Source organism: Adiantum capillus-veneris, chromosome 24 (genome assembly GCF_014529385.1).
Source record: "Adiantum capillus-veneris isolate H3 chromosome 24, ASM1452938v2, whole genome shotgun sequence".
NCBI lineage: Eukaryota > Viridiplantae > Streptophyta > Polypodiopsida > Polypodiales > Pteridaceae > Adiantum > Adiantum capillus-veneris.
In genome coordinates, this window is record NC_140954.1 from 33,634,802 (window position 1) to 33,778,980 (window position 144,179).

The 144,179-nt window shown below is 43.7% G+C and overlaps 1 protein-coding gene across 6 annotated transcripts; it reads left to right on the forward strand.

Moving 5' to 3' along the window:
• Positions 1-9,767: 9,767 nt before the first annotated feature.
• LOC147426183 (cyclin-C1-1-like) lies at positions 9,768-97,422 on the forward strand. 6 transcript variants are annotated; one of them, XM_086497908.1, is made up of 9 exons: positions 9,769-10,020; positions 10,600-10,706; positions 59,437-59,476; positions 59,558-59,602; positions 93,801-93,919; positions 93,992-94,112; positions 94,300-94,344; positions 94,481-94,628; positions 96,947-97,422. In XM_086497908.1, exons 1-9 carry the CDS (start codon positions 9,989-9,991, stop codon positions 97,049-97,051), a joined length of 762 nt encoding a protein of 253 aa, XP_086354034.1. In that variant the 5' UTR covers positions 9,769-9,988; the 3' UTR covers positions 97,052-97,422. The 6 variants fall into 6 exon arrangements, with proteins under 6 accessions (XP_086354038.1, XP_086354034.1, XP_086354039.1 ...); XM_086497910.1 differs by having other exon boundaries at positions 9,770-10,020; positions 94,007-94,112; XM_086497909.1 differs by having other exon boundaries at positions 9,770-10,020; positions 10,603-10,706.
• Positions 97,423-144,179: the final 46,757 nt, after the last annotated feature.

A 144,179-nucleotide genomic window follows, 5' to 3' on the forward strand; every position in this document is an offset into this window, starting at 1 on the left:
AGTTCATTCTAACAAGGTGAGGACACCTTCTTGAGGCTAAGAGAAGTGGAGAAAAAACACCATGGAATGCAAATCCAAGCAAGTGCCAAGCTTACAAGCATTCTCATCTTCTTCTCCATCTCCATTACTATGATATGTTATGCTTTATGAGTGAATTGATGTGAGAAGAATACTTCTTCCTTGTAAGAATACTTCTTCTTCTCTTTCCTCACTCCCCGCTAGCTCTCTCCACCCATAAATGCGTTTGAGGTCTTGGGGATTGAGGCCCTCCTGAGTGTAATTTGGGTGCATGAAGATTTCCATCTTCATGGCATCAATTGGGCTTTGAAGAACAAAAAAATTGTATTGTAAACAAGTCTCTCTCAACGGGAGAAGTTATAATACAAAGTCCTTTTGGAGGGGAGACCGGCTCCAAGTAAATCCGGTCCTCAAGTGTTGTCAAACTTAATCTCTCTCTCTTTTTCAAGTTATTTTTCATGCCAAGCTAACTAGTTATGTTGGTTCTTGTTATAGATCCAACCAAGCACTTTCTTTTTGCTCATAAGGAATCCCCTTAATGAAAAACTCTCTCTTGTTAATAAAATTTTGCTATGGTTAATGAAACTAACTTAATACTATCACATGCCAACCAATGAACATCAAAGAATAACAAGTTCAATGGAACAACATTGTAACTTAAAGCAGCCAGCAATTACTTTATGTTTCAAAAAAGTTATAAGGATAAACACATTGATGTGGGTGGATTTTCATTGAATCGTATTTTGAGAGGGTTTAGATGTCATCTCCTCCATTTTTCTATATGGGATGTCACTATTGATCATTAGCCATAGTTGCCTTATCATAGCTTTGGAGGATTTTATTTTTTTTGCCATACTCACAATTGTGAGCGGAGAAAAAATATATTACCTCAAAAAGAATACAATCGCCCTCAAGCATAGCATGGGCCTTGAGGTGTCAACAATTCCATACAAGCCACAAGCCCAGCCACACATGTAATCATAACAAGGGTGCTACAAGAGGCCTAGGCAACTCAGTGCATGGACCCACTCTTTATCTCTGCCTATTGGCCCTCTCTTAGCTCCTGCTACATGGATGAGCTCCATGGTGAGACACCACATCATCAAACTGAGCCACAACCAGTTTGGCCTCAAAAAACCAAAGGTTCCTAAACTTCCAGACTTGATTAGGGTAGCAAATCTAGTGATTTGGGTGCACACCACAACGGCATGGTTTTGAAAGCTACACCCTCTTAGGATCAAGTCATCTATAAAGAAGATAATCCTCCAAGTCTTCCTTACCTATTTGCAGACTTTGGTGGCTAGTCCCCGTGAGGCTGAGCACTTTTAGCACAAACCTTAACCCTAGTAGGCATGGCTCCCAACTGCACCTTCCAAATAAAACACTTTATGTAATTATGCCATTTGCTCTCCCATATAGCCTTAACGCTACTTTGCCACCGTTCTTTTGACCAAATTTTCATCCATATTTTGTTGAGTGGGGCAAACTCACTATATATATCCTAGGTCTTGGGGAGAGAGAACACTTTATCTTTCGGCCAATGCTAGGCTTTCTAGTCTATCTTAGACCCGAGGAAGGGTGGAGGTGATGTTGACAACACTTCCAAGACTCTGCTAACCAAAAGTCTTTCATACAAACCTAGATTATGTTGTAGCACTAAGAGGTCCACATCCTTCGAGCAAATGTTTATGTCATTCTAAAGGTGAAATAGTTTAGAGATTCCTTTGTTGCTTACCTAACGAGCAACTTCTCTCCAAAAGGGAGTCAAGAAACCCCTTCCAAGTTTGGAGAGCCAGGGGGACCAATGGAGAGAGGAGCCCTTGAAGTATGAACTTCTTCCCCCATTCCAGGGTTGAGGCCGCTTTGTTACTCTTTCGTGCTAGTTCCCTTGTGATGCTGCCAGGAATGTCCAGAAAGGTACCACAATCTTATTGTGCACTATGGACTCCTTCCATGTGCCCCCTTTAGAGGGAAGTTCTACTATGTCCATTATATCCTAAGCCATGATGACCTATTCTTGGTTTTGCTCCGTCAAGGAGAGAACAAGTTTGGCACACGATGCTTCTACATGTAGCATGGGGTCTAAGATCCCAATGCCGCCTTGTTCCTTTGGCCTCGCAACCCAGTCCCATTTTCCCTATTGGGCTTTAGTGTTGCTCTTCCACAAGAACCGTTTGATAGGCTTCAAAAATTCTTTCCAATCGGATACTCAATTTTAGCAATGGAGACACGAACAAAATGTAGAGGATCATGATAGCATTGATGACAATAGAAAATATTTGGCACTACCTTATCGATGCATAGAGAGTGTTTGCTCATGTTGCCACCCTAGGGAAAAAATGAGGGAGGAGAGTGTCACAGAGTTAAGACGTGCTTCTAATTGGCCGCAACAACACGCAGGTCACGTAATAGTTTTTAATAACGGAGATTGTGAATGTAATTTATGGAATTGTTATCCTTTTAAAAAAGATTATGTGATATTAAATTCCACTCTAAGTCTCTAAGAATTTTTTTGACAACTGTTCTTTGCTTTTTTTCTATAGCAGAATACACTTTCTCGTGCGGGGTGGTACAATGGGTGCCTGTGAGCACTACCAGAGTCCCTTGGCTACATTCTAACCCATGATTTGGATGGTGGAGGACTAATGCTCAACCAACTAATTGCTCTTTTTTTATTCAATGCATATAATGTTTTCATGGAAGTTAACTATATGGAAAGTAATAGTTTATCATCTCTGTAAGTGTCCAAACCAAGGTTTGGGGGAAAGAAGTATTCATTTTGATTCCATAGCAACGTGGGAAGACAAAGATTCACAAAACAAGGCTAACTTAAGAAGTTTAATAGACTTCCTTTTGAGTATATTAACATGTTTGTCATGTTTTGCAAAAGAAAGGGGAGGAGAGTTTCCATGATTCTTGTAATGGGACGTTAAGCCTTTTGTGACACATTTGAGTATATTCTCCTTGCTAGGTTATCACATAAATGAGGATTCCTCGACCACTCAAGATTTATTATCAATCACATGGATGTCTTTTTCCTCTTTGAGCCATAAAGCAAGATATAGCCTACTTTTCATGCAAGCCACGATTTGGGAATGGCCTAGCCTTGTCGTATCTCTCTTTTGTCCCATGACGATCACAATCAAGGGAGAGAGGTATCTCACACATTTCCTAAGAAACAGCTTCATCCTTTCCAATCGTATTAACCCTTTCCAATCGTATTAACAAGGTTGTTTGTCAATTGTATAGGGCACATGTGTTTGAGGTTCTTTGTACATTCTTTGCTCAGTTAATATAATATCTCCACTTAGAATTGTGAAAGCAAAAAAAAAAAGTGAAAATTTAAGAAGGTCTTCCAAATAGTAGTTGATGATGTGGGTGGAATGCATAAAGGTTGGCGTTTAAAGTGTCTCTCTCTCTCTCTCTCTCTCTCTCTCTCTCTCACGAACAATAGTCATCAACTACGGTGTGAATCATGAAATTTTGCAAAAAAATCATGTGTCACAGAAATTGTAGATGACCTTTGTGGAGGTAGAAAGAAATTAGACAATATATGATTTTAAGGAGAGGTGGGAAGACCATGACTTCAAGAATTATAGCTCCAAGAGGAAGTCCTCGTCGGGGAGCCTACTAGAAAACGTATTAATCATAACCTTTCCTCCTTGCTCCACACCGCTTGATTGGAAAGCTTGGAAGTGGTGTGGAGAAGAGCGACTGTTTAGCTTGCCCAAGACTAAGATTATCTACAAAAGGCTATGCTCTGTGGAGGAGTGGTATATTCACCTCAACAAGATGTGGTCCAAAAAGTGGACTGCAAGCAAACGGGGTCAAGTTCTTGGGAACATTTGGGGGGCAAATGTGAAGAAAGCGACAAAGTCTTTCTCTGGAGAGTTTTGTTTGGCATCATCCCGAGCGAAGCCAAAGTCAAAGCTAGAGGTCTCGCCGAAGTGGTACATGCGTCAGATGCAAGCACCCGAATGAATCCCTTCCACACCTGTTCTAAGGATGTTCAAAAATTAGAGATTTCACGGGTGCGATTTGCAGGAAGGTGCATACACATCTGGGAATTCCCTTCTTTAGGCTTGACCTTGCTATGGGCTATGGATTCATTGAGGATTTGGATCTTATGACGGACATTTGCATAGTAAGAGCCACGGTGTTAAGAGCTATTTGGCAGTCCAAAAATGCATTACTGTTTCAAGGGAAGTGTGAACCTTGGACTCAAAGGTTGTTCTAGAAACATGCTGGTGGCAAAGGGAGTGTAGTCAAATTTAAGATTTGTTCGCCCTCTAATGTATTCTTTCTTGGTTATCCCTGTGCAAAGGATATGCCAGGGCTCCTTGTAATTTTGTGAGTTTTAAGCAATTCAAGCTCAACTGAACACTTTAAAAATAAAAATTAAAAAATTATAGCGATTGAAGGTTAAACATAAACAAAACATTTCAAATGAGGGTAGGTAGGAGAGTGTTTCCATATTCAAAATCTCGTAAAAGATTACGACTATATACCCACGAGGTCTAACTTTGGGTCCCATGAAGTTAATGTGACCCAACTACATTGGAATCAAAAATCAATGTCCCCTATGCATAGGGCTTCAACCGTGGGTGTGGGTTAACACCATTACAACTAAAGGGAGAAGGAAGCAACAACTCAGTATCAAGTAAGAAGGGGAGTTTCAATGAGTATTTATGCCTTGCAACTTAAAGTGATTACATGGAATGGAGGGGGAGGGGGAGGGGGAGGGAGAGAGATCGTATTACATATTTATGGTGCAAAACTACATAAAATTGCAAGAGGTGCTTGCAAAGTAAAATCTTGAGTAAAAAATAAATAAAAACAAAATGCACTATTGCTTAGGTTAGAGTAAATATGGATTTTATCGAATGTGTTTGGCGATGAACAAATTCGACAACTAAGAAGGATTCTACTTAAGAAGAGTACAATATTGATATCTTTCACACTAAATTAAAATTTTTTTTGAATCTCCATCACTCAAATGATACAATCCCAAAATATGTCCCTACTACTTTTGCTAAGCAGGTGAATTAAGGGGCATCTTGAGAGATCCCTTGGATTGCTTGGAAGTGAAAAAGCGGGGAGCTGCCACGTGCAGGAGAGAGAAAAAGAAATGCGGGCGGCTTGATATTTTTTTGATGTGATTTGGCGGGGTGCGAATCAGTCGAGCGAGCAAGGGAAGCAGGCGCAATGGAGAGTAGGTAGCATGGAGTTGCTAACACATGCAAAGATGCACAGGTCTCCCTCTCAAGCGATGGATGCGTATCTCTCTCTCTCTCTCTCTCTCTCTCTCTCTCTCTCTCTCTCTCTCTCTCTCTTAGGCAATGTAGGTGAGAGAGCATGGACGAGATAGTCGAGGCTCGAGGGGTCGCAAACCAGAGGAGACAATGAAGGCCAAACTGCAGAGAAGAAGGCGAGGGGGGAGATGGGGAGACAAGGTAGGGGCGCAAAGGGCGGCGATGTCGAAGCAAGGAGGAGAGGGCAGGACGGCCAAGGGAAGAGAGAGGACAGAGAGGGGTTATTTGGCGGAGGACTAGCGAGATTCGTTTTAATAAAGGCAACATAGACCCAATATCAACATTTAAGTATGGGCATGAATATTTGAAGGTAAGTGATTATGGAAGATCACAATTTTCACATGAATATTTGAAGGTAAGTGATTATGGAAGAGAAGTACCTCCATCCCATGCATAAATACAACTCTTTTGTATAAAGAATAGGGAAAATTACCAAAATACCCCTCTAATTTGTGGAAATTCCGAAATTACCCTTGTATCTATTTTAGTTCCATTGTTCATGATTCTCTAATCTTTATTCTTTTCTGACAATGGAGATCCGTTTTTGAGTGATTAACATTTAATTTGTCACAAATTACCTCCCAAACAAAGACAATTAATAGCCTGCATAACCAGCTCAAATTCTAGTTTTAGTATCTTGCATTGATAGACAATCAGTCTTCTTATGAGAAGCTACAATTTTTTTTAATCTTTGGAGAAATTTACTCTCACAACCAAGGGTATTTTGGGAATTTTGGAAATTTTGAAGGGCATTTTGGGAATTTATGACAAAATATGAGGGGTATATTGGGAATTTTCACAAATTAGAGGGGTATTTTGGTAATTTTCCGTAAAGAATATAACTTTTCTGCCTCTTTAACAAATTGCATCCTCACGAACATCTTTTCCTCTACTCGACATGACAAAATTAAGAAACACCTCGAGATGCCCCATAAACCCCGATCACATGCTTTTTCCATTTACAGGTACGAAAAAATCCAATGACCTTGCTTGCTTTATGTATCTATTGCTACCAGTAATTCCATGGACTCATGCTCACTTATGTCTTTTTAATACAGGTATAATATTATTTTATAGATTGAAGGATCCTATCTTTCCCTATCTTGCACCGATGAAAGATTAAGCTTTTCATTTGTTTTCAAGTTTTCAATTGGTTTAGAATTGCAAAGTGAACCTTCGCCTTGTCATAGATAGTGACAACCCTTTCCTATTCACCAATTGGATTATTTATAAAGAGAGATTTATAAAATTAGAATTTTGGCCAAACCAAAAAGAGTGAGGCAACAGCAAGGCTTTGCCCTTTGGCATGCCAAAAAGAAAAAACAATAGACATTATTTCACTATAGCTTTTGTAGATTGGCAAGTTTTATTTTATTTATTTTGACCTTCTATATATATATATATATATAAAAAGAGAGAGAGAGGGGGCAGGGGGAGGGAGGAATAGAGATGTTTTAGAAATTATTGTCATTCACAATCCCTGGAGGGCTATAAAAGCATGATGAAGTAAAAAACAATGAATGCCATAGCATTTATGGATTACACAACCAATGACATCATTGGTACCTCTCATCACATTCCATATTACAAATGGAGGAAATAAATCTATAAATAGTATCGATAAATTGGAGTTTTTAGTAAAGCAAAAACCCAAGGCAACACTAAGGCCGCGCTGCCCTGTGTGTAGGCCAAGAAACCAAAATTTTATCCATTTAACTGATACAAGCTTTGCTGGTGATATCTCGTGAGGATTCACAAATGGAAATACATGCGTTCATCTAAGTAGGGGAGCACGATTTTGCATGCATTTCTTTAAGTGGAATAAATTGTGCCAAATAACTACTTTAAACTCTTTAATTACACTATACCATTGATTGACTTAACAGTAGAGACCACTTAACAGTCCTAGAAAAACAAAGATTTTCATCCTCTTATCATCTCTTTGAAGAGCATCACTTCAAAAACATGAGATTATTGAAGAAGAAAGACATGTGTTTACTTTGAGTGTGATATGAGTAAAGAGGACAATGAAAAAGATGCTTTTTTGATGTATACTAACACTTGTTGGGCCAAAAGTGAATCCTTAATGTCTAAACTTTAATAGAAGCCTTTATGCAATGTGACAAGCGTTGTGGATTCTATACTTGCACAATCTGGAATGTAGAAGTGGATTTGGGCCCTTTAAAATGTCAATATTTTTGTCATTGATTCAAGCTTTAGTGGAAGTGTTCGGGAAAAATCATTTTCACGAACATACAAAAATCCCTCCAAGACAAATTTGAACCGGAAATTTTACAATACTAGCCAGTATTTTTGCCAAATTACACTATTTTCCATGTATTTTAAGCGAAATTTTCTCCTTCTTGCCCTCCCCTCAACCGGCTACTTTGATTTTGCAACCGGCTCAAGGCTAAGTTGAGGCACACTTTTCCCGAACACTTTAGTGGTCTTCAATGAGTGAAAAGAGGATTGCATGTTTCACAGTTTGGATGTTGCTTCATGCACAAATAAGACTTTGATTGTAACTACTTAAAAGAAGATCTTAAAATAGTTTGAAAATGATAGACTTTTTTTTTTTATTGCTATTGTCAAGAACGTGGGACGTAACATAAAGCTCTTCACCAAAATGGACATCTTCAATTGAAGTGGACTCTATCTTATGTTGGTGTAGGCTTTAATAATTATAGCCACCACTAAGAGCGTGGCTTCAATAATAAATGGAGCCCAACCAAACCTCACCATTGATTTGCAAACTTGTTTTTTTAATGGGGAGAGAGAGAGAGAGAGAGAGATTGATTTTTTAAAGTTAATGAGAATAGGAAGCTAGCACAAGGACACAAGAAGTTTTGGACAAATTCTCAAAATAATTCCCACATTGTGACTTACCTCAACATCATGAGCTTCTATGAGGGAGGCACCGCATACCTAGCTAGGTACGATTGGGGGTAGGGGACTGCCGGCCCGGTGGGGAGGCTGGTGGTCCCCTGCCCCCAATCTTACCTAGCTAGGTATGTGGTGCCTCTCGAGCAGAAGCTCCTGATGTTATGCATTGTATGAAAAACATTGAAAAAGATTCCGTTTTCCTACATGAGAATATTTCTAAATTTTCTTGTGGGAAATGATAAGAGCATCATTTGATCAAATCAAAACGTTTGTGAAGGACTATGTTGACCTGTATATACACACAAAGAGAGAGAGAGAGAGAGAGAGAGAGAGAGAGAGAGAGAGAGAGAGAGTAAGTATGTATTGCGCGAAAAATATGGCTTGGCGCCCTCTTGGTTTGATTTATCGTCACATTTGGGTGACTGGACTTAGTATGCATTTGCATGATGGGCTATCGTCTAATGTCAGTATCTTGCTGAGATTCCCCTCTAAAAGACCCACCATCAAAGGCACATACGAGCTTATTCATGCACCATAAGGAGGATACAAATAGCAGACACTAGTTATTTGAAACATGCATGTAGACTCGAATGATATGACTACTTAGATTGTGGGTTGATAGAATGACAATCCCTTTTTCTTATGGTAGTTATTTGTCGTGTGTGGGATAAGTATAACGATTGATTACTGGCAAGATGTCTCTACTGTAGCCCATCATTTTATCCACCGAGGCCTTTTCTTAGGGTTATTTGTTCAATTGTTGAATGTGTTTTTCCTTAATGGATTAATCAACCCGCTATATAGATCATAGTGAGTTTGATGCTATAATTTCTTCATAGTTACTAATTGTTTTATATTATTTTTGGGAGAGAGAGAGAGAGAGAGAGAGAGAGAGAGAGAGAGAGAGAGAGGTATAAGGCTCCTACATATGGCTTGGTGCAAACATTAGTTACGTTCGTGGAAGTCACAACATGTCTTTAGTTGTTGACCGTGATCTTGGAGGTTTTGTTGGGCTTGATGTATGCTGTGTCGTTATGAAGATATCCATCACCGTCCTTGTCCAATTGCCCTCCCTCAAGCATTGTGCATCAAAACGTGGGTTGGTTTTTGACGAGCAACCTTAACGGTCGAAGTTCAAACATTTTGTATGTTTTCTCATGATTTAGTCGAATTCCTGATGGGTACACAACATCTTCATGTGTAACAAAGCAGAAAAAATGCAGGGAAATGGGAAAAATTCCTTACAAAAGGCAACCATGATTGTCTATTGGGTGTTGGCGTGGCGGTAAAGGGGAGAGGTTTTTAGTGCATGTGCTATGATTCGACCCCTGTGACATGCGGGGTGTGGGTGTGTGGGCGCAATCCCGTAGAAGTAGATTGGAAAAAAAAAAGAAGAAGCATTGGAGTGAGGGACCTATGGGCTACAACTTACATGTGATGTAGGCCTAACTTCGAAGGTATCAAGATTCTTGAACCGACAATTCTTGAATGTTTGGGAGTGTAGTTTTGGCGCCAAGTCAAAAAGGGCTGTTAATGATGTGTTGGTTTGGTGATGAAGGAGGAGGACGTGTAGGACGAGAGATTGAGAAAAGAGAGAGAGAGAGCGAGACTCGAGAGAGGCAGGCAGGCAGGCAGGCAGGCCACACGTGCCATGCCCGAGGCGAGAACGCGAACGCAGGCTCGACTTCACACTTCCTTTGTCTGCTACCGCCCTTCCCCCTCGATCCCTTCGTAGACCTAATTGTCACCTGCTTGCTTGCACCGCCTCCTCAGCTATGGCTGCCAACTTCTGGGGCTCCTCCCAATGGTAAGACTCCCCCCGTCTTCCTCTTGTTCCCTTCATCCCTTTCGCCTTTTATTTTGCGTGTCTCCTTTTCCTACATTGCTGCCGTCATGTTGCTTTCCTTCTCTATTGGAGCAGCATCGTTAAGATGCAGGATCAATCTGTAGGAGCCTCTTACAAGCTTCTTGGATCAAGTGCATTGAAATCATGTCGTTGCTCTATAGATAAGGTTGGTTTGGATCCCGTTGAAGCTTCTGCAAGCTGCCATAATTATATGCCGCTAGCATCATACTGTCAAATTTTGTGAGTTAAGGCGTTTTGCCGATTCAACTGTGGGCTCATGTAAATTGCCTCGTGCTTATAGAGTGTTAGTAGTCATTCGGGCTGTTCTCTTTGTACGGCTCATCTTTGTTGCTGGACGAAAAAGATTAATGGTATGAGGTCAAAATATACTTAAAACTTCCATTGCACCAAGTGGCATTGTTGTATTTTGGTGCCTGATTTTTATTTTAGTGCTACAGTGAATTGGAACTTGGTCATGATGATTGGCAATTATCTTTAAGTAGTCCTGTACATGCGATTTGATTAATGTGCATGATGCAGCAGGAAGCTACTTGAGCAAGACGAGATTGGACATGTATTTCCTGCTGATCAAGAAAATGGGATATCCCCAGAGGATGCAAAAATCATAAAGATTCACATGTCTGAATGTGGGTACATTTTACTCTACGTGCTTCATCCTATGTCTATTGTGTGTTTCAGGAATCTTGTTTCAAATGGCCTCATACACAGATTTACAGCGTTCTCAGTTTCTTCAAGTAAAGCGTTTCTAGTTTAAGCTTGTTTGTTTGGAAATAAAGTGTTGAGAGACATCATCTCCAGAAGTGGAATCAGAGAATTGTGAAAACAAGACGGAACATCGCAGGAGTCAGTATGCACAAAAAAGTAGTATTGTAAGTTAGTAGAGTACGAAGAGTCACAAAATCAGAGACATAATCTATAACTTTTTTTTACAAAGACTTTCTATTCCACACTAAAAGGTATGCTTTTGTAGGAGACAATTGCTTTTAAAAGGTGACAAATGGGACATGTCACGTGCACATCTAACCCTATGTGCACGTGGACAAGCTGTAAATGCTTAATGGCTCGAACAATCATCGACTGACCGACCTAGATTCCCGATGTGAGAGACCTGTTTGGTTTCAGTCATTTCACACTAGCCATGCAATGTCCATTTGCACCTTGTCAAGGGTTGAGAGAGAGAGAGAGAGAGAGAGAGAGAGAGAGAGATGAGGCTAGGAGATGAGGCTATTCCACCTGATTGGCATGGCTACATCGAGGGACAAATTCTTTTACCTACTTGTCAAAGTTGGTGAGTGTTCTTCGATCCTCGCTTGGGAGTCTCAATTGTTGCTTAGCAGGGAACTCTAGTATTTAGCATTGGTGAGACTGGCCATCACGTCACATCACACTTGAGTTTTAGGGTCAGGTTGCATCTGATCAGTAGTTGACTGCCCATTGGCAGCTTGTTAAGAGTGGTTCGTTCTTTCGAGAGGAGATCATGTGTTGACACTCTTTTTAGTGCCGAGGAGGCTCTACTTTGGAGATTTTGGATTTGGTAGAGAAATCTCCATGTTAAGCTGGATTGAGATCCTGGTGAGTGGCAGTGGTCTTCGTTGTGCGATGATAGAGCCCTTCTATACTTTTTTTAGTACATTGTATCCATTGGGAGGAAGCTTCTATTGCGGACCCGACACCCACCTCACCGTCCACGGAGTTAGAGATATGGAAGCGATTCACATCCTCTTGCCTTTCTAGCGACAGTTATGGTCACGCATCTGGACCCTCAAAATCAGCGCATCCTTTGGCTTTGCAATGAGAGTTTTGGTCATACATCTTGACCCTCAAGATCAGCCGCATGATATGTTTTTTCATGTGGATGATAGCACATGCAAGATTGCCTGTTGGCACTTGGGCTAGTTGTAAGGTGCAACGGAATGAATGATGAACTTTGCTCAAGATGAGTGCTCCGAACTGTGCTCAAGGTTCCTTTTACTTAGGGAAGGGAGAGCCTTCCGTTCTTAATGAGAGAGTGCAATGGACACCAACAAAGTGAATGGACTCTGTGCGTGAAGGTGCATGAGACTGAGAGATAGAGAGAGAAGAGAATACGACACCAGGAAGTTGTAAAACCCTCCTCCGAAGGCCCCACTCTCGATGGTGAGAGTGGTCTACTATTGATTGCACAAACTCGTACAAACTTTGATGCAACTTGATGACTATGATGCAATGGCAACTAAGACGATGTCGACAGGGACGACTTGACTTTGTCTTCGGCTGAAAATGGTGATGAAGTAGACGCTGAATTGGCTGAATGCTATTGCTGCAAAAATGCTATTTGTTGGTCCTTTAAATGCTGTCGGAATCTGTTGTGGTGCTGCTGTCCAAGGACGCTATGGTTGGCTGAAATCTGCTGCTTCAAAACGCTGTAGAGGGCAGCCCAAAAACGCTGGTTGATGTGGCCAAAAACGATGGTTAGATGCTGTTGAAAAACGCTGGCTGTGGCTGGGAATTCGCTGATGCAACGATGCGATTGGAGACTCCAATGCAAGGCTGGAAAACGCTGTATGCTGCGGCTGAAAACGCTAGCTGTAGAGTTGAAAACGCCAGCCAAGGGTGGGGGTCTTGCTGAGAGAGAGGGGGAACTTGCTGCACTTATGCCTGTGTTCTCCTTACTCTTCTGCCAAGTATTGCTAGCCTAGGTTTGCTTATATATTATCTTACCCAAATTGCCCTACTCAGTTCCCAACAAAAGTCACCTAAAATAATAAGTGAAAAATGTCAAAAATAGGAAAATAGGTTTAATGCACTGGAAAATGCCCCTAATGGATTCTGATGGTAATGTTGATGATCATGCTGTGTGCAACCAGAGGATATGCATCTACTCTTAAGTGCCTGGGCATGCACGGTCTGCGAACACTCACAAAAGTGCCAGAACACTTCCTAAGCTAGACTGACTGGACTGACTGAACCCTTGTCATGCTGTAGCTTATCCACGGACGCATAGGGTTGGATGTGTCACGTGACATCCCCTCCTTTTTAAAGTGAGGTATTGGTACCGAGCTGCATGGCTTCCTTGTAGTTTGCCAACAACTCTGGATAATCTTTGAAAAACTCTTCGTCGACCCACACCGCTTCGTGGGTCCCTTGGTCCTTGAACTTCAAAAAGTATTGTCTCACTTACTTCTTCAAACCATGTCGAAACCGATGCAACAACACTTACTCTTGCTCCATGACTTTAGCTTCATCTATGATCTCCGGTTCTTCTTCGTCCAAAATGTCGGTTGGAGGCGTTCCCTGAAACACTTTCAACCAAGAAACATGGAAAACGTTGTGCATTGACCATGAGTTAGGCAACTGCAATTTCATTGAAACCTCATTTATCTTTTTAATGATTGGAAATGAACCATACATTCGAAAAGACAACTTGGAACACTTCTTTCCAACTTGCTCAAGACCTTGCTTCATGATTCTTAAATACACCCAATCCCCTTCCTTGATCGAAATATCCTGACGATGCTTATTAGCCTGCCGTGAACAAGATTCCTGAGCCTTGCTTAGCCGAAGCTTCACTCTCAGAGATCTCATCCAATGACTGACTTTCAGCATTGGCATCAGGCATTTGACTGACCGAGCGAGTCAGAAGTGACTGGAACGGACGGCCAAAAGCTGCCTCATACGGAGTTCGACCAATGGTAGAAGAAAAAGAGTCATTCAAAATAGCCCGAATCAATGGGAGATAGAGCTTCCATTGAGACTGCTGATCATGTACATATGCCAATCGATTGTAAATCTCTGTTTGACCATTTGACTGTGGATGAAAAGCCGATGAAAAATTCTTAGCACCAACATTTTCAAAGAGTGCGCGCCAAAAATTGGACGTGAACTTAACATCCCTATCTGAAACAATTGATTTTGGCAAACCACAGAGAGGGTACCAATGCTTAATGAACAACCGTGCTACATCTTGTGCAGTAACCTTGGCTTTACAAGGAATCAACATGCAAAACTTGTTGAAACGATCGACAATTGTCAAACATTGAGTGTTCCTTGAATGCAAACTTGGTGGAAGGTTAGTCACAAAATCCATGGAAATATCTTGAAAAGGTTCATCGGGAATAGGCAACGGAAGCAAGAGGCCTTGCTGCTTGCCCCGAGGAGCTTTTACCTTTTGACATATAGTGCAATGTGTGACATAACGAAACACATCCTTTCGCATTTTAGGCCAATAAAAGAATCTTTCTATTTTTTCCAAAGTGGTGTTTATTCCCTTGTGCCCACCCGTGAGAGAATCATGTGCATCATGCAATATGTTTGGCCTGAGAGAGGCAACACACATAAACGTTGATGAAAATACAACAAACCATCACGAATGAGATAGTTGCTTGGCCCTTGGGAAGCAAGAGCCTGCAACCAATGCTTACTAAACTCAGAATCCACATACTGATTCTTCATGCTGTCGAAAGACACACCTTGAATCGACAATGTGGACCTTGACTCAAGAGCCAAAATCTGTCCTTTGCGACTCAACGCATGTGCAACAGGGTTAGCTTTTCCAGGCACGTACTCAATAAAACCTCCAAATTGCTCAAAAAATTGTGACCACCGTGCTTGGCGATCACTCCAATGTGCACTAGGCATAGACTGGAGCCACTTGAGGGCTTGATGATCTGTGCGAATTGTAAACTCTCTACCATAAAGAAAATGCTTTTAATGCTTAAGAGAGCAAATGATAGACAAAAGTTCTTTATCATAAACTGAATAATTCTTTTCCGCACGATTGAGCTTCTGGCTAAGGAAAGCTACAGGACGACCATGCTGTTGAAGCACAACGCCTATGGCGACATTGCTCGCATCCGTCCATATCTCAAAGGGATCATCCCAAGAGGCAAGGATAAGACACGGTGCTTCTGTCACCGCAACCTTGAGAGCTGCAAAAGTCTCAATGGCTGCTTCGGGCAAGTCTACGCGCTGACGGCGAGTCTTTACTCCTTTCAAAACATTAGCCATAGGTGTGGCAGTGCGTGCAAAATTCTCTATGTGCGAACTATATGCTTGACAGAAACCAAGAAAAGGACGCACATCATATGCAGTTTTGGGTAAATCCCAATTACGAACCCGTTCCACCTTCGCGGGATCTAGCTTGACGCCTTCTGCAGAAATGATATAACCCAAGTAAGTGACTTCAATAAGAAAAAAATCAGACTTCTTAGCTGCAATGTACAACTGACACTCATCCAAACGGGTTAGTATCCTTTCGACATCCTTTTCATGTTGTTGCCACGATGCAGAAAAAATGAGAATATCATTCAAAAAGATGAACACACATACACCGACCATATCGCCGAAACGGCCTACCGCGAGACGATTAAATGTACCCACGGCACCTGTCAGTTCAAAAGGCATAACAATATACTCCCATTGCCCTCGCTCTGTGCGAAAAGCGGTTTTGAAGATGTCGCCTTTGAATACCCGTACCTGATTGTATCCACTCTTGAAATTGACCTTGCTGAAAACCTTTGCCCCATTGAGCCTATCAAGGATATACTCAATGCGAGGCATCGGAAACTTGTTCTTGACGGTCATCTTGTTCAAAGCTCTGTAATCAACACACAAACGAGGCGAACTATCCTTCTTGCGAACAAACAAAATAAGAGCAGCAAAAAGACTTACACTAAGACCTATGAATCCTCTCGCTACCAACTCCGTGAGTTATCGCTCTAACTATTCCTTCTGTGTCTTGTTCAAACGGTAGGGAGCCTTACTGATAGGCTGTGCCCCCTCCATAAGCTCGATGTGATGGTCCTTCGGCCGCTCGGGTGGGAGACAGGGTGGAAGATCGTCTTGCAAAAAGAGATGTTTAAACTTGGTAAACAAATCTGAATACTTAGCTGGAGCTTGAATGCTCTGGGAAACTGGAGCAGCATAGATGAATGCCACTTGTGCTCCTCGTCGTAATTCACGATTTACCTGCACATGAGAGATGAGAGGCAAAGAATGCAAACCCTCCTTAGCACGAATGATGAGGGGGGAGTCAGTCTTGGCATTTAATGTGAGGGTTAGCCTCCCAATCAATGAGAGGGTTATGCTCCTGAAACCATCTAATGCCCAAAAGCATATCACATCCTGAAAGAGGAGACACGAGAAATTTCCAACGGAAAGGAGCTTGTTGAATTGTAAACAACACATCAAGGCACTCTTTCGTGATGAGAGAGTCCATACTAGGAGTGAAGCCAGAAACCTCGAGAGGAGATTTCTGACTAACCTTTAGGCGGGCTCTCTCAACAAGAGAGGCACTAATCACATCATGCATATTGCCTGGATCAAACAATATGACAAAACGCTGACCCTTTACACGACCGTAACACTTCATGAGAGACTCATCAATGTGTGTGTCAGAGACATGAGAAGATTCAGCTTGGTTCATTAACGTGCTTGTGGATGCTGTGGGTGCCTTTGGTTCTTTAGGTGGGGCTGTCTTAGGACAAGCCTTCTTAATGTGACCCTTGACGTGACATTGATAACATCTACCTTCCTTAGCATAAATCACTTGTTCTTCAGCCGTGATGTATCCTCCTATAATTCCTTGTGCAGCTTTTTTATCCGGGGTCAGCTTAGGTTTTGCATGTGCTTTAGCTTTACCCTTAGATTCATTATTAGAGTTCTTTTCCGAAGAATTAGAGGAAGATGGCTAGAAGAGTTACCATTCTTACCGTTTTTACCATTTTGCGTGTTCTGAGAATTCTGAGAGGTTTCTTGAGACGTCTTGTTCTCCTTAGGTTTTCCCTTATTATGCTTCATCTCCTGTGCGAGAGCAATCGCTACCGCCTTGTTGAGATCGATTGGATCAAGTACCTCCACATCAAACTTGATATACTCGTCCAATCCATAAAGGAACGCCTCCTTGCGCTCCGCATCCGATTTGCGTAATTGAGTGCCGAGCTACAAAACACGATTAGAGAAAGACATAAGTGGTATACCATTTTGCTTGAGAGTGCGCCAATCATCCTTCAATCGTACGAGGTACTGAGGTGGCATATACTGCGTCTTGAGCTTGTCTTGGAAATCAACCCAATTGAAGGAAAGAGGCGTGAATTCGTCGGCTTCCTCTAGGTGCACGGCCAATTGTGCCTCTTGCCATGCGTGGTGTCAATTTATGGCATCACCGGCAAGGTACATGGCTGCCGTCAAAACCTTGCTATTTCCTGTCTTCTTAGTTGTCGCAAAATAAGCATTAAATTGATGCAACCAAGAATGAATAACCGTAGCATCCATCTTACCATCATACTTACTGAAAGTCAACTTCTCTGTGGATTGGGTTGTTGGAGTCCGAATATCGGCTTGCGCCACTTGAAGAACTACCAACATCTTTGGTTGGCTCGGACTTTGAGGTGAGAACATTGTCGGACCAACTCTTGCATGCGTCGTTCACTCTGTGCCGCACGCTCTGCTTGTCTTTCCTCTACCGCCAAATGATTGACTTCTTGTTGTGTCATCATGTCCAGCATTGTCTTGACCAAAGCCTCCATAGGAGTTGGTACAATCCGTGGCGTAGATGGGGAAGGGGTAGGGTCGGGAAAACCTCCTGGTGGGGAAAACTCTTCTTCGCCACTCCCATGCTCACCACCTCCATGCGAAGTATCCATTCCGCTTTGGGTGATGACCATACACTGCGATCTTGGTTCTTAAGTTCTCGAGGAACTTGGGTTCTTGTGGGTCTTGGGTTCTGGGGTTCTTGGGGTTCTTGAGTTCTTGAGGTTCTTGAGGGTCTTGAGGTTCTTCTTTCGCTTGCAATCTGTGTTAGAGAAGGATCTTCTCTTCACCCGAGTTCTGCTCTTTTCCACGGGCGCACCCCTTGGTGGCCTTGCGCTCACACCAAGGTTGCTTTTTCCCACCTCACGTCGATTGGCCGGCCGCTACGTGCACGGTCCGCTCTCAATGAGTGAAAAGAGGCACAAGGGGAGGTCGGACAAGCCCTTCTTTCTTGGGTTTCCTGTCACTCTTCAAAAACACGATTAGGAATCGACACGCCCAAGAGGTCTTGGGTTACGTGCGACTGCAACAAGCAAAACAAATTCTGTGGTGCTTGTGGTTCTTTCCTTGAGTGATACAGAACACTGCCAAAGTTCTCATACCAATGTAAGGTGCAACGGAATGAATGATGAACTTTGCTCAAGATGAGTGCTCCAAACTGTGCTCCTTTTACTTAGGGAAGGGAGAGTCTCCGTTCTTAATGAGAGAGTGCAATGGACACCAACAAAGTGAATGGACACTGTGCGTGATGGTGCATGAGACTGAGAGAGAGAGAGAGAGAGAGAGAGAGAGAGAAGAGAATACGACACTAAGAAGTTGTAAAACCCTCCTCCGAAGGCCCCACTCTCGATGGCGAGAGTGGTCTACTATTGATTGCACAAACTCGTACAAACTCTGATGCAACTTGATGACTATGATGCAATGGCAACTAAGACGATGTCGACGGCGACGACTTGACTCTGTGTTCGGTTGAAAATGGTGATGAAGTAGACGCTGAATTGGCTGAATGCTATTGCTGCAGAAACGCTATCTGCTGGTCCTTTAAATGCTGTCGGAATCTGTTGTGGAGCTGCTGTCCAACGACGTTATGGTTGGCTGAAATCTGCTGCTTCAAAACGCTGTAGAGGGCAGCCCAAAAATGATAGTTGATGTGGCCAAAAACGATGGTTAGATGCTGTTGAAAAACGCTGGCTGTGGCTGGAAAGTAGTTGATGCAACGATGCGATTGGAGACTCCAGGCTGAAAACGCTGTATGCAGCGGCTGAAAACGCTGGCTGTAGAGCAAAAAACGCCAGCCAAGGGTGGGTGCTGAGAGAGAGAGAGGGGGAACCTGTTGCTATTATGTCTGTGTTCTCCTTGCTTTTCTGCCAAATAGTCCTAGCCTAGGTTTGCTTATATATTATCTTTACCCAAATTGCCCTACTCAGTTCCCAACAAAAGTCACTTAAAATAATAAGTGAAAAATGTCAAAAATAGAAAAAATAGGTTTAATGCACTGGAAAATGCCCCTGATGGATTCTAATGGTAATGCTGATGATCATGCTGTGTGCAACGAGAGGATATGCATCTACTCTTAAGTGCCTGGGCATGCACGGTCTACGAACAGACTCACAAAAGTGCCAGAACACTTCCTAAGCTAGATTGACTGGACTGACTGAACCCTTGTCATGCTGTAGCTTGTCCACGGACACATAGGGTTGGATGTGTCACGTGACACTAGTGGTCATGATCCGACTTGTCAGAGACGTGTTTTAGAGCCGAAGTCCTTAAGGCATTGTTTTTGGGTTTGTCCATAAGTGCAGCTAGTACGGATGGCAATTTGTTCTTTGTTGATTAGAGTGGGCATCCATGATGGGTTCGTGACTTGGGGGATGTCAATGGAGGTGTATTTTTCCTTCTTTAAATATGTACTACATATTTTTATTTATTTTATTTTTGCTTGTTTTTCTCGGAACCCTTGAAAAGGTGCAAGTGGACATTGCATGGCCAGTGTGAAACGGCTGCGGCCGAATAGGTTTCTCACATTGGGAGTTTAGGTTGGTCAGTCTGGGATTGGTCGGGCCAGTAAGCATCGAATTCTGATGACTTTGGAAGTCTCTGTGGGTTGTAAGAGAATTTGGGCCACTCAGCAAGTCACAGCTTTATAAGTTGGTGGGAACTAGGGAATTGAACCAAAGGAGCAAACTGGACACTTGGCAATAGGAGAGCAACCTGCAGGTCAACACTTAGTCCATCCCAACTGGGGAGGCTAATTTTGAGAGAGGAGGCTGATTTTGTCATTGTGCATTTACAGTGAGTAGTGGGTGCATGTTCACAGCTTTAATGGAAAGCTTACCTTCTCCTTTGTCTCATGTAGCGCGATGATTTGCTCTCGTGCGTCTCTTTCTCCCCTTTGCACATATGGTAATGCCCCACTAGTTGGGCTTCTTAGTTGACTATGTACAGTTTTGGGGGTTTTATGCTCGTTTGTCAACTGCCAAGGCAAGTGCCTACTAAATAGGAACCGGATTAGCTAATTGCTAATCCCCCATTGTTACGCACAATTCTATCACGAAAGATTGTGAATTTCTTGTGTGAAAACTCGTCCAAATTACAGGGAGACTGTCCCAATGCATGCGGGAGCCCTTGGGACACGCGTACACCAAGGGAGCCTCTGGAAGGCCTTGGGATGATTAGACAAGGCTTTGGGCACTTGTCAATGACAAAACAAGGAATTACAGCACATTGAAATTTTGTTACAGCTCACCAGAAAGCTTCTAAACTGCGAGGGAATCCGTCCTAGATAGGTAGTTTTGACCTACATGGGATGTGGCGTCGTCGTAATTTCAGTCCTTGCCAGGTTTGGACAGCTTTGTGAGACTTTGATCTACGTGTCCGGATCGTGTGTTCTTAATTGAATAAAGAAATATCGAAAGGGGTGCCAATCTATGGGGCCTACAGGGTGTCGGTCTTCGTGTGCGCAATGGCATTCTAGTTGCTGGACGCATCTGTGTTCCCTTTTCTTCTCTGTGTTTTGTGTAATGTTAACAGGTAATTGAATTAGTACCACCCTCTACGGTGTACAGGTCGGTTATATGGTTCCATCGACGGGATAGTCACTTTTTCTTTAAAAAGTGCAGCGTGGATTGTTGTGGATGAAAGCAACACAGAGCTTGTCGTTATGGAGAGAAGAGAGACCAAGTTCTTGAAGAGGGATCATCCTCACATGGCACAGAGAAAGTTCTTTCAACTCTTCAAGAAGAGGACAGGTTGTTCAGAGCTTAACTGCGTAGTTGTATGGAAATGTTTTAGTAGTTGGCTAACAACCCAAGGATGCAAGAGTTCTTATAGGCTCCTACACAGGGTTTCAAGCTCCGACACAGGGTTTTCAGTGTAAGGTGCAACGGAATGAATGTTGAACTTTGCTCAAGATGAGTGCTCCGATCTGTGCTCAAGGTTCCTTTTACTTACGGAAGGAAGAGCCTTCCGTTCCTTTAGTGAGAGAGTGCAAATGACACAAACAAAGTGGATGAACACTGTGAATGGAAGTGCATGAGATTGAGAGATAGAGAAGAGAATACGACACCAGAGACGACGTAAAACCCTCCTCCGAAGGCCCCACTCTCTATGGCGAGAGTGGTCTACTTATGATTGCACAAATCTCTACAATGCTTGGACTTGCTGACAATGAGGACGACGACGAGACTGGTTGAAATCTGAAAATGCTAAGGGCTGAAATTTGCAAATCTTTATTTGCTGAATTTTGACTCTATGTCGATGATGACGATGCAACGACGACGTGCTGAAAACGCAGATGCTGAAATCTGTGTTTTCCAGGATGAAACTGCAAACTTTGCGGGATCTGACCGTGCGGCGAGGGTGCTACGGGAAGGTGAGGTCTGCGAGGTTTGGGACTTCTTCTGCGGGTTCTAACTGCTGAAAACTGAAAACGATGGTCTTCTTGTTGTTTTGTCGCGAAGGAATTGCAAAGCGCTGGATGTCCTGCTGCTCCAAAAACGCTAGGGTTGAATTCTGCTGTTTTGGGGAAATCTGCTAACGCTAGGGCTGATCTGTTGTCTACTGTCGCTGGGAATCTGCAAGTGCAAAAACGTTGGCTGATCTGGTGCAAAAACGCTAGGCCTTCTAGTGAGAGAAAACGCCAGAGTTGTCGCGGGGGTTGGTCTTGCTGAGAAGTTGCCTGTTGAGCAAGGTGCTCCTGTTGCCTCTTCTACCAGAAAGTGCTAGCGCTAGGTTTGCTTATATACAAACTTAGCAAAATTGCCTTACCTACTTTCCAACAAAAGTCACTTGAAAATAATAAGTGAAAAATGTCAAAAATAGGAAAAATAGTGCACTATAGAAATGCTCTTGATGGGGTGTGATGGGAATCTGATGGTCATGTTGTGTGCAACCAGAGAATATGCATCTAATCTAAGTGTTTGGACATGCATGGTCTACGAACAGACTCACAAAGGTGCTAGATCACTTCCTATTCTAGATTGACTTGACTGAACTGAATCCTGGTCATGCTGTAGCTTGTCCACGGACACATTGGGTTGGATGTGTCACGTGACATCCCCTCCTTTTCAAAGTGAGGTATTGGTACCGAACTGTATGGCGTCGAGGGAGATCGCCAACAACATCTGGAATCCTCGAAAGGACTCTTCGTCGGCCCACTTTGATGTGTGGATCGTGCGGTACTTGAACTTCATAAAGTTTGCAACGCTTGCTTCTTTGGGCCGTGCCGAAAGCGACACAAAGTCATCTTTGGCTTCTTCGATGCTTCAACTTCGTCTAGAGTCATGCTTCTTTCTTCTTGAAGAATCTCCATGGCTGAAAATTCCTGAAACCATTTCCAACACAAAACCATGAACATACCTATTCCATGTAAAGTGACTGGAAAAAATCTTGTCTTCCTCAAAGACTGTGCATGCAATGTAGATGAACAAAGAGATGGAGTGCCAAATGATTCACCACACACGAAAACAATGAGATCGAATCTTTCTCTTCTGATCAAAAGCAATCAACTGTGGCAATTCACAACGGAAATGCCCATGCTTGATGCTCATACTTTCTTGTGCTCTTTCTACAAATGTGTCAGCCAAGGAAGAGACATGGAATGTGACTTCCTTGAATGCATAATTTTCAGCTTTTCATGAACAATCCGTATACATCCGTGCTCATTCATGAGTGAAACATGATCAACGTACAAGATGTCATGCCTAGGGAAAGGGATCACATAAAAATGCTGACTAAAATATAGGAAACGATCATGAATGAAACACTTGTATAATGCGTGTTGACTAATCATGCGAACACATAATACTTCCTGTGAGGGTTCTTTGGACCTAGGCTCGAGAGCCAAGATCGGTTCTTCGTGGTTGATTGAATCTTCTTGTGGGGGTTCTGTGGACCTCGACTCGAGAGCCAAGATCGGTTCTTTGTGATTGATCAAGTCTGCAACGAGGTTAGGTTTGCTAGAAAAAGCATCAACTAAACCATCATCCTTGTGAACAATCACGTCTTGATCATACAAATCATCATGCTCGTGAGAAATCACATCGTGATCATCATGCAAATCATCATGCCCCGCGTTGGCATTCAAATCATCATGCTTATCATCATGCAAATCCTGTGTCATGCTTTGGAGAAGAAGAGAGTGAGAGAGTCTCCTTTTCCCGAATCTCTTGCATCTGTGCTTGCACGTGAGAAAAGAGTAGCAAGAACTCTTTCATGTGTTGGTCGCTCTTCTTTTGGGCGAGGATAAGGACAAAAAAGACATTTTTCTGGCAAATCTTTTGAAGAAGAGAAAGCTCTAAGAGAGGCCAAGAAATGCTACATTTGTGAAGAGGAGGGACATTTTGCTAATGAATGTTGTGCAGAGCTTGGGGCAAAGTTAGAGATTAGACAGTGCTGGTTTTCTTTGATCTAGGAGGCCATATCACCAGAATTGGCATCAAAGTTGGGCATTCGTGCAGAGAAGATGGGTATGACGGGTGAAGTAGCCGTAAATGGCATGCCCAGGTCATTCAGAGCTTGTTACTTCCATTTTGGGGAAACTTCGTTTGCACATTTAGAGTTATGTGGATGTAGAAGATTTCATATTATGCCACTTGAGGGCTGTGGTGTTATAGGGTATCCAGATTCCAATGGTGTTACAGGTTGCATGCTATGGTGGATACTTACAAAAAAGATTATGTTTGTACATAGAGAAAAGACTCATATCCTTGATGTAAAGCTGAAGGCGAGTCTGTTCCAATTGTTTCTGCTTCTGCTATTTCATATGTAATAAAGAATCATCTTTTGCGTACTTGATCCTTGCAAAAGAAGTACCCGGAGTTGTATCTAATTTATCTACCTTAGATAAAGATAGGTCAACTTTCCTAAGCGGTGTGAGTAATTGTTTTTCAGACTCTTTGCTAGGGGAGTTACCTCTTGAGAGACTTGAGGATCATACCATAGATCTTGTGCCAGGTTCTAGTCCACCGAATAGACCATCGTACAGGGTTAGTGCAGCCCAGCAAAAAGAGATTAGAGTCAGGTTAACGAGGTTTTAGAGAAGGGTTTGATTAGCCCAGTTCATCCCCTTTTTGTTCGCCTGTACTCCTAGTGCGGAAGAAGGACGGTTCATGGCGCATGTGCATTGACTATCGTGCCCTGAATAAGAATACCATAAAAAACAGTGACGAGAGCAAAGCGAACCCTGAACCCCGACGGCCTCTAAAACGCCGGGGACCAAATGGCACGCCTCAAGCCTGTCACGGTAAAGCGAACACGAGGCACCACCTAGCTTTGAGCGGCTAGGACGCAGACCACAATGATATGAACACCGCAAACTCACGCGCACACAGAGAGAGAGAGAGAGAGAGAGAGAGAGAGAGAGAGAGAGAGAGAGAGAGAGAGAGAGAGAGAGAGAGAGAGAGAGAGAGAGAAATGAAATGAAATGAAATGTTATATTAACGTCTTCAAAAGGCCAGAGTGACCTATGAGACCAAAGTGATACAAAAGTGGTGAATCTGTTACAATGTCTGAAAAGTGTGAAAGTGTGAAAATAAATGCGAAAAACTAAATACAAAGTATTAGATAAACTTCTTAGGAGCATTCTGGGTGTCTGGCTAGAATGCTTCTAATCCTTTGTTGTAGTCTCCTCCGGTGAAGTGTGCTTCTGCATCTCGGTCGTGGTCGTCTCGATTTCCTAAGCTCAATCGCCCTGTCAATGAGGGTGCCTTTGGTCTGAATGTGGGTACTCCTTTGTGCCCGTTGCTGGCCTCTTGCTTCTCCTTCCATTCCTGCTTCTCTTGATCTGAAGAAATCTGTGATCTGCCTGTGAGGCTGTAGTGCTCTTTGTCTTCTCATCAGATTATCCCTGTGCCGATGTAGTTCCAGTAGGTAGAGGCCTAAGCACCTTTGATCCTGGTATTGCATGACTCTATCTAGAGGTCCAAATCCTTCTTTAAATAGGCAATGGAAACGCCTGCGTATCTCTTAGTATACGGTGCAATGACATATGTAGTGTAATTCTGTCTCCGGCTCCATTCCGCATAACTTGCAAATTCTGCTCTCATGTGCGATTCCCCTAAATCTGCCAAATTCAATTTCTAGCTGGTGTGAGGATGTACGAATCTGACCAATAGCACATCTCAAACCATGAGACAGGTGGGTATCCATGTAGCTCGGGCGAATCACAAAACCATCTTCAGATATCTGTAGGAAGTTTTCTTTGTAGTCGGCCATCTTGTGTAGGGTCTACCCATGTCCTCTTAGTGTCCAACTGTATAAGATCCTGGCGGATGATTTTACACAGAGAGAGAGAGAGAGAGAGAGAGATTGATTGACAAATGATGAAAACCCTCGAGGGTGTGAGGGAGAATTATTTCTGCAGTATTTACAATGACCTCCTTCCGGCGAGGCGGCACACCGTGGTGATAGAGAAGTAGGGAGAGAGAATGATGAAAACTACTTGGTGCGTTCTCTAAGACGACTCAATGATTGTGAAGCTTGCTACCAAGAACATGTATATGTGTGTGCATCGACCATTGGAGTCGAGAGGTGGGCGTGGCTCCCTTCACATGTAGTAATTTCCAAGGCAAATCATCACACAAGCCCCCTTCCCGTGATGCCAATAGTGTCGACTCTTCCCACTACACTCTACCAAGTGCTGACCCCTCATGAACTGCCTCCCCCCCAGATAGTGACCTCTCAGTGCCAATTTATAGGTGTTGGCTGCTTGGATTATGGTAATCCCGGTGTGATTACGGTAAGCTAATCGGGGAGACAAAGCAAGTGGTGGGTCCGGTGTGGTTGACCCTTGCTTGGTTTTGGGAGGTTATTAAAAGATGAGAATCTATAGGTGGGCCTTTGTGACCATCACCTAGAGAGAGGGAATTTACAAATTGGGGAATTTTACAATGGCTTGGGTGAAAACTGAAGAAATGATGTACATAACTTACAAATTACTGAAAATAGCGTCGTGGTTGCGTGATGTCGGCGAATGGTGTGTTGCCGGTGCGTCGGTGTAGTGCGTACGTCTTGTCGGGGTCGGCCGGGGCATGCCTTCGACGCATTTCCTCTTTTTGTTGTTGGCGGCGCGTGCTTTGGGTGTTGTCCTTCTTTTTCGTCGTCGATGGCGTAAGATCTCTTTTTTTTGTATTTTTTTATGGTATGTGCGTATACACGTGCCGTGTGTATATATGTGCATGTGGGCGGATGTGTGTGTGTAGTGAGTGCGCAAGCGTGAGTATGGGTGTGAGTGTATATATATATGTATGTGTGTGCGCAAGCGTGCGTGGGAACGGGGCGGTAATATATATATATGTGTGTGTGTGTGTGTGTGTGGGGGTGGCGGGGGGGAGCCCCCGTTATTTGCGTGCCTTCACAGGCTGGGACGAACGAGAGAGAGAGAGAGAGAGAGAGAGAGAGAGAGAGAGAGAGAGAGAGAGAGAGAGAGAGAGAGAGAGAGAGAGAGAGAGTAGCGGCCTGCGAGGGTGAGGGCGTCAGAGAGAGAGAGAGAGAGGATGGGTAGGTGGGAGAGTGTGTGGCGCTGGAGCCTTCGGGCTAGGTCCGGGAGAAGGAGAGGGGAGGTGGCGGCGTGGCGACAGAGGGTGATGAGGGGGGGGGTTTTAGTCAACGGGGATTTTGGGAGTTATAGAGAGAGAGTATTATAATAAAATGCGGGTTCCCACCGGGGGGCGGGGGAAGAGAGTGTGTGAGGGTGTGGAGTGGTGATAGGGAATGGGTGAGAGAGGATAGGGGGTGTGTGTGTGTGTGAATGAGAAGGGAATGGAGAGAGAGAGAGAGAGAGAGAGAGAGAGAGAGAGAGAGAGAGAGAGAGAGAGAGAGAGAGAGAGAGATTCCTTCCATGGTTTGTGGGGCCACTCTCCCAAGAGAGAGAGAGGATGGGTCGGTCTAGGTGAAGATGGGGGGGGGGGGGGAATATGGCCGAAGGAGGTGTGGACGAGAGGTAGGGGCATGATATCCGGGCCCATCTCGCATGGTAGCTCAAGGACGAGAGAAGAGAAGAGAGTCAATAGAGAAAGAGGGAAAGGGGGTGTGTAGCGGGCCATGGGAGGGAGAGTGAAGCCGAGGGAAGGGTGAGGCGAGCAGGTGGTGGGAGAGAGAGGGAATGTTTTCGGGTTACCGGCTTGCATAGAGAGCAAGGGAGAGAGTTGTTCGTATGCGGCTATGGGCTTGACACAGCGGGAGCGCGAGAGAGAGAGCGAGAGAAGGGGGTGGGTGCTTGAGGCCGCTCCTGGCCGAGGGTGGCCAGTGAGGGGGGGACAAATGGGGTGTTGGGGTCAACAAGGTGTCGGTAAGAGAGAGAGGATATTAGAGAGAGAGGATTAGCCGGACCACTTGCATGGGCTGTGATGAACAGCGCCGGGCCATTGCTTAAGCCTTTTGATGGTGTCGCTAAAGCTCCGGCACAGGAAAAAAAAAACGTTTTCTCTTTTTTTCTTTGATTTTCAAAAATCGGCCATCATTAGCCCTCTCCTTTTGGCTAGAGGCATTCATGCTTCTAGCCCTTCCTCTGCATCTTTAGTTGTGGAGTTAGATGGTTCTCCCTCTTCTGGAATGTCTAGCATGAATTCTGGATCAAACCTAAGAATTCTTGAATGTCTAGCATGAATTCTAGATCAAACCTAAGAAAATACCTTTTCAGTCTCCATCCATTGACCCTAGTCTTGTGAATTCTCCCATCTGCTTCCATCGGCTTATAGCTGCCGTTGTCATAGCGCTTCTTGATGATGAATGGTCCCTCCCATCTGGGTTGAAATTTCTTGTCCTTCCTGGTGTCAAATGTGTTGTTGTATCTTAGCACTAACATACCTTTTTCCAGTCCCTTTTTTTTAAGCCCTTGATTGAAAGTGAGCCGGCGTTGTTCTGCCTGCGCCGCATAGTGATTGATTGCTTCTTTCCTATCTAGTTGGAGCCTCTCCAGATCCAGGATGTGGTTTCGGAGATTTACAATTGGACGATGTATCTGGCTAGCCAAAACTCGTAAGCTGGCTATCTCTACCTCAATGGGTAGAATTGCCTCCTTCCCATAAACGAGGTGGAAAGGGGTGAAACCTAGTGATGTTCGGAACGTCGTTCGGTAGGCCCAAAGAGCTGCCATGAGATGTTTATCCGAGTCCCTTGTGTGATTGTTCACCTGTTTTGTGATGATTTTGCAAATCATTCCGTTTACCTTTTCTACCAGACCATTGCATTGTGGATAGTATGGTGTGGAATGTCGGCGTGTGATGCCTAACTTCTTCATCAGTTCTCCCACCAGATCACCTCTGAATCTTGGTCCTCTATCTGATATTATCTCAAGCGGAGTGCCAAAACAGCAACAGATATGCTCAAAAATGAACTTTGCTACCTCTTGGGCTATAATGCGGGTGGTGGCTGTTGCTTTTGCCCATCGAGTCATGTAGTCTACACCCACTATGATGTACAATTTACCTGATTGGGCCCTTGGTAAAGGACCGATTGCATCTATTCTCCATTTCTCAAATGGACCATATGAAATGATAGGAGTTTGTGGCTCGTAGGTTAATGTGCGATCACTGGCCACTTGACAAGCCTTACATGTTTTGCACCAATGGTGTACATCCCTGTTCAAACTAGGCCAAGAGTATCCTACTTGGAGAACCTTCCTACTGGTGATATCTAGAGCAAAATGACCGCCGCAGACGCTATCATGGCAAGTTGAAATTACCTCTGTGATCTCATTGGAGGTTGGCACCAGCTTGAGAATCTGATCCTTGCCCTTACAATACAAGTGGTCGTTTACAAGGCGGTACCTAGTAGCCTTACTGACCAGCCACTGTTTCTGGCCTTTGGTGTATCCTTCCGGACATTCTCCTGTATCTAAAAAGCTGACGACATCAGGCATAGCATCACTACCTTGAAAAAGGGGTAGCTTCAGTTTGATGGCTCTTACGGGAACGTCTTGTATTCTTTCTTTGGCTAGAGCATCTGCCTCCTGATTTTCTCCTGATTTTCTGCTCTGGGGACATGAAATAGTTTCATTGCTTCAAACTTCCTCAGAAGATCCTTAACTTGGCGTAGTTGACCAAGTAAAACTTGATTCTTACAAACCCAGGTGCCATTTATCTGCCTTATCAAAAGCAAAGCGTCGCCAAACACATTTAGGCGTTGGATTCCTTGTGAGATATATTGTTCCAACCTAAGAATTAGGGCTGCATACTCTGCTTCATTGTTGGAGTGGGAGTGTAATAACTGCCCGATGGAGAATACTCTTTCTTGTTGTTCATTGAAAATGACTATGCCTGTTGCAGACTGGTCCATTGTTCTCTTGTACTCTCCGCCAAAGAAAAGAGAGTGAGCTCTTTCGAGCCTAGGACTCTCTACCATTGGTGTTTCTTCCTTCCCTTCCGTGTTGACCTTCAGCTTCTTCTCATAATGGCGATGAGTGAGAATTCCCACTAAACTATCCTTGGTGGAGTTTTCTATTTGCATGGTGTAGTCAAACTCTTGTAATCTAATTAACCACTTTGAAATCCTAGATGAGACATCCATGTGTCGCATTACATATGGGAAAACCTCTTCCATTGTCAGGATTACAAAGGGTCTAGGCAGGAGATAGGAGCGAAACTTTGTGGTAGCAAACATTAGTGCGAGAACCATGTGTTCTACTTCGGTAAATTCCTTTTCTGACGGGGTTATGACACGACTAGAGAAGTAAATAGGACGCATGAAAGAAGTTTGGGTCCTTTTGCATTAGTACGGCTCCGAGTGTATCACTTCCTACACTAGGGTTCACATAAAATGGCTCGTTCCACTTATGGGGTGAAATGGTGGGAAGCTTAGCTAGGATTTGCTTTACCTCAATAAATTGCTGCTCATTCTCTTCACTCCATGAGAAGACATCTCTCTGGGTGAGTTGTTGTAGGGGAAGGACCTCTTGAGATAGCAAGTGAATGAACCTGCTTAAGTATCTTACCTTCTGAAGGAAGGAAACCAGCTGCTTAGCGGTGGTGGGTGACGACAAAGATACCACGGCATGGATCTTGCTAGGGTCAGCCTCAATCCCTTTTGCTGAAGGAGAGTGACTTTGCTTTCACCAATGTGACACTTATCCACGTTGAGCTGGCCACCCAAGGTTTGCAGCGTGGTTAAGCCATCATAGACTTTGCTTAAATGAAGGGCTCGTGAAATCATCTATGAAAACCCGTATTGATGTTCCAATGTAGGGTTGGAAAACAAAGGTCACATAGCGCTGAAATGTGGCCGGGGCGTTAGTGAGGCCAAACGGCATCACTCTATAGGCAAAACATCCCCAAGGTGTGATGAAGGTTGTCTTCTTTTGATCTTCTTCCGCAATGCTAATCTGGAAGTATCATGAGTAGCTGTCGCACACTGTGTATCGTTCGTGACTTGCCACTTCATTGAGAATTTCATCCTGGAATGGGAGGGGAAAGTGATCCCTCTTTGTGGTTGCATTGAGAGCTTTATAATCCACACAGACTCTCCACTTACCATTTTTTTTTGGTATGACTACTACTGGGGAGACCCATTCTGAGTCTTCGACAGGGTAGACGAAACCTGCTTGTAGCAAACTTCTCACTTCTTTAAGTAGTGCCTCTTGTTGGATTACTCCAAGTCTTCTGAGCTTTTGCACTACGGGTTTACTGCCTTCTTTGAGTTTTATGTGGTGTTGCACTACTGTAATTCCTGTGATCTTATCATAGCCATCAATGAACAAAGTAGTGAAGTTACCTAGCATGGAGATATACTCCTTCCTTTCTTCATTTGTTAACTCATTTGAGAGCATTTTTTGTAACTTACCTGCATTCTCCAAGGATTGCGTACTTGATGATTCCCCTTGGTTTGTCAGGGGTGTTTCAGATTGTGTGAATCTTTTTGGGTCTTTAAGAATGACCCCCATCACTTCGATGCTACTGTCACTTCCGTCGGTGGTGGTTGTCTCTTCTCCTGAGGTAGACGAATAGTCGTTGGTGGACTCATCTTCTGAAGCCTCCAAGATCATGTTGCGCTGCTTTCTAGTCCTCATGTCGTAGAATATAGACTTCCCTTTAGTGTCCTTCATCTGAATCATCCTGGTGCTCCAGTCTTGTTTAGCTTTCATAGCCATAAGCCAAGGCCTCCCAAGAATGATGGGGTAGCCCTCCACTTTGTGTGGCATGACAAAGATGCCTACCTCCACTTCAGTATTGAATGCTTTTACTTTGACCGCATTTACAATGCCCACGCATTTCACTCTTACATTGTTTGCCATCTTGGCTCGGCAGGGTGTCGGCCTACTTACTTCTAGACCTAGATGGTGCATCATCTTTTCACTCATGACGCATATTTGCGCGCCACCATCTATGTAGACGTTTGAGATTCGTTGCCCCTTGATGTGAGCATCCATGGTTGGTAGGATGTCGTCGAGATCCCTTCCCGAGATAGCTCCAGCTATCCTGGGTCTTGATTTCCTGGTACTCACCATTTTTGTCTATTGCCTCCTCATTCTTGGTGCAAGGTGGAGTAATTGGGGCCAAGTTATCTTCGGGCCCTGCATTAACACATCCTGAAATAAGTCATAGGGTTTTGCATACTCACCTAGTGAGAAGTCCACGATGTGTATCTTGCGTCGCGGTTTAGCTGCTTGCTTGCTAGACTCGGCCTTCCCTTTCATCTTCTCTTTTTTTTGAGAGGCCTCCTCGTGCCTGGCACGCTTCACTCCCATAGCATCCACTTCTTCTACCTTCGCTTTCCCTTTGTGTTTCTTTCGAACTGATTCTTCTATCTTTGCCTTCTCTTTAGCCTCCAAGCTAATAACACTCACCGCTTGGTTCACAGCCGGTGGTGGGGGTAGTGGTGGAATAAGAGGTTGGGGTGGTGGTTGCTGTTGTACAGGTGGTCGAAGGATTTGGACCGGTGGGATCGGTCCTGGTTGCCTAGGTGGTGGTGGTCTTGCTCTTGGCGGAGAGATCTGATTCTGTCTCTCCCCTCTATTGAAATTCTACCTCCTTGGATGTGGGCAGTAGTACATACCATGGCCATCTTCCCCGCAATTGTAACAGTGGTACTCTTTGTTTTGCCTTCGTTGTCCTCTTCCTTGTTCTGGATTCCTGACAGGTGCATGCCCTTGCTGCACCAGATGTACGGATAAACTCTCTAGTTGGGTGGTGATGCGACTCAGCATGTCTTGCTGCTCTTCTGATGCCTCTTGCAGTTGGGCTCTATGACTGGCTGTTGCAGTCACTGGGGTTGGTCGGACCAAGCTTGTTTCCTCTGACTCGTGCTTGCATGCATAGCTTCTTGTCTTTAAGGCGGGCTACTTCGACTGCCAACTCATATGTTGCAGGAAACCTTCCCTTCACCTTCTCTCTAAGCGGCGACCATAGACCAACAATGAAACAGTCCTTCTTTAGGAAATTAGGCGCTCCTTCGCCTTCCTCCAGTGAGGCAACCCATCTCTCCTATAAGTCCACAAATTTGGACTCGTAGGTGGCATACTCTAGCAGACCTCCCTGCTTCAATTCCGTCAGTAGCTGCCATAGCTTCTCCGAGGTTGTACCTCCACCAAACCTCTTTACAAAAGCAGCCCTTAACACATCCTATGCATTCTTGGTAGCCTGGGGCAATGCATTATACCAGGACTTGGTCTCTACTTTCATCAGTAGAGGAAAAATTCGAAGTCGTGAAGCGTCGTCATTTTTGTTGGAGACGACACAAGCAATGTCGAAATCATCCAAAAAGTCGATAGTGAGATCTTCTCCCTTCTTTCCACTGAACGTGGGAAAGAAACACTTGTCATGGTAGTGACTCAGGAAATTACAAACTTTTTTTTTTAATAAAATTAATACATTAATAACAGTAGCGGCTCATAGCAGCTCATAGCGGCTTTTTATAGGGTTGGGTGGATAGGTTAAAACAAGATAAAGATAGAAACATTAAAGGAATGATGGTAATCCAATATGGGGAGAATGATAGGGTTTGGGGAATTGAGGATTTCTCCTAGTACCGCCGCACCGGATAGGTATACGATCTTTTGTTGGTAGAAGATTTTCCTATCTACATAGATATTCACATGCATATGCTGCAGGAATCTGAACGGGAATGCCGTCGACCCGTTTTCCATCATGCACAGAGGGTGGAATACTTACTTATACTCTTACCGTGCCAGTGTTGATGAGTCGGCACATCCACAAGAGGTCGTCGCCTTTAATGGGCTCTACCTTCCCTTTGTTGTTCAACACGTACGGGGTGATGGCGACGCGTCTGACCACTCCCAGCCTCTTGGCTAGTAGCAATTGCAGGTAATTTCCGTAGTTGGCGTGTTGCATGAATTCTACTCCATTCAGTTGCAACTCGTCCCCAGCCCACTGGGTTTTACCCGTGGTAGAGAGCTTCTTCAGGATAAGTTGTATAAGGAGAGGAGGAAGATTCTCTACCCGTCTTCCAAAACAGCAAGAGCAGTAGCCAAACCACTCTTCCCTAGGACATGGGAATCTCCTTACCACTTCTTCTTCAGGATTGTTGAAGTGGATTGGTAGCACTCGCATGCGTCGTGCAAATCGGTAGGCGACCTTCCGTCTCTTAGCTTCGGATGACTTCCTTTTTGGCAAGCTGGGTACAACCCGACTTTCTGAGCTTGAAGCACTTGCTTGGCCAGATGCTTCTCCCTTCTGGGTCATGTGTTTCTAGACTGGCTTAACTTCTCCTTACCTTTGGCTCGAGCAGCCCCTTTAGGCCACTTTGGAGTAAAGGTTATAACTTTAACTGGAGTTTCTTTAGGGAAAATAGGCCTTACCGTTTTCTTTCCTTCTTTGATGTGAATGACTGCTTCGCGATGAATGTCGATGTAGACCATTTCAGCCCTTTCGTTGCCTTCGTTGTTGGCACTCATTGACAGTGTGTCTTGGTTGACAACAGTGATGGCACTTCACCGACCTCCCACATGATGTTCTCAATTTGTGGTTAGAACGAGCAACAAGAGATGGAGAGTTTACCTCTTGAATATTGCGACACTGCAGCCTGGAAGTAGTACTTCAATGAAGGCAGCTAGTGCCTCCTTAGTCTCCTCTTCTCGTCCTCCAGTTAGAGAATTCCTTCAGCCATTCATCCATGATTGATAGCGTGCGTCACTTTCAACATCGTAAACTGAAGGGTCTTAGAAGCCCTCCTCAGTGGGGGCATTAAATGACGGGAGCAGAGCGAACCCCGAACCCCGACGGCCTCTAAAACGCCGGGGACCGAATGGCACGCCTCGAGCTTGTCACAGTAAAGCGAACAGGGGGCACCATCTAGCTTTGAGCGGCTAGGACGCAAACCACGATGATATGAATACCGCAAACTCACGCACACAGAGAGAGAGAGAGAGAGAGAGAGAGAGAGAGAGAGAGAGAGAGAGAGAGAGAGAGAGAGAGAGAGAGAGAGAGAGAGAGAGAGAGATTGATTGACAAATGATGAAAACCCTCGGGGGTGTGAGGGAGAATTATTTCTGCAGTATTTACAATGACCTTCCTTCCGGCGAGGCGGCACATCGTGGTGATAGAGAAGTAGGGAGAGAGAATGGTGAAAACTACTTTGTGCGTTCTCTAAGACGACTCAATGATTGTGAAGCTTGCTACCAAGAACGTGTATATGTGTGTGCATCGACCATTAGAGTCGAGAGGTGGGCGTGGCTCCCTTCACATGTAGTAATTCCCAAGGCAAATCATCACACAAGCCCCCTTCCCGTGATGCCAATAGTGTCGACTCTTCTCACTACACTCTACCAAGTGCTGACCTCTCATGAATTGCCCCCCCTCCCCAAGATAGTGACCTCTCAGTGCCAATTTATAGGTGTTGGTTGCTTGGATTATGGTAATCCTGGTGTGATTAGGGTAAGCTAATCGGGGAGACAAAGCAAGTGGTGGGTCCGGTGTGGTTGACCCTTGCTTGGTTTTGGGAGGTTATTAAAAGATGAGAATCTATAGGTGGGCCTTTGTGACCATCACCTAGAGAGAGGGAATTTACAAATTGGGGAATTTTACAATGGCTTGGGTGAAAACTGAAGAAATGATGTACATAACTTACAAATTACTGAAAATAGCGTCGTGGTTGCGTGATGTCGGCGAATGGTGTGTTGCCGGTGCGTCGGTGTAGTGCGTACGTCTTGTCGGGGTCGGCCGGGGCATGCCTTCGACGCATTTCCTCTTTTTGTTGTTGGCGGCGCGTGCTTTGGGTGTTGTCCTTCTTTTTCGTCGTCGATGGCGTAAGATCTCTTTTTTTTGTATTTTTTTATGGTATGTGCGTATACACGTGCCGTGTGTATATATGTGCATGTGGGCGGATGTGTGTGTGTATGTGTGAGTGCGCAAGCGTGAGTATGGGTGCGAGTGTATATATATATATGTATATGTGTGTGCAAGCGTGCGTGGGAATGGGACGGTAATATATATATATATAATATATATATATATATATATATATATATATATATATATATTTTAGTTCTCTGTTTGGTGGCCTGTTGCAGCTACGCGAGGGTGAGTGGGGAGATGGGTGTGTGTGTGAGAGAGTGTGTGTGTGTGTGTATAGAGAGAGAGAAGTTTTTGCTACGCCTGTACAGGCCGAGAGAAGGAGAGAAAGAGAGAGAGAGAGACTGCGGGCGGCACACCGTGTGCAGAGCACGCCAGAGAGTGAGAGAGATGGGGTGAGGCGAGAGAGAGAGTGATCGAGGGAGAGGATGAGGGTGTGTGTGTGTGTGTGGATGAGGGAGAGCCCCCGTTATTTGCGTGCCTTCACAGGCTGGGGCGAACAAGAGAGAGAGAGAGAGAGATAGAGTAGCGGCCTGCAAGGGTGAGGGTGCCAGAGAGAGAGAGAGAGAGAGAGAGAGAGAGAGAGAGAGAGAGAGAGAGAGAGAGAGAGAGAGAGAGAGAGAGAGAGAGAGAGAGAGAGAGAGAGAGAGAGAGGATGGGCAGGTGGGAGAGTGTGTGGCGTTGGAGCCTTCGGGCTGGGTCCGGGAGAAGGAGAGGGGAGGTGGCGGCGTGGCGACAGAGGGTGATGAGGGGAGGTTTTGGGCATTTTGGGAGTTATAGAGAGAGACCCTCGGCCAAGAGCGGCCTCAAGCACCCACCCCCTTCTCTCGCTCTCTCTCTCTCTCGCGCTCCCGCTGTGTCGAGCCCATAGCCGCATACGAACAACTCTCTCCCTTGCTCTCTATGCAAGCCGGTAACCCGAAAATATTCCCTCTCTCCCCCACCACCCGCTCGCCTCACCCTTCCCTCGGCTTCACTCTCCCTCCCATGGCCCGCTACACACCCCCTTTCTCTCTTTCCCCACTGACTCTCTTCCCTTCTCTCGTCCTTGAGCTACCATGCGAGACGGGCCCGGATATCATGCCCCTACCTCTCCTCTCGTCCACACCCCCTTCGGCCATATTCCGCCCCCCCCCCCCCCCCCCCCCCCCCCCCCTCGATGGGTCAACAAGGTGTCGGTAAGAGAGAGGATTAGCCGGACCACCTGCATGGGCTGTGATGAACAGCGCCGGGCCATTGCTTAAGCCTTCTGATGGTGTCGCTAAGGCTCGGGTACAAGAAAAAATAAATAAACCTTTTCTCTTTTTTTTCTTTGATTTTCAAAAATCGGCCATGAACAGGTTCCCCATACCGAGGAGAGATGACATCCTTGATTTGCTAGAGGAAGTGTCGCTGTTTACCAAGATGGGCCTAAAGAGTGGGTACCACCAGATACGCATTAGGCCAGAAGATGTCGTCAAGACTTTTCTTTTCATGCCATTGGTCTCACAAATGCTCTTGCCACGTTCAATAGATGATGGACAAAATATTTAGACCACAAGAAATTTCGTGGGTACATTCTTTGATGACATGATTGTCTACTCAAACTCTTAAGAGGAGCATAGGGATCACTTGACCGTAGTTTTCAATGAGCTATGCAGGAACATGCTACTCATTAATGTGAGAGAGTGAATTCTTTTTGGAAGAGATTCACTTCCTTGGGCACATTGTTTCAAAGGATGGGGTATGCATGGATCCTGTCACAAATTGAGCCACCGAAGAACAGAGCCAACCTGCAGATCTTGGCCGAGAAGCCTAAACCCTAAGTGAAGAAGCCGAAGCAACATAAGAGGTTTTACCAGTCAACTTATGGGACCCTGTCTGAGGGGGCCCAAGTGAACTAAAGATATTAAAATAAACCAGACTGTACGGATTTTCGTGTTTTACGTTGGCTACTGACGTGGCAAAGTTGTATGAATTTTTGCTTTTGCGCTGACAATTTTTGGGCATCTACTTTTCAAGGCCAAGGGCCTTTAAATATGTGCAGAGGGCTTTGTCTCTGGCACGCTTTCGGGCGAAGTTGCAGAGCGCGAGTAATGGCATTGTATTGAGCTCAAGCAATATAAAGAAATACCGAACGGGGCGCCAAGGTTTGGGGCCAGTTTTTCTGGGGTGGAATTCTGCCACTCCGTGTCGCGTGTGCTCTCTCTCTTTTTCAGTTTAGTTGTTATTGAAGTGCTAAAAGTTTGTTCAATTTGTTCTTTTCTATTGGCACGTGGTGCCCGTCTCGTGATAGTGGTATCAGAACATTAGGTGTGTGCTTTTCTGGAAGCATATCGGTCCTACAAAAGAGCAGACAGAGGAAGACGACGCTTTTAAAGGCTACGGAAATTTTATTTGAAGAATCTTCGTGCCCGGACCCCGGACTTATTAGCCACTCCCACCCTTACTTCATTGTGCATCGAGCGCGCTCCCGTCTTCATCGCTCATGTCTCAAGGCATAAGCCATAAAGATCACTTGCAGAGAAGGATCAAAACTTTTTTTTCGAGCTTTCGTTTTTCTCAGAGGTAGTGCCATGTAGTGGTGGATGTCTATAGCTACCAAGCCGCATGCTCCAAGGACTTGGCAAGCTTTCAAGAATTTTTTTTTGCCCGAAGTTATATGGTTTTTGACATCTTCCTTCGGAGTGCAACTTCTAGCAGAGTGGGGTATCCTGAAATGCTTGCCACGGAAACCCTAGCAGATTACGACTTGAAATTTTTGGACATCTCTCACTAGGTGTCTCTTCTAAGGTTGATAACCTTGGAGGTTGAGTGTGATTGCTATGTCTTGGGACTACCATCGCCGCCAGAGGAAGACTGTCTGTCCAAGAGCTGATGGACCATGCTGTGGTCGACTACGACCTTATGGAAGGAATCTAATCTCAATTTTTGGTCAGGTTTCAGGATGGAAAGTGGATCGATTTTTCGAGCTCGATTTATGTCGAGATTGCTTTTTAAGTTTGAGTTCTGTTTGAGAACTTGTTTGGTGATCCTGTTTGGAATTTGTATGAAATGAATGGTATCTGATTTGAACTTGTCTTGGTGCCAATTTGAATTGTTTGACTCTGGTTTTAATATTGGTTTCAATGATTGGTGATTTTACTTCCGAGTGGAGTAGTGATGTTTGAGAATGCTTGTTCATACTCATGGTGGTTATTTGCGGAGGGAGTATTGAATGATTGACAAGTGTTGTTTTTACTCATGGCTTGGACCCTTGTGGTTATTTACGGGGGGAGTATTGTTGTTGTTACTCATGGCGCGGACCCTTGTGGTTTACGGGTGGAGTATTAAGAAGTCTGAGCAGTGGTTTCTCTCAGCACCTCCAAACGACGCAGGTTGTGGTCTGGGGGGCGTTGGGTTGTAAAAGACCTCTATATCTTATGGCCCAAACCTTATTATAGGTTATTTGTGGGAGGAGTGTTGAGGGAGTCGTTGAACAGCTCATGGCCCGAACCTGGATGGTTATTTGCGGGGGGAGTGTTCATCGGCGACTTTATGTTTCTATGTCTTTTAACATGCATATGTAAGCATTTGTGTTGCATTGTGATGTGCCAACCATTGAATATTCCTTATTGGATGAGATACTTTTGGAAAGTCAACGACCTAGGAATGAGACTCCTTATTGGATGAGACTCTTCTGGGAAGCCAACGACCCAAAAATCACGAGTTCCGATTTGGAATGAGAAAATTGATTGTCCCTCGGAATGACCCTCGAAAATTTTTGAGCTAACTTGAGTTGTTTTGCAGATATGCTGTAATCGCGAACGATTACTCTCTTTTAAGAAGGGCGGATGTCACAAATTGCTGACGTGTCAAGCCACTAAAGAACGAAGCCAACCTGCAGATCTTGACCGAGAAGCCTAAACCCTAAGTGAAGAAGCCGAAGCAGCATATTGAGACTGACTTCCTACCTTTGCCTTCTTCACCAGCCCCCTTTCGCCTCCACCCCGTGGCACTGTCACCTACCCAAACCCACCCACCGCCACCCATGTCACTCCATCCTCTCCACCTTTACTGTGTACCCCACCACTTCCTCATGTTCCTCGATCCTTCATAGCTAGTTTACTGGCAGCTTGGCAATTTTCTAGAGCCGAGTATAGTGATGAAAGCAATGGTCCGCCGTTATTGGTTCGGTTGTACATTTTACGGCGTGCACTGAAGGGACCCTCTCTTCTAGGTAGTAGGCAAAGTCCTACTCTCTTTCACCTTGTCTTTTGCTAGCACGGAGATATGGACAGAGGTTTTAGTTGTGGATTTTGTTCTCACCATACTTTGCAGGCTATTCAGACTTGGGTAGCAGGCTGCATTCCATCACGCATTGCTACAGACAGGGTGACACAGAGTATAGGAGCAATATAGTGGCTACATATAGAGGACTGTTACTATTTACCATCGGTCTTGTCTGTGTACCGAAACCCCGTTCCCTAGCACCATGCGAGTATGGTCGCAGTCGGCAGTAATTTCCACATTATTGGGATGCTCTTCACACTGCTTTGGGTTCTTGGTTTACAGTTGCTTGTTTCGTTTGGCCGAGGACCGCTCCAACGACCACTACCACGTGATCAAGATGCACTTCCATTAGCTCTTGCACCATGGCTTCGGCGAGGGCTTGGCATCGATCCTTAGTCTTGTAGTTGCTGACATGATTGATTCATGCGTTTGAGGTTTTAGATTCATCATTGGTTGACACATGGATTTACATATCGTCATTTGGAATGTCAATGGATTGCATCACACGATTATCAGTGGCCCCAAATAGAATTTGCTCCACAGAGATTTGCGCTCTCATGTAGATTGCAATGTGGATACTCTTCTTGTATAGGAGCTCAAGCTATATTTGGAGAGTTACCATAGATGTTGTAAATTGTTACTCGGGGGTTCTTATACATTTTTGCAGGTTGTGATTGACCTACAACATTCTAGCAGTGATGTATACATTTGTGTGGGACCGCGTTGGCGCCATTGTGTAGGTAACCATGGTACATTGGTACATAGTAGAGCGATGTGGATTACTCTAGTACTCTAGACTCTAGAGATGGATGACTCTTTGGCGTGTGTGATGTGTGCATATATGGCCCCACTTCAGCTTTGGAGAGAGCAAAGTTTGGGCAACGGAGTGTGAATGTATTGCCTATTGTGGATTCATGGGTTGTTGGAGGTGATTTCAACAATGTTGAAACCAATGACGATGGGTGAGCTGTTCACCATCCATCTTTACCATACGTAGCACTATGTGAGAGAGATGCTTGGGACAAATTATTTTTTGCAGTGTGTGGTACAAATGCCTGGCATATCCCATTTGGAGGAGCAAGGAGGCTTCGGGTCTATGTTCGGGGACTCCGAAAACGGAATCCAAGACGGTTTGTGGAGCTTCGGCACTTTGAGTACAAACTGAAAGGTATCCCTTCTAGATCTCAGACTCGATGGTCGTTTCCTTCTGTTTGGGAACCTGAGAGACTAGCTCTCAACTCGTACTCAAGCTAGAACATGGACTCAGTTTAAAGCTGAATTTTATGAACAATTCCTTCCTCCTGACTTTGAGAAGGACATCCGAAAGGAATGGAAGTGGCTCGCCCAGAAGGCACATGAGAAAACCATGGCGTATGTTGACAAGTATTGGTCGGTTCTTCTTGTGACGGCTTGATTCACCACATCCTACATGACTCCACTCTGGCATCGTGGTGCGTTTGAGGCACCTTGAACGCATCTTTCTTTGGGCTGGCCTAGATGGCTCTACTGACACTTGACCATGAGTCTATTGGGACACAGTTATTTTGCCTAGAGAGGAGGGAGGATCGGGGATTATGGATCTAGAGCTGTAGAGCAAGGCATTGGTCGCCAAGCTCATAGTATGCGGATTGTTTCGAGGGGCAGAACCTTGGAAACAATTTCTGTACCATGCTTTGTCGCATAATTCTCCTCGTTTTGGTTCTATCGATAGTGCAAGTGTTTGGTGTCCGAGATTCATCTTCTCGGATGAACCCTTGGATATGTCCCATTTGCCACCATTTGTGTGTTGCTTGCTGTGGATTTGGAAGGAACCACGTCTTGCTTTGATTCGTCACCCGTCTTCTTGTGCGGAGGTAGCGAGGCAGCCACTTGTATAGAATGCATATGGGATAGATTCAGAAGGGCGTCAGCTAGGCAAGAAGACTCACATTGACTGGGATGGATGGGATGACGGGCCAATGAGCTCTTTACACCCTTGGTCATATGCTTCCTTAGTTGGGCACAGGTTATTGGAACTACCTACGAGATCTGTAGAGGGGTTGTGGCCAGTATGAGAGATCGATGAGGCTATTTCATGTGACTGGCATGCCCTCCTTCATCGGAGGACAAACGCTTTTACCTTTCTCATCAAGGTTGGTGGGTGTAGTCGGGAGACACGATTGTTGGTCAGCAGGAGACTTCAGCCTTTAGCATTGCTAAGACTTGCCGTCATGGACGTCACATCAGATTGGAGTTTCAGGGTGAGGTTTCACCTGATAAGTTGTTGACTGCCCATTGGCAGGCTGTTAATGTGGCTCTTTCTAGAGGAGATCATGTGTTGACCCTATTTTCAGTACTAAGGAGGCACCACGCCAGTCAGAGGTATGGTAGGATTAGTGCATCCTGAAACCGGCCTGTTCAATCCAAAAAGGGCGGTAGACTTTACTTCAAACCTTGATTTAGCTTTCACCCATTATTAGTCGTCTATTCTACTTGTACTTTCAAGACACAACAAAGGGGAGAGGGATACAGGTTGCTAGATTGCACCTGTATGAGTAGACCGACACCAGATTGGCCCCTAACTTAGGCGCCTCTTTCGGTATTTCTTTATTGTTAAAAAAGAGGGAATAAACGCTGTGGTTCCCTACAAACTGCCCCACACAAGCTCGGCTGAATTTCAACTGTTCCAGCCCGATTTCGGCAGCATAACTGTACTAGGATCCTTCACACTCAGTATTCCCACGCATTGAATGACTTTCCCGATGCATACGGGCACTTTGCAAAACCTGGCGAGAATTTGCAGCACGCTGAATTCTCTGTTTTCAGCCCCGAAAATGCGCCAGATCACTTGCACAGCGGTCCCCTCGCGTCCTCGAACCTCTTGGGGGTATTAGGGACCACTTAGGGCCAAAACCCTAAACCTGCAAAAATACACAGCAGGCTGTAATTTACTGTTTTGGGCTCCATTTCGCGTGCCGGTCGCATCCGTAGCAAGTCCTCGAGCTCCCGCACCTGTAGGGCTACTTGCTCTTTGAATCGGACGAGATTTCTGGCGTGAAACCTCTCCGAATTCACCTGTACCTGCGGGGGATTAGCCGCTAGCTAATCCAATACCTGTGCAAGAGGCTCTTGCCTCGGCAATTGCGCACGAACCCACACAACTGTACATTGGTCAATTGAAAAGCCCACTAGAGGGGCATAACATACTGCCATAGGGGAGAGAGAGGGCAGTGCGTAGCGTGCAGGGCATCACTCCTGGCACCGCACTGAACCAAGGAGGGAAAGCAAGCACTCCATAGCTCTTAACCTGTGATAGGAAACTTGAAAATGAGCTCACAGCTGAAAATCACGTTTTTGCCTTCTATAAGTAGTAAACTGGCCTCAAAGTGCCAAGTGTCACTCATTTGTGCATTTTCCCGCTTTAGACCCTCGAGTCTAAAAATATCTCACCTGCAGCCTTTGTTGACTTGGCCACAGAGTAACAAAATGATCCCCATGCCAAACTGCACGTAATGACGCGAAGACATTTTTAGGGCCCAAAATAGCAGTTCCCTAAATTTTAGGAGATGCTGCCATTGTATCTTTCTAGGTCATCCGACCCTCTTTGTACACTGCAGCCACACCCAAAACTGAAATGTAGCCTCTGTAACAAAGGATTCCAGTTTGGCTAGTCAATGACCCCACTTGGCTAACCATAGTCCTTGTCCAACCTTAGTGCTCTCTTGCCCTCAGGCCTGGACTCCCTCTGGACAGTTCCACACTAGCTATGCAATGCAGGGTAGTTAGATTTCCCGAGGGGTGTTTCCAAAAAGTGAAAGTAAATAAATAATAAGAAAGAAATCAACAAAAAGGATAGATAGTAGTCACACGCTGGTGACATACCCCCCTCTTGAAATCTCAAACGTCCTCGTTTGCATCTGTGTCGTACATGCTCACAGTCAACACTAATGTATTCAACACTTGTCGACACATGTACGACACATACATGCTCATTGTCAACCCTGGTGTATTCAACACCTCATCAACACATATATTGCTTGCGTGTGAATCCTGTCCCAATGACATAGTGGTAGCTTCGCACTCTGCCATTGCTTTGAGTCACTAACTTTCGAGTGACAAAATGGTAGCTACGCATTTTGCCATTGTCTTATAGTACACGTTGGGCCCAGTAACACCTTCGAGCATACCCAAATCGACAGTTTAAGAATGCAGTCACACATGTACCCTTTAATAGAAGCAATTATTGTATCCTTTACAAACTGACAAGAAATACTCACTTCTATAGCACTAACCATACTTTTGGACATTCCATAAGAGCAATTGCCAAACTGACAATCTGTACAGCTCTAACATTCATGTAACATGTATTTGATTTGAGCTCACTTTAAATACCATGTACATCATTTGTTTCAGAAGCCATTGTCACACTGACAATCCATGTAGCTTTGAAACTCAAGGGGTCAAGGTAGGTTGCAAATCGAAGGCTTCAAGGTAAAGTGATAACACAGTCTGTGCAAGTTCACCTTCTTCCATCCACTTAGCATCCATTGGTGGATAGTTTCTGAACTTTACCAAGTAACGCCTAGCAACCTTGCCTTTCACTTTTTTTTCTTTGTGTGCCAAAATCTGTTCCGGGACCAAGATCTCGTCAAGTTCCTCGACTTTCGGTTGATCTTCAACTGGCATATCCTCTGGCACATCACCCACATAGGGTCTGAGAAGACTCACGTGAAACGCATTGTAAATCTTCCAACTGTGAGGCAATTTCAGCCTATATGCAACATCACTGATTATGTCGTACACTTGAAAAGGCCCATAGTAACGCATGCTGAGCTTTGGAAACAATCTTTCCTTGCCCTTCATCTTCTTTAACCTTGCCTTTTCAAAGCGCAGAAGCACCCAATCACCGAGTGAAAATACCACTTCACGACGGTGACGATCAGCTGCTTTCTTTTGCTTTGCCTGAGTCTTTTCTAAGGCCACTTTGACCTTCTTGTACATTTTATCCATGTCTTGAACATACTTATCTGCTTCAAATATCTTGTCCTTTGTATGCAGTATGGGAGGAACTTTCTTGCCACCTTCAACTATCTCAAAAGGTGCCTTGCCAGTTGATGAGTGCACTGTATTATTGTATGCATACTCCACCAATGGCAAATATTGCTCCCACTTTCCTTAATGCTCTGACACATAACACTTCAGCAGATCTAGGACAATAGAATTTGCCTCTTCTGACTGCCCATCTGTTTGAGGATGAAATGACGAAGAGAATTTGAGCGTTAAGCCCATATTCTCAAACAAGCCTCTCCAGAACAAACTTGTCATGCGTGGATCACAGTCTCTAACAATCGACTGTGGCATGCCATGATACTTGAAAATATTGCTCATAAACAAGCGTGCCATATGATCTGGCTTTATCTTCTTCCTGACAGGAATAAAATGAGCCTGCTTGCTAAATCTGCAAATGATGGTCCAAATACCATCGTTTCTTGTCTGCGTTCTCGGAAGATCAAAGATAAAATCCATAGCAATACTTTCCCATGGTTTATCTGGAATAGGTAGTGGTTGCAATAACCCTGGTGCCTTTTGCCTGTCAAACTTGACCTTCTGGCATATTAGGCATTCTCGCACAAAGGCATCCACATCTCTTCTCAATGTAGGCCAATAGAAGAATGTTTCAACCGCTTTAACTGTAGCATCAATACCACGATGTCCTGCATATGGTGGGACATGACTCTCTTCCATAACTTTGCGTCGCAATGGCTTTGTGACACACAATCTGCCATGCATCATCATGAACCCATCTTTGAGAAGATAGTGTTCATGACGTTGTCCATCCATTAGCGGCTCGAAGACCCTTGCAAAATCTTCATCATTTGCATACTGTTCTCTCATATCATCAAGTTCATGATGATAAGGAATTGACACAGCTGAAATTTGTGGCTTCCTTGACAAGGCATCAGCCACAACGTTCTTCTTGCCTTCCACATGCACAATATGAAAATGGAACATGGACAAGATATTTGCCCATCGCATATGCTTCTTAGATAACTTTGTCTGTGTCAAGAAGTATCCCAAGGTCTGATGGTCCGTTTGGACAACGAATCTGCACCTAGCAGGTAGTGCTTCCAACTTAAGAGCGCATGAATCACAGCCAGTAACTCTTTCTCATAGACCTGCATGGTCAGCTCTGGCCCTTGCAAAATTCTGCTCTCATAGGCTACTACCCTGCCATCTTGCATTAGCACTGCACCAACGCTACTACCACAGGCGTCACACTGGACCACAAATGACTTCCTAAGATCTGGCAACACAATGACTGGATTTGAAGTCATCTTTTCCTTTAAGAGATTAAAAGCTGAAATCTCTATCTGTGTCCATCTAAAGGTGACTGCCTTCTTTTGAAGAGCATGTAAAGGTGAAGCAATCTTAGCGAAATTTCGGATAAACCTTCTGTAATAGGAGCATAGTCCCAAGAAACTTCGGACATCGTGCACCGTCTTCAAATCTAGCCATGACTTGATCGCTTCAACTTTTGCAGGATCCATTCTGACACCATCCTTTGAGACAATGTGTCCCAGAAAGTGAATCTCTTCCAGAAAAAACTCACCTTTCTTTGCATTGATGAGCAACCTATGACTGCATAGCTCTTTGAACACAATGGCCAAGTGATGCCTATGCTTCTCTTCATTCTTTGAGTAGACTATCATGTTATCAAAGAATGTACCAACAAATTGCTGGTGTGGACGGAAAATTCTGTCCATCATCCTATTGAACGTAGCAGGAGCATTTGTGAGACCAAAGGGCATCACTAAAAATTCGTAAAGGCCAAACGTCGTTCTAAAAGCAGTCTTGTGCACATCCTCTGATCTAATGCAGATCTGATGGTACCCACTCTTTAGATCTATCCTGCTAAACATAGCTGCTCCTCCTAATTTGTCCAGAATATCATCAATTCTAGGTATAGGGAACCTATTCTTGATGGTATTCTTGTTCAGTGCACGGTAGTTGATGCACATATGCCATGAGCCATCCTTTTTTTGCACCAACAACACTGGAGAACAGAATGGAGATGAACTGGGCTGAATCAACCCCTTTTCTAATAGCTCCTGTACTTGGCCCATTATCTCTTTCTGCTGAGCCGCACTAACCCTGTACGGAGGCTTATTTGGTGGGCTACTGCCTGGCACCAAATCTATCGCATGGTCCTCGGGTCTCTCTAGCGGTAATTGAGACGGTAATGAATCGGAAAAACAGTCACTATTTTGTTGTAAAAACATTGACCTTTCTTTATCTAGCACAGATAAATTTGATTCGTCACAATTTGACACTTCACGTGCAAAAACCAAGTACGCAGAAAGATGCTTTTTCATTACAGAAGTAATAGCAAAAGCTGATACAGTGGGAATAGACTCCCCTCTAAGCTTTACATCTAGAATGTGAGTCTTTCCCCTGCTCTGTACAGTGATCTTTTTGTTGTAGGCATCCATGATTCCCTGTACACGAAATAACCAAGGAATACCTAACAACACATCACATCCGTCCAGTGGCATGATGTAAAATTCTTCAGCATCTACATAGGACTCGATATGTAGGCGCAACTTTCCGATGATGGGTGTCACAGTCTCTGTATGGCCAGGACATGCCAAACCTGCCTCTGTTGTATACCCCATCTCTTCAGGTCTGATTCCCAACTTTGAAGCCAATTCTGGGGAAATGAAATTGGCTTTGGCACCTGGATCAAAGAAGATAAGCACTGTTTGATCCCTTACCTTTCCCCATGCTCTGCAAAGCTCACTTGTATCTGAATTTGGCACTAGACCAGCCATTGGCTTCTTTCCTTTCCTGTCCTCCTTGTCTTCAGAATCAGCTGGCCTTTTCTTTGTAGGATAATTGTAAGCAATGTGGCCTGGCTGCTCACAGATAAAGCATTTGTTCTCTGACCTCAGGACCTTCTTTTGCTCTTCCGACTTGCGAGGAAAACGTCTTTTCCATTTCTTCATTGGTCCCTTTTCTGATTCAGCCGTAGCTTTGTCTTTCCCTGCGTTGGCTGGCTCCTGAGTCACTTTCGAAGCCTCCTTGGGAACATACTTCTTCGCTGAATTTTTCTTGGCTGATCCTTCCTTGACACCAATGTTGAATTCACAATCTTCTCCCTTGAGCAAACCATTGCCAGTGTTTGCTACCTCGATGAGCTGCGTCAAAGTAGTGACTTTGGTCCTCGTGCAGTACTTTCTCAATCCTTTGGGTAGGCCACAACAGTATTTTTCAATCTGTTCTGTCAATGGCACAAACCTATAGGAAGTTACTGGAAGTAGAGCTTTCCAAAACTTCCGATTGTAGTCATCCAGATTCTTGCAAGTAGCAGCATTAAGCTGGTGCCATTCTGTCATGACATCTGCTTCAAAGTCATCAGATAACCATGCTGCTGCAAAAATCTGCTTGAAGTAAATCCATGTGGACAAAGCTTGCCCTTGCCCTTGCAGCAATAAAGTTGTCCACCATTGTCCCGCATTCCCTGTCAAGAAAGTGGCTGCCTTGCGGACCTTTGAAGCCTCTGTAAAGTTTCCTCCTGCATAGGCCTTGTCAAACTGCTGGAGGAATGAGAGAGCCTTCTTCCTGTCATCAAACCCTGTAAAGGTCGTGAAAGTCACACCTTTGCTACCTTCTTTGTACGGAGTTGGCCTCTCCAGCGGCGTCAAATTGTCATATGGAAGTGACTGAAACATGGGAACACTGTTAGGGTTCATTTGTGTTCCCTGACCGCAATTAAGTTGACTTGGAAATGCCATATTTGGATGCTGATTTGTAATTCCAGCCATACCAAAATTTGCCTGTGGCATCCCAAATTGGCCCTGAGTGCTTTGAAACCCTGGTAGCATGCCCGTGACACCATACATAGGGTTAGGCATCATCGTTTGAGCATCCCCGAACACTATTCCTGGCGTGTAAAACTGATTTCCAGGTGCATGACCAGTCATGCTCTGGAATATCGATCCACCTCCAAAATAGCCAGGGTGTCCTGAAGGTGGTGGGAAGACTTGTTGCATAGCCTGTAGGTTGCTTCCCTGTCCATTAGAACCAGCTATAGGCTGCTGAAAGGTGGCGGGCTGAATTGGTACAGCTTGAAAGACTTGCATCTCAGCCACCTGTTCTTGCACCATAGGCACAGGTTGTGGACACTGTATGTTCTCTGTCAAGTGTACAAGTGTTTCCATTGATTGTGGAGTATGAATCACCTGTGCTCGAGCCTTAACAGGCTTTTGAATACGATCCAGTGACCCAACTTGCTGAGACGGAAGAGGAGGTTCAGAAAGGCTAAAAACCTCGGGTTCTGCATTACTTGTGTGAACATAGCCACAGCAGTAGCCAATTGGGTCCTCAATATATCATCATCCGTCTGTGGTGGTCTTGAAGACTCACCCACTTCATGTGTCTGTTGACCCTGTGAAGAGGAAACCTCTTCAGTCACATCATCTGGTCTGTCAGCCATAATTGCAATTTCCTGTGTCTTGTCTATGATCCCTTGTGTCTTCAAACCCAACATGACCAAGGCTCACTTCTATGGGAAAAAGTGATTTAGTCTCGGCAACGGAACCATGAAACCGGCCTGTTCAATCCAAAAAGGGCGGTAGACTTTACTTCAAACCTTGATTTAGCTTTCACCCATTATTAGTGGTCTATTCTACCTGTACTTTCAAGACACAACAAAGGGGAGAGGGATACAGGCTGCTAGATTGCACCTGTATGAGTAGACCGACACCAGATTGGCCCCTAACTTAGGCGCCTCTTTCGGTATTTCTTTATTGTTAAAAAAGAGGGAATAAACGCTGTGGTTCCCTACAAACTGCCCCACACAAGCTCGGCTGAATTTCAACTGTTCCAGCCCGATTTCGGCAGCATAACTGTACTAGGATCCTTCACACTCAGTATTCCCACGCATTGAATGACTTTCCCGACGCATACGGGCACTTTGCAAAACCTGGCGAGAATCTGCAGCACGCTGAATTCTCTGTTTTCAGCCCCGAAAATGCGCCAGATCGCATGCACAGCGGTCCCCTCGCGTCCCCGAACCTCCTGGGGGTATTAGGGACCGTTTAGGGCCAAAACCCTAAACCTGCAAAAATACACAGCAGGCTGTAATTTACTGTTTCGGGCTCCATTTCGCGTGCTGGTCGCATCCGTAGCAAGTCCTCGAGCTCCCGCACCTGTAGGGCTACTTGCCCTTTGAATCAGACGAGATTTCTGGTGTGAAACCTCTCCGAATTCACCTGTACCTGCGGGGGATTAGCCGCTAGCTAATCCAATACCTGTGCAAGAGGCTCTTGCCTCGGCAATCGCGCATGAACCCACACAACTGTACATTGGTCAATTGAAAAGCCCACTAGAGGGGCATAACATACTGCCATAGGGGAGAGAGAGGGCAATGCGTAGCGTGCAGGGCATCACTCCTGGCACTGCACTGTACATAGGAGGGAAAGCAAGCACTCCATAGCTCTTAACCTGTGACAGGAAACTTGAAAATGAACTCACAGCTGAAAATCACGTTTTTCCCTTCTCTATAAGTAGTAAACTGGCCTCAGAGTGCCAAGTGTCACTCATTTGTGCATTTTCCCGCTTTAGACCCTCGGGTCTAAAAATATCTCACCTGCAGCCTTTGTTGACTTGGCCACAGAGTAACAAAATGATCCCCATGTCAAACTGCACGTAATGACGCGAAGACATTTTCAGGTCCCAAAATAGTAGTTCCCTAAATTTTAGGAGATGCTGCCATTGTATCTTTCTAGGTCATCCGACCCTCTTTGTACACTGCAGCCACACTCAAAACTGAAATGTAGCCTCTGTAACAAAGGATTCCAGTTTGGCTAGTCAATGGCCCCACTTGGCTAACCATAGTCCTTGTCCAACCTTAGCGCTCTCGTGCCCTCAGGCTTGGACTCCCTCTGGACAGTTCCACACTAGCTATGCAATGCAGGCAGTTAGATTTCCCGAGGGGTGTTTCCAAAAAGTGAAAGTAAATAAATAATAAGAAAGAAATCAACAAAAAGGATAGATAGTAGTCACACGCTGGTGACACATCCTCCCAGCTTTCCAATGACAGTTCTGGTCATGCATTTAGACCCTGTGGATCAGCCGCAGGATATATTTCATGTAAATGATAGGTTGGCACTCATTGGTCATGATTTGACTTGTCATAGATGAACTACGGAGCCTGAGTCTTTGAGGCACCGTTTCTAGGTTTGTCCATATGTGTAAGGTGCAGCGGAATGATTGTTTGCGCTTTGCTCAAGATGAGTGCTCCGAACTGTGCTCAAGGTTCCTTTTGTTCTTATGGAAGGTAGAGCCTTCCGTTCTTAATGAGAGAATGCTATGATCACAAACAAAGTGAATGTACACTGTGCGTGTAAGTGAATGAGACTGAGAGATAGAGAGAAGAGAGATACGACACTAGAGACGTTGTAAAACCCTCCTTCGAAGGCCCCACTCTCGTCGGCGAGAGTGGTCTACTTTTGATTGCACAGAGGTGTACAATGATGATGCATTGGACTGATGCAATCTTGGACTGTGCCGATGACGACGACGGTGATATGACGACGACCTTAGGGCTGAAATCTGTGGTCTTCTAACTGCTGAAATTCGGGGCTGTTTCGGTGGCTGAAAATGACTGTTTTGGCTGCCTTTTCGAGAGCTGAAAATGGAGGACTTCTGCAACCAATTAGGGCTGAAAACGCTGACCATATGATGTGATTGAGGCTGAAAACCAAAAACGCTGGGGCTGCCTTGTACACCGAATGCTGACTATCCAAAACGTTGGCAGCTCTAGGTGGTTCTAGCAAAAACGCTAGGCAACTGGAGATGCTGGCGATGGTGGCAATGGAAAACGCTAGGATGTTGGTACTGTTGATGACGATTTGCAACTAAAAACGCCAGGGATTTGGGGGGGTGTTTAGGATGTCCAAAAGCGCTAGGGTTGATGGGTTCTTGCTGAGAAGGTGCCTGTTGAGCGGGGAGCTCCTGCTGTCTCTTCTGCCATTTAGTGCTAACTTGGGTTTGCTTATATATTAAGTTAGCAAAATTGCCCTACCTACTTTTGTTGGAAAGTCACTTAAAAATAATAAGTGAAAAATACCTAAAATAGGAAAAATAGGCTAAATGCACTTGAAAATTCCCCTAACTGATTCTAACAGATTCTGATGGGAATTATGATGATCATGCTGTGTGCAACCAGAGGATATGCATCTATGCTAAGTGACTGGGCATGCATGGTCTACGAATACTCACAAAAGTGCCAGATTACTTCTAATTCTAGACTGATTGGACTGGCTGAACCTTGATCATGCTGTAGCTTGTCCATTGACACATAGGGTTGGATGTCACGTGACATCCCCTTCTTTTCAAAGTGAGGTACTGGTACTGAACTGTATGGCGTCGAGGGAGATCGTCAATAGCATCTGGAATCCTAGAAGGGACTCTTCGCCGGCCCACTCTGATGTGTGGGTCGTGCGGTACTTGAATAAAGGTCTGCAATGCTTGCTTCTTTGGGCCGCGCCGAAAGAAACACAAAGTCTTTTGTGGCTCCTTTGATGCTTCAACTTCGTCGAGAGTCATGCTTCTTTCTTCTTCAAGAATCTCCATGGTTGAAAATTCCTGAAACCACTTCCAACACAAAACCATGAACATACCCATTCCATGTAAAGTGAGTGGAAAAAATATTGTCTTCGCTAAAGACTGTGTATGCAATGTAGATGAACATAGAGACGGAGTGACAACCCGTTCATCAAACACATGCAAACAATGAGATCGAATCTTTCTCTTATGATCTAGAGCAAGCAACTATGGCAATTCACAACGGAAATGCCCACGCTTGGTGCTCATACTTTCATGTGCTCGTTCGGAAACTGTCTCATGCCAAGGAAGAGACATATAATGTGACTTCCTTACATACATACTTTTCAGCTTTTCATGAAAAATGCGCATACATTCGTGCTCATCCATGAGAGAAACGTGTTCAACATACAATATGTCATGCCTAGGAAAAGGGATCACATAATGATGTTGACTAAACTACAGGAAACGATCACGAATGAAACATTCGAACAATGCGTGCGTATTAATCATGCGATCACATAATACTTCCTGTGAGGGTTCTTTGGACCTAAGCTCGAGAGCCAAGATCGGTTCTTCGTGAATGATCGAATTGTCCTGTGGGGGTTCTTTGGACCGCGACTCGAAAGCCAAGATCGATTCTTCGTGATTGATCGAATCTACAACGAGGTTAGCTTCGCTAGAAAAAGGATCCACTAACACATCATCCTTGTGAACAGTCACATCATCTTCATGCAACTCATCATGCTTGTGAGAAATCACATCTTGATCATGCAAATCATCATGCTTGTCATTGGCATCCAAATCATCATGCTTAGCAATATCATTCAAATCATCATGCTTATCTTTGTCATCCAAATCATCATCATGCTTCGCACAATCATGCAAATCTTGTGTGTCATGCTTTGGAGAAGAAGAGACTGAGAGAGTGTGCTTTTTTTGATCCTGTTGAATCTGTGCCTGCATTTGAGAAAAGAGTCGCAACATCTCTTGCATTCTTGCTTTGGTCTCGCGGTCATATTCTGCTTGTCTTGCTTTGTTCTCGCGATGTATGGCTGCCACTCTTTCTGTGTATTGACACTCTATGGCTGCCATCTTTTCTTCGTGTTCATGCTCTATTTCTGCTTTTCAGTCTAACTTCTTGTCCATAAACTACTGCGGCAACTCCTTCATAGGAGTTAGTGCAATCCTTGACGTAGATGGGAAAGGGGGAGGGTCGGAAAAACCTCCTGGTGGGGAAAATTCTTCTTCGCCTCTCTCATGCTCATCACCTCCAAGCGAAGTATCCATTCTGCTTCGAGTGATGACCATCTACTGAAGTCTTGGGTTCTTGTGGGTTCTTGTGGTCTGGGTTCTTAAGTTCACGAGGAACTTGGGTTCTTGGGGATCTTGGTTCTTGAGGTTTCTTTCGCTTGCAAATCACGTTTGAGAAGGATCTTCTCTTCACCCGAGTTCTACTCCTTTCTGTGGGCGCACCCCTTGGCGGCCTTGCGCTCACACCAAGGTTGCTTTCTCCCACCTCACGTCGATTGGCCGGCCGCTAAGTGCACAGTCCGCTCTCAATGAGTGAAAAGAGACACAAGGGGAGGCTGGACAAGCCCTTCTTTCTTGGGATTCCTGCCACTCTTCAACATAACACGATTAGGAATTGACACGCCCAAGCGAACTTGGGTTCGTGCGACCTCAACAAGCAAAAAAAATTCTTGTGGTTCTTTCCTTGAGTGATACAGAACACTGCCAAAGCTCTGATACCAATGTAAGGTGCAGCGGAATGATTGTTTGCGCTTTTCTCAAGATGAGTGCTCCGAACTGTGCTCCAGGTTCCTTTTGTTCTTATGGAAGGTAGAGCCTTCCGTTCTTAATGAGAGAATGCTATGATCACAAACAAAGTGAATGGACACTGTGCGTGTAATTGAATGAGATTGAGAGATAGAGAGAAGAGAGATACGACACCAGAGACGTAAAACCCTCCTCCGAAGGCCCCACTCTTGTCGGCGAGAGTGGTCTACTTTTGATTGCACACAGGCGTACAATGATGATGCATTGGAGTGATGCAATATGGGACTATGCTGATGACGACGACGGTGATACGACGATGACCTTAGGGCTGAAATATGTGGTCTTCTAACTGCTGAAATTCGGGGCTGTTTCGGTGGCTGAAAATGACTGTTTTGGCTGTGTTTTCGAGGGCTGAAAATGGAGGACTTCTGCAACCAACTAGGGCTGAATCTACTGTTGTCCAATAGGGCTGAAAACGCTGACCATCTGATGTGATTGAGGCTGAAAACCAAAAACACTGGGGCTGCCTTGTACACCGAATGCTGAATATCCAAAACGTTGGCAGCTCTGGGTGGTTCTAGCGAAAACACTAGGCAACTAGAGATGCTGGCGATGGTGGCAATGGAAAAGGCTAGGATGCTGGTACTGTTGATGACGATCTGCAACTGAAAACGCCAGGGATTTGGGGGGGTGCTGAGGATGTCCAAAAACGCTAGGGTTGATGGGTTCTTGTTGAGAAGGTGCTTGTTGAGCGGGGAGCTCCTGCTGCCTCTTCTGCCATTTAGTGCTAACTTGGGTTTGCTTATATATTAACTTAGCAAAATTGCCCTACCTACTTTTGTTGGAAAGTCACTTAAAAATAATAAGTGAAAAATACCAAAAATAGTGAAAATAGGCTAAATGCACTTGAAAATTCCCCTAATTGATTCTAATGGATTCTGATGGGAATTCTGATGATCATGCTGTGTGCAACCAGAGGATATGCATCTATGCTAAGTGACTCGGCATGCACGGTCTACGAATAGACTCACAAAAGTGCCATATCACTTCTAATTCTAGACTGACTGGACTGTCTGAACCCTGATCATGCTGTAGCTTGTCCACGGACACATCGGGTTGGATGTGTCACGTGACAATATGCGTAGCCAGTGTGGATGGTTGTTTGTTGTTTGTTGATTAGAGTGGGCATCCATGCTTGGTTTGTGATGTGGGGGGCAGTCTCATGGCTTTTGCAATTTCCGGGGTCACATATCTTTTTTCAGGGCTTGTCGATAGATCTGGTCTTCATGCTTACTCCCTTAGGATATAGACGAGGCACTCTATAGATGATTCCAGATGCAGGTCATGAGTTGGATTTTTGCCAGCGGAACACAGTTTTCACATTATATGCAGCATCGAGCTTTGGACCATGTTGAAGGCTTGACATGCCCACATTCTAGGTTCACAGTCCTCTCTATGTTCACCATTTTGACAGCCATTTGGATTGAGCTGCACCTAATACGTACTCTTCACAGTCTGTGGGTTTCTTTAGCTGGCTTCTCCAGTGCTGCGGAGCAACGTCGATCATGCCCACATCACATGGCATTATGCGCGCGCACACACACACACACACACACACACACACACACCCCACCACCCCCACCCCCACAATGGTTTACTTCATACTGAGAGAGAGACAGAGAGAGAGAGAGAGAGAGAGAGAGAGAGAGAGAGAGAGAGAGAGAGAGAGAGAGAGAGAGAGAGAGAGAGAGAGAGAGAGAGAGAGAGAGAGAGAGAGAGAGAGAGAGAGAGAGAGAGAGAGATGGATGGGATGAGATGAGATGAAATGTAATGTTATATTAAACGTCTTCAAAAGGCCAAAATGACCTATGAGACCAAACTGATACAATCTTGGTGGATCTAATACAATGTCTAGGTACAAAGTAAAAATGAAGTAAAATCATCGATGTCCGAAGGTGCCCGGCATCGGGTGTTGTTCGAGAATGTATTGCATCGGTCGTTGAAGAGCATCGTCAATGTCCGTCTCTATAAACAATCGTACTGGAGGTCTCCCGTGTCGCGCTAGAATAGTGTTGATCCTGTGATGGAGCCTCCGTCGATGTCGTGGTCGCCCTTGTAGACGTGGGCGTCTAGCTCTCGCGAGTTCACTGGCTCTGTCAACTAGTATACCTTTGGTATAGGTGGGCTATGAAGTCTGTTGTGAAGTTTGCTCATCTGACTGCCGAGTCTCTGTTCTAAAGAGGTCAGTGATCTCCCTCTGTGAATGGCTCCCATTGCATGATCTCCTAAAGAGACTCCCCTTGTGTTTGCGCAGCTCTAGCAAAAACAACCCGAGGCATCTGTGATCCTGATATCTCATGACTCTAGCCGTGGTCCAAAGCCCTCTTTGAATAGACAATGAAAGCGGCCTCGTATCTCATAGTATAGTGGACAATGACAAATGTGATGTGACTCTGTCTCTGGCTCTGTATGACACACCTGGCAAATCTTGGCCTCTGTTGGTACTCTCCTGATCTAGTAAGTGCCTCAACCACGAGAGGGGGGGCAGCTAGCTCGGCGTGAATAATCTCATGTGGCACTGAGGCCTTAGCCTGAATCATCTGAGAGATCATAGAGATTAAAGGTCTCTCCATACATCTCCATCCATCAGTGCTACCAGATCTGCCCTTGTGGTCTATTGAGGGTCCCCAAATCTGAACTCCGTAAAGCATAGCTGAATGTCAAAAAGCTAGAGCTTTGTTCGAGGTTCTTGAAATTGAACCTACGAACACATCCTCTCCAATCCTCCCAAGATTGCATAAGCTCTCTTCAGTCTAGTCTTTGTTGCTCTCCTCAATGAAAACACTGGTCCACTGAAGACTACCCCAAGATAGGTGTATGCATCCGTATACTCCACCGTCTCTTGGCCATATGTAAATATAAATGTGGGTGCTTACCTCGTGACCCTTTGTGGTGCGGTGTTAAACACCATGGTTTTCACCAGGTTAACAGACAATCCACTATCATGAGCAAATGTGTACAAAGCATCTAAGTGACGCTGCATCCCCTCCGGGGAGTCACAAATCAACACAATATCATCAACATATAACAATAGTAGGATCTATGTCCCTGCCAACTGTGCTCCTCTATCACCATCCGTCTCGATGTTCATCCACATACATGCCAAATAGTGTAGTAGATAGTGGGCAACCTTGTTTCACTCCGATAGTGGAGTGAAACAAATCAGAAATCCCCTCTGGAGTGCCTACATGCCCCACTACTGACTTGTATAGAGCTATGATCCCCCAAATTAACTTTGTGGGTATCCCCACCCGCAGTTTGCGCATCAATCTAGCTCTGTGCACTGTATCGAAGGCTATGCGGAAATCCACAAAGCAACAATAGAGCCGTCTCTCATGTGATCTCCCCTCCTCAATATTGGCTCTGAAAACTCTCCTGAAACATGCTGCCAATACATTAAGTCATCTTTAACTCTAGAAAGTTTCCTTGCCCTTACAAAACCTGGGGAAAGTGTGCCCTCTCGAATTCTCCATCTAAATGTCGCTTTCGATTTAGGCGGAGTTTTATAAATATCGTCATCCCCGAGGTCAGCTGATTGGTCCATCCTCAGACACCTCGTGTGAGGCACTAGCAGCCTTGCTGCCGCGTGCACTCGCCTTCCCAAAATGAAATGAGAGAGAGCGTTGCCCTCACGCTGCCCTCAGAGAGAGAGAGCTGCCCTCACGTTGCCTTCATGCTGCAGAGGGCTGCCCTCGCGTTGCTTTTTGTTTACCTGCTTGTGCTGCAACACCTGCTCACGTAGCCAATACAACACTGCCCATGCAGCCAATACAACACCCTCACAACGACACTCTCACTGCCTTCCCTATCCCGTAGCTCACCTCTGCCTGCCAGATTTCTGTTCGCGTAGAGTTTACAGACGTTGGCGCTGCAGGTTCACATGGCGTGAAGCCTCACAGAGGCACTCACTCGCGTGCAGGCACTCATTTAGACCTTGGTGCTGACCTTCTTGCTTGTTTGGAGAGAGAGAGAGAGAGAGGCTTTGGGTTTGGGAGGGTCGTGCCCTATCTCAGCTTTATTGGGACCCAAGAGAGTGGCATTGGCCTCACCCTAACCCCACCGGTGCACATGTATCATTCTTTGAGTACACTGTCAGAATTGGAAGATTCGCATTGATGAGACAGTACACAGAGCAGCCCACTCGTATGTGTTTGTGGTTACATTCAGGTCTCTCCCATGCCTATCTACAGCAGTTTTGGTCAGCCATCTGGGATTTACATGTGGCTCGTCGTATTTCTTTTTTCATGTGGATGATTCCACATGCAGGACTTCCAGTTGGGACTTGGCTCGCTTCTATGGGTCATGATCCGTTATGTACTCGCTGTCCTTTGCGACTCCCTGAGTCACCTGCACACTGTCTTTGGTCATGCTCGTCTTCTCATGTAGTGTGGCTAGCAGTTTGCTCTTTACTTAGTAGAGCTGGTGTTCAGCATGGATTTCTCACTTGGGGATCTGTCTCCTGGTTGATGCCGATGCCCGGACCGCATCTTTTCTACGAGGGCTCAGACATAGATCCAGCTCTTATGCTTACCTCGATTGGTTATCGGCGAGGGACTTTGGCTATGTTACCACAGATTGTTTGGCAGGGGGATCCTCAGACGCGTGATGAAATCTTCTCAGTTATCACTAGCATTGCACTATGGAATGTTTGGAGAGCTCATTGTCTTCACATTCTCAATGCGGCTCCACAGCTCCTTCCGGATACCCTCACTGCCATTTGGCTGGACATCATTCACACCCTCCTTTGGCAGTGGGATTCTTCCTCAGGTACATCTAGAGCAGCCGAGGCTCGTCGATTTGACTTCCTTCGGCGTTGGGCTCGAACTCCACTCTTCTTCACACTTACAGGTGGACAGATTATATGGCATTATGCACCTCCTCAGTGGTTTCTCCTCCACTCATCATATAGACCACCATGAGATTGTACTAGTAGAGTTGTCACTATAGTGGCTATCACCCTTACATTCAGCTTGTACACCCCACGTGATAGGCTTTTTTGGCATCCGCTGTGGATTATATTGTACTCAGTAATATACAGCCCTGATTTTTCCAAAAAAAAAGAAAAAAAAAAGAGAGAGAAATGAAATGAAATGAAATGTTATATAACGTCTTCAAAAGGCCAGAGTGACCTATGAGACCAGAAAGTTACAATGCGGTGTATCTGATACAAAGTCAGATTGACACACACACACACACACACACACACACACACACACACAGAGAGAGAGAGAGAGAGAGAGAGAGAGAGAGAGAGAGAGAGAGAGAGAGAGAGAGAGAGAGAGAGAGCAACTCATTAAATTCTCAAATGAAAAATTAAAAGTGTATTGATAAACCTTGTTAGAAATGGTGGCCAGAGTTGTATCTAGATTTTAAATTACTGAAGTTGAAAAAATATGTGATTTACAATATCTTTTTGAATTTGTGCTGGTAGATATACAAAGTTTAGCACACCAAGTGAAGGTGCGACAAAGGTGGGAGGTGATCCACGCTTTTTGATTCATTGAATATCAATATATAATTATCACTTTATTGTTTTCTTATTGGATTGGTAGGGTTGTTGCAACAGCAATTGCTTATTTTAGGCGAGTTTACACAAGGTGTGTAATTATTGGAGCATTCACTTGTTTAAACAACCTGTTATTCTTAATTTTTTGTTTTCTTTTAAGCGTGGCAAATATGTACCAGTGACTCTACCATGTCACGATTAAAAAGGATCTGCCGTTTGCTGGTTGTTAATAGAAACTGTAGGTGAAAGAATATGGCTGACCATAGGTGGGTATAGTGCAAAGACTTGACAAGATATTTGCGAAGGATGAGGTGTAATATCCATTAAGTGGACCATTTTAACAATATTTACTGCACACTCTCCTTCATATTATTACACTTCTTTTTTGTTTTCATGGAGTCTACTGGAAAAAAAAAGTTTTGCATTTTGAAAGCATTTTCTCATTTTTATGTCTACTGGCTTCATATTTTAGGAGTCACTCTACCTAGTGACACAACGGAAGGTGGAAGACTTATGGCATAGGTGAGGATAAAATTCCAACTAAAAAGAGTGTTCATTAGTGGGAAAAGGAAGATTATTGGCCTAGAAAGAAGCAAGGAAGTTTATGGGCAGATGGCCAGAGATGCCAAGTCAATAATATTGAAGGTCTTAAGCAAGCTTTCTATTCTCTTTGGAGGTCGCACTTGGCCAATGGGTTAAAGATCTAACTAAGTAGTATGGGATGCTTGGTCTATGTATTGTAGGCACTAAAGTGCCAAAGGGAACTGTGTGTCGCTAAGAACTTAAGAGGTTAGGGGTCTCCATCATGATGTGAAAGGAGTTTACAGTAGTAAAATCTCAAGGTAACAAGGAGTTTTCAATGAGCGAACTCACTTGAAGAGTAAAGAGGAGTTCTAAGTTGAGCTAAGTTTAGGAGAGTTTTTCATCTTATGGTTTTCTCTTAGAGATCCAAGTGTGAACACCTATGGTTGGGCGGACAATTCTTTGCGATTGCTCCAATGCTAGGGAGCTCCTTGGAGAGATCTTCTATATGGTTTTAGGTAGATGCGTACTATCACAAAGTGATGACTTGGCATGCCCAACTGGAAGAAAGAAAGAAAGAAAGATTTTTTAATGTCGATAAAAAGGCCGAAATCGGCCTATGAAACAAATCAAAGTACATGAGGTGGGTGTCCTCTGTGTATCCGTAAAGGATAAAAGGTACAAAAGTAAAGTAACTATCTTGTGTAATGAAGCCGGGGAAAAGATGTAATCTTATATGCTGGGGTAAGTCGAATCATGAGCAGAAATGCTATCCTATCTCTAGCTCCATTTAGTCCCATAATCAGAGTGTAATACATAATGCATGGGCGGGTAGGGTGTGAACAATCCGCGCAGGATGGCTGTCGGATCTGCAAAAGCTTGGATGCATCTCTCCTCCATACATCTATAGTAATGCTCCCGAATCTCTCTCTCTCTGTGGTGTAGGCGAGGTGCCCTACGTCCATGAGTACGTGGCATTTGCGAGCTCGGACCTCCTCAGCCTGTTGGAGAGTCACTCCTCTCTGGATGGTCGAAGGTGGTGGTGCTGCTATGGTCCTCTGAAAAAAGCATGTGAGCTGTGTTTGGCGCTCGTCTCTCACAGCTGATGCTGCTTGGAGGAGGGAGTTCCGATGCTGTGGTACCTCTAGGAGAAAACAGCCGAACTGTCGCTGGTCTCTGGACTCAAAACTCTGATGTAGAGTGGGCTGATCTGCAAACAAGGTGAGGTATCTGCCTTTGATCTTCTCATATGCTCTACATCTGCATACATAATACTCCTCGCTCTCAATCTCTGTTGTGCAAAGTCCGCATATCCTCTCTACTCTGGGGACGTGCGACTCTCCCTGCCTCAATCTCTAGCTGGTGTGATGATACTCTGCACTGTCCAATGGCGACCCATGCTCTATGTAGCATGTAGACATCCATGTATCTCAGTCTCTGGATGAACCCATCTGCTAGAATGGTCAGGAAGTGGTCTCTGTAGTACTGTCTCTTCGTGGGAAGAGGCTCTTTGGGTGTGATCCATGTCTTCCTGATGTATAGCTGCTAGAGATCCTGTCTGAGAACTTGATTCCTCTCGATGTGTGAGGCGTATATTAGGGGAATCAAGATCATACTGAAAAGGAGGCAGATCCATGATGTCCAACCATGGGATGTAAACCACTCTATGACTTGTGAGTACCATGCCCTCGTATCCCCCTCCTGATGCAGCTGTATCGATGCCTCAAAAGCTCTGTGGGTGAGGCTGTCTGGTGGGAGCTCTCGCATGCGCTGGATGAAGCAAACTGTCTGAAAGAGGGCCTCTACCAGCATCGATGGTGCAACTAGCTCTGCTGTGATGATGTCATGTGGTATTGAGGGTTTGTTGTGGAGCAAACGAGATATCATGATGATCTTTGGGTGCTCTATCTGTGTCCATAGAGATGCTGATAGCCCTGGTGGCAATACTGCAACGACATACATCATGGCAGGTGTGACTAGAGTGTCAAAAAGCCACCCCTTGGTGTGGGGCTCTTGGAAGTGGGCTTGATGGCACCTGCGCTCTAGGTGGCCAATGCTGCATATCCTCGTGTAAGTCGATCTCGGGCTGCCTGGGCCATGGAAAATCTGCCAGTGTGCCAGTGAAAGTCACCCCCAAGTATACATATGAATCAGCCACCTCGACTCGCCCGCCTGTTGGCTGCTGTGAGTATTGCTCTGCTCCGAACTGTCTTGGAGGTGTGGAAGATCATGACCTTGGTCTTGCTAAGGTTCACTGTGAGCCCTTGATGTGTGCAAAAATCATCCAAGGCTCGTAGGTGGCTCTGTAGTCCCTCCTTGTCTCAGAAACTAGAATGATATGATCAGCATAGAGCATAATATGGACTGGTATACTTGCCAAGTCTGATCCCGCTCCGCCTGCTCGTAGAATGTAATTTGATATCTCATCGATGTAGAGACCAAATAGAGTCGGGGAAAGGGGGCATCCTTGCTTCACACCAATGGTGCTAGCAATGGGATCCGATAGTCCACCTGGGCATCGCACTCTACCTATGACCTGTGCATACAAAGAATGAATGGCCCATATCATCTCAGATGGTATCTGTAGCTCCTGAAGGCGCTGAAAGAGTCTTTCTCTAGGGATAGTGTCAAAGGCCTTGCGGAAATCCACAAAGCAGCAGTAGAGTCTCCTCTTCCGTGCTTTCACTTCGTCGATCAGGCAGCGAAGCACGAAGATGTGGTCGATAGTTGAGAAAGTGCGTCGAAAGCCTGCCTGTCCTAGTGCGCTATCCCTAATGCCTCCGCATATGTACTAAGCTCTGCCTCAAGAACTACCCCATACAATTTGGCCAATGTGTGACCAATCATGATAGTCCTGTAGTTCCCTGGATCCAGGGTGTCACCAGATTTGTGGATAGGCACAATGGTGTTGTGCATAATCCACTCCTCTGGTAGTCCCTCAACCAAAGCGCAGTTGAAGAGACGTGCTATCAAGGGGGAGAGAGTGTCTGCTGCATATATCAGGTGCTCACTTTGTAGTCTAGTGTGATTTGTTGAGCGGCCATGCTGAAGGCGTCGAATGGCCCTCTTCCCCATACTAGATGTGAAGAAAGTCGAGGTGGTAGGTCGAGGATCAGATGGCTATGGGATCAGTGGCTGCCCAGGTATTTGGTACAAGCGCTCGGCATAGTCATGCGAGATCTGGGGGTCCTCCAGGGGGGTGGTGGGGCGTGGCTCTCTGAGAATCCTCCATGCTGTGGCACAGTCTGTACTCATGAGAAGGTGGTATAGCTCAAGCTCCCGCGCCTCCTCAAAGGCTCGCCATTTACGGCGTGTGATGGCCTTCATTTGTCGCCTGACCTCACTCTCGGTGATCTCCTCCAAGGCTCGTCGAGCCCGTAGCTGTCAGTATAGATCTCTGCACTCCCCGTCGTACCATCGGTTCTTGGGCATCGTACCAGAGGGTGGGGGTTGGCCACTATGGGTAGTGTGCGGAAAGCAACTGAGGGCTAAAGTGTGTAAAATTGCAGAGAGCTGGCTAGTGAGTGTAGAGAGTGGTGTGTTTGGCTCGAGAGTGTAGATCCCCTCGTATACATGTGATGAGTAAACTCTGGCTAGCTCATGTGTGAAGTGTATAGTGGTGTGTGGTGTGGATGTAGGTGGTGTGTGTGAGATGGGTGAGCCAATGAAAGAGAGGGTGAGATGCGTGGTCAGCCCCAATAGGTAATGGTGGGATGGTGAAGGATGCGAGCAGGTGGGCTGCCTCTCTGAAGCCGATGATGTAATCCGCTGTACTACCTCTGTTGGCTATTTGATGGCGGTTGTAACAGACTTGGACACTCCAAGTCAAGAATCAACCGCGACAGCACCAAATAACCACTTCAAAACAATTCATAGATCACAATAGATTTGCATTGGCCCGGCAGAGTTCCGTGCCTAGAGATATTGGCCCCAAAGACTGGCGCCCCTTTCGGTATTTCTTTTTATATTAATCAATCATCAAAGTACAAGAGAGCGGTTAGGGTTTCACTCTCAGACTCTGCGTCCAGATGCTCTGAGAAGTGAGGCCCTCACCACTAATTTAAAGGTTACAAGGGATGCCCAAAAGCAGAGCCCCAAAAGCTTCAAATCGAAAGCATTTGCTCTCTCTCTCTCACAGAGAGTCAAAACATGAAAGCAAAAGCATTCTCTCTCTCTTTCTCATTTAAGTAGAGAAAAAGCGACATTTGCGTCGCTCATCATTTTCCAAAAAAAGATTTTTTTTTATAATAAAATTTCAACCTCCGCGATTTCCGGAAATTAGGGTTTTTGGCAGAAATTAGGGTTTGCAGGAATTTTAGGGTTTCTGGCAGAAATTAGGGTTTTTGCTGTCCGCCACGTCATCACTTTGTGACATACCCCCCTCTTGAAAGCATTGTAATCGACCGCGATTACGCCTGCAAAACCGACAAAAGCCATAAACCGTCTTAGCAGACACTGACTGTTAGTACCTACGTACTAGGAACACACATCTAGCACATGTACAAAATCGACAATCACATCACACGACATCACAGGACATCACCAGACATCACAGGACATCACATGACATTCAACATTCATTCGGATCTTAGACCATGATTTATCGGCAATGTAGCTAGCAATCACATCTAGGTCCAATCAGGACCTCATCGATGTCCGATTGACTAACCCCTATTGCAACCATGTCTATTCGAGATCAATCAAACCAAAATGTTGCAGTCATTTCGGCTATCAGTTCCTGCACTCACAAGAAGTCAAGAACAAATCAGTATCATAATCAGGAATTCCATTTCATAAAGTCATACAGCAGAATACTGTCAGCTCTCAGTATCCCTGAAGCTCAAAGAGACATCAGTGACTTTAGTTTCAAAATCGAGGCATCTGTTGACAAAGGAGCGCAGTAACTCCCCTCTTGTGCATCCCACTGCACTAGATCTCCGGCCAACTGAATTCTGGGTTCCGTTTGGAGTAGACTATGCTAAACCAAAACATCGAGGTAAAGTTTCACAATTCGAGGAGTATCTGCTAGGTCCTCCTCCTCCATCCACTTCGCATCAAATGCAGGAAAGTTCTTGAACTTAACCAAGAACCCACCTTCGGACTTTACCTTTCTTCGTATAATTATGTGCCAAAATCTGTTCAGGAACAAGGATCTCCTTGTTTTCTTCCACTTTGGGTTGCTCATCAGGCTCCCCATCATCAGGCACATCACCCTTAACAGGTTTCAAGAGACTCACATGCAATGCATTGTGAATCCTCCAAGTATCTGGCAGTTTCAATCGGAAGGAGACATCATTTATCTTGTCAGTAATCTGGAAAGGTCCGTAGTATCACATACTAAGCTTTGGAAAAAGCCTCTCCTTTCCCTTTTTCTTTCTTAGGCGTGCCTTCTCAAAAGTAAGAGCACCCAATCATCCTCCTTCAGTTTCCAGTCGCGACGATGGTGATCCGCTGCCTTTTTCTGTCGTTCTTGAGACTCCTGCAAAGTCTCGCGAACCTTGGTAAAATCAGTATCCAAGTCTCGCGAATATTCATCCGCTTCAAATATCTAATCTTTCGTGCTCAGGAAGGATGGAACCTTCGCAGCACTTTCAACAATCTCACATGGCGTCTTCCCCGTCGAAGAGTGTATCGTGTTATTGTAGGCAAATTCCACCAAAGGTAAGTTCTTTTCCCATTGAGTCTTCTGATGCGAGATAGAAGACTTCAATAAATCTAAAATCACTGAGTATCTTTGGAGATCCTCTCTGCCCCTGTATCCTCCATGGTGGATAGTAGCTCTGGGTCGTCAAAGTCGTAAGTATCACACTGTCTACTCTATTTCCTGGCGTTGAAATCCCTCGTGAGGAAGACTTCCATGATCTCCTCCCTGAGACATGCATATGGTGAGTGTGTATCATCCTCCTCCTCTCCTCCGTGTGTAAGAACCTCCTTTGTCTCGCCTCCGCCTATGTGTGCAAACCTAGAGCCGCTGGGTGCAAAGTAGCAAATGGCAATGTAGAGAATGTGCTCCTCGGATAGCTCAATCCGTACCCACATGTAGCGTGCCTCTGGATCGTGCGCTACTGTCTGTATCTTGCTATGAAGTGATCGGCAATATAGGATGCAACTCCACCGGATCCTCTAGAGGTGTTGTGTCGTGTGCACTTCTTGTGTGTAGACTCCCACTTATAGTCGTGTACTCGAGGGAGGCCTCTCTCGGGACTCATGTGTCTGTGAGTAGAATGAGGTCTCGGTCATGCATCACCTCCTCTAGTCTCCCTGTGTATGCACACAGAGAGCCATTGCAGTTCCAAACTGCCATATATATCTCCTCGTATAGTGTCCCATAGGCCACGAGTCCCTATGCGACGGCCTTACCATTGATGATGACTCAGGCGTCTCGGTAGGAAGCTCGTTTTCCCTCTTTGCGTGCTTGTTGTACTCGAGGCATGCATGCTCTTCTATGTTCCACTTGCATCTTTGTGAGGTCATCATCAAGGTAGATGGGTGGCCCCGTGAGACCTCGTAGAATGACCCTCTTGCGGATGAAGAGGGTGCGTGGGTGCGTGCTTCTTCCAATGGAAATTGAAGGATAAGAGGCCTCTTCGTCGAGTGGACAAGAGAAGCCGGACCAACCAACTTAAAGAACTTTTGAGCATCGGCCGAGGGGCCTAAGCCTAAAAATCCCAAAGCTTGAAGATGATTTTCATAAACCTCGCGGACCTACTGACGAGGCATGCTATGCGTATGCTGACGTGGCAGTTGGTGTACGAAATTTTTGCGTTTTGTGCTCCTGATGCTATTTGAGATTTCAGCGCTAGCTTTTGGGGTTTAGTGCTTTTGGGGCTTTGCTTTTGGGCATCCCTTGTAATGTTTATAAGTACTTTTGGGGCCTCGCTTTGCAAAGCATATGGACGCAGAGTCCGAGAGCAAAGGATCCTTGGGAGTTGCACTGTTGTGAGTATAATAATAAAGAACGGCAAGGGGTGCCAGGCCAGTGCTTCTGGGCGCAGAACTCCGCCGTGCTGTATCTCTCTCTCTCTCTCTCTCTCTCTCTCTCACACACACACACACACACACACACACATAGAGCTAAGCAAGCTCGCCGTGGCGAAACCCTAACCCACCGACATCTCTCTCTCTCTCTCTCTCTCTCTCTCTCTCTCTCTCTCTCTCTCTCTCTCTCTCTCTCTCTCTCTCTCTCTCTCTCTCTCTCTCTCGGCAGCACGCAAGTATGAAGGCCAGTGTGTAGCATAGTTACCCGGAACGCGGAACGGAAACGGGAACGGGAACGGCAACGGGATCCCCGCGGAACGGGGGAACGGCTAGGGGTCCGGAACGGGAACGTCGCGGAACGGGAGGTATAAAAAACACCCAAATAGTGCAATTTTTAGCTCCTTGTGTTTAAATACAAGGAGTATTAGAGTGCTTTGACTCTAATACTCACAAAAAACTCGTATTGAAGACCATTCAATCTTGCTATGACTAGATGATGTGAGAGAGAGAGAGAGAGAGAGAGAGAGAGAGAGAGAGAGAGAGAGAGAGGGAGAGATTTGAGAGAGTGGGAGGGAGAGGAAGTGAGCTTGAAGGCTTGAAGCCTTGAGCCTTGAGAGAGTGAGTCTTGAGAGGGAGAGATCTTGAGAGTGAGAGGGAGAGCTTGAGCCTTGAGGATTAGCTTGTGAAGTGAAAGGGGAAGGGGGGTGCATTTTATGAGTCCTTGAGGCCTTGCACACTTTCAAAAGAAGCCCAAACATTTACTTCAATTTTTTCAAATTTTGCCAAATTTGTTTGTAGCCGTTGGCCGTTCCAGGGGCATTCCGGAACGGTCCGGGGGCGTTTCGGAACGTTCCGGAACGGCCGTTCCGGTTTGCATTGGCCACCCGGAATGTTAGACATTCCAGGACGTTCCGGAACGTTCGGGAAGAGAACTGCCCCCCGGAACGCCGGAACGGGGGCTAGGGGGCGTTCCCCGGTAACTATGGTGTGTAGAGCTCAACAAACCCTAAATGTGCGGCAGATTGCTACATGAAACCCTAATCCGGGTGTTAGACTTCAGGTTAACAGTTTCCTCTCTCTCTCTCTCTCTCTCTCTCTCTCTCTCTCTCTCTCTCTCTCTCTCTCTCTCTCTCTCAGGCATGTGCACAAGGGGAAGCCAAAGGGCGATAGGAGGGGCGCAGTGAGGAGCAGCAGGGAAGCAAGTGCGAGAGAGGAGGACCAAGGCAGGAGGGAAGACGGTAGAGGAGAGGGGGGAAAGATGTTGCCTCTCTCTCTAGTATTCTCTATGGCACATGCCAGACAACCAAAGGGTTGTAAACGCATCCTTGCGGGCCGTGAGACAAAAACCTTTCGCCTTCTCTCTCTCCCTCTACTATGCTCTATGGCGTGCGCAAGGCAATCAACGGTTTGTATACTCATCGACGCGCGCCGTGGGACAAAAACCTCTATCTCTAGTGCAATGTGCTAAGATGGACCCACTTACGAATGAGGAGGGTGATGACTATCGGACTCCACCCAAGGCGACGGCCACCTTCCGACGGAAGATGCGTGATAGTGTGCTGTCACCGAACTCTATGAGAGTAGGCAAGCTCAATGAAAAGGTTTAGATGATGATTCGGGTTGAACTCAATCTCATGAGAGTAGACATGAAAAAAGAACTTGTCAAAGCCAAGGAGGCATGCAAAGTCCATTGGTATAACGAATTGACAGCAGAAATGGAGAATAAGATGAGGGCAGAAATAGAGGTAGCACAGGTCCTTTGTCACAAGCCGGGCACCACGTGCCAATAGAAAAGAACTGAACTGACTTTTAGCACTTCAATAAAAACAGAACTAAGAGAGAGAGACGGCACGCGACACGGAGTGGCAGAATTCCACCGCAGAGAGTATTGGCCCCAAACCTTTGCGCCCTTTTCGGTATTTCTTTATATTGCATCAACACAGTACAAGCCGGTACTCGAGACTTTGCACCTTGTCCACGAAGCATGCCAGAGAATGAGCCCTAACCTCGTTTAAAGGCCCTTGGCTTGAAAAGCAGTTACAATGAAAAGCCTTCAAAACTCAAAAGCTTCTGGTCCCAAAAGCAATGCCAAAAGCTGCCAGCGTAATTTACGAAAATCCGTACAGCCTACCACGTCATCAACTAGCGCAAAACGCGGAAATCCGTACAGCCTGCCATGTCATCATGCCAGCGCAATTTTCGGAAGTCTGCCATGTCATCAGTTTGCGCAAGTCTCTTTTGTGTGTGTGAGAGTCCTGCTTTATTTTAATCCTTTGTCACTTGGGGCCCCATTGAACGGGGTCTCCATAAGTTGGTAGGACTTCTTCTTCTGTTACTTGTTCTTCTTAGGGTTTAGGCCCCCCCGGCCGATAGCTCCGTTCTTTAGTGGATCGACACGTCATCAGTTTGTTACATCCTTTGGCGAAAGGAATTGGATGCAACAATCACCACCTTCACGGGTTTGAAAATCAGAGATGGAGAAGCGTATGAATGAAAAGGATGCCCTGATTGAAGAACTCAAGAGAGAGTTTGCAGAGTGCAAAAGTTAATCAAAAAAAGATAAAGATGACCAGCCCAAAGTGATCGAGAAATTGAACAATATCAAAGAGCAGTTAAAAACTCTTAAGGAGGAGTAACAAAAAACATGGGAAGCTTCCTTGTGGGCAGATAGGCTCTTCCAAACGCAGAAGAAGGTGGACGAAGCGGAGAAGTGGATTGAGATTGCAAAGAAAGGAAAAGGTGGAATGTCTACTACCACACACCCATCCACCATCATTAACTTGACCTTGGAGGAAGAGCAAAAGAGGAAGACGAGAGCTCTTCATGTACATGTCACTGGTCTCAAAGACACTCACAATGTGGAAGAAGGTGTTAAGGAACTTTTGAAAAGAATGAACATCCCCGAGCCTACTCACACAGGGGCTTGGAGAGTGGGGAAGAAAGGGAAGGATAGGACAGGTAGCTCCAAAGAAAGAGCGCTCATTGTGGGCTTCCCTACTTGGGAGGCTAGGAAGGAGTTTTTGAAGAAAAGACCAACACTTAAAAAGATCGGGATTTTTTTTTGGGGATGATCTCACCCTAGCACAGATAGCGCACATGCAAGAGAATATGCCGGAGATCAAGGCAGCTAGAGAGAAGGGAAAAATTACTTTTTTCAGAGGAGGGAGAGTAGTGATTCTGGAAAAAAGCACCTCATGACGGTGCGAGACCTATGGGACAAGCCTAAAACTTGCAACATGGAATTGTAATGGGTCATTGAAGCTAGATGTGGGCGCCTTTGAGTATAGCTTCAGAGGAAGAGACATTATTTTCTACTCAGAGACGCACCAGACTCCCGATGGCACATTACCTAGAGTGTCGGGGTATCGTTGGGAGACTACTTGTAGACGAGAGGTGAGATCAGGTATAGAGGACGTGGGTCAAGAGGTGTGGCAGTCTTATTCAGGGAGGAGTTGTAGTCCCTCATTCGTATTGTCCGTAGAGATGAGCACGCTAGGTATATGTGGGTCAAGGTGAGAGCGGAGAGTGGGAGGCCACTCTACATTGCAATATGCTATTTTCCACCAAGCACATCTCACTATGCACCCCCCCAAGGGACAGTCACCTTATATGATTTTGGATGAGGACATATGGGAGTTCTCCAAAGATGGGGATGTTATCCTTTATGGGGGACTTTAATGCCAGAACGGGCCACTCTTAGATTGTCTTCTACGACACCTCAGAGGAGATGTTGAGAGAATTGGATGTTAGTGATATGGTTTGGCCAGGTGTTCGCAGGATGAGGAGCACACGGGTTGTGGGGGATATTTTATAGACATTGCGGCTACACATGGACTGGCGTTTTTGAACGGTCTACAGAGATTTCCAACATTGAGTGGGTTCACTTGTTTTCCTCACAGACATGGGGCTAGCACAGTGGATTATGTTTTCGCTCCGCCCAATTTTATACGCTTTATTTAGCTAAGTGATCTCGGTCTGTGTGAGAAACAAGGAGGGTGCGTCCGGCAAATATTAGAAAGGGGGTGATCTATCCATGTCAAAACTATGCAGCTTGAACCAAGCTGTCATTTGTGCATACCAACATGAGGTGTCTCCCTGTGAGGCAAGCTGTCGAGAAGACTCCAAAGCTAGGTGGACATATCTATCTTTAGGGAGATCCCAGATACTGTGTATGAAAGAAATGGATTTGGTAAGTGCCTCGATGACCAATGGGGGAGCAGCGAGCTCTACACGGATAATCGCATGCGATACAAAGGCCTTGGCCCTAATCATCCGAGAAATCATAGAGACCAAAGGCCTCTCCATGCACTTCCATCCATCAGTACTGCCAACCCGACTATGGCGGTCCACTGATGGCCCCGATATCTGCACCCCATAAAGCATAGCTAATGTGACCAAAATGTCGAAAAGCCATAGTTTCATTTGAGGTTCCTGAAACTGAGCCTGTGAAGACATCCTCTCCATCTTCCTTAAAGCTGCATACGCTCTCGTTAGCCTAGTCTTTGTTGCTCTCCTCAAAGAAAACACTGGGCCACTAAAGACCACACCAAGGTAAGTGTATGCATTTGTATACTCCATCGTCTCCTCACCATATGCAAAGGTAGGTGCAGATCGCCTGATTCAGTATGCTGTGGTGTTGAACACCATAACCTTGGTCTTGCCAAGGTTCACCGATAGGCAGCTGTCACTAGCAAATGTGCGCAATGTATCCAAATGTTGTTGCATTCCCTCTAGTGAATCTGAGATCAACACAATATCATCTTCATATAGTAGCAATGAGATCCATCCCTACTAACTATCTATAGTAACAATATCATCTACTAAGCGTCTGCATATGCCATCTATGTAGATAGAATCAGTCTCTGATGTGAAACTATATCGGGTATGTGTGGATGTTTGTGTCAATCGAGTTGTGCTGAACTGAAAAGAGATGGTAAATGTGAGAAGGGTATGATCTACTGCTACACCGATAGGCATGGGTCCAACTGTAAAATTTGAGCTTACAGAGGATGGTTTTGTGACCGGACCCGCCTACATGAACACTCATCTATCCCATGGATTACGATGTGCTATTGGACAGATGCGCACATCATTACATCAGTTAGAGGTCGAGGCTGGTAGATTTAGAGGAGTACCAGCAGAGGCCAGGATTTGTCAGTTATGCCATATAGAGCCAGAGACAATTACATGTCACTGCCCAGTCTACTATGAGGTACGAGGCCGTTTCCACTGCCTATTCAGAGAGGGCTTTGGACCATTGACCAAAGTTATGAGATATCAGGATCAGAGATGCCTCGGGCTATTTTTATTGGAGCTGCGCAGACATAGGGAGAGCCTCTTGAGGAGACCTGATAGTAGGAGACACTCACAGAGGGAGATCACTGATTTCTTCAAACTACATACGCGACATTCAGATGAGCAAGCATCACAACAGACTTCAGAGTCCACCTGTACCAGAGATACACTGAATGACAGGATACTGAGCTTGGGAGATCCAGAGGCCCACGACTGCGAGGGTCATCGAGACATCGGTGGAAGCTGCATCAGAGGGTCCGGACTGTTCTGGTACGACATGGGAGACACGCCCAATCAGAGTACTCTCCGAGGAGGACATTGATGAACTTCGCCAAAGACCAATGTTGGATATCATAGGATAGGATCTTGATTCGGGCATCTTTGTCTTTCATTTCATTTCATTTCGCTCCATTTGACTTTAGCTTAGTTTAATTTCAGTGTTTCAGTTTTCAGTCTTTTACATAGACATTGTATCAGATTCACCATTTGTAAACTCTTTTGTCTCATAGGTCACTTTGGCCTTTTAAAGACGTTAATATATCATTTCATTTCATTTCATCTCTCTCTCTCTCTCTATATATATATATATATATATATATATATATATAGTAAAGTTCAGTGATTTTGCAGTTTCTATTCGTATGTTGCTATTGATTTCTCACTTGGAGTGTCCAAGCTTGCAACACGTACGATGCCTATTTTATAGGATGTCTCATAGCAGCTGGACAAACAGATAGAGCATGAGGATCAATAGTTGGAGGCAGCCCAAGATCACTATGAGGTGCCTTGGATAGGCCAGTTCAGCAGCCTTTCGACTCTTTCGAAGATTTAGTCGCACGAACCTCCTCCAGCAAACACTACTAGGGGAGTGATTCTCCTCAGTTAGTTGAGGAGTATGACTATTCAGTAGGTTTTACATCATTGGTAGATATCCCGACAATTTAGTCTGCTTATATCTATGCATGTGGGCCATGGACTCTTGCGAAGATTTAGTCGCACGAACCTCCTCTAGCAGACACTCGAGGGGAGTGCAGGAGAGTGATTCTCCTCAGATAGCTGAGGAGTATGACTATTCAGTAGGTTTTACATCATTGGTAGATATCCCGATGACTTAGTCTGCTTATATCTATGCATGTGGGCCATGGAGTCAAAGATTTTGTTGAGGGATGGGCCACTATGTGTCGACATGTTTTTCGCGCAGCTGTCTAAAGGATGTCAGATTTTTCATGGTTCAAAGTGAGAGCCTATGAGCAGATTCAGAGTGCATACTCTACATGATATCTCTAGGACGAGAGAGATTGTCTATGATCTATGATCTCCTACATGAGTGAACGATGGTGGAGGCTAGCTATTACATAGATACTACACTATGAGAAACAAATTCATGACACCTTGGGGTAGTTGGTTTGGTCAAAGAAATATTCATCTACCTTCCCTTGGCTTTTGTGATGGAGGAGAAATGGGTCCCCTCCTTCCTCTCTTACAGTTTGGTTGTGCCAGATGCATCTTATTTTGGGTCAGATAGAGCTTTTTCACCACTTCATGGCTTGAGCACCTTATTGTATGATGTATCTTGTGGTTGTATTGAGTATTTTTCCCCATGATCTCCTATAGATCTTTCAAGTTTTTTTCCATATTTCTTGTATATGGATCATTGCTCAATTTTATGTAATCCAAAGGGTCACAAGCCCCAATTTTTCCACACACAGAGAGAGAGAGAGAGAGAGAGAGAGAGAGAGAGAGAGAGAGAGAGAGAGAGAGAGAGAGAGAGAGAGAGAGAGAGAGAGAGAGAGAGAGAGAGAGAGAGAGAGAAGAGGGGGGGGGGGGGGGGGGGGGGTTGAATTATCGTCCACGGAGGTCAGATATGACCCATGGGACAAAAACAAAACATTACAACGCTTTTCTAGTCGATGAAGGCAATCGACACATATCAGTTAAGGACTGAGAGTCCATCAAAAGGGTAAAAGAAAAAGAACAAAACCTTGGGGGGGGGGGGGGGGGGGGGGGGGGGTCCCTTGCGGGGAGAGTCGGCTTGTGAGTTCGAAACTCTTGGATGATGGATTTGCCCATTTACCTTGTTTGCGCGTTTCATGCATCTTCTTTAGTTCGCTTGTTTTAATCTTGAGTTGACTCACGGTCAGTTCCTCTGCAATCCAAATCTTTTTTCCCTTGAGAAGGCGGGATTGGCATAACAGCCTCATCCGCTCTTCTTTATCCTTGAAAGTGAGGATACAATGCCCAGGTGGCACATGCCTATGTGTGTCGTTGATCCAAGGGACGATTTCAGGCTTGATGTTAATTGGTTGAAGAATGTCATTGAGCTTGGTGATTGCTTCTTCGAGGGTGTCCTCATCCGCGCACCATGGGGATTGGAGCCCCCCAATCCTAACGTTAAGACCAAGGGATTCTTGGAGTCCACATTCTTGTAAGACTGCTTGTATCTTGGTGTCGATATTTGCCTCGTGCACTTCCTTCTAAACAGTCATGAGAGACTCAGCGAGGGAGACTTTGACTTCGCGCTTTAGCAAGAAGGGCTTCACTCTCTGTTTCCTTTGTGTCCTCAAGGTTACGCACGCATTCCTTGAGTCTTTCATTCTCCTCAATGAGTGCTTGCATCTGAGCCTCCAAGGCTGTAATTCTGGCGTCTTGACGGGTCATCGGCTCTTTCCTTGGGGCAGTTGCCATCGCAAGGAAACTCTTGCGGGTGCCAGGGTTAGGCGTACCAACAGTCGACATTGGACTCGCTGCTGCATAAGCTTGAAATTTGCTAGGTGGGGCAAACACCCAACTTCCAAGTTAAACTTAGGCTTTTTCCTTGCTAGAGCTCGACGTAGCTTCAACTCATCACATCAAGATCGAGGCTGGAACCCGTTGCTAAGGTGGGAAATGCTCTCCAAGCGTTTTGATGTGAATAGCCAGTCGCGAGTTGTCGAGAGCAGTCTCCGCTTATTCGAATCTCTGAACAGATCCCTGAGTGCGAGCATGGATTGTTGATGGTTGAGCACGGACTTGCAGAAGGCAAAGCTTGCGTTTTCAACAGACTTGGCCTTGTTGTTCGCAGACTTGCCGACGGTGCGGCTCAAGCTTGGGGGCGTGACTTGCAAAGACAAGGTGCTAGGCTGCTGTTGTGCAGACCTGTAGATGGCAAAGCTCAAGCTTGGAGGCAGGATTTGCAGAGGTAACGTTTGGGATTGTGGGTTGTATCTTGGTGAGGACGGGGCATATTTTGAGCAACGCCCCCCACAGGGTTGCCCCTTGCCCACGGGGGGACTGTGGGAGAGTTAGGGTTAGGGTTTGCTTCAACAGAGAGAACGGGCTTGCTAAGAGAGAGAGAGAGAGAGAGAGAGAGAGAGAGAGAGAGAGAGAGAGAGAGAGAGAGAGAGAGAGAGAGAGAGAGAGAGAGAGAGAGAGAGAGAGAAATATGAAATGAAATGAAATGTTATATTAACATCTTCAAAAAGGCCAGAATGACCTATGAGACCAAACTGATACAAAAGTGGTGAATCTGTTACAAAGTCTGGGTACCTTAGTACTAAAGTACTAAGTGTGAAAAGTGTGCAAGTGGGAAAATAAATGTGAAAAACTAAATACAAAGTATTAAATAAACTTCTTAGGAGCATTCTGGGTGTCTGGCTAGAATGCTTCTAATCCTTTGTTGTAGTCTCCTCCGGTGAAGTGTGCTTCTGCATCTCGGTCTTGGTCGTCTCGATTTCCTAAGCTCAATCGCCCTGTCAATGAGGGTGCCTTTGGTATGGATGAGGGTACTCCTTTGTGCTGGCTGCTGGTCTCTTGCTTCTCCTTCCACTCATGCTTCTCTCGATCCGAAGAAATCTGTTATCTGCCTCTGAGGATGTAGTGCTCTTTGTCTTCTCATTAGGTTATCCCTGTGCCGATAGTGTGACCCACCATAATGGTACGGTAGTTCCCGGGTATCATAGGATCCCCTGACTTGAAAATAGGTACGATAGTAGATAATTTCCAAGATTCAGGTAATCCTTCACACATGACCCGATTAAACAGACGAGCAAGGACTTCTGAAAGTAGATCCCTTGCATGGATCAGATGTTCTGCTACTAGACCCTCATGATCATATGCTCTTCTTGTCTTCATCTTATCAATGGATTTTTCCACCATTTTCGTAGTAAAGAAAGTACTAGTAGCAGGGCATGGCTCTAGCGGATTTGGTAATGGAGGCTGTCCAGATACCATATATAATGATGTTACATATTGACCCCAAATCTCAGGAGAAGTAATTGTCGGAGGCGATGAGTGCTCGTGAAATAAACGCAAGGCCTCATGTGAGTCTTGACTCAAGAAGAGCTGATATAAATCCTTCTCCAGTTTGGCTAAAAATGCCCTTTTCTTGCGACGTACTATACGCCGAAGAGAAATTCTCTAGACCATTAACTATGGCCAAACCATGTGTAGTTGCCATCTCCATGAGATGTCTCCCATATTCAGTGTGTTCTTTATCATGTGAGTTTCTAGTAAGCCCCTCTTGTGATAAATCCACTTCTCTGAGCATTTCCTCAGAAGTATCATAGAATACTGCTTGAGAGTTGGCCGTTCTGGCATTAAAGTCTCCTAAGAGAACGATTTCTCCATCTCTAGAGAACTCCCATATGTCATTATTCAATATGGAGAAAGGGGACTGTCCTTTAAGTGAGGAGTAGACTGATGTACTTGGAGGGAAGTAGCATATAGCGATATATAGAAATCTACCTGTCTCGGCTCTCATTCTCACCCACATATACCTTGCTTGTTCATCTTTCCTGATAATCTGTAGTAGTGGTTTCAGCTCCTCTTTAAATAAGACTGCTACTCCTCCTGAACCCCGGCTACCTCGTAGAGATCTCTTGTCTGGTCGACCAGCTATTTCCCATAAATACCCCTTCACATGTGGCATAAGCTGTCCTGGTATCTGGTGTGTCTCTGAATAGAAAACTATGTCTCTGTCCCTAAAGCTGTCTTCAAAGGCACCTACATCTAGCCTATATGATCCATTACAATTCCACGCCGCTATGCAGAGTATCGCCCCATAGGTCTCGCAGCGTCATGATGAGCGCTTTTCCAGAACCACTACTTTCCCTCCTCTATAAAAGGCGATTTTCCCCTTTTCTCTTGCTGCCATGATCTCTGGCATCAACTCTTGCATGTGTGCCACTTGTGCCAATGTAAGGTCATCTCCCAGGAAAATGCCGGTTTTCTTAAGAGTTGGCCTCTTCTTTAGAAATTCTGTCCTTATTTCTATATTCGGGTAGCGGAGAATAAGTGCCCTATCCTTTACATTTCCCTTCTCATCGACTCCTTTCTTGCCCACTCTCCATGCACTTGTGTGAGTAGGCTCTGTGATGCCCACGCGTTGTAGCAGTTCCCTCACCTCTTCATCTACATTCTCTTTGTCCTTGACTCCTGTGACCCGCACATGCAGAGCGCGAGTCTTCCTTTTCTGCTCTTCCTCAATGGTCATATTAATAATGGTGGAAGTAGGTGTGGTCTCAGGCATCTGGGCCTTCCCTTTCTTCGCATCCTCAATCCATTTCTCTGCTTCATCAACCTTTTGTTGTGTCTTAACAAGACGTTCCGCCCATGAAGATGCCGTTTTCGATTTCTGTTCATCTCCTTCCTGTAGAGCTTTCATATGATCCTTCATGTCCTCGAGCTCCTTCAACACCGAAGGTTGGTCGTCTCCCTTCTCCTTAGTTGCAGATTTGCAAGCCGCAAGTTCTCCTTTTAGCTCCTCGATTATTGCATCTTTTTCCTCCATGTGCTTTTCCATATTTGTTCTCCATGCTTCAAAACATGCTACTGCCTCATCGAGTTTCTTTTGCATAACGCATTCTGTTACATTTACTTCGGCCTTGATTAGGTTTCGTAATTCCGTTTTCACGATCTGAATTTCCTCATTCTGTATCCCCCGGATCTCTCTCCTTAGTTCTCTCATCATGTCTCCATACATGGAGTTCTTGTAGCTCTCGGCGTTCGCGTGCATTTCCTTCCTGATGTCATCCCTCATATAGTTTAGCTCTGATTTGAGCATCACTTGAACCTTCTCCATCAATAGCTCATCATGTATCCTGGAGGTTTTCCCAACGCGTAAGGATCCTGGTGATAGTACAATATCTCTGTTTCTCCGTTTGAAAGTAGCCGTTGTTTTTTTTGGGGTGGTGTAGCTATCTACACGCGGCCCTTCCCCTTCGGTAGACGGGTCCATCGAACCCGAGCCCCAAATTTGGGATAGGGTACTAGGGTGAGGGATTGAGAGTATGGCAAACTTAACCAGTTTACCTTCAGGCCTTAAATCGCTTTAAATTGGGCGCAAAGAGAAGGCTTAAAATCTCTTTTAGACTTAAAATTTACCTTAGGGCTTAAAATTGAAATAAACTTAAACGTAGGGGCTCTTGACTTCCTACGCGTAGAACAGCTGAGGCGACTCTTGGCCTTGCTACGCGTAGAACAGCTTGACATGCTACGCGCAAGACTGCACGGGACAGACGTGCAGCGCGAGCCTCAGGGCGGCATCAGCAGCCCGCCATGATCTCCTTCTCGCGCCCAAAGAGCAGGGGCATCAGCAGCCCTCCATGGTGTCCGTCACGCGCGCAAAGAGCAGGGGCAGCAGCAGTCCTTCACGTGCGCAAAGAGCAGCCCGTCCTCAGTAGTCCTTGACGCCCTCAGCAGTCCTCCACACACACACACACACACACACACACACACACACAGAGAGAGAGAGAGAGAGAGAGAGAGAGAGAGAGAGAGAGAGAGAGAGAGAGAGAGAGAGAGAGAGAGAGAGAGAGAGAGAGAGAGAGGCCGCCGAAGGCGGCCGGCAGTACTCGTGTTAGGAATGCGCGCGTACTAGTATATTGAGTACGTAGAATGCTCGGAAATTAGTTAACCTTTCTCCTTTGTATTATACGCAGAGAGAGAGAGAGAGAGAGAGAGAGAGAGAGAGAGAGAGAGAGAGAGAGAGAGAGAGAGAGAGAGAGAGAGAGAGAGAGAGAGAGAGAGAGAGAGAGAGAGAGAGAGAGAGAGAGAGAGAGAGAGAGAGAGAGAGAGAGAGAGAGAGAGAGAGAGAGAGAGAGAGAGAGATGTTATATTAACGTCTTCAAAAGGCCAAAGTGACCTATGAGACCAGAAAGTTACAATGTGGTGGATCTGATACAAAGTCAGAGTAACAAGATGACAAAAATGTTACAAGAGAGAGAGATATGATATGATATATTAACGTCTTCAAAAGGCCAAAATGACCTATGAGATCAGCTGATACAAAGTAGAGAGAGAGAGAGAGAGAGAGAGAGAGAGAGAGAGAGAGAGAGAGAGAGAGAGAGAGAGAGAGAGAGAGAGAGAGAGAGAGAGAGAGAGAGAGAGAGAGAGAGAGAGAGAGAGAGAGAGAGAGAGATATGAAATGTTATATTAACGTCTTCAAAAGGCCAAAGTGACCTATGAGACCTGAAAGTTACAATGTGGTGGATCTGATACAAAGTCCGAGTAACAAAATGAAATTAAATGACAATATGACAAAATGACTAAATGACTACTATGGAATTCTAAACTGCAAGGTGTGAACTAATCAGCTAGCTGGGATAGCTAAAATCACAAGAGATCTAGCATCGGTCGCTGGTGCATCTCATCAATCTCCTCCATGGTCAGTAGTCTGACTGGGCGTCGTGCATGTTGGGCCAAAGTGCTCCGAATCCTCTGATGCAGCCTCCGTCGGTGCTGTGTAGTCCTCCGTAGTCGCGGGTGTCTGGATCTCCCCAGCTCGATCGCCCGGTCGATCAGTGTGCCTCTGGCGTGAGGCGACGAGCTCTGCTGTGGTAGTAATTCCTCCGGGTGTCCAGTGTCTGCTCTAAAGAAGTCTGTGATCTGTCTCTGAGATTGGCTAGCCTCTCCTCTCATCAGGCTCTCTTTGTGTCTGCGCAGCTTGAGCAAAAACAATCTCAAGCAGCTCTGATCCTCGTACCGCATGACTCCGGAGAGTGGTCCAAAGCCCTCTCTGAACAAGCAGTGGAAGCGGCCTCGTATCTTGTAGTAGACGGGGCAGTGGCATGTGTAGTGCAACTCTGTCTCAGGCTCTATGTCACACAGGGGGCATATCCTGGCCTCTGCTGGTACTCCGTTTGTATCTCCTAGTCTCGATCCGCAGCTGGTGTGAAGATGTGCGTATCTGGCCAATAGCACATCGTACCCCATGAGACAAGTGGGTGTCCATGTACCTGGGCCTCGTCACAAAACCGTCCTCCGTAAGCTGGAGAAGGTGCTCTCTGTAGAAAGCCATCTTCGTGCCCAGCTTCTGTGCTGGCTGTATCCATGTCCTCCTGGTGTCTAGCTGAGTCAGTTCCTATCGGATGAGCTTGGTGATCTCGGACTGTGTAAGAGTCAGAGAGGGTGCATCCAGTGAGTACTGCAAGGTAGGCAATGTGTCTACGTTGAGCCCATGTGCCTGAAACCATGATGTCATCTCTCCATACCAGCATGCTGCATCTCCCTGCATGGCTAACTGTCGAGAGGACTCAAGTGCAAGGCGGGCATATCCGTCTTTGGGAAGTTCTCGCATGCGGTGTATGAAGGAGATAGATCTGGTGAGCGCCTCAACCACTAGTGGGGGGGCAGCTAGCTCTGCTCGGACAATGGCACGTGGTACTGAAGCCTTGGCTCTAGTGAGCCGCGAGATCATAGAGAGCAGAGGCTTCTCCATGTCCCCCCATCCATCAGTGCGGCCTATCCTCCCGTGATGATCCAATGAAGGTCCCCAAATCTCAGCTCCATAAAGCAATGCAGAAGCCACCAAAGTGTCAAAGAGCCAGAGCTTCGGCCAAGGCTCCTGAAACTGAACCTGTGAACACATCCTTTCCAATCTACCCAATGTTGCCTGGGCTCTCGTCAATCTAGTCTCTGCTGCCCTCCTCAGTGAAAATGCTGGCCCACTAAAAACCACTCCAAGGTAAGTGTAAGCATCTGTATACTCCACTATCTCCTGGTCGTATGTGAATGTGGGCGCTGACCTCCTGATCCACTGTGGGGTGGTATTAAATACCATGACCTTGGTTTTACCAAGGTTGACGGACAAACCACTTTCGTGGGCAAACCTATGCAAAGCATCCAAGTGACGTTGCATTCCCTCCGGAGAGTCGGAGATCAACACAATATCATCAGCATATAACAAGTGGAATCCATGTCCCTGCCAGCTGTGCACCTCTATCACCATCTCTCTCAATGTAGTCAAAAACCTCATCGACATACATACCAAATAGAGTACGAGAGAGCGGGCAACCCTGCTTCACCCCAATAGTGGAGTGAACCGGTGTGGATAGACCCTCTGAGGTGCGTACGTGCCCCACTACTGACCTGTATAATGCCATGACCCCCCAAATGAGCTCTGTGGGTACTCCCATCTGCTGTAATCTGCGCATCAATCTAGCTCTGGGTACTGTGTCAAATGCTTTGCGGAAATCCACAAAGCTACAATAGATCCGTCTCCCATGTGATCTACCCTCCTCAATGATGGCTCTGAGTGTCAAGATATATGGTCAAGAGTAGAAAAACCCCTCGTGAACCCTGCCTGCCCGGCTGCGCGTGTCGCCTCCCTCTCTGCCCATCTACTCAACTGCTGCTCAAGAATAGATGCGTACAACCGTGCCAATGTGTGTCCAACCATGATAGTGCGATAATTTCCAGGCTCCATAGGGTCTCCCGACTTGAAAATAGGTACAATAGTAGATAGGCTCCAAGTATCAGGCAAGCCCTCACACATGGCACGGTTAAACATAACTGCTAGAAGCTGTGCTAGTAGATCTCTGGCATGCGTGAAATGCTCAGCCACTAAGCCATCATGATCATATGCTCTCCCAGTCCTCATCCTCTCAATGGCCTTCCTCACCATCTCAGCGGTGAAAAAAGCACATGTGTGTGGGCATGGATCGGGGGGATCGGGAAGGGAGGGCTGCTCAGGAACTGTGTACAGAGATGATGCGTATTGGCCCCAGGCCTCTGTAGAAGTAATGGCAGAGGGGGGGGGGGGGGACTGCTCATGAAAGAGCCACCATGCCTCACGCGAGTCCTGACTCAAGAATAGCTGGTATAGATCTCGCTCTAGGCGAGCCAAAAATGCCCTCTTCTTCCGCCGCACTAGGCATCGGAAGTCAATCTGTGACTGTTTGTGAGTGATGTCCCCCAAAAGTACCTCTTGAAGTCTGGCTCTAGTGTCCTGGCATTCCTCATCATACCAGCTGTTTTGGGGCATGCTCCCCGAATGCGTCTCTGCTCAGGCTGGGTATGTGGGTATGCCTCTCCTGCTGCATCATGTAGTGTTTGTGTCAGTTAAGTAGTAAGCTCCTCCAGAGGTCACCCTGGCTCCTCTGTGCACAGGCGTCTGTAGATCCCATCTATTTATACAAAGTCTGTCTCCCGCGTGAAGGTGTAGCGAGTAGGGGCTGCTGCCCATGGCCTGTGTGCTACACTAAACTGAAAAGAGATGGTAAACGACACAAGAGCATGATCTACTGCCACACCCACAGGTCTGGGTCCAACCGTGAGATCCTGGATATGAAAGATGAGGCTCAGCTGTGCCATGATATAATCCACTGCGTTGGCTCCATGTCTGTGTGGAAAGCATGTAAAACCCCCCGCAGCGAGAAATCTCTGTAGGCCATTCAAGATGGCCAATCCATGTGCAGTCCCCATGTCTATCAAGTGTCGCCATACTCAGTGTGTTCCCCATCCTGTGATAGTCTGGATAGGCCGTCTCTGCAACATCCAGCTCTCTCAGCATCTCCTCTAAAGTATCATAAAATACTGTCTAATGATCGGTAGTCCTAGCACTGAAGTCCCCTAGAATGATGATGTCACCATCTCTAGAGAACTCCCAAATGTCATCATCCAAAATAGAGAAGGGGGACTGTCTTCTGGGTGGTGCATAAACTGACGTGCTCGGGGGAAAGTAGCAAATAGCAATGTAAAGATATCTGCATGTCTCTGCTCTCAATCTCACCCACATGTACCTAGCTTGCTCATCCCTGCGAGCTGTATGTTTCAATGGTTGCAACTCCTCCTTGAATAACACTACCACTCCTCCTGAGCCCCGCCCTCTGTGCTCTGATCGTGTCTTCTGTCTACAGGCTGTCTACCATCTATATCCACTAATGTGAGGCATAGATTGCCGAGGGGCCTGATGTGTCTCAGAGTAGAAGACGATGTCTCTTCCCATAAAACTATCCTCAAAAGCACCCACATCAATGCGCATAGATCCATTACAATTCCAAGTGGCAACTTTGAGCGTGGTCCCATAGGTCTTGCACCATCATGTGGAGTGCCGCTCTACAATCACCACCCGACCATCTCTGTAGAAGGCCGTCTTTCCCTTCTCTCTCACTGCTTGAATCTCTGGCATTACCTCTCTCATATGCACAAGTTGTGTGAGAGTGAGGTCATCTCCAAGGAATATGCCCGTTTTCTTAAGTGTAGGACGCCTCTTCAAGAAGTCCTTATTTGCCTCCATGGATGGGAAACGCATGATTAAAGCTCTCTCCTTGGAAGTCTCCCCATTTCGTTGCGTCTTCTTCCCTACCCTCCATGCCTTTGTATGAGTAGCCTCACTCCCCATCATGCGGAGAAGTTCTTCGATTTCCCTCGCCACATCATCTCGGTCTTTTAGACCGGTTACTCAAAGCTCTAGTTTTCCTTCGCTGCTCTTCTTCTAGAGTCATGTTGATGATTGTAGGAGTCGGGATAGATGTGGTTTCTTTCCCTTTCCCTTTCTTAGCGACTTCTATCCATTTCTCGGCCTCATCCGCCTTCTTCTGTGTCTTCGTGATCACATCCAACCACGAAGACGTCTTTACCACATTCTGTTTCTCCTCCTCTTTGACCATCCGTACCTGCTCCCTGATGACCTTGATTTCCTCTATCACTGAGGGTTGGAATTCCCCTTCCTCTATTCTACTGCTTGCTCTATCAGCAAGCTCTTGCTTGAGGGCTGAGACCTCTTCTTTGAGTGCTTGTGAATCCGCCTTAAGTCCTTGTAGCTGTGCGTGCAAGTCCTCTTTCTCCTCCTTCCATTGCACGCCTTCGTTGAGAAACATTTGAAGAAGGTTGGCCTTCTCTTTCCACCATCCTTCCGTTTCTGCTTTCCATTCTTTCATCTCCCTTTCCATTTGTGTTATCCGCTTGTTTGTAAGCACAAAGGTTGCCTTCGTATGAAGCTTGCACACTGGCGAAGTGCTCATGACCTCCATCAAATCAAATCCAGTCTGCACTTGTGCACACAGGTTTTTCCGCACTATGCATACGTTTCCTCCCGCATCAGGTATACATGTCCATACATCTTGCGTACATTATGCAGTACGCGATTTTCTGAATAATTTCTGAAACTCTGAAAACTGATTTGAATCCTGCAATTTCTGAAAAATTTTCTCTTGTAACTCTGAGTCTTCTTTTGTTTTCTGCAGAAACTCAGAAAATTTGAAAATTTGAAATTCTGAAGACTGAAAAAAACTGAAAAATAATTTGCTCTGAGTCTTCCTGCGGGAATTCAGAAAATCAGAGAATCTGATTTGTTTTGGTTTTCTGCACTTGCGGGGAGGGGGGGGGACCTGCACCTGCTGGGAGGTGGGGGAGGGGAGTGTGTTCTGCTGTGGGCGGGCAGCAATCCCCAGGCAGGCAATGGCACGCGCAGCAGCAGCTCAGTCACGCGCAGGTGAAAGCAGCAGGTAGTGGCGCGCGCTCAACAGTGGTCAGCCAGGGGCAAGGGGGGTGCAGTGCTCACACACTCACACACACACACACACACAGAAATGAAATGTTATATTAACGTCTTCAAAAGGCCATAATGACCTATGAGACCCGAAAGTTACAAAGTGGTGGATCTGATACAAAGTCAGAGTAACAAAATAACCTAACAACAGTACAAAACAAAGATATATACTATGGGGTCTTAAGTTTATCGATGTGAACCAAGCAAAAGACTAAGCAAAAAATGGGCGGCTTGTTGGGATAGCTGAATCACAAGAGATCTAGCATCGGTTGTTGGCGAATCTCATCAATTTCCTCCATGGTTAGTAGTCTGACCGGGCGTCGTGCATGCCTGGCCAGCGTGCTGCGAATTTTCTGTCGTAGCCTCCGTCGATGCTGTGTAGTTCTTCGCAGTCGCGGGCGCTTGGATTTCCCCAGTTCAATCGCTCGGTCAATCAGTGTGCCTCTGGTGTGAGACGAGGGGGAGCTCTGCTGTGGGAGTGGCTCTTGCGGCTGTCCCGTGTCTGCTCTGAAGAAGTCTGTGATCCGTCTTTGAGATTGGGTAGCCTCGCCATTCATCAGGCTATCTCTGTGTCTGCGCAGCTCGAGCAAGAACAAACCTAGACATCTCTGATCTTCGTATCCCATGACTCTTGAGAGTGGTCCAAAACCTTCTCTGAACAAGCAATGGAAACGGCCTCGTATCTCGTAGTAGACGGGGCAGCGACATGTATAGTGTAGCTCTGTCTCAGGTTCCATGTTACACAAGGGGCATGTCCTGTCCTCTGCTGGTACTCCGCTGTATCTCCCAGTCTCAATCCGCAACTGGTGAGAAGATGTGCGTAACTGGCCAATAGCACATCGTATCCCATGAGACAAGTGGGTATCCATGTATCTGGTCTCGCCACAAAACCATCTTCCGTAAGCTGGAGGGGAGAGAGAGAGAGAGAGAGAGAGAGAGGAGAGAGAGAGAGAGAGAGAGAGAGAGAGAGAGAGAGAGAGAGAGAGAGAGAGAGAGAGAGAGAGAGAGAGAGAGAGAGAGAGAGAGAGAGAGAGAGAGAGAGAGAGGAGAGAGAGAGAGAGAGAGAGAGAGAGAGAGAGAGAGAGAGAGAGGGAGAGAGAGAGAGAGAGAGAGAGAGAGAGAGAGAGAGAGAGAGAGAGAGAGATGAAATGAAATGTTATATTAACGTCTTCAAAAGGCCAAAATGACCTATGAGACCAATCAGTTACAAAATAGTGAATCTAATACCATGTCTGGGTACAAAAGAACTAGAAAAGAACTAGAAGTGGAACAAAATACTACTACTACTACTACAATCTAAAACTACGTGGGTGTAGCAGCTGATACAATAGGCACCCGGTAAACTGGATGTAACAGTGTGTGAAACAAAGATGGAAGAAATGGTGAGGATCCATCCTCATCTGCACTCTGGATGTCGAGAGAGTATGGCTCGAATCTTCTGTTGTAGTCTCCGTCGATGCTGTGTAGCTCCTCTCCTCAGTCGCGGTCGTCTGTATCTCTGTAGCTCCAATGCTCGGTCAATGAGAGTGCGAGTAGTGGTCGAATGAGTGTGGGACGAGCTGTGCAGTGGTGGCTGCTCCTCTGGCTGTCCCATATCTAGTGAAAAGAAATCTGTAATGTGTCTCTGGGACTGCCTCTCTCTAGCTCTCCCCAGTAAAGTGTCTCTATACCTGTGTAACTCAAGTAGATATAGTCCAAGACATCTCTGATCCTCATAACTCATGACCCTAGATAGAGGACCAAAACCCTCTCTGAATAAGCAGTGGAAACGCCCCCGTATCTCATAGAACACTGTGCAATGACATATGTAGTGCAACTCTGTCTCTGGCTCTCTCTGGCATAATCGGCATATCCTGCTGTCTGCTGGTATCCCTCTGAATCTACTAGTCTCAATCTCGAGCTGATGTGAGGATGTGCGTATCTGACCAATGGCACAACGCAAACCATGAGACATATGTGTGTCCATGTAGCTGGGTCGAATCACAAACCCATCTCCTTTGAGGTGGAGAAGATGCTCTCTATAGAAAGCCATCTTCGTGCTCAACTCCTGAGGCGGCTCTATCCATGTCCTCCTGGTGTCGAGCTTGATCAGGTCCTGACGAATGAGTCTAGTGATCTCCACCTGTGTAAGAGACAGCGAGGGTGCCTAAAGAGAATACTGGAAAGGGGGCAACCTGTCCATGGTGAAGCCATGCGTCTGAAACCATGAAGAGAGAGAGAGAGAGAGAGAGAGAGAGAGAGAGAGAGAGAGAGAGAGAGAGAGAGAGAGAGAGAGAGAGAGAGAGAGAGAGAGAGAGAAATGAAATGAGATGTTATATGAAACGTCTTCAAAAGGCCAAAATGACCTGTCAGACCAAACTGATACAATCTTTGTGGATCTAATCCAATGTTTGGGTACAAAAATAAAATGAAGTAAAGTGAAAGACTAAAAACTAAAAGACTAAAATCATCAGCTTGAAAATCATCATCATCATCATCCATGTCCTCTAGAATAGTCCTGATTCTTTGGTGGAGCCTCCATCCATGTCGTGGTCGCTCCCATAGACGTGGGCGTCTAGGTCCCTCGAGCTTAGTGGCTCTGTCCACTAATATACCTCTGGTAGAAGTGAGCTCTGAAGTCTGCTGTGAAGCATGCTCATCTGGTTGCCGAGTCCTTGCTCTAAAGAAGTTAGTGATCTCCCTCTGTGAATGTCTCCCACTGCCTGGTCTCCTCAGGAGACTTTCCCTGTGTCTACGCAGCTCTAGCAAAAACAACCCAAGGCATCTCTGATCCTGATATCTTATGACTCTAGCCAATGATCCAAAGTCCTCTCTGAATAGACTTCTTAAGCGCCCTCGTACCTCATAATATACCGGACAATGTCAAATGTGATGTAACTCTGTCTCTGGCTCTATATGACATAACTGGCATATCCTGGCTTGTGCTGGTACTCTCCTAAATGTGCCAGTCTCAATCTCTAGCTGATGCGATGATGTGCATATCTGACCAATAGCACATCGTATCCCATAGGATAAATGAGTGTCCATATAGGCCGGTCTAACACATATCTATCTTCTGTTAGTTGGAGGAGATGCTCTCATTAGAAAGCCATCTTCGTGCCCAACTCTTGTACCGGCTGTATCCATGTGCTTTTGATATCTAGCTGAATCAAATCTTGACGTATAGGTCTAGTGGTCTCTGTCCGTGTGTGAGAGAGGGAGGCTGCATCCAAGGAGTACTGAAATGGAGGTAGTCTATCCATGCTGAAGCCACGTGACTGAAACCATGATGTCATCTGCCCATACCAACATGTTGTGTCCCCTTGTAGCGCTAGCTGTCGGGATGACTCAAGTGCTAGACGAGCATATCTGTCTTTGGGAAGGTCCCATAAATTATGCATGAAGGAAACTGATTTGGTAAGGGCCTCAACTACGAGAGGAGGGGGAGCTAGCTCAGCCCGAATAATCTCATGTGGCATTGAGGCCTTAGCCCGAATCATCCGAAAGATCATAGAGACTAGAGGCTACCAGATTTGCCGTGGTGGTCCACTGAGGGGCCCCCAAATCTTAACCCCATATAGCATAGCTGAAGCCACTAGAGTGTCAAAAAGCCACAGCTTTGTTCGAGGTTCCTGAAACTAAACCTACGAACACATCTTCTCCAAACCTCCCAAGGCTGCATAAGCTCTCGTCTATCTAGTCTCTACTGCTCTCAATGAAAATGCCGATCCACTGAAGAGTATCCCAAGATAGGTGTATGCATCTGTATACTCCATCGTCTCCTGGCCATATGTAAAAATAGGTGCTGACCTCCGAACCCACTGTGGTGTGGTGTTCAACACCATAACCTTGGTTTTCCCCAGGTTAACAGATAATCCACTATCACCGCAAATGTGTACAAAGCATCTAAATGACGCTGCATCCCCTCCGGGGAGCCGAAAATCAGCACAATATCATCAGCATGTAACAATAGTGGTATCCATGTCCTTGCCAACCGTGCTCCTCTATCACCATCCCTCTCATTGTAGTCAGCAATCTCATCCTGTGTTTTCGAGTAAAAAATAATATCCCTTCCCTTGAAGCTATCCTCAAATGTGCCTACATCTAGCTTCATTGATCCATTACAGTTCCATGCTTCCATTTTAAGGCTGGTCCCATAGGTCTCGCACCGTCATGCAATGCGTTTTTCCAACACCAATACTCTCCCTCTCCTGTAGAAAACAATTTTCCCTTTTTCCCTCGCCGCCTTGATCTCTGGCATCAGCTCTTGCATGTGTGCTACTTGTGTTAAGAGTGAGCTCATCACCCAAAAATATCCCAGTTTGTTGTGCTCTTTCCTTGGGTCTTCCGTTCTCATCACTTCCCTTCTTGCCAACTCTCCAAGCCCTTGTGTGTGTGGGTTCAGAAATACCCATGCGCTTCAAGAGCTCTTGCACCTCTTCTTCTACTTTTCCAGTGTCTTTGAGACCTGTAACACGCACATGAAAGGCTCTAGTCTCTCTTTTGCTCCTCCTCAATTGTCATATTGATGATAGTGGATGTCAGTGTGGCTTCAGGCATCTTATCTTTTGCGTCCTTGATCCACTTTTCAGCTTTATCCACCTTCTCTTGTGTTTTGAAGAGGTCCTCCGCCCATGAAGTGGTTTTTTGTGCCTTTTGCTCTTCCTCTTCCCATAAAGTTTTCACCTGCTCCTTAATGCTTTCGATCTCCTTTATCACTGAGGGTTTGTTTTCTCCCACCTTTGTGGGGGTATTTTTGCAAGCTGTTAGGGCTTCGATCAATGCATCCTTTTTACTCGTACGTTCTTCCATTTTTTATTCCCAGGATTCAAACGCAACAAATGCATCCTCTAATCTTTTTTGCATCATACATTCCATTACATTCACGTCTGCCCTCACAATTGTTTGCATTTCGGCCTTCAATGATGTGTACATCTCGTTGCGCTTACCAAGCATCTCTGGTCCAATTCTTTCCTCATATTTGCATACATAGCCTTTTTGTAAGTCTCCGCATTTGCATACATCTCTTTTTCAATGTCACCCCTCAACAGGCTTAGCATCATACGTACCTTCTCAAACATTAAGTCATCCTTGACTCTAGAAAGTTTCTCTGCTCTCACAAGACTTGGCAATAATGTGCTTTCTCGAATCCTTCGCCTAAATGTCGCTTTCGATTTAGGCGGAGTTTCATATATAACATCATCTCCGAGGTTGGCTGGTTGGTCCATCCTCCGGCACCTCGTGTGAGGCTTTTGCCCTGCTACTGCTTTTGTTGCCTCACGTGGCGTGCAAAACCCTCGCAACCCTTTCAGTATTTCTCTTATATTGCTCTTGACAAAGGTACAACTGCAGGGAGTCACTCTCCACTTTGCCTCTGTTGAATTCGCCAAATAGCTTCTGCAAGGCACTCATTTGAAGGCTCCATATCTTGAAAAGCATCAATTACAAATTCGGGCACTAAAAGCTCCTTCTCCTTGGGTATTCATTATCACATAACATCTCATCAATTGCGTCACAAAATCCAGACAGTGTGCCATGTCATCACTTTTGGGCGCTAGAACTCCTCATCAGTGAACATGCACGTCATCACTTTTGTGACACCTGCTGTTAGGACAAGGGTCCTATGGTGGGAAGGTGGGAAAGGTTCCTAGATCAAGGGCTTTGCCACATGTCAAGCAAGCATGTTTAGGGGTCGCCAAGAGAAGGGGCTATAAAGAGAGTGGATGGGTGGAGAATAGCATGCCAGTACCCCCACGTTCACCTGTTCGTAGGCAGAGTCCTCCAACATGAGGGAGAGCCATACTAAACAGTCTGCTCAGATCATCCTCCATGATGAGGGAAAGCCAAATGTAGCACTCTACATTGAGGTCATCCTCTGATAAGAAGGGTGGCCAGACCAAGATGTTTGCACAAGGATAAAGCCTTTGAGAGGAGGGAAAGCGAGATTAAGTGGTCTGTGTTGTGAAGAGACTTTGACAAGAGGGTACCCAAACCAACATGCTTGAATCTCCCACCTCCAATCTTGTGGTTCTAGGAAGACTGAGCCTGTTTGGGCATGGGTTCAGCTAGAAGGTCTCAGAATCTACCAATTTAAAGAGTCTCCCACAAAGGGTACAATGTTTAGGAGGGAGGGGGTTAGGATTATCAAATTGATTAAGTGTCCAACAAGTGTGAATGGCCCAAAGACTTTGAACATTACAAAAAAGGCCTAAGTAGTAAGAACTAATGAGCAGGGTCGGTTTATGAGAAACCAATACGGGGATGGAAATTGATTACCCCTCTCACTCTCCCACCCCTTTCCACTTTGTTTTTTTTTTTTCCCCAAGGGAAAATCTTCTATTAATTGAACATCTTAAGGGCATAGCCTCAAGATAAAATGTACAATAGCCAATCACCATAGAGGTATGATCTTCAAAATGTCCATAAATATACAATGAATGACCACGACTATTTCTTTTGTTTCAATTCTCTCAAATCTTCCATCACGTCATCTATAGCATCAAGACTAAGAAGCATGCATGGCATGCACAGATAGGTGCATAGAGCACCTCGTGCATGCCGAGCTCGTGGGTGGAGTCTACACGGGATTTGAGGCCTATACGGCCATAGAGGTGTGTAGCCCAACACACTGTATGCTTGGGTCATGTCCGTCCAAGAGTGAAGGACCAGGCCAGGATTATATTAGCATGGGACTCCTATGGTTGGGTGGACAGTTCTAGGTAGTGCTTCTATGCAGTGAGCTCTAGGTAGAGGGCTCATCCTCAGAGGTGTACGACGACAATGCATGGGACTCCTATGGTTGGGTGGACAATTCTAGGTAGTGCTTCTATGCAGTGAGCTCTAGGTAGAGGGCTCATCCTCAGAGGCCTACGGCGACAATGCATCATTTTCTAACATATACGTTTAGATATACATTCTTCTATGATCCAAGACGGGTGAAATTCTCCTCAAACTGTGACATACGCACAGCAAGAGGAACATCATCACTATCAAAATTGCATGAAAGCGCAATACAATCCCCAAGTACCCTACTGCTCTCCCCCCATGCTATGCCATGATAGACACTCCTTGCCCATGCTTTTCCCGTGCCTACACACCTTACCAAAAATTAATCCTCTCTCTCTCTCTCTCTCTCTCCCCTTAAAATTTTCAGCCCACGAAGCCTTCAGTGCTGGCTCTTCTCTGCACAGTGACTCTCCCACTCTGCCGCATCTCTCTCTCTTGAGAGAGAGCCAAGGAAGTGTGTGCACTCTCTCTCATGAGAAACTCAAAAATACGAAAAAATTGGATGCGGAAAACCACACTACGAAAAATTCGTTTGCAGCAGCTTGCAAGTTGCTGCCCAAAGAATTTTCAGCTTTTGGAAGTGGAGAAGCGAACCCATACTATAGTGGCTAGAACTGGAAGACTCAAGTTTCAACCATACAGTCTACCATTCAGGCCGCCAAGATTACGTCAGCCATACACAAGAATTCACCTCAATTTTCAGGTTTTGAAAATCGGGTGACAAATTTCAGCAAAATTCATCGGTAAAGATTCATCAATGAGCTAAGTTCAGTCAGTCAAAAAGCATATGGGAAATTGGATTTCTTTTTGAACTATAGGCTGCTCAATAGACAGGATAGCAAACCATGCAGAGATTTTCTCTTGTAGTAGGAGAGGAGTCCTTTTCCTTTTTCAAAAGAAATTTTTCTCATAGTAGGAAAGGAGTCATTTTCCTATTTGAGACATCAGGAGAGGGGATAAAAGTTCACTCTCTCGGTTTATGCGCTTGTAGATGAATGTTCCCCAATTAATTTTGAACCATCTTCTGGTCCCCACGATTGTGTCGGATTCTCTCTCTCCTCCTTTTTCATCATTCCAAAATAAGTAAAATTTGAATAAAGTAAAGTTACACTTCTCATTTTGTGATAAGAGTGTAAACAACTCTGAAGGTAAAAAACCAACTGATCAGGAGGGTAGAAGAGCAATCTCAAGTCCAACCAAACCAATCTCAAGCCGGCTCTAGACTCAGCCATGGGAATCCCAAATCTCCCGCCCGCAGGTTAACTCCCGAAAGAATTCAAGAGAATTGAAGTGTGACCAAAGAATTCAAGAGAACTGAAGTCACACTTCAATTTACAAATCCTAGGAATGGACCTGTTGTAGAAGAGATCCGAGATCCTCTCCCTAGGTCCATGTGTATGCTCCTCTTCAGGCAATGTCCCCATCATACCAAAGTCCAATGGTGCAATTAAGGTCATTGTCCTCTCGTAATGAATGCACAGGTGTGTCCAAAGCCGAAGCTATCGTATGCTGCAGCAGTCACGGATAGGAACATTATATGCCTAGATGCAGAGCATACACGCCCATTACGGAGAGAGATCCCACATTGTTTGGGGAATCACTCTATTCTAGCTACTAGAGTCAACAAATCAGCACGGTTTGTACTAGACATCCGGCTACATGGGAGATAGCACACCAAGCTACTGGATACCTGGCTCTACCATAGAGAGATGACAAAAATCAAAGCCTGACATTAGTGAGAGTCGAGGAGAGAGTGACCTAACCATCATCATCCCCCCCCCCCCCCCAAAACAATACTCTAGATAAAAAGCCCATACGATAATCAATGTCTCACAATTCAGAGGGTTTGAATTTCAAGCAAGCCCGCTTGCTGCGTTATAATGATAGGGCAATTTGTGAAGCAATTTTGTGCCAAATAAGGTAGCAGAGTTTGCTAATGTCTATTAATCGATTTGCATCAAATTTGGCTCATTGTGTGCAGAAAAAGTTTTGTCGAATATGATCCACGTCTTGTCGCTCCCACATGCTTGTACTTGGCCTCAAAAGCAGAGGAGAGCACAGTGCAGGCTAAACTCCTCATTTTTTACATGAAGAAAACTAGTGAGAAAACCTTCACCTTTAATTACTTGTTCTGTTTATGATGTTGCTTATCTTGCTTCTGATGATGTAAAGGGGCATTTCCTCAAGAGAAATGTAGCTATGAGGTCCCAGATATCTTGCACATGGAGATGAGGCTACTTGAAGCTCTTGATTTCTACCTGATTATTTATCATCCATATCGATCTTTGATACAGTTAGTATACTTGATCTTGAACTCAATTCGTCTTATCTCTTTATTTACCTGCATGCTGCATGCACATGTACCACGGTTGCATCCGTACAATGCATGGAAACTATTGTTGTGTATGTTGGGCATTTTTAAAATTGAAAAGAATTATGTGCCAGCCAATTTACTTAAATTTAAAGAATTTGTTTTTCAGGTTGTTGCAAGATGCTGGCATCACGGAAATGACAAAAATTACTTGGTAGGATACACAGATTGTGTTGAAATTCATCATTTAAGGCATTTTTCCTCAATGCTTTTAAATAGCTCTTGTAAGAGGATTTTGTAAATACTATCCTTCAAGGCATTTTACATATTGCTTCTAAATCTCAATGCAGGTCTCTGGTTAATGATCTATACAAGACAGATTTGATATTGATGTATCCTCCTTTCATGATTGCTTTGGCTTGCATTTTTGTTGCAAGTGCTTTTCAAGACAAAGACACACTCGCCTGGTTCGAAGAGCTTCGAATCGATATGCATGTGGTATGTTGTTGCTACAGTTCTGCATCTCTTGTGAACCCTGCTTACTGGACTTAGCCATCTTAAGGGATTTTTATTCAGCTTTGGCCTTTGAAGTTGGGTGGAGCAAATTCTCTGTGCCTTATTGCTAGTAATTTTGTATTCTTGCAGTGAGATTTATTGGTGCAATCTCAAGATTAGCTCTTGCCAAACCCTCTCTCTACTTTATTTCTCCCTCTCATGCATGTCTGTGATCACTTGCATGCTGCTGGGCTGTGCTACTCTAGCTTAGTATTAGAATTCTATGGTGCGATTCTTGTGGCGGGCAGGATGAATAGGTGACCCTTTTTCTGGCAAGAAAGATCAGGACTCTGGAGTTTTCCTGAAGCTTCAGGCTGGTGGCCTCTTAGTTTTATTGACTGATGAACAACTACTCGTAATACAAATAGATGGATTGCCAGGACGCATATCTTCTATAATTGAAAGCTGAAGAAGTTGGGGTTGGAATAAATGAGAGCACGAAACTCAGCTTTTTGTCAAAAAAGGTCAATCTTTTGTCGTTGATGATCTCTTGATTGGTTACCTGGGTGTAATCATCAGATGTTTTCGCAAGCGAACTTCCATCTTTACGCATCTCCGATATATTTGCACAATTTGCAACAAAAAAGTTTTCTTTTGGAATGAATTTTGAGAGTTAAAAAAAAAAAAAAGAGAGCACAGGAACTTTGAAACATACTCACACAACCTATGTACAACTGCCTCACAGGTAGGGAGAGAGGCATTCCATTACACGCACACACCCAACCCCCATGGTGGAGGCATGTGGGAACATTCCCTAAGGACTTAGAACATGTCCTCAGGTCGCCAAGGGGGGATTGAACCCAAGACCTTAGGCACATAGGCTATGACTCTACCAACTGAGCTAGCACCCGTTGACGATTTCTTTTGCGAGATTTACTACCTCCCATCTTTTCTTCAATTAAGGCAGCAGGCAAGCATTGACAAAACAAAAGGCCATGGAAACTAAAGAAAAAAGAGAAACAAATATGCACAAAATTGAGCTGTACATTGAGCAGGGAATTGTTTTTATGAGACATGTCAAGCCTTGAACCTATTTTTTCTGTAATGCGAATTTGAGCATTTAGTATAAATTTCTGTAAGGTGGCATCATTTTCTTTATACAGAGGAGGGAGGAGTCATTGGAGAGTTCCGTACCCCACTCCCCAAGGAGTAATCACATTCCCATTTAGATGTAGCTATCCTCATCATCATTTTGTAATGAAAGGTACCTCTGCTCCAGCTAGTTTGGAAACCCTCACATGCAGGTCACAGAAGCACCAGAAGAGAGCATGCTCTCCCAGAGTGCCTTAGTCCAGTGTTGTGCTTCCTACAGGGACTAACAGATCCGTTGGTTCCTCTATGCTCATAGGAAAAGGGCACAGAAATTCCAGTCAGCCAGTGAATATTATCAGTTACTGGGATCAAGCTTTGATAGCACATCCATTGCCTCTAGTCCAACGGCTCTGGTAAACATGTGGCCCAGGAAATACTCTTTCACTCGGCCATCATGTTGTTGTGCTATCCTACTGTATAATGCCAATCTCATGAAATAGGTTTTCTTTCGCGAAGGAGGTGATTGGGGAGGATTGGGGCTGATGCAGCTGATATTCTCTTCAACTAAGCCACAGGAACAATGTAACAGTTTAGTGACCTTAAGTTATAACCTTCATACCATCATTTGCAAAATTGGAATCTTAGTTTCTCAACATTATTCATCTTATGTTAGTCTGCTCTTATGGACACACGAAATAAATCTCATAACTATTGCTGTGAAGTAGGCTGTACAAGGGGCATAGCTGTAGATGATATTTGTGCTTTTCCTCACTAACGCATTCCAAAAAGAGATGCCATAGCAGTCCTAGAAAGTACCAGTCTGTTGAAGTTGACCGTAAATGATACCTTCTTACCGAACCTCCGAGTTACTCAGCATAAATCATCTTATGTCAGTACTCTTTTATGGACACATGAAGTAAATCTCATAACTATTTCTGTGAAGTAGGCTGTACAAGGGGCATAGTTGTAGATGATATTTGTGCTTTTCCTCACTAACGTATTCCTGGAAGAGACGCCATATGTAATTTTGGGATTTAACCATGAATACTCTTGAAGAAAACTTGTACTGAAGCATGCGAGAAATTTACAGTAGAAAATGTGTGTGGTTCCTATATTTTTTCAAATCTAGAGGGCATTTTCATTCACGTCAAGATTTATTAAGGCAATGTGGTTCACAAATTAAGTATTTGATGGTTTGTGAAATATCTCACATCCTTTTCGCTGTGCAGATAAAGACTATCACCATGGAAATATTTGACTTTTATGAGAACTATAGCACGCTCTCTCCAGAGAAGTTGTCTGCAGCTTTGAAGAAACTACCTCAAAGGACTTGAGCTACACGATATGTATATGCAAGCAGTCATTGATTGTGAGGTTGCACATTATTCATCATTTTGGCTTAAACTGGACCCATTTCAGCAAAATTGTATATTTCCTCAAAGTAAAGCCTGAAGGATATTCATATTAACCAAGTTGTATGCCCATCAAGTTGCTCGCCGAAGTCACTTTTTGAGCTTTTTTGGTTGCAAATGTTACTGCTTGTTCATGGACAGGCCACTTTGAGCCTCTTTTGGTCGACAATGTCACCATCTGTTCAAAGTAGGCCTCCTCCCCCCTGTATTTTGTTCAATATGAACAACTGAGAGAAATGTCACTTGGGCCCCGTTTTGTTGCAAGGGATGAATGAATACCTGCTCTTTAATTAGTTGCATCTTTTACTGCTTTTTGTTTTGGAGTTGTTTTGTTGTTGATACAGTTTAGCCGTTTTTTAATCGAGTACACTTCTCTATTTTAAGTGAAAACCTTCGCACTATTATAAAATGGCTGAATATTAAGTACCAAGAACTGATGGTTTTGGTGAGAGCTTCTGATTTTCATGGCACTAGATAGGTGTCCATACGCATTGTCGAGGATCACGATTGTTTCAAGAGTTGGTGGTAAGAGCATCTGATATTTGATGGACTATCTAAGTGGTTCTGCAAATGTTTGATTAAGGAGTCGATACTGGTGGGAGAGTGACTGGAAAGTGCCAGAAAGAAGGATTTTTTTTTTCATGTACCAGATTCAAGGAGCACCTGGTCGATTTCAAGTAGGCTTTGAAGCCTTGAGGCAAGAACATTACAGGTTCAGGTGGTGGCCTTGCGACATTGACGCATTTTGTGCAAAGCAACTGCTGGAAAATTTTAAGCTCGCTTAGGAATTTGTGTTTCTGTAGGAGAAAGGTCTTAACGTTGCTATTTTTCTTCATCACCATGAAGAACCTCATTGAAAGACCTAATTTATAGCTTAAAAGTCATTTACAGACTGTGCAATGATATGATTCCAAACTGGCAGTTTTCTATGAGAAATTAGGGCTCTTTTTCTTTATTCAAGCACTCGGAAGTTTTGAAGCTTGTTTGGTTTTGATAGAGATTAAACCAGGCTTAATGTCAAATGTGTGTGTGTGTGTGTGTGTATGCCTCCATTTGGGTTATGTTCCGACCCAAAGCTTGAACAACCTCAAAGCGCGAGCTTGCGGATGCCATGGTGTCCCATTTTAGGAATGTTTTCGCCGCTCCCCTTGTGGCATCTGCTGAAGCTATTCATGCACGCCAACTTTGTTATCTACTGTGCATTCAATTGTCTTGCCTCAAGATGCTTTGGCCATGGAGGCGGATTTTACAGAAAATGAATTGCACTCGGCATTGCTTCCTCTTGGAAGATGGCGTTCGCCTGATTGGGATGGGCTCATTATGGATTTTTTGATCTCCTTTTGGGAGCCTTTGAAAGAACCTTTGCTTTACATGATGAACGTTGCGTGGGCGAAATAGTGTTTGCAGATGTCTTGGAAAGAGGGTTTGTTGAAGTTATTGGCTAAACAAGCGCTTTGTGAGCAATTCTCGCATTGACGGTTGATAACTCTTTTGTAGGTTGGACCGCTTGTTGTTGCTCCGCACGCGCTCCTCGCTTGCACCTGTCGCCCACCTCTTGCCATTGCTAGCTCTCCCTCCCCGGCCCTCGCGCTGCACGCCTACCTTGTTGCGCGTTGCCCCTTGCCTGCCTTTGCCCGAGTGCTGTAGCTGCGCGTTGCTGTGCCTGCGCCTAGCCAACGTCTTGCTCAACCCGCTCCCCCCGCCCCCCCCCCCCCCCCCCCCCCCCCCCCCCCCCCCCCCCCCCCTTCCGTTCATTGCCCTCAGTCCCCGCACACCCTGTCCCCCCCCCCCCCCCCCCCCCCCCCCCCCCCCCCCCCCCCCCCCCTCCCCCTCTCTCCCCCTTGCTGCTTGCCTTATTGCCTGCAATCGAGAACCCTTCCCTCCCTCACCGGTTTTGCTCGAAGGACTCGCCCTATTGCTCACTCGTGGTTTGGTGTGCTCTCTTTAGCAAGGCTTGGTCTCACCTTCATTCCTTCCGCATTCTTGTTAGCAGCAGACACAGATGGAGGTTCATGCTCTGCCCCGCTTTGGATTGGGCATGAATGATGGTCAGATTTGCAACCTGCTTCAGCATATGCTGGCTGATTTCCTCCCTATTCCGCCACTGACATGTGGATGTCGTATGCATGATTGGAATTTATGGGACACTCTTGTGGATGCGATTTTTTCCCACCATATCTATGCTTCTCGTGCAAGACTCTTGGTTGGTTGATCACTGTAATGGGCTCTAGGCTTTGCACAAATATGAACGATGGTGGGGATAGGCTCTCACTGCAATTTGAAAGTCTCGCGCTTGCCTCTTAAGGAGCGTCGGTTTCTTTGGCGTTGTTTGTTGGGAGTTCTTCCGGTTGGAACTCTCGTTGCGGCGCGTCACATTGGCTCCTCTCGTCGTGTCAGTTGCTCCGTTGCTGATGAGATTATCAAACATTTGTTTTGGGATTGTCGCTGCACCAGGGCATTCCTTTACCGCGTTTCCGCTTGTATGCATCTTCAATTTCCCTCAACGGTTTTCCACAAACGATTCTAGCTTTTTGGCATTCTTTCGACTCCCCTCCAACATTTTGCCATCTTCTTCGGGTCGTTGTAGTCTCTGTGGCACCATCGCATGTTTCACTGACATGAGCGGATCCTTTTCCATCGTTCAAGATTTTGCTGAGGCAATCGTTACATTTTGCCTTTGACACCGGGGACATATCCTTGGAAATCTTGCAACTCTTCTATGTTTGCTTTTAGCGATTTTGCATCGCAGAACACTGTTGTGTTCTTCCCCTTGTATGTGATCCTTTTGGTGGGTTTTCCTTGCTTTGAGGTTTCCCACTTGTAAATTAATCAAATCAGATTTACACAAAAAAAGAAAAGTGTGCCTTCGTTTGTTAGCAATGGAGAAACTTTCCACTCCAAAGCGTCTTGGCGGGCTGAATATTTTGGATCTTCGTCTCCATGCATTGGCAAGGAAGGCTATGTTATTGCCTTCTCTTGCAGTGTAGTCTCATCCATGGACAGTTATGGTTGCTTATCTATGTCGGCATGTTACCACTTCTACCTTTGGTCATTGGCAAACTTCCCTTTGGAGACTGTGTTTTGCAAGATGGTTGGTAATATTCTTGGTTGCTTGATCACCTCTGGCTTGCTCTCTGCTTGGAAAGTTGTTGCGGATCATCTCTCTTGGCATGTCAGACAGCAAGCAGATGGGAATTTGTTGGGTTTGGAAAACATTCATTGGAGCAGGGTGTTCTCTTCTACCTTGGTTGATCGATGGCCTCGTCAAGCTTACTTCCTCTCTGGTCGTGGCATACGCGCGGTGGATGCCGTGGTGGATATGGGCTTTTGCTTACTTTTTCTCAAGCGGCAGTACGCTTTGGGTTGTGCCTGCATTATTGTAGATTTGGAGCTTGCGTTAGCATATGCTGCATATTTTCCTCCCCATTCCGCCGCTTGCCAGTGGATGCCGTATGTAGGGTTGGAATTTATGGGACACTTCTTTGGATGCGATTTTTGCCCGCCATATCTATGCTTCTCTGATGCAGGACTCTTGGCTAGCTGATCATTGTAATTTGCTCGAGGATTTACACAAATCTGATCAATGGTGGAGATATCTTCCAGTTGGAACTCTCCTTGCGGCGAGTTGCATTAGCTCCTCTCGTTGCGTCGGTTGCTTTGTTGCTTATGAGACTGTCAAACATCTGCTTTGGAAGTGTCGCTGCACCAGGGCTTTCCTTTGCCTCATTTTTGCTTGTATGCACCTTCGGTTCCCCTCAACAGTCTTCCACAAACGATTCTGGCTTTTTGGCATTCTTTCGATTTCCCTCCAGCAATTTGCCATCTTCTTCGCATGGGTCAGATTTTGGTCTCTATGGTCCTTGTGGCACCGTCGCAATCTCTGCATGTTTCACCAGCATGATGCAGATCCTTTTCCATCTTTTAAGATTTCACCGAGGCAATTGTTACATTTTGCCTTTGACATTGGGGACATATCTTGGAAACCATGCAACTCTTCTATGCTTGCTTTTAGTGCTTTGCATCACAGAGCACTTCTGTGTTCTTCCCTTTGTATCTGATCTTTTTGGTGGGTTTTCCTCGCCTTGAGGTTTCCCACAAGTAAATTAATAAAAACACATTTACAAAAAGAAAAAAGTGTGTACCAGGGCTCACTTGTAAAGTAATGGTGGTGTATTGCCTAAGGCATTGAACAGAAGGTGTGCTGGTAAGGAGACATGTATGGTATGGGGAAGATTGGCTTGGTTATTGTGGGGCATTCTGCAAGACACTATTAAAGGGGCCCTTTTCTTATGTTGAATTGTCATTTTCTGTAGGCTCATGGCATCTTCTGACCATTGATCAGTTTTGGGGTTAAGGAAAAGATGCAGAAAGGATTTTTATGGTTGAGATGCCGCATCATCCGCATATATGTTTCAAGTTCCATATCATGTGGAAGCATGCTTTAGAAAGTGCAGGGCTGTAGATCTCAACTGCAGGAACTTTGCTAGATTGTTAAGAGGAATTGTGCTTGCAACCTTGAAGCGCTGATAGTTCGGCCAAACTTGTCCTTGATGCAGAAAATGCCCATAGCTTGCATTTCATGTTTAGCTTATAATGTGTCACCATTGGATTATCATCCACTTTAACAGTCATTTAGCTTCATGTTTGGAAAATCTACGAATCAATTATAACATGACTACCAATTTTAAAAATGAGAATTTAATAGAGGCTTTTAAATTTCTCTTGACATCTACCTAGAGGTTCACTCGCAAAGTATCAAACATTATCAAACGATTGATATACTGCACACCAATCACAAATTTGAGGAACTCAAGATTACCTCAACAACCACCCCCCCACCTCACACACACTTTAGTGTTGCATGTGGTTAACATCAACATATTTAGAGGATAGTGGGGGTTTGTATTGGTTAATTACTTTGTTCAATCACAATTAGTGATTAACTAATGGTCTTCAAGTTTAATACTCAAGGTGTTTCAGCTTAATGTTCATTAGTTATTTCTTTTTGTCAATAAGCAAGCCATTTCGATTGATATTGTGTGGACTAAGTTGGAGAAGATTTAAATAAGTAGGAACCATCCCTTGCAATATGCATTGGAAAATAATATTACGGTAATTTGATTTGATGAGAAGCTTCAAAAAATTTCTCAGGATTTTTCAGATCTTTGCACAATTGAGTCTTCCAAGCAGATGTTGCATGCAACCATGGAAATGGAAGTGGGTGCAGTTGGAATTGAGAATTGAAGCAGTTACGACTTGTGGGACGGTCGAGAAATTACAGTTATAATCGAAGTATTTGGAGGAAAAAAAAGAATTTCATTGGCAAGCTAGTAGGTGACACCATTCTATGCTTTTTACCCTTCCTGCAACGTACCTATGTCTAGAGTCTCACCCACACGACCTAATTAATGCATGGCTCTCTCTCTCTCTCTCTCTCTCTCTCTCTCTCTCTCTCTCTTCACGTGGTAGGGAGCTTTCACCATCTCCCACTTTGTTGCATGTGTTAAGTGAGGGTGTTCACTACTTCAAGAGTCCTCAGCTAGCAAGCAAAGGGCTAGGAAGCAGAGAGAGAGAGAGAGAGAGAGAGAGAGAGAGAGAGAGAGAGAGAGAGAGAGAGAGAGATTGAATTATCGTCCACGGAGGTCAAATATGACCCATGGGATAAAAAACAAACATTACAAACGTGCCTTGTAAGTGAAGGGTGATCGATACACATCATTTAAGAATTGGGGGTCCATTCCGGGGGGGGGGGGGGGGGCAAGGATTGCGGCCATAATCGGTTCAGGAGTTTGAAACTTCTAGATTCAAACTCCTAGATGATACTTTACTACCTCCGTAGATTGCCCATTTACCTTGTAGGCTTTGTGCATCATCTTTAGTTTGCTTGCGTTAACCTTGAGTTGATTTATAGTCAGTTCCCCGGCGATCCAAAACGTTTTCCCTTGAGGAGGCGGGATTGGCATAGTAGCTTTGTCTATTCTTTGTCCTTGAAAGTGAACACACTGCTTTGGTGGCACATACCTATGTGTGTCATTGATCCAAGAAACGGTTTCACGCTTTATGTTGACAAGCTGAAGAATGCCATTGAGTTTGGAGATTGCGTGTCCTCACTGGTGCATCGTGGTGAGTTGAGTCCCCTATCCTGACCTTAAGTCCAATGGATTCATGTCATTGAGTTTGGTGATTGCGTCCTTGAGAGTGTCTTCACTGGTGCACCATGGTGAGTTGAGTCCCCCTATCCCGACTTTCAGGCCAATGAATTCATGTAATCGACGTTTTGTATCTTGGTGTCGATCTAAAATAAAAACCTATCACAAGGGAATATACGCTCGGCCCATGGAAGTAGAAGAAAATTTTATGAAGAAATTTTGAACTTCGGCAATTTGTGTGGGAATCGATCCTATGCACACGAAGTGAGAGAATTGACCTTCATGAAGTTGAATCCTATCGGTACCAAAAGGGAACTCCCTCAAGAGGACAATGTAATCCTTGAAAAAAAGTAATCCCACTTACAAATCTTGAGATTTACCTCTAAATTTTAAATTTAAAAGTAAAAAAGTCTAAATAATTTAGAGATTTAGTTTACTTTAGTATAAAAACCTTCAAATCTAGTCAATTTACCTCTACTATTTCTTATATGTAGGTTTATCAAGTTTCTTGAAAAAAAAATTCAAGCACAGGTTGCAAGTGACTTTTCTCCACAAGTCACCATCCTTCTCTGTTGCACACCGTGGCCCCACTCTCTCAAACCTTTCAAGCTCTCAACTCTTTGGAAAGTTGAAAAATCAACAAGCAATCGTAATCATCAAAAAACGAATTAAGGCTTTGAAGTTTTCAAGCCACAAACGGTTCAATAGATAGAAAATTTAAACCGCTAGTAGCTCAACAAAAAATTGTTTGTCAAAGCACAATTTCCTACAATTCAATTGTTGATTGCCAAATTTACCCCTTACTTGTGACCAATTGGAAGCAAGATATATCTCACCTTGAGCTCTTTATACACACAAATCTTAAGTCCACCAATTGACAGATTCATTCTCAACTTTAGAACGATTCATGATTCATCAAATGTCTGATTGCTATAGCACAACAAAGTATTTTGAATTTTGTATTATCTTTGCTCATTTTTGCCTTGAAGCACCCATGATCATGAAACAACTTATTAATCTACAACAGAGCCTAACATATGGTTGCATGCAATGTCTTGAACACCAATTCCAAAATAGAACAAAATTATGAAAAAATCTTTCAATTTTAATGATTTTGATGGCATAAAAAATGCAAGCATAATTATGGCATTAGTCAATCAACTAGATAATTACTTCCATGATGAGGATTTTTCTAAGCATGACAAAATCAAATTTCTAATCATCTCACAAGTAGTGTTGCATTATAATGGAATGCAATTAAACGGTGTGGTGAACGTCTACGCACACTAATTGCATTTTAAAATTTACTTTCCACAAGTTTTTACATGCATAATACAAATCCAAGGCACAAAGACAATGGGATTTAGTTGTCAAAGATACAAATCAAAGCGTACAAGCTTATCTTTATGATCTAGTTGTCGACTGTTGAGCATGTTAGCAGAAGAAAGTTACGATGTAAGCTTATCTCAGGATGAGCACCTCAACTTATTGTTGAGGTTGACATGTTTGAACTTAAAGATTTGTACAAGGCAATCAATTTGGCTCTCAATGTCGAGACGAAGACTCGATGACAATGCCATAATGTTGAGTCTTTAGTTACTAACAAGCAGAGAAAGCCTACTTTTTTTTTTCCTAATTTTGATAAGACAAGGAACCAAAGTTGTACTTCCTTCAAGAAATGCAGATTTGACAATCCTTTCACATCTTATTAACAGACCTACAACCACAACAATCCTCAATATGATAATGCCAATCCTCAACAAACTCTATGCCTCAACCCAACCTTTAATGGATACAAGAATGTGAAATGTTTGAAGTGTTGAATTTGATCAGTATACTGAAAAATGTCTAACCAACAAAAATAACGGTACTAGCCAATCTAATGGTATTGCAATAATGACAAAAAAGGCTCCAAAAACAACCATACCAATTGTGCGACACTCAAACCTTATTGAAGAAACTTCTTCAATAGACAACAAAGCTGAAATTGAATATGGTAAGAGGAATGATCCTGACTACGATGTTAACCAAAGCAATTCTGTAGGTACCACTATCTCTTCCCATACTTTGCTTGAAGTGAAGGGCATTGTGAACAAGGCAAGAATGCCACAATTTTTCTCAAAGATAACAGTAGCCAAGACCACACAATTTACACAAAAGCTCTCTCTATATCATGTCTCCGCATAGTATAGAAACACTATATTCAAGATTAGCATTATAACCATAAGAATCAAGTTAAAAATTTCTATTAGTGTTTTTTCACAAACACACGCGTTCTTGGTTGCACCTTCCATTGAAATTGATATTATTTTGGTTAAGCTGTTTTGACACAAATTGAACCTGATTACAACATTTTCTTCTCATTGTCCCACATAACATTCAAATATTTTGCAAGTCAAAAACCTCCTCTAAACTCCAAACATGGACTTGTCTATCACACCTCTCCCCATCCCCCTCTTAAAAGAATAAAATGGGCATGATCATGCATATTGAAAAGTTTTGAATCAAGAGTATTGAAATGAATGCTTTCAAACTTGCTCCTTGTTTTTAAGGTCCATTTAAAATCTTAGCTGTCATAAAACGATGTGTCTTTTAAACTAGATTTACTATCTTCTTTGGCACATCTACAATGCCATTCACATTAGACTTTTAAGCTCTTTTCAGGAGCCACTACCGTCTTATCTAATTTTTGAAGATTTACCAACACTTGTAGATGAAGAAGATCAACTTGTACTTGCACAATTAGCTAACCATATTGGCCGCCTCGGTGGTGACTTTCATGCTACATATGGTCAACATTAACATGTTTAGGAGATAGGTAGGCTTTGTAACGATTATTGCTTTGTTGCTATCTTGGTAAATTATTGGTTAAATTGATTGTGAGACTAATGATTGTGTACATTGGAATTTTAAAAGATGAGGAGGAGGATGCGGAGCTCATCGCTTGAGCTATTTTAAGTTCAACCATCAACTCAACTCAATTTAGTGTTCATAATTATTTTCTTTCCATTTGATAAGCAAGCTGTCTCAGCTCATTTTGTACATACTACATTAGGCTTAAATAAGTGAAAACCATCTCTTATGGTTGGTGTCATGCAACTTACCGTAAAGAGGGCCCTCTTATCTTTTGTATTATTTTGTTTTTCAATAAATATACCGAGATGTAGAGAGTATCGTGATCTTGGGGGATATATTTACACCAAAACTTGTGTGATTCACTTCTCCCCTACTTTAAGCTACGTCTTGTGTATGAAATATGTTCGCCATCTTCCTCTTTCATACATTCTTACACTCTCCTACGCTTCTCTATCTACATCTTCTTGTGTGTATGTGGAGTGTATAGAAAGACATCTATAATCTCATTCCTTAAAAACATATGATTTCCTATACTTATTGACATACTTAATGTATTGTTCTTGTGAATACTTAACTGTAGATTTAAAACTAGTATCAAAGTCAATGAAAAATTTATCAGCATACAATACAATGTTTAGAAAAATGAGATGCATGTGTAACTTCAAATGATGACTTACTAGTAGAAAAATGAGTGGTGTTGTTATATGCAAACTATACAATATGCAGATAGTCATCCCGTTTCTTTGGCTAAGGGTGCTCTTATGCTTTATGTATGTCAATAATAGTGAAGTTAATTACTTTCGTTTGTCCATTAGCTTTAGGGTAAAATGAGGAAGTGAAATCAAGAGTAATGGCAAGGATAAAGCTATCGAGAACGCATTGAAAAACTTTGAATCTCTATCTAAAATCATTACCTGAGGAAGGTCATGATGTAGAAACACAAACATGAGGAAAAAAAGTGTAGTGGCATGTGTTGTGTGATTTTTCTTACAAGGAATGAAATATATTTGCTTAGATAAATGAACAATAAAGATCTCGATCATATCATGTTTATGCACAATAAGCACAAAATTAATCAAAAAATTTATCTTAAGATGTTTCGAGAGTCTCTTATGAATGGAAGAGGATACAAAATACCAAATATCTTACAGGTAGCAGATTTGTCCTTTTAAAATACTAAATAAAATGAGGCATATCACTTTATATCACTTTAGCCAATAAAGATCATGCTAGAAACTCTGAAAAGTAGTTGCAAAACCTTTAAGCATAGGGCAATTTAAACACCTCCTCAATAATCAAGGGATACAAAGGTTTAGCGACACACACTTTATGCCTCACGTAAAGAAAATTGCCTTGAAGTGTGTACTCTAAAAATCAATCGAGTGCCATCCTTAATCATTTGCATTCATGTGGTCTTAAAGCTATCTTCTCATCTTCTCGTGCATAAGTATCATAGATGCAAAGGATGTAGCTTCAATAGTTGATAGATTACTAATATGAGGTCCTCTACACAAAGCATCATCTACAATATTCTCTTTATCAAGTTGGTATCAAATGGTAGGCTAAAAATTTGAAAAATAGCGATTCATTTAATATGTCTATAAAAGATCAAAGGTTGAGATATTAAATACTTGATGCTTTATTGATCAGTTTTGATAATGAATTTGGGATCCATCAAATAGTCTTTCCAAATTTTCAATGCACGAATAACAACAGTCAATTCTTGTTCATACAAGTGTATTTAGAAACTATAAATTTGTACCTTTTAAATGTGAGTGGGTGGTTATCTTGCATAAAAAGTGCACTGATATGTTTTCCACTTGCAACACTAGTGACATCAAAGAATAGTTTTCTTAAGCAACACAGAAATTGGTATGTTAGTGAAAGTAGTTTTGAGTGCATTAAATGAACATTCTTTGTAAATCATTTGAACATATGGAGTGTTTTTATTCAATAAGAGAGTCAGATAATGAGCTTTATATTCAAAATTATGGACAAACTTCCTATAATAACTACAAAGACCTAAAAAAGAAAGTAATTCATGCAACTTTTCTGGTCTTTGCTACGAACTTATTATCTCTATCTTTTTGGATCAATAATGAATGCTTTATTTAAAAACAATATGTCATGTCGCTCAATTTTAAACTAAAAGAAAGTTCTTTTCTATGAATTCAAATACAATTGATTTTATTGAAGTCAGTCAAAACACATGTTTTAAAATTGCTTTATGTTATTTTTCAGACTTATTAGACATCAATATACCATGAAAAATTACGATGACAAAATGGTCATATGATCAATAAAAATTCTATGAATGGGGAATCTATGCTTGATAGCAATCTTCTTTAAATTTCAGTAGTTGATACAAACACAAAAATTTTCACATTTTTTCTTGACAAGAAGTAATGGAGCTCCATCTGAGACCAAGGGGACTGGAGCATGCTAATCTCAACCTAGCCATGTTCTATATAGGCCTTGGCTTGCTAAACATAGAGATCCCCTTGACTGCATGTCCATCATGGCCCTTGGCCCTGCTCGGTCCTACCCTTGGATTGACATTACTCTCCGCTTGGAGAAGCGTTTTTGTCCTTGAAAACAAGAGTGGTTATACACTAATGTTTTCCACAGTGGCATCCTTCATGGATCCAGCTGTTTGCTTGATCGGAACACGGAGGTTCAATGAAACCAAGAGTAACATCTTGATTTTCACATTGTTGTCCATTTGCAACCCTCTTGTGTTACCGGCTCCTATCCAATCATAGTGTGTAGACTCCATTTAGAACACACATGAGTCTCTTTTCACTTTCCATGAAAGTAACTTGCTAACATAACTCATCAACCAAGTTTAAGTCCTTGACTTGCTCTCAAATTTCATTAGTAAACAACCCCACCATAACAAGTGTTCAATGTTGAGAACCCGACTTAAACATGAAGAGACTAAACGTAGTCGCAAACATGCTTTAACTTATGGTAAGCAAACGCCAAGTAGAGCCATAAATGCTTTCTAATTGGATTGCTTGGTGCTAATGTACGCACTTCACATATCATTTAGTGAAAGATTACACTTCGTAATTTGTCTATCCCCTTGGATACTGACAATATTGAGATGTGTTTCCCCACCATTTACATACAATCTTCCTGGATGACGGGTAAACGGGGATCACAATGTCGTACAATATTGCTGAGGAATCAACAATGAAATTCATAACCATCTTGGTTAACTTGAAAGATTCACAAGCACCCAAACTGAGCCATGACCTCTATTGGTGATTGGTAGATCCAAACATAATCTCATAAAGATACTGCACATAGAGTGCAAAATGATTCATAGCACTAATCTGATGAATATGCATGCTGCTCCAAATCAGCCTTTGCTAAACACTAGAAACCATAACACCTAGTGTGCAAGCATTTAGCAAAAAACAGATCCGAACTTGTATATCCATGATTATCCTTGCCAATACTGATGGCGAATGTGACGCTCCTAGCACACATTAAAGAGGAATGTAAATAGTTATGAAAAGAAACTAAATACTTTCTGTTGCAATCATTTGCAAGCCTTGCTAAAACGTTTGATGAACCATAATAGAAGGTGAAACATTAATCGCTTCTGGGTAAAACAATGAAACCTTTTCATTAACAACTCATAGCTTTTCTATATGCATAAACAACCATCCATTAATGTTGTTTAGCAACACTTGTACCTTAACAAGTCATTCTGAGTATCTGACAATTTTTGGCCACTGAAATTGTTCCTGACACGTCGGGTTGAAAACGGTCTATAAAATGGATTTGACCAGTACCTAGGGACTTTGTCATGACACATACTTGAAATAGTGGGCGCCAGTGTCAGTCCAAGAGACTCATATTCTCCACATGTGGAGTATATCTCATGTAAGGGTGTCTGAAAAAAGAACATCATTTAAGTACAAGATGTACTTGTGCATGGAGGTAACTGTAAACACTCTACGACGGGAGTGAGAGGGACCCTCATTAGCCTTGCTCCACACTGGCTAAACCGAACTCCTTGAGTTCCTAGACCATGTTGTATCCCACGTGACAACATGTGCCAAATAAACCCTACAAGTAGGTCTATAACTGCATAATGCAGAAACTTATGTTGGACACTACAACCCAAATTTCTTGGCTCTTACCTGACCTTGTCATCTTTGGAGGTTGAACATAGTGTTCACTTATTTGTAGTGAAAGGCACCTGCCCAAATTTCTCGCCTACAAAGGCCTAGGAACACTAATTGAAAAATAGTGAAATGCAAGTAGTATTGCACATGTAACCTTGGGTGTTGCCTTTTCAATCCAAACCCCTCGGTTAAAATTGACATTGTCAAATCGCATGGTTAGAGACTTCCCAACTAGTAGCCAATAGTAATTGAAGTAAACTTTGGAAGTTGAAATTGTCCACTACCCTTTGGAAGCTTGTGGACCTCTTTCCTTGAAAATGCAAGTGTGAAGGTTCCACCATCATCACTTATTAAGTGATTTAGTGATCACGAGCTGGGTCGTATCCCAAAAATGTACTCGTACAAACACGCTTAGTGCTATGGATAAAATAGAAGTCCACTCAAGTTGGAATCCTATTCACAACGGGATCTTGTTTAGACCCAAAAATCCATAATCTAGGAGTTTTGTGAGCAGCCGTGCTGTGTGGATTGCTTGCTTCATCTATACACCTTGGTAGAGAGACACATTTACGAGTTTGAGACTTTCAAAAACTCAACTTGAATCAGACTCAAAGTGTGTAATGCTAAAATAACACCCAAAAAATTAGTAATGGCAAGACGCTTGCTTGTCCATTAAAATCAATGGGTACTCAACTGAACAGAATTGTTTAATCTTGAAAACAATCACTAATGGATTACAAATAGATGATGCTTAGCCATTCTGAAAGAGGTGCCAATAGACGATGCTTAGCCCTTCCTGTTGTCTCTTAGCCCCTCCTATTACTGTATTGACATAGAGAGATGTCAATAATAGCATGCCTAGTTTCACCTTTCCCGCATAGAAGTTGAAAAGAGAGAATGCCGGGTTCAGAAAAACTCCTTATTTGAATGTGTTGTATGCCCCTTTCATATGATCTAGTGCATACCATGTCTGTGTCTTAGCTTATCCTATAAGCGTACAACAATGTACTTGTACCATGCCCGCGTAGAGAGAGGTACCATAAGTCACATCTTGACCCACTTACCTTGTATGTGATCGTGACTGTATCATGGTGCATATGTGAGGCACTTTGCCTATGAATAAACATAAACACAAAATGTTTAAAATGTCAATAACTGAGCTCGCCCTTGACAGAGTAGTGAGTGCTATAGCAGAAGCGTATGCAATGATGGGTGTTGTATGGACATCGTACCAGTATGCCATGCATACAAAGCAAAAAATAGAATAATAAGCCCTTGGCTTCAATGAAAGTCTCAACACTGTGAGGGCTTGGTGTGCGTGCCTTGCACGATTACACTGGCATGAATACATCACAGTGTAGCGTTGTAAAAACTTTGAGCTTACATCCACGTAGTGCTAAAGATGTGTGCCATTATTGTTGATCTAAAGTCAATCAATAATACCTTGCACATAAGGAAGCCTTGCTTTGCATGAAATCTTGCAAAGCACTTTGCTTTGTACAACGTCTTCGTATGGAGTTTGCCCAAGCACTTTGCTTTGCAAGGCAGAGAGATCTTTTGCAAAGTGAAAAGTAGACAAAACATAACTTGACATTTACTAACCTTGTTGCCTACTGGTGGCAGGTTTCTGGTAATACGCTCGAACCTAGCTCATAACCATATGTACTGCTTGAGTGAGTTAGCATATGTATCATATACACCCTCGTGGGATGTAAAAACCTGCAGACATCTTGACAAGTTTTCCCAACTTTGTATGCAAACAACATATTCCAAAGTGTGGAAACCGCAATGCCAAATACCAAAAGGGAAGCCTTGCTTCACATAAGTACTCATGGAGTTTTGGTGTGCATAGCTAACAGATACTCTTACCAATTTACAATGGCATAGCAAAAGAAAGTCGATCGTGTCAAGCATTCACAAATAATCGACCTTGTCAACATAATTTCTTGCAAAGTATGTCTCTTGTACTTGCTTGGCTTGATTATGGTTGTCCGTGACCATATAGATTTGTCTCGATTGACGTAACCTTTGTAAAACTTTGCCTAGGAACCATGTCCTAGCAAAAATTCAAATCTAGAATGCGACATAGAGAAACCCCTATCGGCTTCGCACACGACTGAGCGAGTCGTACCCACTGGGCGTATTGTCATAAAACTCGAATGAAGCTCAATGAAGAGAATATCCTTGTAGAACCGTCAGTAATGGTCAGCCTTGTCGAGGTACTTGTGTCACCTTCATCAAGGGTAGCAACATGCCGTGCCCCTCCATGAGATTCTCATGCAACACCATGCCCTGACCTTTACCATTCATGGGAAAAAACATGGCTTTTAAAAGAGAACATTTCTCACTCAAGCCTTGCTTGATGATGAGTATTTGTTATGTACCATGTGTTCCAAAAAAAAAAATATCATGCTTTTGGTAATGCTCACAAGCCTTGCGTGTGCCTTGAGTGTTGAGATTGCACAAGCATGAAAAAGAAAATTTCATGGCAGCATACATACCTTCTAGAATACTCGCATCGGCTTGCCTTGCTGTACTGGCTTGATTTAGTGTGAGCATACCTTGCATGCTTTTACTAAAAGTCCTTTACTTGTCAGAGTGTTGAAATAAAAGAAAACAACGAGTCCGCCATGTCAAATAACCTTTACTTTACAGGCCGCAGGCCTTGCCTATACCAATATGCAACAGGCCTTCCCTGAACCTGAGGAGCCAACATGGCTAGGAGCGATGCCCTAGCAGAAGTTCCAACCCAAAAGTCAAAAATTGACATCCATAACAAACATGCTTGAGCGTCTCGATGATCGGTAGATAATCGACTTTGTTGAATTGTACAGTTGAGCAAAAGCATAAAAACACTGACTTGCAAACGCCCTGTCATTGAGGCTATTTATTGTCAAGGCAATAATGATGGCCTTACCTTTTCCGATTGCCAAGCGAATGTATCCCTGATTTCGAGATCATGGTCTTGTCAATCCCCAATAGTGTCTATCCTCGATTCCCGGCTCGTAGCCTCTTGGAGAAAATGGGAAAGAAAGAGGTAAAATTATTACCAAATTTTTTGAAGAAGCTGCAAAAATACCAAAATTTTTGCAACACTGTTACTGCAGCATTTTTTGTGCTTCACCTTCACCTCAAAATCCATGCTCTCCTTGCTGCTTGTTAGAAGAGAAGGAAAAAGAGAGGGTACCAAGCACCCTCCCTTAAGAAATTTTGTAAGAAACATTGTGTCCACCTAGGCACCGGATGTGAACCCTGAGGCTTCCCCAAAATTTGAGCTATGGTGGACCTGTGGTGCACAGAAAGGCAGGGGATAAACTATGTTGCTTTCCGGCCAGTGCCGCCATGACGGGCCTTCCTCCCCTCTACAGCGTGATTCTACAAAGCCAGACCATGCTCAATTTTGGCCTAGTCGATGGTGGCTCTCTCCCTCCTAAGAGGCTCTGCACATGCGGTGTGACTCAACTCCGACCTCCTGCTTAGCGACCTTGCACACCACGGTTGCATGATCATGCATGTCCTGCTCCTGAAAGAGAGAGAGAGAGAGAGAGAGAGAGAGAGAGAGAGAGAGAGAGAGAGAGAGAGAGAGAGAGAGAGAGAGAGAGAGAGAGAGAGAGAGAGAGAGAAGACTCTGGAGAGAGGGAGGCCATGCCTCATGCTGAGATCGAGAGAGAAACCTAGAGAGTCCTTTCCCCCTTCCATGGCTACTCTCCCCCCAGACTCTGATACCAATCTGAGACCGAGGGGACTGAAGCATGCTAATCTCCACCGAGCCATGCTCTATATAGGCCCTTGGCCTGCTAAACATAGATACTCCCTTGACTGCATGTCCATCTTGGCCCTGCCCGGTCCGATCCTTGGCATGACACTCCATATGGTAAGCCACCAAGTCCTATGAGTCCCCTATGTAGCAAATTTTCAACTTGTGTTTGTATCTTTTTATGTGCTACTCTAGAAGATGTTCTACAAGCTAGTTCAATACCAAGAATGATATCTATCATATGGTCTTCAGTATGTGAAGGCGGTAGTCCAAGAGGAAAATCACGCATTTAACAAATTTTGAATTGAGACAGAAGTGCCTTATGTGAATCATCACATTGGTATTTTGGCTTAGCAAGCACATCACAAAGTATATTTTATTGAGTTTTTGGAAATTATTTTTAAGAGAGAGAGAGAGAGAGAGAGAGAGAGAGAGAGAGAGAGAGAGAGAGAGGGAGAGAGAGGCAAATTTTTTTGGTGCTCAAGTATTGCTTGAATGGGGACGCAAATGGATGTGCAATGCTAAAGGGCATCAAACAACATAGACCAGCAGGGAAGTGAAAGCTCTAGAGGTGGCATTAACGACTGTGGTTGCAAGTGAAAAGGTAGAGGAGATGAGGAGTGGTGAGAGACAATGGAGAGAAGATGTTGTGGGCAATGCAACGATGGATGGGGTAGGAGAATGGGCATGGGACTCAATTGAAGAAGAATCAAATACAGAGATAGAGACATAAATGCCTCTAGCTTCAAGGGGAGGGCTAATGAGGGCTGCTTTTCAATTTTTGCTCCACCTCTCTCTTGGTATGCACTTGGTGGCAAGGCTTCAAGGAACCAAAGAGGAGGAAGGACCTGATGCATGAAAATCATAAAAAAATCTATGTATATATTTTGTACATAGCTATGGTTTTGACACATTTGGATCTCGAAAATAAGGAGAGGTAGGAACAAACCCTATGAAAAAGAAATTTCATTGGATGCTGATTCTACTCGACGGCGGTCACTACCCGACGATCACTACAGGTGAAGAGTAAAAGTCAATAGTGAAAGGAAAGAGAATCTTATGCATTATGGAGTTGGAGTCAACAAAGTATTTTTAAATTCAAGCCTAATTCACTTTGGACAAAAGGCTTGCACATGAAGTCAAGAGGGGACCACTTGGAAGACTTTTGGAGGGGAAAAGACGGACACATATTTTTGTGGGATTTTTCTCTATTTCTTTCTTCCAAATTGGAAAAAGTTTTCAACAGTAAAGTTGTAGGCGTTGAGCTCATCTTTTGGCCCCTAGTTTTTTTATAATTTTTGAAGCTATGGTTTAGAAGATATGGCAAAAATGGTGGAGCCTATCTGTCCACTTAGAAGAAGTCATGGTTATCCAACTCCACACACACAATTTATTATAGGTTTCTCTCCATTATTGCTGTGTTTTCTCTTATTTTGTCAAGATTATCTCAAATATTATAAGGAAGCTCTTGGACTCAAGCTATGGAAGGTGGCATGGAGACAAAGCTCACCATGATGAAGGCAATTAGGATGAGATTGGTCAAGAAGCAGGGCACATGGAGCTCTCTCATTGGGGGAATGCCTCTAATTGAATTTACTTTGTAATAAGTCCTCTTGCTCATAATTTCTTCCCTAATCACTCTCTTGGCCTATAAAAGGAGGCCTCCTCTTTTGTAAACGGGACACACACACACACACACACACACACACACACACACACACACACACACACACAATCACATACCCACATGCCTACACATACACACCCTTGTGCTACATGCTAGTAGCATGAATCCTAATCACATAATCACAACACCATCACCATCACCATCACCATCACCATGCAAAAAATGAGCACCATATCTCCACACACTTGTAATGAAGGATTGAAGGCACGATTTCAAGAAGAAGAATGATGGCTACACTCATGATATTCCTCGCCATCAACTCCCATCCCTCCATTATGATTCTTATAGTCTTGACCCCTTCTCATCTTCTTTCCCTATGCTACCTATTGTATTCATCTTTTGCAAGCAATCAACACACTCCATCTTGGTGCCATACCTGGTGTCGTTTGGGATACACTTCATTGTGAGTATGGTTTATGCTTGTTCTTTCCATTTTACTTATGTTAAGGTGTGAGGATTTTCCACCATATACACACTCTCTCTCCCTCTCATATTCCTATTATCTTGCTGCTTGCATCTTAAGGTGTGCGGATTCTCCACCTCTAGTATGAGAGGTGATCATACTTGTATGTTTTCCTTACCTCATTATATTCCTTACTACATGCGTGAGTAGCAAACCCATTCTCACTCACTCACTATTCCTCTCATCTTGTTTTTCGACCACTCCATCCCACACTTGGGCAGGGATCTTGAAATTGTTTTCCATGGCATGTTTGATTGTGTATATGTATGCATCCTAGCCACATATCTTGCTAGATGGTGCCCCTATTGTGTACCTCCCATGATGAGGCCATCGTGCATAGTCTTGGTGAAGAGACCACCCGGTGTGTTTTTCACTTCTTCCTCTTAGCAGCACAATCGAGACTATGCCATCTTGTACCTCAAATACATACATAGGTTAGACCTAACAAACCGTAGTGCATTTGGAAGAACTACTCTCCATGTAGTACTTGACATCCACTATCTCTCAACTGTCTCACCAAGATCAAACTCTATCTCAGCTAAGGAATATATCACACGTGACAAAGGGTGTATGATGCACCACTGGGCAATGAAAAACATACGCCTCTTGCGCCCTCTATGTCACACGTTGAACCATCAGCAAGTCGCACAAAACCAAGTCTCCCACGAGAAAAACTACTAAACCACATGGATACAATATGCTTATATATATACCTACAAAAACACATACACACATATGTATATATAATTATATACATATTTGTGCGTATGCACATGTATATTGTAATTATGTTATAAATCTATTTTGATCATGTTCATTTTCTATGTGCATTGCTAGCTCATTTTGGATGGAATGTACACTACTTTCTTGAATGGTGATATATTTGAGAAAGTATATGTAATGCAGTCTCATGGTTTTGTCAAGAAAGGACAAGAAAATAAAGTGTACAAATGTAAGAAAGCTTTGTATGGGTTGAAGTAGTCTCCTCATGCTTGGCATGAGAAAGATGACACTCAATTGGTTAAACAAGGCTTTTGTAAATAGTCTAAGTGAGAGAACTTTGTTTGTCAAACATGAGGGTGATATATTTCTCATCATTGTTTTATATGTAAACAATTTGCTGATTACTGGCCCAAATGAGATGCACATTGATGAATTCAATGGTAAACTGAATACTACTTTCAAGATAAAATACTTGGGATTTTTGCATCATTACTTGGGCATACAATTTAAACAGTGTGATGGAGATATTTCTCTGTGTCAACCAAGATACATAGAGACATTACTATGTAAGTTTGGACTTCAAGACTACAAACCTATTGCTAATCCAATGGAAACATGTTTAAACTTGAATCTTGATGATTCCAGAGATCTTGCTGATGTCAGTCTTTATCAGAGTGATGTTGAACGCCTTATTTATGTATGAAATACGAAGCAATATATTCAATTTGTAGTCTCACAGGTCATCAAATTTATGCATAGCCTAGGGTCTAAGCATTGAAAAAAGGTTTAAAGGATCTTCTGCTATTTGAGTGGCACTTTACGTATGGGATTGTTTTACCCCAAGAGGGGATCATTGCGGCTATATTTGCATGCTTTTTGACTCAGATTGGGCTAGTTGTTTTATGACACATAAGTGTCCACAAGTGGTTTTTGTTTCATACTCAACAACTTATGTACATCATAGTTGAGCAAGAAGAAACCTACTGATGCCACTTCTATTTGTGAAGCTGAGTATAGGGATATCTTCACAACTACGGTTGAGTGTGTATGGATCAGACGCCTTATGGCTGATTTGGGTGTTGGATAGGACACTACCAACATCATCTACACTTACAATCAGAGTGCATTCACAGTTGCAAGGAACCCAATTTTTCATGCTTGCACAATTGGGGTTCATTATCTTTATGTAAGGGAGAGACTCTCAATAGGAGAAAGTCTTGACATAGGAAAACCTTGTAGATCTATTCACAAAGGCATTACCTTGTGAGAAGTTTGAAGCTTTTCGCAAAGATTTGGGATTCCTTCCCTTTGTGGATTGATCATGTCCTCAGGGCATGGCACTTCCCTAGATACTATGTACCATCTCTCATTCACCGCATCACTCCTAGAGGGGATTTGCTACCATATATGTGGTAGTGATGTGTGTGAACACACTTAGGACAGCCAGGGTACTTTTTCCCTCACTAGGAGGTTTTTGCCTCCATGCATTGTATATACGCTCATCACTCTAGGGGTAATTTCACTTTGTTTTGCATACTAAGCAATATGCTCTTTGTTGTGTGCCTTGAGATTCTTCATCTTCTCTAAGTTGTGTGTTTATCCTTGCAACCCTAAATACAACAACTTTGCGAAGCTTTTAAGAAAGAAAACTAAACTTTCAATCAGCTAATAATCATTGGGAATCATTAGAACAATTCCCCATTTTAGACACTCTTCATGCCACTTGCATGCATGGTTTGTACAAATAGTCTAGCAACATTTATGTAACCTTGTCTATTCAATTGCAAGGGACCAATGCTTATGGGTGGCCAACTAAGCTGCCTTTGGCACCCCACTTCTAAGAACTAAACCGAGAGATTAACATTTAGGTGGGTGGAAAAAATAGGAGCCTCCTACATGAGTATTTTTTGAGTGACAGACCAAGTAGCTTTTGATTAGAACCATATTACTTGATTTTATTTGTTGCTTCATAAAGTCTACCCAATGATCTAGGAACTTTTAACGTCAAGTTCCTCAATGGTTAGTCTAGCCACAAATTTTGTATTCAATTTAGATGCAATCTCGTAAATGATCCATATGAAGACTATACTATCCTTCCTCATGTTTAGTCAACACAACCTATGTATTGTTTGCAAATCCATTGGAAAGTGCTATTGCTCAAACTTCTTCTCCTCATGGTTTCAAATTATCATAGATCTCTGATGTCCTTGCCATTAGGCCTTGTTATTGTCCTAGCCTTAGCCCACTAAATTTAAAACTAAGGCTCTTCTCAATATAGCCCACTTTGCTCAACATCTATGACATTGTTTTATGGCACTTTCTATGATATAGGAAAGAAAATGTTTCTCTGCATAATAGACCCAACCGATCATACTGAAAAGGTAAGCTTCACTTGTACAAGTTAAATATGCATACTCTATAGAATTATCTTAGCATGGTCACCTTACAATATTTTAGATATGGTGTTCTTGCCATAAGGCCCTCTCCATTACTTAGCCTACGCTATAACAAAGCTGCACATGGGAGTATCTATAACCCAATAGGTTTGAGTTAGTGTCTTTTTAATATGGGTGATGGCAAACTTATCAATCTTCTCTAACTAGAGATGATGAGCTACTTGCCAATTAAACATGCCCGACAAAATTATTATAGCCATTTATAGTGGCACTATAAATGGGATACTACCACTTTTGTTCTTGCATGAACCTCTGTGATCTTTGCCCATGCTTTGAAAAATTCTCACTTTAAACAATGTGAATATTTGCATCGTCTTAGATATGAGGCTAGACTCACTTGCTTGACCTACATGGCCATGCAACCAATATAGGGACATGTATAGATGGGTTGCGAGTGCCAAATATACTGAGTAGCTCCCAATTGTGATCAAATTTTAGGAGTAGGTCCATATATTTCAAGTATCTCCTTGATATCAATTCGGACAAAGGTTCACTCTTGTTGAACCTGTGTGCACCAAAAAACTGGGATCTTATGTATTTCTAATTGGCTGAAATTGCAAAAGCATGGCTAAATTTTGGGCTTGCCTTTCAAGAAACCGACTAACCTTTACAAATTCTAGTGTAAAACCGGCCAAAGCTTCAAAATTTATTTTTTCTCACCTAAAAATCGATAGAGTTTTGAGCAAAAAAATATGGGCTAATAAAATTACACGTGGTGTTTTTTTTTTCATTTTCAGCTATGTAAATATACACTACAGATTGTGAACTCCCTCGTGTGTAAGGACCGGGGTACTTACTTACTGATCTCCACCCAACCACTCTCTTTTTGCCCCTTGGCCATAGAGACTCCTATACATGCATCCCATGTGGGCTCATAGCCTCTTGCCAAGCCTTGCCTAGAACCCTTGTCCGCACACTATTCCCCCTTGGGGAAGAGTTTTTTTCCTTAAAAACAAAAGTGAAAAAATGTTTCTAAGTCACTAATGTTCTCCCAAGTGAATCAATTTTCATGTATGCCCTTCCACTTGAATAAAGCTTTGTTTAGTCGCCATAAATAGCAATGTAGATCTAGGAGATGTATAAACAAAATTAGCATGCTCGTAGCATAAACTCTTCATAGGTGGAACATCTTGATGCACCAATTAAAAAGAACGTTAGGTAAAGATTACCAAAATTGCATTGTTCATTCTCTTCAAAAGAACCATAATAATGCAGTACATAATGTCATTCCTGGGTTCTATCCACTTGATGCCTTGATGCACCTTTTTGGTTTGGTTGGACCACCAGCCCGATGGTGTACTAATCTTTGAACAAAGCATATTCCAGCCTTCAAATCCATTCAAGGCTTTAATCTTGGTGTGCCCCTACATGGGAAGGGTTCCTTGTTGTGGTCCACATCACACTTGGGCACCATTTTACTCAATGGAAGTGGCATGCAAGGTAGAGAGAGAGAGAGAGAGAGAGAGAGAGAGAGAGAGAGAGAGAGAGAGAGAGAGAGAGAGAGAGAGAGAGAGAGAGAGAAAGAAGAAGAAGAAGTTAAAAAAAAAAAAACGTTGTAGAGAACTATTCCAAGAGACCTCAAAGGTATATCCGATGAGAGTTGAACTAAAGACCTCTTATTCAAAAGGGAAATGGCATAACCAATCTACCGCACTTGGGTGATAGAAAGGTTATACCATTTTCCTGTTTTTATTAACATACCCTCACACACACACACACCCGAGAAGCAAAGAATTCTAGCGTTGTAGGAAACTATCCCAAGAGACCTCAAAGGTCTATCCGATGAGAGTTGATCTCAAGACCTATTATTCAAGAGGGAAACGACGTAGCCAATCTACGATACTTGGGTGATAGAAAGGTTATACCATTTTCCACTTTTTATTAACACACCCACACACACACACACACACCCCCAGAGACCTCAGAGGTCTATCTGAGTTGAACTCAAGACCTGTTATTAATGAGGGAAATGGCATAACCAATCTACCACATGGGTGATAGAAAGGTTTTACCATTTTCCTCTTTTTATAAACACACTCACACTCACACTCACACTCACACCCCCCCCCCCCCCCCCCCCCCCCCCCCCCCCCCCCCCCCCACACACACACACACACACACTCACACACGAGAAACAAAGAGAGAGAGAGAGAGAGAGAGAGAGAGAGAGAGAGAGAGAGAGAGAGAGAGAGAGAGAGAGAGAGAGAGAGAGAGAGAGAGAGAGAGAGAGAGAGCACATGTACTCTCCTCTTTGGCCTCCCTTTCACAAACCCCTTCAATCGGTCCGTGGTGGTTGCTCCTTGTGCTGTCTATCCGTAGCTCCTCTTACGTCATCCTTTCTTGTCACACAAAAGCATCCCTTATTGACAAGATCAATAACAACACTAAATTAGTTGTTTTTGATTAAACAAAAAAATAATGTAGTAAGTATAAAACCAGAAAAGAAATGCAATTGGTTTGTTTTTAAGAGCAAGTAATAGCACCACAACTCAAATGTTGTTTTACCATAAAATGCTGCAATAAAAAAGCAAGAACAGAAGACTGGCTTGTTTATCAGAGTAAGTACGACATCAACTTGACAAGGAGGGTTATGATCAACCAACTCCATGAAGTTTTTAGGAAAACACAATTCAATTTGCAGCGCATCAGCGAGAAACACCTCAACTCAACTCTCTTTCCAAAACACACGCATGTCAAGACTAAGTGAGGGGAAGAGCATCTCTCACCTCTTTATATAGTGGTAGAAGGATGTAACACCATTGATACTGAGAGGAGATAATCCCCCACTTCATGCATCCACAATCGGATCAGTGCCCAAGACAGCCAGCTACGTAGAGTCAATATTTAGGGGTAAATAGTACAGGTCTAGAAAGTAGGCTTATGTGACCGATTGCTTTTTCTTTAAAATTTGTGTAGTAGAGATGCTAAGGTTATCCCTTTTCCAAATGAACTGGAGATCGAAGTTACAGTTGTAGGGACTATGTAAAAAAATTGAGAAGTTTAAGAATTGTATAGAGGTAGAAAAGAACTCAGAAAGGGTATCAAAACCTTTTCCCAGCGTAGGTTCAAATTTGAGGCAGTTTGGGTAAATGAATGTAATTTTATTGTAAAGGATCTATTATTAAGGCTAATAATATCATCCGTATAACTATATGTGTGATTAAAGTTGGAAAGCTTGTGTTTCAAACTTGTGTTGCTCATGGTTTTAAGAAATCATTTGTACTCAAAATAGGCTAAGTATAGGTTACACATAAGGGGGAGCAAGAAAATCCCATAGGAATACCTAGGCTTTGGTTGTAGCAGTTGCCCCCGAATTGTATAAATAGTTGTCAAGAAGCCATGAGACAAGGTTACATAACTTTAATTCATCGAAGTGAGCAATATGTGTTGAGTTAGATTTTTTAATCCATCTAGGTTTATTAGCAAGAGAAATGTATGAAAGACCTTTCAAATTATCATTAAATGAATGCAACTTTGATCATCATTTTCAAGACATATTTCAACCCAAGATCACCATTGAGGGGGATGTTTTCGTAACATTGAGTGATATCAACAAAGGACATATGGAAGATTTGATTAGGGAGGTTAAGCGTAACCTCTGTAAAGTTTTTTATAAGCCATATGTGGGTTGTAGTGGATTTTAAGAAAATCCAAACACACTTTCTGCCTTTTTGCGCATACTAGTTCAAATTTAGTTAATATGAGATCAAGGCATAAAGTGATGTCTTCAGTAATATCTATAAAGACACCATTTGAGGCATCCAAAATGCATTGAAATTTATGCTTGTGATGTTTATAAGTTGGAAAGAGCATATGTAATTTGACATACTTAAGAGAGTAGCTAAGACTCTTACTTTGCTTAATGATAAGGCTAGTGGCATAATGAGGAGAAAGGTTGAGTAGTGAAAACACATCGCCATCAAGTCTTGAATGGACTGTCTTCTATGCAAGGTTTTTGCATATAAAAGTAGTCTAGCTAGCGGCTTTATCTAGACCAACAATAAACCACTTGTGTGAGAGTTTTTGTTTGAAATTTCAAACTTATATCATTTATAATCTAGGTACTATCAATAGGCAGCCAGTTTTGTGGTACGAGAGCAATCTTTTGAAAAAAACATTGTTTAACCAGATTGGTTAAGTCTAGTAGGACTGTCTTCCCCAGTCGGAGAGTGTTGACCAGGTCAGTCAAACAACAAAGTAAAGCTGAAACGATAAGGTAGGGATTTTTTGGAAACACCGGAATGTGGTTCCAACCCTTACCAATATTTTTTTTGCATTGTGGGATTATTAATAACTTTAAGGTCGCATGTGCAAACATACTTACCAAGATCACCAAAGTCTTTACTAAAAACATCATATCGTTTACAAAAGCATTCTAGAATAGCATTGTTTTGCAAAAAGTCATTGTTGTAAATTAATTTTTTGATAGGTTGATGATACGTCCATCCAAACATAACGTTATCTAACAAGTTATGATTGCCAAAAAGTAATTTAAAACATTCACAAAAGATAGATTTAGGAGAAAACCAGTTGAGGAGCTCATTGCGGTATAAACAATGTACAAAAATACATTTTCTTGCAGAAGTTTGACCGACAATAGTCTTTCTCCCACAAGGGGCCAAAAATCACTTGCATATCAAAATGATCTACATGTCAAGGAGATGTTGAACAGGTGTGCTTCTTCCTCTACCTCTAGTGTAACTTCAAGATTTATCCCTATTATAACTAATAGTAGAACTACTGGGTGTTAAGAAACATGTAAAAGAGTTATTGGTGGTGGAAAGAGAGTTAGGCCTTTTGAGAGATGGAGAATCATCATCATCCTTGATGCATGGTTTGAGTAATTCAATAGCAATCTAAACAACTTTATAGTTAGCATATGTGGTGAGATAAGTGCTAGGTTCATCAGACTTTAGTTCCTTGAGACTATCCAATATCAACCATCAAAAGGCATTGAGAGCAATCTGAGCTACTACAAGGGATTTGGCTTGTCCACCAAGCCAAGAGAAAATTAAGGACAAATGAAAGTTTATAGATTTTTCAGGGAACAATTGTTCCAAATGATTGAGAATGTACCAAATAGCACGATTAAACCACATGATGCTAGATTCACAGGTGGCCTTTGTGTCAAGGAATTTAAAGACACATTTTATGTACATTCGAAAGACATTCCAAATTGATTCCATGTAGAAGTCACGATTACTTTTGGCAAACTCCATATTTCCTTTTGTGCAGATGTATAGGCTAGCATTAGAGGCACACTTAGTTTGATCAATAAAGTTGAGGTTAAAAGGGGCTCTGATGAGCTCCTCATGAGGTTTCCTTTGTCCAAAAAATCTCCACCTTTTAGTCCTTTCAGTCCGCATCCATATCTCACTCTAGTTACTACTACTCTTGACTATCGGTTGTACAAAAATATGAGGATGATACCTCATTCTCACTGTAATGTGAAAAAATGAATAAAAGATTGAGTTGTTTTAGTGATTTTCTCTGTCCCTTTTCTAAAGCCAATTGTCTTTTGAACTAATATGTTCTTTTGTGTGTAAGCATTAGTTTAATAACACACACACACACACACACACACACACACACACACACACACACACACACACACACACACACACACACACACACACACACACACACACACACACACACAGAGTGTGAGGACAAGGGTTATTGGTAGGTCCTAGGAAAAGGGCTATGATACCATATGGTATGCACATTCAAGGGTCTCTAGGGCCAAGATGATATACAGAGAGTGGTTGGATGAAGATCAATATGCCAGTGCTCATGCTACCCCTTTCATTAGTACTCATGCTACCCATGTTGTCCCAAAAATTGGTGGCCTCTTTAGCAAAGGTAGTGCTACTATGGAAGCTGTTAAAGAATTCCAAAGAAATCTATGCACCCTTAGCGACTCCACCTGTTTAGAAATGGTTCCAAAAGTCTAAAGTTTTTCCTTTCACACCAGTTAAGCAAAAAATTGAAGAGTCTTTTGGTGTTGCCCATCAGTTGTGGATTCTCCCCAACAAAGCCTTTTTAGCTCCTATACTAAGTGAAACATGGGTATATCTTGCCAACCTCTACCAACATCTATTATTCTAAATTTTTTGGTACAATAGATATTCAAGAGTAGTAGTAACTAGAGTGAAAAAGGCTTAGGTGCACCAACCGGGAACAACAACTTTAAGCCAAACAAGACCCTAACTAAAGATAGAGTCCTCACCTGCAGATCCATGTAAACAAGACAAGAGACTTTTTAGTCTTGAATACATATTACAATCAGTTGTTATCCATGTCCTACTTACAACCCTTTTGTTGGGGTATAGGTGCTACACCTTTGCACGGGCCAGACGTCTGATTTTCGTCGGCCGCCCGTCCATTGTGTATACACACTTCCTTATTCTTTCTATATATAAGAATAAGGAACAACTCATTTACACACTTGAGTTACTTCCTGAGGTTGCTCCACCCACACTGTCGTGTGCTCCTCTCCTTCCCTGCACGCACGCATGTATGCACAAGTGCACTCACAAGTGGGGTGGAGCTACACCAATAAAGGGTGGGATAGAGCAAGGAGTACTCATCCAAAGACAAGGGAGGAGGGGGGGCTTGCTAAAAAGCAAGTGTAACCAAGAGGTTGGACAAGAAGGCCCTAATCCCTCTTTTTTCCATTTCCCAAATCATTGTAGACATGCTTGTGGTTGTTGTTGTTGTCGTCCTGATTGGTGTTGCGGTGGCGGTTGTTGTCGTAATGATTGTCTTCATTATCGTTGCGATTGGTGTTGCGGTGGCGGCGGTTGGTGTAGTTACGGTTGCCGTTGTTGTGGTCGGAGGTTTGGTTAGTTTGTTGTAGGGGAACGGTTTTGGTTTTGAAGTGGAGGAAGAAGGGATATTTGGTATGAAGAGGTTGTGAATGTGATTGAGAGGGTATTTTGGGGTTATAGTAGGCTTCTTAGGTGAGGGATATAAGAAGGGTTTTTTGGAGGGCAGGGAATGGGGAGGCGATTGGGGTGGTTTGTGCATTTTGAAGAGGGTTTGGGTTGTATGGGTCTTGGAGGTTTTAAGAACGGTTTTGGTGGTGGATGTGAGAGGGTGTGGTGGGTGGGAGGATGCAAAGAGAGAGGTTCTAGGGGGGTAAAAGGGATATTTGGCGGGAGCGAGGTGTTTTTGTGATTTGGTGAGGTGGCTGTTAGTGGTGTTGGGTGTAGTGATAGAGGGTTTAGTGAGAAGGAGAGATTTGAAATGTTTGTAAACTTCTAGTTCTATGAGCTCCTTAATGGTTTGTTCCTTAGGGAGGTGGGTGATAGTTTCTTTATTGGTAGAGATGGTGTGCTTTTTAGTTTTGATAGCTTCCTCTTCTTTGGTGGAGGCCAAATGGGAGTTTACTATAAGGAATTGCATTTGGGAGAGGAGACGTCTTTCCATTTTGCTAGGTATTGGAGCCAATCGCAAGAGGCTAAAAGGGGTAAGGTAATAGAAGAAAGCATAGACGAGGTCGGTGAGGCGGCTCTCTACCTCTAGGTAATAGCTATCCACTATGGTTTGGAGGTTTTGAGCAAGGAGTTTTTGTGCTTGGATGAGGGCAAGGGTGCAATCTAATTGATATTGGATTGTACGGGCGGTGAAATTGGTATTAAGAAGGGCTTGAGCTTGGGGTGTCTTCTAGTTGTAAATGTGGGGGTTTCATGCTAAGGCTATTTAAGATCGCCATTGTTTTTATGTAATTCCACTAGGTGTGTGGTGTAGGAAGTGGCTTTGGAAAGCTTCTTGTGTAGCTTTGTAAATTCAAGAAGGGAGAGATGAATGATGTCCTCGAGCTCCTTGGGTTTTGAAAGTGAGTGAGGAAAGGGCTTAGGCAAGTAGGTATGTAGCCAATTTTTTGAGCTTGACTATGAAAGATCTGCAGGTTGGATATTGTGATGACAATGCATTGCAAGGAATTGAAAAATTAAGAGCAACACTAGGAATTTCTTAAAGGCATAGCATAGGAAATCATAGCATTGGAGATTGGCAATCAAAAGGCATCGTTGATGACATTTTTTGGGGAGCTCTACAATAGCATAGAAAGACAAAGCAACAACATTGATTTTTATTAATGCAAGGTGAAGAGAAGCAACAAACACACTCACATCAGAGAAAGAAAGCATAGAATTAGCAAATTGGTGAGCTTTTTTGGAACCTTGTAGTGCTACAAGAAGCAAGGAGAGAGAGAGAGAGAGAGAGAGAGAGAGAGAGAGAGAGAGAGAGAGAGAGAGAGAGAGAGAGAGAGAGAGAGAGAGAGAGAGAGAGAGAGAGAGAGAGAGAGAGAGAGAGAGAGAGAGAGAGAGAGAGAGAGAGAGAGAGAGAGAGAGAGCGTGAGCTCTTGGGTATGGGCAATAGTGCATGTGTGCATTGTTACACACATACACACACGGATTTCTTTTTGGCATCAAAGGAGAGCAAAGGGAGAGATCTTTCTTACTTCTCTCACATCATACATAAGAGAAAGAGAGAGTGATTGTCTATGTAGTACCACACACACACACACACACACACACACACACACACACACACACACACACACACACACACACACACACACACACACACACACACACACACACACACACACACACACACACACACACACACACACACACACACACACACACACACACACACACACACACACATAGTTGACAATTCTCTTCCTTCCCAGCATCGGCTCTCGGTATTGCCACAATCCCATCTCTTGGATTGTGGCATAGGTGAAAAATCTTTGATTTCAGCAGCTATGGCATAGTGAGCCAAGGAGAGAACACATCAGCTTTCTTGGAATTCGGCATCGGCGAGGTGTTTCCATACAGCAATAAAAATCAGGGTTGGCATTCAACTGTTTACTTCTTTGGCATCGACATTGGAACCGGACTCACAATTGACACACCATATTGACATCAACACAACGGGTTTTTTGGCATCATCAGAGAGAGTAGTTTTTTTTACAATTAGTGCTTGGCTTCTTTGTGCTCTGTGTTTGCACATATCTGTTGATGTATGCCTACTATGGTTTGTCTATGTGATACTTAGCCATAGGCTACTGGTTTTTATTAGTTTGCTGGACTCATAGATCTACACAACTACAGGTTTGCAGGTATCCTTGGCAGACATTCCTACTACGAATCTATCAGTCTTACATGTGAGAAGTGCCAAATTACTATTTGTATGGCATATGTGGTTTCATTTTGCCTAGCCTAGTTGGCTATAATTGATAGGTTTTGTCAGTGATAGATTCTAGGTTCAATCAAAGTGTTCTGATGTGTGACTACTTCTCTTTGGGAGTTTTATGCATATGGATATGTGCCATTACCACCTTGTGTATTCTTGTGCTTTGTTGAGAGCAATTTTTAGTTCCTACAGGGAGCTTACTTGAGTTCAAATTTTGCTTGCATCTCAGCGGCACTTTTTTGAGTTTGTGTCTTGTGACTCATCTTGTTTGATCATAAAAGCTAAATAAGTTAGTTCCACCACTTTTGATGACATAAAAAGAGTCTTGGTTACCTGGCACTTTCATGTTATGACTTACAAAAAACCCAGAGCACTAAATACACCTTTCTTATTGATCATGCACTATAAAAAAAATCTTTTGTTTACATACAAGTGCCAGCCTGACTACATCTAGTGAAGTATTATATTAGTGAAAGAATAAATACCATTCTTTGTCTAAATACCCAAGTTCTTTCCTGGACTAGTACTACTTTAAGTAATGTTTACACAGTTGACACTCTCTTTAATCTCGTGAGAGTTTAAGAAAAATTTGTCAAACTTTGGAGCATTTGTTACCCTGATGGCACTTATGTATTAAAAGATCGTGAATTTAACATAATAACAAAAAAATATCCTACCTTAAACCTCTCTAGGAGAATGATTTAATACGTAAACATGCACTATTTTTTAATGTAAGTGATTGCTAAGGATGAGTGGTCTTTTTTGAATTGATAAAAACCAATAACTTTGCGGTTAATTTTCATGGAACACCGTAAAATTTGTGTTGGTTTGTTACTAGCTTTGTGCCATACAAACCGTTAAGCCTACTACACTTATTGTGTATTTAGATGTATATGAATGACATTATAATATATGTTTTCTCTCAAAGTTTAGCAGGTTTGAGTTATTTATGAAAAATTTAACTACTTTGGTTTATACAAACTCTGGTTCTTCCTCTCAATCTCAGCTAGCAGCGTGTTTTGCTTGGGATGTCTAAAATTATACATAAATATAATTTTTGATTCATCCACTTTAAAGAGTGAATACTGACTTTGATAGACATGGAGCACTCAAAGTTGACTCATTGGGGAGATCATATATGGTTTATAAACATTTACCTCTAAAATGGATTTACAAAACACAAAACTAAATGCGACAAAAATAGAAATAACACACTTGGATTAGAAGGGGTAATGGACTTATGATCAAAACTTAATCTAAGTAAATAAATATTAAAAATTTGAGATTATTAATAGCATTATTTATAACCTGTTAAACTCACTTGGATCTAAAAGGAGTGATGACCTTTTTCTATCTCAAGATCAAAAACAAATCTAAAAGGAAATAAAAGAAACACTACTTACACTTAAACTATTGGGCATCGGCTTTGTAATTGCAAAAGACATGTAACAAACTCATAACAATTGTTCCTCTAGCATTCACTGATTACTTGGATAGTAGTTTAAGTTTAAAAGGTGTGAGTGTAAGTGTGCGTGGATGCGTGCAGGGAAGGGGAGGAGCACAAGACACTTTGAGTGGAGCTCCCTCAGGAAGTAACTCAAGTGTGTGAGTGAGGTGCTCCTTATTCTTATGTATAGAAAGAATAAGGAAGTGTGTTTACATAGTGGGTGGGTGTGAGTGTACGTGTGCGTGGATGCGTGCGTGCAGGGAAGGGGAGGAGCACAAAACACTGTGAGTGGAGCTCCTCAGGAAGGTGTGAGTGTACGTGTGCGTGGATGCGTGCGTGCAGGGAAGGGGAGGAGCACAAGACATTGTGAGTGGAGCTCCCTCAGGAAGTAACTCAAGTGTGTGAGTGAGGTGCTCCTTATTCTTATGTATAGAAAGAATAAGGAAGTGTGTTTACATAGTGGGTGGCCGGACACCGAACATATGGCCCGAGCAAAGGTGTAGCGCCTTTACCCCAACAATCTCCCACTTAAAGGCAATGCACCGATAAGTGAGACCTACTAGCTAAACTACTAGTATGTACGAGAAAACCAGGTGAAAGACTCTCTCAACCTACACCGATTGGCTCGTTCAGTCGATCTACATGCAATCATATCGGCTCTTGAGGTAGGCAAGAGTGTGTAAACATGCTAGAGCCTGCATGTAAATCTCGGAGACTACTCTGTATGGTCTGCAAAACTCCACTATGCATCATTATAGTGTCATTCATCGCACGACTGACAACCCTTGTTGCAAATTCTCCCACTGCAGCGGTAGATCGGGCATCGACACTAACAAGTCGAACATGAGATGCCCGAACGCTGATGAAATCTACGTAAACCTGGTTGTACTCACCTCTCCTGTGCTATCTGCAATCACTATATCATCAAGACTACCCATCGTGTATGGATGTGTCAACTCCAACACTGGGAAACCTACGTCCCGCTCACCCGTAGGCAAAAGTGTACATCCTGGCACCAACTCATCAGCCTCTAACATGAGCATATCAAAGAACTCCATACCTGTCAGCTCTGTCTTTGTCTCTAGGGAGTAGACTTTCTCTACCTCTGCTTGCACAAAGTATGACAACACCTACTGTGTCTCACTAGAGCACTGTATCTCTACCTCTGTCTCTACAGAGTCCACTGGCATGTCCTACACAGCTAAATGCTGTGTCTCATGAGCATGCTAAAGCTCACCTGTGAAAGAGACACGTCTCGTCTCTCGCTCAAAGCATGCCAGCAACAAAACCGAGACTACATCATCTCGAACCTCAGACACATGCATAGGATATATGAGGCCGTTGCGGGCTCCTCTAGCAATCACTAGTGAACCACAATGCATCTAGAAAGACTTCTCTCTAAGCAGTATTTGACAACCAAAAGCTTCCAACTGTCTCACTGAGATCAAGCTCTATCTCAGCTGTGGAACATAGTGCACATGTCATAGTGTGTATGACGCACCACTGGGGAAAGACACAAAAACGTCTCTTGAACCCTCTATGTCAAGCACCGAACCATCGGCCAAGTGCACACAACCAAGTCTCCCACTAGAAAAAGTGTTGAACCAATCATGATGTGGTGTGACATGGAAAGCAACATCGCTATCTAGTAACCACTGTGGAGGAAGTGTGCTATCCATAAACAAATCTGCAAGAGATAAACTCGAGGCAACCATGACATCATCGTCATTGGCATTGACTGCAATTGGAACTGCCTCTCTAACCTGTGTCAAAGCTGTATCTCCATCTTGTACACATCTCCGCTGTTGTCTCATACATCTAAAACAACGGCGTCTAATGTGCCATGTGTGACAACAATGCCAACAACGCAAGTATTGGCAATATCGAGGTTCCGTCTCTCATGAGCTGTCACTGTGGACTCAATTGTGTCACACATCATGTCAATGCATACCCATAAAAAATGGGAGATCACTTGACCACTGTGCTAATCAAACATAAACCAACCAGGAGCTCAATAGTGAAAAGTGTAACTAGCATGATGTAGTTTCACGCTCAAAATATGCATTGATGTGAGAACATAAGCAAAGAAACCTGTAAACCACTACGAGCGTACTATAAATGCACTCTTGTGAGAGTGGATAAAAGAACACCAAACTGTGTTCAAGTTGACAAACCTGTCAAAATGAGAGTAAACACTCGATCACTGTCAAAGTGTGACTATGTCGACCACTGTACAAGATGGCATAACACTACAAACTTTATGGCGAGAAGACAGGGAAAAACACACAGAATTTTCTTTGCAGAATGATTCAAAATTCAACGCAAAACGCAAGCCAAAAAATTGCAGATAATTGCTAGAGTGGGAGTCAACTCGATCACTAAACCATCAGAGAGTAAACTGCGAACACACTATTGGGAAACAAGCAAGTTGGAACACCTCTATAGCGATGTTACCCAAGAGTGTTGAAAGAGCACTACAAGAACACCAAAATATTTGGGAAACCCCTTTGAAACACCACAAATCCGACAAGAGTAGTCCCCTTGGGAATTTACTGGCCGTCACCCACCCAAGAGACTATGTCACATACGAGCAAAACCTTGTCAAAGCACGGATTTACAGCACACTCCGACCAATGTATATGAAGACAAGGGCCTCCCATTTCACAATTTAACATCACAAACCCACAACTTCAACATCAATTCCACAATTCATAGATACATGCCCTCCCAATCTGTCTGCACCCAATTTGCCACTAGGCTGTCATAGCCATAACCCTGCAGAGAACTAGTCGTAACCTGAAGAGCACAACTCCAATTGGGGCACTTTAAATCTTGAGAGAAATCTTGATAAATGACTAGCGAGCAAGCTCAATATGGCCAAAATTGAATCTACACGACACTACATGCAAAATTGACGTGAACATGGAGCTGTCCCGACATGACTACACGTAGAGTAGGCAAGGCGAGGACAGAAACTGCAACAGAAACCATCAAGGAGGCACAACGAGCTCAAAATTGCAATTTTGTGGAGTTTGGCTGAACCTTTTTAAATTTGTATATCAATTTACGTTATATACAAGTCTCCCTTCAAAAGACTCACTCAAGGGTACTTATATCAGTCCAACAGCTGGCGCTATACTAGTGACTTGCCATGCATGTACATGTGCTTGCTAAAGCAAGCTCAAAACCCCACAAAAAGAAAGCCCACACACACTTTTGACATCCGGAGTCATGTTTGTATGTACAAATTTACGAAAAACGGGGTGTCAAAAATGCACCCAACATAGTTTGCCACACCCCAACGTGCTAGATCATTCATGATTAGCAGCACAAAAGAGATCCTGTAAACCACATGAGGGAGTCTTCACCTCATCTTCATCCTTAGCCACATGATCAAAAAATTCTTCAAAAGAAGGCTCATCCTCAATCACAGTCATCAACCTTGTAATATACTTCTTCAACTTGTAGCCATTCACACGTACTTTATGTGGGATACCATCCAAGTCAGCAAGTTGATATGTGCCATTTGGAAACCTGTTTAAGACCAAGAAAGAACCTTGCCACTTGATTTGAAATTTCTTTTGAAAAGATCTATCAAGATTGCTATTGTAACAAAGCACCATCTCACCCTTCTTGATGTCTTTGTCCTTCACCTTTTCATTTGCTTTTGCTTGATTGTTCTTCAAGACATGCTCATAATGCTCAAAAGCCAGCAACCTATCCAACTATATACATTGAAAATATAGAAGCCTTTTCTTGAATGCATCATTGGGCTCTTCTTCAAGATTTAGCATCATCTTCAAAGTTGGTATCTCCACTTCAATAGGAAGTAAAGCCTCTTTGCCAAAAACTAGATGGAAGGGAGAGAAACCTGATTTGATGGCAGCCCTGTAAGCCCATAGAGCACAAGGCAACTCTAAATCCCAAGTCTTTACATTGTTTCTTGTCATCTTTGTAAGCATCCTTATGAGTTCTCCATTAAACCTTTCATTCAAGCCATTGCATTGGGGATAATATGGAGTAGTAAACCTGTGAGACTTTATGCAAAGTGATCTTTGAAGCAAAGTGACCACCACAAGAACCCTTATGATTCTCCTCTAAAATTTTGTAAATTTTCTCTTTCCAAGGAACTTTTCTCATCACAAGATCAACCCCCTTCATATATAAGGCATCACCAAGTAGCACATACCTTTTGGCACGGCGTAGGAAGGCATACTTTTTTTACTTCTCCAACTCTGATGGAAGCATACCTGTTTGTAGAAACTCTTCCTCCCTCTCTAAAGCTTATCTTCCCAAATAAAGAGGAGAATTATCCCTTATTACATACAATTTTCCAATTGAAGCTGGTGCTGCACCATGTGCTTCTTCATTTTGAGACCTGTCCACATGCGTTAAACTCCAAGCTTCAAAATGCTTAAGCAAATTCTTCACTTGAAAACACATATTTTTCAGGCTTGGATTCTTACTTTGCCACACCCCAAGTACTTTCTTAACCACCAAAAGAGCATCACCTCTTACCCTCACATGATGGATGCTAAGCTCAAGGCAAAGGTTGAGTCCTTTCTCCAAAGTAGCATACTTGGCTTCATTGTTGCTTTGTCTTGTAAGCTTCAAACTCCTTTTAGTTACCAAAGCACCTTGAGGATCATAAATTAAAACACCTCCTGAAGCTTCACCATGTGCTTTCCTGTAAGAGCCATCAAAAAACAATAGATAGGCATTGTCTATGTCAGGAGCTTCCATGTGTTGCTTCTTCATCGCGTCCTCTTTAAGAAGAAGAGGGCTTTCCTTATAAGTAAGCCACTCAGCCAATGTAACCCGTGTACTCTCCTCAACAAGAAAAGAGAATTTGAATTCCAATAACTCCACCACTTCATGAGCCTCTTTGACAAAGTAGGGCTATTCACCAATTGAGGTAGAAGAGTGTAGCTAGTGAGGAATGTGAACGGTGAGTGGCATAAATTGGTAACCATCTTTTTGCAACATTTGTCAGCCTACTCAACGTCCTCTTCCTCATATGTGTATATATTTTTCTACGCTATTAAGTTATCTAGAGTAAATTCTCCCTCTTTGTTTAACCTTTGTGGCGACACATACATTATACTCTTCCCAAAAATGTCACCTTAGTCATATATTTATATTACCACCCTTTTCTTTTTTGTTTTGTAAATAGAATAAGCATACAATAACCAACTATATACCCCCAAACTTTCTTACCTCTTGTGAATTTGTAGTAGAAAAATAATATATCCATCTTCCACCCCATATAGATAAATTTCCATGGAAATCAACTCTCCACTTGTCTTTACCAAAGATTGTGGTCCCTCTCTACAAGTCTTCTATGCCCCCTACATAGGTGGCCCAATATCTCTTAAGAATATACATATAGTTTCTCTCCTTTCAAAAAGAATCCAATTGTATATTCTTTTCACAAGAAAATAATATTGGGCCCTCCTCTATTTGTTTAAGCATCATAGCCTTTTGAAAAAAGCATGATTCCCCTTGGATGCATACAAGCAAAGGGCCCATACAAGAAGACTTGGAAGCAAAAGGTTCCCTAGCCTAGTGTGGACCTTCCAAACCGAATTCCTTGGTGCATGGGCATGAAGAATAGTCCAAATTCATATCAAACATGTTGAGAAGGTCAATTTTGCCTTTTGAAGCATGTCATTCCGAGCTACAGGTAAAAAGTTATGGTCAAAATAGTGTAAATCTGTCAGATTCGCAGCAAAAGGGAACTGTAAATCAAGTAAATCAAGAGGGTGAGATCTTATTTTTCCCCTACTCATCTTCTAGAAGAGCAATGAGTGTTCAAGGTCACTTGCATGTGATGGGACCAACCTAAAGATGCTTTCTAAATGCCAAGACAGACAAGTTGAGATACCTCGCAGGAGCCACCCGTAGGGCCTCATGGTGGGGCCCACCTACATTATGCACCCCTATGGAGCCTTCACGGTCTAAAATGATATTTTTGGTGAATAAATAGTCCCTTTTATGTCCAATATTCAATGAGTGGTCAAAGGACACTTAATTAGGTCTAATCACTTACTCTAATTAAGTGTAGCATAATCCCACTCCTACACAACTATAAATAGCCCCCCTTGGAGAGACTCAAGGACACACACCTATATTTTCAACTTCATGTTGTTTCTTGATCAATAGTAGAGAAAACCCCAACTCTCCCTCTTTCACATCCTCCCTCCTAACCCTCCTCTTTGGAGGAAGTGCAACTCTATTCTCCACTCTTTCCATTCTACAATCTCTTACTCCATCAACCCAATAAATCATTTGTAGCACCTCAATAACTTGTAAATACATCATGATCTCTCTCATGGTTATGCTAATAATCATGAAATCATCTTCAAAACTTTCAAGTGTCGCAATTCGTGATGGTTAGCTAGCGTCTGTCCTCCCCTTAAAAGGTGTGCGAGAAATCAAGTAAGTGTTCTATTCTCAATTTACCATTGGTTTGTTTCTCCACACTTATTCAATTGGTCTAAAGAAATTTCTCACTCCAACTCTCTTTTGCTTCATTACATATGCATGTGGCTACCTCTCATGGTTATTTTATTTGTGTCACGGCATTGCATAGATGGAGATGAGCTCTCTATGCAAAGTGTGTTAGTTTGATGTAAGTGATTCTCTTGTGTGTTTGAGAGGCAAGTCTTGTGCGCATGATTTTTTGATGAGTGCTTGAGAGAGGAAGAGTTTGGATGTATTATGGGTATTCTTATGGGGAGAAGGTGAATGCTATTCCACAAATTGCATATTTCATTTTGATGCACGGCATTGGGTTGCATAATCGTTGATGGTGTTCAAGTATCCAAAGTGTATATAGAGTAAGGGGGTTTTCAAAGTGTGTTGCTTGAGTGGGTGAGTGCAAGTGTTATTTTGATTGGTTTCCTTCTCCACTCCCAAAAGAAGGTGGTGCCCCAAGTAGTGTGCGTACCTCTTTACGAACATTTTGTGAGGGTAGGCCCATTGGTTTGGGTTTAGAGGCCCCATTTCAAAAATCTCGCCCTCATAAAGTGGTGCCCCGACTGAGGAACATATTTCCAAGTTACCTTCAAATTTTTTAGTGATGAACAATGGAGTTCCCATCTATCCATTTCATTTTGCACAACACATTAGAGTAAATGTTCACATAGATAGAAAAATCTTTTTCCAGCAACGCATTGTTTTTATGTTTGGTGTAGAAAGACTTAGAGAAATACTGGCATCACCCAATCCAATTATACTTCCAATCATCAATTATGAAACTTCTTTTGATGTTCACGTTTTCATTTTGTTTTAAAGGCAGGAACAAGGAGTGGTGAAGGGGTGCTCAAGGGCCATATGAAGGAACGAGGTCTTCAAACCAACAACGAGGAGTAGCACATGAATCACGATCAAAACAATGAACCTTTTAGGCCTATTACTCGGCAATCCATTCATATAATCATTGCAACTAAGTTTAGGTTTCAATCTATCATAAGGAGGATATTTGGATCCACTCGCCTCAATGAAATCAATGCTTCAATTAATCCATTTATTCTACCTATGATAAAGTACGAATTAACAATGGATGTGTACATCTTCATTTTAATGTAATCAGATTTATAGTGTCAATAATCTTGTGCGGCCCGTAAGGAGAAAAGTTTCTTTAAAAAAAAGAGATTTCAAAAAGTCTAAACAAAATGTCAAGTTCTTTTCCCACGTTCTATGCAAGAAGTGGGGAAGATGGGCAAGAGTTTCTTGACAACTTGGAGATGGCACATCTCATATCCGGGAGAGATGAAGAGGAAGTAAAGCTACGAGCCTTCCCGTTGGTTCTAAAAGCAGAAGCTAAAGCATGGTATGAGACCTTGCAACTCCAAATCAAGTCCAATTGGGAGAGACTGCGAGCAAGCTTCCTCTCCAAGTTCGGGCAAGGAGATACTTCTGAAGGACTATGGAAATGTCTTATTGGACATAAGCAGGTATCACTTGAAGACTATCCCTCTTATGAAGCAACCTTTGTCAATATATGGGGTAGGTGGGAGGCTACATTAGAAAATCATGGTGGTGCACCTAACTTTCTAAAAAAAGAGAGATTCATGGTTGGCTTGTATCCACTTTTAAAGGCTAAAGTAGAGCTAAAATTCCCATCCACCTTCGAAGAAGCACGTGAGGTAGCCATCATCAAGTTTAGAAAACTACACTTCCAAGCACATAGAGCAAGGGGTTTGAATGAAGTGAGTGAGTGGGAGTCTTCACAAACCATGGAAGCACCAATTAGGGCCCCTCTTGCACAATCTTCACAAATAGGAGATAATTCTCAATAAGAGGTTTTACAAAGGCTAAGTCAACAGCTTGAGAACCTCACTCTGAATCTAGTACAAGGCCTACCTCAACAACGACAACCAAGAGAAGGGAATCGCAATCAACGAAGACAAGCTCAAGAGTTGCGATGTTGGAATTGCATTGAAATGGGCCATGGCATGTACAATTGTCCACATCCAAGGTGACTTCCGGGAGACATATATCCCCCCAGACCGCCTCCTCTCATTGTGCAGCAAGAACAAGCTCAAGGCCCACAAATCCTTCGTCAACCACCACCACCAGCAAATATACCTCCCGTCCCACATGAGGAGGAAGAAAGAGGAGTCAACATCATCAAGCTAGAAGAGGTAATAGATGAGCATACTCTAAACTTTGATGTTATGCCGGCAGAAAAACGCACAAGAGCACATGATAAGGATGAAGACATGAGAAGTGAAGGAACAAATTCAGCCAGAAGGGATAAGAAGAAGAAGTCAGAAGCTGAAAGTAGCAGGAAGAAAAGATCAAGGCAAAGGGAAATTGGTATCAACGACTTCCCATTGGGAAAGGAGCTAGAGCCCTACAACATCCTGGAGGATTTACAAACCCAAAAGCCAAACATTTCATGGCCTCAACTTCTACACCTATCAGCCAAAGTAAGAAGGCAATGGCCAAAGTTGGTAAGTACAAGAATTCCAAAAAAGAAAGAAAATCTTTCCATTAAGGTTGTGTCCTCAAAGCTACAAAAAGATGTGGAACCCATTGTGGATGCTTACATAAGGGGTAAAAAGGTGTCTAATGTATATGTTGATGGTGGAGCTCAAATGTGTGTGATCAAGGAAAAATCAATGAACAGGTTAGGGCTTGAAATTACAAAGTCCTCTAATTGTCAAGCTAGGCTAGCCAACAACTCAAGTGTGAAGTGTTTGGGGATCATTGAAAATGTAAAAGTCTCTGTATGTAACATAGATGCACGAGTGGATATGTATGTCATGCCAGCTAAGGGGGAGGGCTATCCCATCATCCTAGGGAGGCCTTGGCTCATTGCTGTGAATGCAGATCAAAAATGGGAAAGTGGTCGTTTGATTCTTAAGAAGGGTCAACCGGTGGTGTATGATTGGCGAGAAGGAAAGAAACTAGATATCAACTATGAAACCACGGCAGATGAAGAGAGCGAGGAGGAGAGTCCTTACTCAAGTGATGAGGAAGCATCAACCAGTGCATCAACCAGTGAAGAGGAGTCTTCTTTGGAGGTAATGGGAATTTTATTCAACGCCAACACTCAAGATGTTCCAGTAGAAGAAAAGCCAACAGACAATCACACACGAGGGGATGAAAGATGCCACCACCTTGAAGAAGGATTTGAGAAGATGCTTGCAAAAGATCTTACTTGTGAGGAGAAGAGGTCCTACATCAATATGTTAAGGAGGTATCCCAATTTGTTTATCACTGACTACTCACAAATAAGAGGTGTAGATGTAATAGAGCATCGAATTGAATTGAAACTAGGGACCAAACCCGTGGCTCAAAAGTTAAGGCGACTAGGATCTGTGCAACAAAAGGCTCTCCTACAAGAAGTGAATCGACTCTTGAAGGCTGGCTTCATCTATCTAGTATCGAACTCCGAATGGGTATCACCTATTGTAGTCACTCCCAAGAAGAATGGTAAGTGGAGGGTCTGCGTGGATTACAAACCCCTCAACGCTGCGACAAAGAGGGACCACTTCCCTCTCCCTTTCCAAGATGAAATTTTGAATGAAGTAGCAGGTCATGAATGCTACACTGTGTGTGATGGGTATTCAGGATATTTTCAAATTAGAATAGCAGAAGAGGAACAACCAAAAACCACCTTCATCACACCTTGGGGATGTTTTGCATTCAGAGTAATGCCTTTTGGGCTCACCAATGCTCCTAGCACCTTCATGAGATTCACAATATTTGTATTTCAGCCATTCTTTGGAAAATCCAAAAGAGTCTTTATGGATGATTTCTGTATTTATAGTTGTAGATCACTTCATTGCCAAAAGGTTGAAGAGGGGATTAAGAGACTCCATCAATTTGGGGGACAACTCAACCCAGAGAAGTGTCATATCGGTGAATCTCAGGTGGTTTTGCTAGGCCATGTGGTTTCTTCACAAGGAATTCAAGTGGATCCCTCTAAAGTAGAGGCCTTTTTGTCATTATCTCCACCAACAACAACTAAGGAGGTAATGACCTTCAACCACAAAGTGAGGTACATGTCTCGCTTCATCCATCTCCTAGCAGAAGCCATCGCCCCTTTGCATAGGTTGGCAAGCCAATCTCATTTGAATGGGGGAGGGAACATGCAAAATGTTTTGAGGAAGTGAAGGGCATTCTTAGCTCTCTCCCAATCCTAATGCCACCAGATCCAAAGGAGACCTACTATGTCACTCCAAGTGTAGGTTTCGAAGCAATTGGTGTTGTTTTGATGCAAAAAGATCCTAAAACATCATACATGAGGCCGATCTATTTTGCAAGCAAGGTGATGACTCCGGCCGAGAAGGGATACACTGAAATGGAGAAAGTGGTCTTTGCAATCTTGTTTGCGGTAAGGAAGTTTCGATCGTATACAACCCCATTGTCATAACTGACAGAACTGTACCAGATTCCAAAAATCGTAGTTTTTTTCTTGTTGACATCCTTGACTTGGATAATACTCTCAGATAGAGGTGGCTTCCCTAACTGACACCAAACTCCATAAAATAACAAATTGTGTTGAGCTCTTGTATCCAATAATGCGTTATATAGTACTCTCCCATAGAGGCTATTTAGTTCAATTGAATATCATAGAGGTGGCTCAAATTCCAATGAATCATCATCGATGTCTTTAAAAAACTCTTTCGTGATTCCCAGATTAGCCTCTTCTTGGCGTCTAAGACGTTGTTGTCTTTCTCAAGCCTCAACTCTTGCTTGGATCTTTTTAAGCTCTGCATGTTCTTTGGTTTCTTTCTTTGGATGGATGGCTTGTAACTCTTCCTGGATTAGAGGATCATAGTACCTTTTGAATTTACTCCCATTGAGGAATCCAATGGTTTCAACTCCATCTAGAGTCCCCCACACTCACACACACTCAGTTTCACTGAAAAAGGTGCCCACAGACCCATCCCCACCCGGTGGTTACCTGATTTTTCTTGTGTTCACACACCTCTGTACACAGATTCACCTCTGAACACACTCCCCTCTCTCCCCTCTTGTAATTACTTTATTCTCCATGTCACCTCTCACTTTTTTTCATCAACCCATCTCTCTCTCTCAGTCTCTCTCTCATGAGACTGCTGTTCTGGCACATATACACACAGCCAGACAAGTGGGGCCCACAGTCACATGGCCTATGTAGATAATGATTTCTTTATTTCTAAATTCTAGAATTTCTCCCCCCTCCTCCCCTATATAAAGAGGGGTCACCATCACACTAAACACACACACCATCACCAAAGAGTACACTATGCACTGTGTGTGCCTAGTGCACACACACACACCCACACCATCACCATCACTGCAATCACCATGCTCGTCTTGAGCATGACCTCTACACCCTTAGGCTATGGAAGATGAAGGGAAACTAAGTGAAGGATGATGGCCATAACCCTCGTGCGAGTCTTCGCCATCAACTCCCACCTATCCGCCATGTGCTCTACCACGCTCTCCCTTCTCATTCCCCTACCCTATGCTCCCCATTTCATCGCCTTATTCTCTAAATAAAGCTTGAGGTTTTGTGAGTATGTTTTCTTGCAATGTTTTGCCCATGTGAGGTGTGCGGAATTGCCACCTAGTCTTGTGTTTGGAGTGAGCTTGTGTATGTGTGAAGGGTGTGCGGATTCGCCATCCTTTTGTGGTGCCTAAGTACTAAGCCGCTATACCCCCTCCCTCACCCTCTCTCTCTCTCTCACTTGATCTCATTCCCTTTCCTCTTCATCATTACTCCCAAGCATCCATCTCTCTTGGATGAAAACTTTGTTATGGTGGTGTGTTGTTTGCGTCCTAGCCACTGAAGCTAGGTGGCGCCCCCTGTTTGCTTTACCATGACAGGCTCGAGGCGCGCCATTCGGTCCCCGGTGTTTTAGAGGCCGTCGGGGTTCAGGGTTTGCTTTGCTCCCGTCACTATCATGAAGTTGGTAGTGAGTTCTTTTATCACTCCATTTATAAAATGAGTGCCATTGTCACTCACAATCACAAAGGGACAACCAAAGCTTGTAATTATGTTCTCAAAGAGAAACTTGGCAATTGACCTTGCATCAGTCTTAGTGTCACCTTGGCTTCCACCCACTTTGTCACATAGTCAATGGCAACGATAATATATCGAGATTGAGTGCTACAGGCTACCGAACCAATTGGGCCTACAAAGTCCAAACCCCATTTTTCAAATGGTTGAGTCACTTTAACACGATGTAAGGGCATCTTATCCTTTCGTTGTGTGATCTTGTAACGTTGGCATTCATCACATCCTTTTGCAAAAAGTGATGCATCCTTGAATAAGGTAGGCCACCCATAGCCTGATTGCAACACCTTTCTAGCTGTTAATTCCCTCGAGAAATATTATCTTGCTATACCCATGTGGGCTTCTTGTAGTATGTATAAATACTCATCCTCATGGGCACAACGTCTAAGAATATCATCCTTCCCTAGCATGTTGAGAGTTTTTGCAATGAGAGAATAAGGTTCACATTCTTTTAACAATTTTTGAGCTATGTCCTTATGAAGCTCTTTGGGTGGAAAACCATTAACTAGAAAGTTCAAAATATTCTCACTCCATTCTGGCATGGTCTCAACTAGAAATAAGGAAGTATCAGGAAATTCATCGTCGACTCCAGTAGGGGCTTCACCATTAGGTATGCGAGACAAATGATCCACCATGACATGTCTTTTACCAGGTCTCACCACAACGGTAAAATCAAACTCAAGGAGAATTAACAACCATCGTGTAATTCTTCCCTTGGAACAAGGTTTATTTACTAGATACAACAAGGCTTGATGATCCACATAGAAAAAAAACTTGTTAGCAAGAAGGTAGTAGCAAAATTTCTTCACTGTCTAAATCATAGCTAAACCTTTCCACTTTGTAGTTGTGTAGTTTCTCTCAGCATCATTCAATTGAAGACTTGCAAAGCTAATGGGGTAGTCCAGTTTATGTTCTCCTGGTTGAACTAGAACACACCCAATAGCAAAGTTCGATGCATCAATATGCACATGGAAAACTACAATCGGGCACTCATAGAATAAGAGCACTTGTGAAGGTCTTTTTCAATGACTCATAAGCATGGTCACACTCCGCGGTCCAGTGGAACTCAATAAGAATCTTGTACAAAGGATGAGCTATCTTGGCAAAGTTTAAAATAAACCGTCGGTAATAACCAACATGGCCCATGGACCTTTGAACTCCTTTATAGTTTGTAGGTGGTGGCAATTTAGCAATGGCTTTAATTTTTCTCTTATCTGTGGAAATTCCATCTTTGGACACTATATGACCTAAAATGACTGCATGTTTAACCCAAAATTGGCATTTGAAAGGGTTTAAGATGCGATACAATCTGCACTTCTCAAACACTTTTCATAAGCATGATAGATGTTCTTTCCAAGAGGAATAAACACAAAAATCATCTAAGAAAGCTTCGCAAAACTCCCTCAAATATTCTCTAAAAGTAGTGTTTATTAAGATAGCAGGGGCATTGGTTAAGCCAAAAGTCAAATACGAAATGCGAACACTCCAAATTGGGTTATAAAGGCTATTTTATCTTGGTCCTCTAGGGCAATTGTGATTTTATTGTAGCCAGAGTACCCATCTAAAAAGCTATAAGATTCCTTCACTACAACTCTTTCAAGCACATGTTAGTAATATAACAAGGGTAATGGTCCCTCCTAGTG

Bases quoted from the DNA above. Each gene is read 5' to 3' on its own strand.
- LOC147426183 (XM_086497908.1), top strand. From the start codon at position 9,989: ATGGCTGCCAACTTCTGGGGCTCCTCCCAATG. The intron at 59,603-93,800 runs GTGTGTAATTAT...CATTGTGTGCAG, and splicing joins TTTAGGCGAGTTTACACAAG to AAAAAGTTTTGTCGAATATG. The intron at 93,920-93,991 runs GTGAGAAAACCT...GATGATGTAAAG, and splicing joins TTTTTACATGAAGAAAACTA to GGGCATTTCCTCAAGAGAAA.